The 111,835-nt window shown below is 31.4% G+C and overlaps 2 protein-coding genes across 3 annotated transcripts; one reads left to right on the top strand and one right to left on the bottom strand.

Moving 5' to 3' along the window:
• The first annotated feature begins 7,550 nt into the window (after nt 1-7,550).
• On the top strand, nt 7,551-47,377 carry MS3_00002120 (uncharacterized protein). The gene is made up of 20 exons (XM_051209685.1): nt 7,551-7,608; nt 9,825-9,991; nt 11,492-11,622; nt 13,268-13,499; nt 14,560-14,860; nt 16,252-16,371; nt 18,057-18,123; nt 21,585-21,667; nt 22,083-22,272; nt 23,681-23,912; nt 25,272-25,349; nt 26,686-26,758; nt 27,966-28,168; nt 29,555-29,695; nt 31,117-31,263; nt 32,506-32,657; nt 33,849-33,949; nt 35,735-35,799; nt 36,983-37,471; nt 46,843-47,377. Exons 1-19 carry the CDS (start codon nt 7,599-7,601, stop codon nt 37,214-37,216), a joined length of 2,727 nt encoding a protein of 908 aa, XP_051075146.1. The 5' UTR covers nt 7,551-7,598; the 3' UTR covers nt 37,217-37,471; nt 46,843-47,377.
• Nucleotides 40,663-99,749, bottom strand: RREB1_1 (Ras responsive element binding protein 1; the record flags this gene model as incomplete). 2 transcript variants are annotated; one of them, XM_051209684.1, is made up of 9 exons in its annotated part: nt 40,663-42,406; nt 43,620-44,368; nt 45,679-45,763; nt 48,062-48,170; nt 48,925-50,126; nt 51,674-51,884; nt 53,106-53,846; nt 55,323-55,483; nt 99,725-99,749. In XM_051209684.1, 7 exons carry the CDS (start codon nt 53,376-53,378, stop codon nt 41,097-41,099), a joined length of 3,939 nt encoding a protein of 1,312 aa, XP_051075145.1. In that variant the 3' UTR covers nt 40,663-41,096. The 2 variants fall into 2 exon arrangements, with proteins under 2 accessions (XP_051075145.1, XP_012795328.2); XM_012939874.2 differs by lacking the exon at nt 99,725-99,749 and adding an exon at nt 58,253-58,319.
• Nucleotides 99,750-111,835: the final 12,086 nt, after the last annotated feature.

Raw genomic sequence — 111,835 nt, 5'->3', positions numbered from 1 at the left:
TTTTAAATTTTACTTTGGGAACTTGATATTTAAAGGTTTGTTGCAAAGTTATAATCATCATATAAACGTTTGGTACCTGGGCTGGGATTTCGTTTTCTTATTATTTTAGTCGTGAGTTGCAGTTGGATGGTTAAGCATGACTAAAGTGAAATTCCCTAAGTTGTGTAATGTAACGTAGACTTCAAGTGATATTGTTCCAAACCGTTTAGACGATCTTTACATGCAGAGCAACGGTTTAGGCACACTTTCTCAGTCTTCGCAACCTGTAGAGGCGGAGTTCGTTTTTCGACACATGGTTGGTTACACCTTCTTGAAATTGGTACCGAACTTCCAGTGGTTCCAACGGAATTATTCAGATTTTTCGGTGTTTGTGACTTAGACTTTTACCTGGATGTCGGTCACTGTGGTGACGAGCTACTGTTTCCGTAATCCACTCGTGTGCTGGAGACAGTCTCTGTGAGGCTTTTAAAACTTGCAATAGGTCTTGATGTTACCGTTTTCTGGGATATATTTTGGTGTATGTGTCGCACGTGATTAAATTCAGAGACTTTACTGTTAATACCTGATTAATAACGACATCACAAAATCCTCGATAATATGTCACATGTTCTTGAAAACCCATGGCGTAACAGCCTGGCTGTATCGACTTTACTCCCTCATTACATTTGAAATACGTGCTAAGCAAGTGGAGAAAAGTCCAGGTTTTGAGCATCCAAAAATTGTTGGACGTAGAGTAGGAGGGCTTGTATCCATCCTTCTTTTAGAACTGCCTCACCCGCGGTTTTGTCACCGACTAAGACGTTGAGTTGGCATGAGAACCATGCAGGCGACCTATCACCTAATGTTCATCCATAGAAAAGCTTCTGGATTGTTCGGCTGCCTGACAAAAACAGAGGGTCCGCCATCTCATTTTACAAAATAGCGCATGGTCGTGACGTTAAGGAGCTCAGAATGACGTTGCGAACTTCTTTGACATGTAAAAAAGTAGGATAGATCACTTATCATTTTGCCTCGTGAAATAGTGTTTTAGTCGACCAAACCACAACTCTGAGTTGCTATGATTGAATTCTGAGGGTGAGGCCTTAAGCACAACTGTGTCTGTATCTGATATTTAAGGCACTTAGTCCATTTGATACATTTTGATAGTGTGACAAAAAAACGAAGATTATCAGAACTCTGTGATATATTAGCGCAATACATTTCGAACAGTCTGATCACATATACAATTGTTAAGAACATTTATGAGTAAAAAATAAAAGGTCAAGTAGGCTAGAAATGGGGTGTGAGAGGAGGCAAGGCTAAGAAAGAAATAATGTGAAAACAATTCTAAACCTTATCACTCTGGATAATAAGCTAATACTACCACGGTAGGTTTAAGGTGAGAGCAAACTGTTTTTGATTACTTTGTATTAGAATATTTATTCTGGCTTTCGGTCCGAATTGAGTAGGACATTTGGTGCGTAACCAATATGTCAATGTGATATAGTCGTGATAAAATAGTGATTCCAACAAGAATATCACTATTGGTCCCTCAACATCTTGGATATTCTCTTCATCTTTCCTTTTCCTTCTAAACATATTTTATTACTAAACATCTAAAGTCTATAACTAAAAACCAACTATTTTATGTTACACTTAAATAAATTAGCTTCTCAGATTCATTTTATCTTCACCACATATAACACATTGAAATTTATATTTGATTATCCGTTGCACTTGATCGTGACTTTCGCAACATCTTTTCAAACTATTATTACACAAATGTTTATACTAATATCCTATTAAATAACTTTACATGTATGCACTCGAACGCACTAAAAACTGACAAATTAATGGTTTGCTTCAGAGTTTCATATTCATTACACTCTTAATATTATGGGTGAACCCTTTCACTAGGTGCTGATTTATTTTCTCGCTCTTTTTCCCTTGTAAATAAATTAATTGAGACAAAAAACTTGTGTTATTCATACATTAACTTCTCAGACTCGTTTTATCTTCACCATGTGTATATGACTTTTACATATCGATATTTTGTTATCTTTTGCACTTAATTGGGACTTTCATAGCATCACTTCAAACTATGACTGTACAAGCACTTATTCTAACGTCATGTCTTACTGAAATAATAAGTTATTATTCTTATTTACTTTGTTTTGTTTTATTTACGTATTTTTAGTCTCCCTTATTTCTATTACTTTATTTTCTCCTTTCTTTAAAGTCAACTAATTATTCTTCCCGATCATACAAAACCTGATTTATTATTATCCTATTGTCATTATTACCTTTTTTCCTTGTATTTTTCAAATGTGACAAATATAATGCTAACATTATTGAAACTTGTGTAAGATTGCATTTTTGAAGAAAACCGAAATGGTTTCTTCACAACACCTATGTACCCATAAGATGTTTATGAATAATAATAATAATGTGAATTAAAAAACATTTAAATGTATATATGTACGAACTTTATGTTGAAGATTTTCACAAGGTTTACTTTTCCAATCAAAAAAATGATAGGTAATACAGAAATTAATTTTCGCGTTCAAAATCTAGTTCATAATTTTCACACTGGTAGGTATTCCTGATTATATCCATAAAATAAAACAAACTGGTAGCCGAAAAAGTTTTTATTCAGATCGAAGAAAGAATATTCGGAGGATGAGGTTCCCTTTCACAAATACACAAGGTTTTCAGCAATCACTGTGAAATGATAGGAAAAACAATGCTTACGCCATAAAAGGAAATGAACTAGTACTTCGGCTGTAATATTTTGACATTTCAAAGATGTTTCGGACAACTCTTGACAACCAACTGAAGTTGTTATATCAGCTTCCTTCAACAATCGACGTCCATAGGAATGTCGGTCCGATCAGTTTACTAAACAAAGACATGTCAGTTCGGTTTCCGTAGCCTAATAGAGAAGTACCAACTAGCTCAGTGTTTGATCTTCTTATATGTACAGGAAGTAACGACCACCGTCCAATCGATATTCAGAAAAGGTCTCTAGATTTCACACGTATTACTAGCCTGTTACTTTATTATCTGGGTGACGTTTATTATTTTTTACACAAATCATCGCACATCACTTGTATATATTCTCTTCATAGGATTCAGAGCTTGTAAGTGAATTTAGGGAAATGAAATAAGAATATCTGGGGAAGTGCCGCAAGCGGACTATCCAACAAAACGTTTGTAGGGGACGACTTTCTCATGCCCCTGTTCGACTATCAGGTGTTCACGGTTCGTATAAAGTTATCAGATACAGGAGTAAATGTACAGTTATGAGTGATAAATCTTCGGTTCCACAAAATATGTTGGCTTTGAAGGTCGCACCGGTAATCTGGAAGGAAATAGACACGGCGTAAACATCTTAGACACTAACATGTGTTAGAATAAAACGTTAGCTAAAAACCATCAATGAGGACCCCCCTAAAGCTAATTACACCACCTGACTCGATTAAATACATGATCTTGAACTTGTGATGACCTCCTTTCATATCTGTTACGTGTCCTACTTGATTAAGGTAGAATACGATACACGACCACTGGCACTCAAACGTGTGGAACTCCACAATTGCAAATTGGAAGACGGAAGAAACAAGGGAAGTTATCATTGGATAAGAATCGAGGATGTACAGAAAAATATGGGTATTTATAGTTGTTAGCGCTGGCTATAGCACCATCATAATTCAGCCGATACTCAAGGAGGCAAGTTATGCTACCACCTAAACGTAGCACGCAACATTATTATTCTGGAAAGCGTTGTTTGGCTGGAAGCTCTTCCGCCTCTCTAGGGCCTCGCTCTGCTTCTCGACGCAGTCACAGCAATAACCTAGTTCGTTACCGCAGATATGGGAAGTGTCTGATGACCAGGGATAATCAAATAATAACATGAACAAAGTAGTAAAAGTGATCAGAGTTGAGTAATAGAATTCAAAAATCGTCGTAACGGAAAGGAAACGCCGGGAATCCGTCCATAGCATATTCTTGGACAGTGCTTTTATTCATTTGTTTTTTCTCCCTGTCACGTATTCTAACGTTTATTCAAATCTCTTTTAGCCACACTTTGTGTGTTCCAGTCTCCCTCGTCTGAGCTATTATTATGTGACTTTGATTGAAGACTTACCTTTTGTTACCTGATTTTCTGTTGCATGTTGCCGGACCATTGACAATAAGGTCGTGTTTGACTAAGCCTAAGGTCACAGCGTGGTTCAGTATGTGACTGTTAATCTCTGAATGTCTGCTTGGAAGAATTGCTGGAATCCCTGTAGATAGATGTCTGATCCCATATTGTTTGGAATATAATATTTCTGCAAAGGCAGGTATATGCCATTTCTACAGGCATGATCTACAACTTACAACATTTATTATTTCACAGTATGCATGTTAAATAAACATAGTCTATAAAAGTGAATATGATTTCATTCCTTCAGATATACTGAGTAATCTTCAAATTAATCTCTAAAATGGCATAGCATCTACGTTACACACCAGATCCAATCTCGGAATAATTGCGTTAGGATTTTGGTCGTGCCAAGGATTTATGTAGTGCAACTTTTTGAGGTATAGTTGCTATAAAGTAGACTTGTAGAGGGCTTGGTGTGATCTATGACCTTCGGAAAACACGTACGTCCAGCTTGTTCCAGATGTCAGAAGTTACATAACTGTGCCCTCAGAGCAAGATTCTGAAAAAAAGCGGAACCGAGAAGCGGCAAGCCACTTGGATATGAATGATAAACAATACTTAACATCTTGTAGTGGAACAGACAGAGGTAAGATAAATTATTAGATTGAATTCATACTAGCTCTTGTAGCTAGAGAGAAATGTGACCAGAGGCTCCAGATGGGAGAATGCTGTAATAAAGAACAATGAGTTGTGATATTTTCCAAAGTGGAGTAAAATCAAATGAAGGAAGGGAAGTCAGGGTTTGAATAGGGAAGGCTATTTATTAGAACACAAAATGTATATAGAGAGTAAAGTGTTGAGAAAACTAATAACTATGTCTTTTATTGTCTGACTTCTCGTTCGTCCGGTGCCTACCACACAGCCTTAATATAAAGATCCGAGTTAGCATGTTTTAGGTTGTCTTAGTAGAATAGCTAATCCGGCATATTTTATTAATTTCCACGTATTAAACTCTTTTGTGTTATCTATTTCTTTTCTTGTTTAGCACATTAACTTTTGTTATAGAAACCTTCAACTGTACAGCACAGGCTGTACTGTTTAAGGTATTTTGTATATTTTTATGTAATTTGTCCTTTCCCTTAAATTAAAACCGTTCAAGTTGAGCACAGAGTTTATGTTTTGATATAATTTATTGCAAGTGACCCCAAAACGCTGTATACACAATACAGGAGAATGTAGTCTGGTTTAAAGGAATAAATTTCAGTTCATTAGTCCTGCGTTCAAACCTAATATTAACAATTCGGTCGTTACAAGCATCTTAAGTTTGGCGACATAGTCGAAGTCTTCGAAACGTAGATCAATACTGGCGACCTAAAATGAAAACGTCAGTTAACAATTCAGTAACACGTCGCAGGGACACTGGACTAACATCGAACCATCACCACAAGTTATCTTTGAACTTGTGTATACACTAACTTGTGGGATATACATTGACTCGTTACAGAAAAAAAAGATCGAAGACAGACAACTCTTTATTGACTTCAGAGTGTTGGTAGGAGATTTATTGAAAACGTTGCGTCATCCTCAGGCATTTTACCGTGATGGGGAGTGTGACACTGATATCAAATAGGGAGTATGGAGTAAATAAAGTATCACCAATGTTCCTAAATCTACTGGGATGGAGGAAGATTTAAGGTGATATATGTGTGTCGTTTGCAAGCCTTCTTGGAAAATGAAGATATAAGCCTGTGGCAGTTTATCACTGCACGTCTAGCTGAGTTATTGTAATCGCTTGTAAGATGAATCACTTTTATCTTTTCAGTCATTTTTTCATTCATTTATGTGAACTAAGCCTGTGTATACGATGATAAGTTAGTGTCCATGAGCTCTTCGTATCCCTTTTATGCCCATGGATACCTTGTCACTCATTCAATAAGTGGCCATGTCTACCGGCTTCCATCACCACCTCATGTAATCTTTACGTACTGATGTGCTTATAAAATATATGTGTCCAGAAACTTCCATACTCCGACTTTTGACGAACAGTTATCCTCTACATGTTAAGAAGATAATATGTACGAAGCACGTAGGACATACATTTCATCCTCAGCTTAGACGTTAAACCCCAAAATAATTGGTTCTACAAACTTACAGCATTGACTGATTTTTCAGGACGCACCTTAGCCAAATATCTGCATCAGATCCTGATTCGGTGCACCGAGCCGCTCACTTGTAACTGCAATTAGTCAGCTTAGATCACATAACTCTTGACACAACGGCCACTCTCTAAATGTTTTCGAACTCCTCTACTCCTAACTTTCCCTTTGACAAGCTACGTGATCCTCGATTATAAATGTCGTACGTGCAACGGCGTTGTTATTCATTGAATAACCGCAACGTTGATGGTCCTTCCGACAACCAAAAATTATGACCTAGTCCAATATTTCTCTCCCAATCTTGAGACCATCCGCGTAAAAATGTTTGAGGACCTAGAGAATTGGATACATGATTGTAAAACTGTGATAATAGGGATTTAGTTATTTAACCTTAGAGCACATTTGTTACTTTAAAGCAGTCTGACTGAGGAGAGAAAACTATGGGAATTTTAAATCTTCTGTCTATGTAATCTTATAGTCACACCATCAGACACACGAATACACTGACCGAATCCACCCTCTGAAACAGAATGCTGTGGTCGACCCTTTAAAATGCTTAAAGGAAGTCTAGAAGGACAGTATTTACTGAATAGTTTTGCCTCATTGAAATGATCCAAATTATTCCAGTTAGGAATTTACTTTTACTGAGGACATTGTAAATTTAATCACCACTGAAATATGTAACGCCTGACGTTCTAGTAAAAGAAGTGCCAATCAGGTTCTGTGTGCATTCGAAAAGGTAATCAAAAGGACTTACAAAATAATATATTTAAGAACAAAGATGAAACAACCGTTTTGCAATGAACGTTAGTTGTAAGCTCTTTTAGGTATAACCCTCGAAAACAAAGTTCACTCGGTTGATAAATGTTCCTATCCATGCGTGACGGCAAATGTTATCCCGTTAGTGTTATGGAATACGAATCTATGCCATTAGTCTCACGTAGTGAAAATGACCCTAAAAGGATACCATAACACTATCGTGACTGTCAATAACAGGTCTTGGTCAATAATTCAGAAGAGACGACGGGGATAGAATTAATCTAAAAACCAGCGAGGGCATGTACATTAGTTAGCTAATTTAATAATGACCGTTCAGAATTGGTACACATAAAGCAATGGATATTGAATGTAAATATGGTTTCCCATTAAGTGTTGCGAACAAAAATGTAGTTTTTATTTATGTCGTTATTAAAATTGCTGTCTGTTTATCACTATGAGCTAACGGAAATCATAAAACTGTGTTCTCAGTAAATTTGTTTAAAATAGTCAAAACGTGTTTATCACCATAATAACGTTTTGACGAGAATCTAAAACTCATGAGCAAAGGTTAGTGGGTGTAATTGTATCGGAATAGGGGTTATGTTGGTTGGTTTTTCTCTATTTGTTTTGTCATATTCTCTACATCGTTTTTCAGTGCAAGTTGACATTGAGATAGGTATCCACATTTTCAATGTGTATATACACAAGAAACTTTTTCGATATTCGTTATAAAGTTTTCATCATATGCATACATATTGCAGTCCACATATATGTAGTTTTAGAGATCTTTTGAAATCGGTCAGTAAAATTGGCGTATTTTCTGACAAACCTGTCTCTAGAAGCGCTTGTTATTTGTTGATAATCAGTGTAAAATGTTTTACAGTTAAATACACGCCACTAACTTTTTATGTGGGTTTTTAGAATTTGTCTGATATCATTCACTGTCTTGGGTTATCAGTCTTGTAAAACGTGGCACTGACCACAATACAAGTTTTAACTGTATTGTAAATGAATGCGCTTGCTCAACTGTCCTAGCTTGGCTAAGTAAATTTTCACAGGATAAGATTTGTAAGCCATTTTCTACTGTTTATCTATATGTTTTGATGTTACCAACGTCGGACGGCATTGGAGGGTAGGGACACAAAAGACGGTAAATTCAGTTGTGAAGTAGATTGGTCGGGTTGCATTGTGAATATCTTTGTTAGTGTTGCCATCCACGTATATTTAATGTTTTCTCTGTAACTATAAATATAGTTTGTCCGGTTTTGTTGAAGTTTTTGTGTCTAAGGTTCTTGCTGTTTTTATCAAGTCTTCCTGTCAGACATATATGGTAAGAAACCTATTACGTTGTATTGCTTCTGAGGTTATTTATATCGGACGAATAATGTTTTCCGAATTTCAATTAGTAATGGCTACTTCATATGTTCTCATATTCAGATACTTCCACTTTTTTGAACGGCTAAAAATAACTTACAACATATAGGTTACAAAAATGAAGTTTTTTCTGTTTAATCAAACTTTGGAAATGTATCTACTCTAGTTCAATAAACCTCTTACCACGTCGTGTCACTATCTGTCTAAGGAAGAGACAAGGCTCCATATATGCAAACAAGAACTCAGGCTGAAATATTGCATCTCGGCTTTCGCAGTCAGACTGTCTTTCAGACCTTAATACCCGACTGTTACAATGGAATAAACGGTTTACGATTTATTTATTCAATTATTATCTGTCCGCAACCGTTCCTTTATATTGATCCCTCACTGTAAATAAAGTGAAAGTTTAGAAGCAAAAGAGACACTGAAAATTTGTGCCCATTTGCCACCACATAAGCCTGGTTAATCTTGTTTTGTTGCTTGTCTTATACCAAACTTCGAGTTTCATTATATCAAGGCCTCATACTTATTTTTCGAGTTTGATAACTCAAATAAGATATTTTGTAAAACCTCCTCTTGTTAGTAACTAGAGTTAAACTTAGAACTGATCTGAAATAACAAGAATAGTTTAGGTATTAGATTTTATTCTGATACTTGATACTTTCAGCGTTTCATGTCAAGACGTATAAATAACCTTTAAATTAATCAATTGGAAAGCTGTGCTTCCAGAGAGAAAGGTGAATTGCCTTAAATAATTCTGGTAATCAGTGGTCCTGTCTAGCATCATTCGATATTTCACGTAGATTTGCAGTTCTGTTCGATATCACGTTCATTTGATCGTTGGTCATTTACTTATTAATTAATACATTGAACTGACTTCGGCATTGAAAATATGCGCAAACAGGACTCATTACCTCACTTACGAAAACTATCCAGTGCTTGTCAACTTAAGGACTATATAGTTTACCGGCCTGATTCATATCCACTATTGTTTAATGTATCGATACTTAAAATAAAACGCCGAATGATTCACTACTAATCTACATCTATGGATTCTTGAATAAGAAACTATTCAATTGATTCGATGTTAGGCTTCAAGCAGCGCAAACATTTCGCCTTGTGTGATTCACAGTTTAACTGTTTTATCCATTTTCTTCTTGTATACTCTGGTTCATTCAGAAGTAAGTCACCTGGCAAACTCTTTCAAGATCTTTGTAGTAATTTTAAATGTGGTAAGGCAGTCGACCTTTGGAAGACTGGTTGACTATTCATATTCTCAGTCTACACGCCGCTTATCATTACGACAGTTAATTTAGAAGCAAGTTTTCAAATAAGTCCTATATTTTGTAATACTTTCAACTGTTTATTTCTGTTTATTTCAAATATTAGTTTCTTTTGATTTTTTGTAGTTAATCGCTCTAAAGGTGTCAAAATCAAAAGCGATGTTCCCAGTGATAAAATACAATTAGATCTTGATTCTATGACAAATGAGCAGGCTAATGTATCGAACAGACCCCACATAATATATGACAGTTCAATTGAACAACTTAGAATTACTGAAGAACGCGTACAAGAAGTAAGCCACTTTGAGAGAAAACCGGTAAAAAATAAATACATTTAAATCTACATTTGTTTTGCTAACCAAACTTTTGTATCACGATCAAATGAAACTTATGAACAGTTATTTCTACAATGAATCCTTATTTTATCATGACGTTGCAATTCATAGTCCGCGAAGGAATCGACACCAAATGTTGTGGGCAAAATTAAATCGTTTTGTGCAATGAGCATCTTTTATATATTAGTGTTTAAATATCACCGCTGAAGATATTCCTCGTTGTACTGTAAAGATGCGTATGCGAAATACAGGTCAACTGATTTCAATGAATGTGTGCCTCTATACCTCTGTGTACCTCTGTGAATGTGATGATATCAGGTGAATAGAGCAGTGTCACACTTAGCATGTTTATGAAAACACCTCCTTGAGAAATATGAAATAAAGTTACTCGGTGACCTGAATCATTTACAATTGTTTGATCATGATGACATAGTGGATAAAGACAAATCGATTGATAACATCGATTAGCACTATGTTGTTCAAACATATTTATTATACATTGTTGGAGTTATAAATATCTAAGCAGGAAGTTTGGTAAAGCTGGTGGGACTTTTGCCTTTTGGTCTAGGAATGAAGAGTAGAACGAATGAAACTCTTTTTGGTTAGGCTTTCAGTTATGGATTTACATTAATATCACAAAATGGCTGCAGTTAGAAACTAGAATCAACAAATGCCCACTCAATAGTCTAATAATTGATTTCCCCTCATAAGATTTAAAGGTCCTGGGTTTGATCCTTTTTAAGTGAGCCCTGTACTAAAACAAATAGCAGTTCAGCGCTCCTTAGTTTACAGTCGTTACCTAGTTAATATTTGTCCATTATATAAACCAAAAATCAAATTATCCCTACTAGCCAATTATATCAATGTTATATGTTTCAAAATAACAATAAAATCAGTATTAATCATATGGAGAGACATTGGGTAATGATAAAGTAATTCCAAAAGTTTGACTAGAATAGTGATAACTAATTCAGAAAGTAATCAAAAAATCAAGGTGAATTAGGTTGTCTTAATAATGTTTAAATATGGTGAATAATAGATGAATTGAAATAAGTAGACTTAGAGTTAACAGATTACAGATGTTTAGAAAAATGCTACTTACCACAACAATTTTATTAGACTGTTACTTCATCAGTGCTTAAGCCGCTCGTCAGCGTGGGTTAAAATGGACCACTCAAAGGCAAGCACATCGAATATTTTTGCAAACACCACACATCTTAATGATTTATACTCAGAAGTCTTTTTACGAATTTCATTCTTTCTATTAGCCTCAGTATTTTTCATCACTAGGTTTGTCTAATCCCTGCTTGTACTAAGTATATGAGATTTACACCTAATGAATGTTCAACAGTCATAGATAAATTTTAAATAGAGATGACAGTGATTCAATATGTATATTACCTATGTGTATTGTTGCACGTTCTTGTTACCATTACGATTTTACTATTGTCGTTCCAGAGGCTCAAACAATTTGAAACTAGACATTTATCTCAAGATCTTTCTGATGGATTAAATTCAATGCAAAAATCAAAACGCGTCATGGTTAGAAAAACTATCCCAGAGAAAGATAGACCTAAACCTATGCGCAAGTAAGCAAACACCATCCTGTGTTTTACTCCTTCTTTCAGTTTATTCACGATGGATTTCTACGATTCGTCAAGTTCATGAAAACATCTCGAACTGAATCGTCCACTAATTTCTGTTCAATGATGTGAAATACCTTTCATGAGGCTTAAACAAGTTTAAAAGATTATAAGTTACTTGTGACGCATTTCATCACTGTAAAATATGATTGAGTAGTGAAACAGAGTAGATAACCAAAATAAAAATGGGTCAGTAGTTACCGAGTGACATACAACATCTCTTACCAGATTAACTAAGTATCAGGAGGTAAGATAATGAAACAGAAATTCATCTACTATACACTCCAATTAACGCAGCTACGTAGTCTCACCAAACATTACAGATCGTTTATTCAGTTGTTGTATCAATCAAGTCATTCAGTTGTTCCATTAGTTTCACAAATTAAATCATGGAGTGACTTTAGTTAGACCATCTAGAAGACAATCTTTAATCTCTGTACGGTTAGTGCATCCTAATATGAGACTTTAGTACTATTGAGTTTTTTCAGGTTTCCAATGGTGATATAACCAAGATAATTTAATGAGTCAAACTACGAAAGTCTTACAATCCCCACAAGCCATCTATTCTGTTGTTACTGAGATGTGGAAGAAAATCAGTTCATAAATCTATTGTTGAAGATGTGGTCTATTCTTGTAGTTTTTTTCCATCAAAAACGATTCGAATTTTTTCATGAAGTAGGAAAAAATGGTTTCAAGGGGAGCCGAGTAGAAACTTGTATGAGGTGGGATTTTGGAAATCCATCGTTTTAAGGCTGGCTTTTATGTACAGATGCAATATATCCCGTCCTTTAGTTTACCATGGTCCTGGCAGCCTTTTCCTTGCTTTGTAAGTGACTTTCGACCGTTTACTAACCTTGTATGTGAATACGTTTTCACTCTCCGGATAATTTATACCTCTGCATTCACCTGATAGACAAACGGTGTTATTATTTTAGTCCGCAGTACTTCGCTTATGTTTCTACAAATATTTTTAAACTTTTGCAAAGGAGTATGTATGAATGTATATATTAGCCAAACTATGCATTTACTCCTCTTAGTGTGTTAAACATTTATTGCCTAAACTCTCAATTACACTCTCACAATAAAACATACTCAGTTTTTAAATTATATCCATTGACTCACTCTCTTTGCTGTATACTGATCATGTCGTTAGAATTGTACGTTTCATATTATTTTTCTTAACAAACTTCGTTCCAACTTTTAATTATCTCATGTCATCAGTGTTTATCGAAGTCACTTAGTTGAAACGTATACAAATTAAACGACAAGCACATAAACTCTCTACTGCAAAGTGGTGATCGGAAGTTGGTAGGATTAATGACTAAGTAACCGTTATTTCGATGTTCATTGACAACATGGGATCATCTAAAGTTAAGAAGAAATTTGTTAAGAAAAATAATTCCAAACGTCCAGTTCAAACGATATGATCAGTATGCAGCAAAACGAATGGGTGAATGAATATAATTTAATAAGTAAATGAACTTTACCAGTAATGTTATAACGAAGCCTACACATTCATTCGTTCTATCGATGTTAGTTTCCGGTTAAATTTTCATTTTATCACCTACTTTTTCCACAATGCATCTTCAAGGGTTGCGGTTTTGAGAAAAGCTTCGGGAGATTCTCAGCTTGCAGAACAAATCACTTCAATACCATATAACAATAAAAAGCTTTCTTTTAGAAGACCATCAAATATTAATTGGCATGCAGCTGGTCTGGGTCCACGTTTCAGTCCTGAGGGAACGCTTTTAAAACATAGCATTTTGGGTGATCCTGTTATATTTTATCAAATTGCTTTAACCCGTGGAGATATCAGTTGGAATGTAAGAACTTGTGTTTTGAAGTAAGAGTTTTAAATTCATATTTACTGCCTTCAAATTTTTACTTGATCTAATCGTGGATATGCTGGAATATTATCCTCTCCGATGTTGGTTTGTGTTTGGAGATATTCATGTGCTAAGTGCTCCTGTAAGAAAAAACTTACAGGTCCCCAGATATTTCAGGCTACATAACATGTCGCCCGAGTTATTCACATTGTGAAATAACTAAAAATCATCTGTGACGGTGTAAATTACCTTTACCGTTCATGTTCACTAGAATAGTAGATAACATGATTTCCTGTTCAATTTGTCTGAATGATCTTTCTGTTCTCTGACAAATGCACTCTAGAGCTTTTTAGATGGGATGCTGTTGTAGGATTTAGCTTTTTGATAATTAATTTGACCCAGTTGTTTTGTTGGGATTTGTACAGTTTAATTATAGTTTCTGAAAAAAATTACGTCAGCTTAAGGACCAATGTTTGAGACTTGTAGTTAATGTACATAACAACCCCACTCAACATTGAACTAGCAAACTCTTAGTAATTCTACATTTTATGAAAATCAACTTTAAAATAAATATATATATACAAAACACCAAAGTAAAAGGATAATTTTATTCTCTATTATGACTAGAAATGATATTCACTTCCTGAAGTTTCCGTAGGAAGAAATGACCAAAATGGTAGTTAAACGGTAAATCATTATTGATTTTTAACAAGGACCAAGATCTGATAACAATCAACTTAATTTGTAGATCTGAATCATTAGGTCAGAAAGTATCACACTTACTTCTAGGCCGAAAAATTGCCGATCGGATGACGCGTTGAATGGTAGATGTGCGTTTCTACGAGTCATAAAAATATGAGAAAAACTCGATCTAGTGAGCTATATTTTTCAAGGGTTCTCTAGATAGTGTTATTTTGTGATAGAAACTACATTTATTTTCACATGACTGATAGTTCAGTATTTTCTCTATATCATCAGAATATTCTTTTATTAAGAAACATTACATTCTAAAACTGTAATTCAACAAATAAATAATGGATACAACTGTTCTTTATAGATGGTCCCAAGAGAAATTCAATTACAGCTTCAAACTACCATGGCGGAAATGCAAAATCTCAACTTACCTGTTGCTTTATCATGTATTCCAGAGCAAACAAGTCCTGGATCACATCCCTCCAATGATTCACATTTAACAATTAACCATAGTACAATATCAAATTATCCATCAAATGAGCAAAGTAGCAAAAAATTATTTAACCCAGAGACAAATAATTTACATTTAAATGGTGATACTGCATCGTTGGAGAATTGGAAATTAAAAATTGGACAACAGAAATTAATGCAACAAAAACTATCTAGTACAAAAACCATTTATTTAACTCAGTAGTTGATAATGTACATAATATCATATATGCATTTGTATTAGCTATTGATACTTTTATAAAATCTATGTACAATTTAGTGATCAAAACCTCATAACAAAATTTACTTTATCGTTTATTAATCATACTATCAAATGAAATATTGTAGTTTACATAGTGAACTTAGCCTTTTCAAATAATTATGGAAAACCATCAGGCACTGAATAGCTACTGCGTCTTAGTAAGGGACTATTTAGCAGCGCTTATCCACGGCTTCTCACGTAAACTCAGGGGATGAACTTTCAAAATTAGTCACTACCGTGTTATCTGGTACTTTTTGACTTTCAGTAATCGTCTGACTTAATTCGGTTAGCGATGTAAACTACGAAATTCAACAATTCACACAAACCTCTTATACTGGTAAAGTTAAATGAGTTAAATCACATGAGAATATTTCTCTTTACCGAAACAAATGACCGTTATGGCTTAGATGCTTCATTAACTTGGTTAATTGATTAGTTCATTTTTAAATCACTGAATCCTTTATTAACTGCTGGAATATCAACCGTAACCACGGTTATTTACATTGTATTAAATGATATTTCATGATTCTTTCAAATAGGAGAGGATCCTAATCCTCATTCATCAAAATTTCCCTAGTGATATTTTCTTTCGATGAAATTCATCATTCCAGAATCGTAGATAATCATTTCCCAAGCTAGTTTTCTACACTGAACTTTTAGTTCTTTTTATTTATATCTTCTTGAAGATTTACAGTGTATTTTCAATTACATTGAATGAATTATGAAAGACACAGTGATTAAATCATTTTTTTTGTGTAAGTTATTCACAAAGAGAAGGAATATATAAAACTATGTTTTTACAAGTATTTTGGTACTTTCTCAATACTGGATACTGAAGAGGTCTTTCTTTAAGTTTTCTCTAAATAATCTAAATTGATTCAATTGAGATTTTCTATGAAATTTCTTTCGCATAATTCAATCTTATTCTTATATCCCAAAGATTTGATTATAAGCATAATTACAATATAGAATTATACATATATAACTATTAATATGTTTACTTTGCACTATGACAACTGATGATCAAATAATAACCACAACATATTTCTGTAGTTTATAATTATGTAATAACCAATTCATGAATGAAACACTAATTATGAAAAATTTCCAATGATAAAGAAACAACTTGAATAGTGATTTTAAAACTGTTAGTTGGAGTTTTAATAGTAAATTCATAATATTCCTTTGTTTATTATCTTCGTATGAATATATAGCTCGTTAATTATAGTCAAAGAACCTTCAAATATCCATATGCAAAAACTAATTATTATTCAACTAGTTTTTCTTTTGTAATTTTTTGCATAGATTTAATGAAAAGAAAACCCAATGATTTAATAATGAACTCTGGAGAAAATTTCTATACAATACAACTAACTAGAGAGAAAATAGATCGTCTAATTCCACTGGTCAATGATGGAAAAGGAAGTGAGTTAAACTATTAACCATTCAAAATAAACATAAAATGGTAACCGTTGTAACTTATTATATTCAAACAGTCCAAAAATTCATATTCATTACAAAGCTTGAAACTTACAAATTCACTTTCATATGAAGTTGTAGGTGTGTATACCTGCGTATCAAGTTAGGTTAGAATATTTGTTCAATGTTTCCTGACTTTCACTTATTCTCCAACTAGTATCAGTTCATGACAAAAAGTTGTCTTAAAATGTAAAAATGGTAGTGCTTAATTTTACTTGCTCATGATTAGAAACTTGGACCAAAATACTTCTGTTTCAGGATGTATGTTGTTGATGATGATAACTGGCATAATCAGAGTGGTTTTGTTACTGTTACTTCTTCTAAACATGTTCAAAAAAAGTTCACTAACTCATTTAATCTATGTTGTCATTATGATATTTGAATAAAAGAATAGTCTGCTCTCTACTTGCATCTACACCTATAATATGATGTGTGCTACTTATATTGACATAAGTAGTATATAATGTTAGTCAGGAACAGAATGTCTGGCAGCAGAGAGACAAGAGGATCGAACAGTAAAGAATGGGAACAGAATGCAATTTCTATGAAAATGCAAGAACAATGAAGTCTGAGTCATCTTGAGACAATTGATGGACATTTTGCAAATTACGTATTTACTATTTGATTGTTAGATTTTATTAACAAGTCCTGTAATAGTTTGTCAAATACATTTGGTTGTCCCCACTGGTGTTCGTGTTCACTGCAATAAGACGCAAATTCAAAATTGGTGATGCAATAAGCTTGTAATGTTTTTTATCGGACGGATATGTCTTCCAAATATTTTTTTGCATGTGGTTTGGCAACTGAGTGAGCCGTTGGGAAGGACTCTCGAGAAAGACGTTAATTTGATGGATGAGGTTTTGAACCTTCACGGAATATATTTGCTGGGTCACGTGTTACTTAAAGTGATTTATATCAAACTTGAACCTATACCATTTTCTTTACATCGTTGAATGCTTGACTGCTACTGGTTTGAGTTTTCTGTCTAGGTACATAATATTTCCTAATCATTTTGAATAATTACTTTGTTTTGGCCGGTTTTCTTCTTATTTGCAGTCCGGAAGTATAAAAAGATAACCATACATACCTTTTGAAATATTCTCTCCCATTATATTTTTCTTCTTTGTTACATGAAAAATGTGTTATATTTATAAACTAACCGTAGTGATGTCTAATCTGTCAAAAAATTTGAAATAGGATGATGAAGATTCTGAGAGAATTTATGTAGAAAGTTTTCGATTAGTAGTTAAACAGTACGAAGAATAAATAAAAATCTCGTTGGTTCAATCATTTAAGCAATTTAATTGTCAAACATCACTCTTCATTATGAACCATCGAAGTAGTTAACTGACTACTTTAATAACTTATACCTGGTTGTTTATGATTTATTGAAGAACACACCCGATCATAGTAAGGTGTGACAGGTTAATGAATGCGGATAGACAATTATGTGTATGATTGAAGTGGCCAAATGTATCATTGAATTAAAATAAAGAAAATCCAGATACGAAATTTGATTTACATGAGTTAAGCTTGCAATCACTTAAACGAATATTAACAAGTTTTCATCTTATTTACAACACGATTCCTTCGTTAAATATAATCCCGATTCTTTTTTTATCTTTATTTAGGAAGATATATGAGCGAATTTTGGAATCAACCGGAATATATTAGAAATGCTGAATCTAGCGATTTATGGTATGGGTATAAGTATTTATGCAATATATTTATCATCAGATTTGATGTCAGGATATATTGCTTATGTTCTTCAACTTTGAATTACAACTTTAATTACTGTTTAGGTTTGTTTACAACATAAAGAAATGAAGACTTGTGGTTTACATTTTTTGGAATTCGTAAAATTTCAAACACTGTGTAGCAACTTCCAACTAAGTGACAAGTAGTCTGCTCTGTATTATTTACTTACTTAGGACTATTACCCCTCGTGGGGAGCACAGGCCGGCCACCAGCTTTCTCCATCTGTTTCTGTTCTGGATAACGCTTCACAGTTGTTTCCAGTTGATATTCATCCTTTTCTTATCTGCTTCCATTTGCTGACGCAGTGTGTTATTCGGTCTCCCTCTTTTCCGTTCCACATCAAGATTCCAGGTTGACGCTTATCATGTGATGCGACTTGCTGGTTTCCACAATGTATGTCATATTCACATCCAGTGTCCTTTCCTAATTTTCTCTTCAGTTGGAAGTAGGCTCTTTCTCTCTCACACTACGTTGTTGCTGATGGTATCCGGTCAACGGACATTGAGTATCCTACGTAGACAATTGTTTATAAATACATACCCTTTTGATGATGAATGTGGTAGTTCTTAAAGTCTCATCTTCGTATAGCAGAACTGTCCTGACGTTCGTATTAAAGGTTCCGACTTTGGTGTTGGCTGACATTTGTTTCGAGTTCCATATGTTTTTCAGCTGTAGGAATGCTGTACTTACTTTGCTAATCCTTGCCTTTACGTCTACATTAGATCCTTCTTGTTCATCGATGACTCTCTGTATGCCTTGGTTTCATACGAAACGTGTTTCTTAAAGCCAAGTGTATTTATTTGTAGCTGGTCACTGAGTTGTCACTAAGCATGCATATAGAAACTTATCGAAATACTCAATGTATATTAAATAACAGGAATTTCAATAATATCTTATGTTTTGAGTCTAAAGATTAGTAACAAAGGCTGTGATATAGAAAAATCAGATTCTGAAGCTAAAGAAGCAAAGGAAATGGAGAACAATGTGCAGAGAGCCTCTAAAATTCGCAGAGAAATTCTGATAGCTGCACATTTATGAGACAAATAACTGATGACTGATCCCTCCTGCATTGTACATATTTAACAAGCATTCGCAGAAAGGACATCCTTAAAGATAAGAATGGCAGTCATGTGATGTTGTATAGGCTTTATTGATCCATTTGAAAAATTTTCACAAAGGTACCTGAATTATTTATCACTTGACAAAGATGTAAAGCTTTATCAGGTTTAAGGAAGAATGAACTGGTTTATGATTACAGAGTAGTTTTTCTTGCTATATTTTGGCTCCTTCTACTTTGTATTTATTGGGCCATGTGGGAAAAGAGGGTTTTAACTAATTAGATGCTTCATCGTCACCTTGAGAGATTTATTTCTATTCTTCAAGATTTTAGTTTCGCTCCATCTACTTGCTTGTTGACAGCAACATTAGACTCAAAAATTATCATATAATTTATGAGTTGTACGCTGTTTACGGTTGACAACGCGCACTAAGATAACATAATGTTTGATTACTAGTTTATTTTTATCTAGCCCATCAAATTGGTAGGAATACTAATAAAGTCACTAACTACCTATGTATTTGCTTTTTATGCTATATTTCTTGCATCAACGTTGATTTCCAATGTGTCCACTGCTAAAGAGTTCCAGTTCAAGATGAAGCAGGAATTCCTTCAGACTACATTTAAACATCAGGTACTTCAACATAGGGTACAGAATATCGAGTTACTTAGAATATTGGTCACGGAATAACTTGGTCGATAGATCTTAGTTAGCATCTAAAGGATAGCAATCACTATTCAGTGATCAATCAATTCTGTATATCTCAATCTTACAGAAGGTCAACTGCTTCTGGAAAACACAGTAGTAAAGTCTCAGAGTTCGGAGTTGAACGATGTGAGTTCAAATCCCTTAGACAATATCAGCCTTCTCAAGGTTACAGGTATACTTTCTTGATGGTTGCCAATCAACACAAAACCTAGATTATATATTACTTACTTACGCCTGTTACTCCCAATGGAGCATAGGCCGCAGACCAGCATTCTCCAACCCACTCTATCCGGGGCCTTCTTTTCTAGTTCCATCCAATCCTTGTCCATTTTTCTCATGTCTATCTCCATTTACCGGTGTAATGTGTTCTTTAGTCTTCCTCTTTTCCTTTGGCCTTGAGGATTCCATGTGAGGGCTTGTCTTGTGACGCAGTTGGGTGCTTTCCTCAATGTGTGTCCTATTCACTTCCAGCGCTTCTTCCTAATTTCTACCTCCGCTGGAATCTGGTTTGTTCTCTCCCACAGTAGGTTGTTGCTAATAGTGTCCGGCCAATGGATCTGAAGTATTTTGCGTAGACAATTGTTAATAAACACCTGTGTTTTCTGGATGATGGCTTTCGTAGTTCTCTAGGTTTCTGCCCCATAGAGTAGAACTGTCTTGACATTTGTATTGAAAATCCTGACCTTGGTGTTGGTTGACAGTTGCTTTGAGTTCCAGATGTCCTTCAGTTGTAAATATTCTGCTCTTGCTTTGCCGATCCGCGCCTTCACATCTGCATCAGATCCACCGTGTTCATCAATGATGTTGCCCAAATATGTAAAGGTTTTTACATCTTCCAAATCTTCTCCGTCAATTGTGATTGGATTGGTGCGTTCTGTGTTGTATCGGAGAACCTTGCTTTTCCCTTTGTGTATATTGAGACATATTGCTGCTGAGGCTGCTGCCACACTGTTTGTCTTCTCCTGCATCTGTTGTTGCGTTTGGGATAGAAGGGCCAGATCGTCTGCGAAGTCTAGATCATCCAACTGCATCTTAGATGTCCATTGTATCCCGCGCTTTCCTTCAGACGTTGACGTCTTCATGATCCAGTCGATCACCAGGAGAAAGAGAAAGGGTGAGAGTAAGCAACCTTGCCTAACACCGGTCTTCACTTCGAACGACTTTGCCAACTGTCCTCCATGCGCAATTTTGCAGTGTAATCGATCATATGAATTCTGTATGATATTGACTATCTTCTGAGGCACGCCGTAGTGTCGAAGAAGTTTCCATAGTGTTGTTCTGTCCACGCTATCAAATGCCTTTTCGTAGTCAATGAAGTTGATGTAGAGTGATGAAATCCATTCAATTGATTGTTCCACAATGATCCGTAGAGTTGCGATTTGGTCTGTACACGATCTATCCTTACGGAATCCTGCCTGTTGGTCACGAAGTTGAACGTCTACGCAGTCCTTTATCCATATGTATATATATACAGAGAGAGATGGACAGATAGATAACTTTACAACGCCGTTAGTATACTTTCCTTATAATTTATTATTTACTTTCATTTACTATATATAGTAAATAAATTTTTATCATAAAGTCATGGTGTCTGCATTTTGTTTACATTGTTTTTTCTTCCCACTTATTTCCTAGTACAACGATGACAATGAAAGAAAAAGGTATATATAAACCACTTGAATTTATCAAATGCCCTAAAGTTATTGAAATAGAAAAAGGTTGGTCATTTGTATGTCAACGGTTTTCTCCCTCTTATTCTATTCATTTATATTTTTATCAATAATAAAATGCAATATTGGAAGTTATAATAAATTTAGGAAATTAAATTAAATTTTGTGAACAAAATGTAAAAATGTTGATATTGAGTTCTTTTCAATTAAACCATCTATGTCGAAGAACTCAGCTCCACAAAAATCCTTCACCTAAGATAGAAAATGTTTTCATCACTATAAAGTGTGTAAATGAATCAAAATATAACTAAATATATAACCTGTTACAGATTTAGTCTGATCTCTATCAAAATATATAAATTAAATGAATGTAACTCGTTTGCCGATTAGTGATTTTTAACTTTGGCTTCCAACCACACTTTGCCAACTTAATTCATATTTTACTTACTTGTATTATAAATAGGCATTATCTCACCGGAATGCAATAACAATGATGCTTCAAAAGAATGTATAACTGAAATCAAATACCAAAACACTTATTTGATGGATAGAACTCAAGAATTATCTGACTTATTAAATCAAATGATGCCACATGAACCAATAATGGATGAGTTAGCAATAACTGGTCAAAAAGTTTTAAAAAATCAAGCAGAGTAAGTCTTACCAATATAGTTGTACGTTATAATGTTGTTGTTGTAGGTAAATAAATAATTTAAAACATGAACTGGCCTTATTTGCATTACTATTAAAAATCAGGAAGCACTGAATAACTGTTTTGTCTTTGTATGAGAATCCGTAGCAGAATGCATCCACAACTTTATATCTATAGTCAAATCTAGGACATACAGGTCTCGTGACATGCGCTTAATCCTTTAGTTACAAAGTTGACACTAAGTTGCTTAGATTTCTTCTTTATAGATTTCTAATGTGAATAAGATTGATCTTATCAATATCTTTCTATAATCTTTCATGATTTCAACACGCTCATCATTTTAAATTTCATATATTTAGAACTATTAGATACTACTGTGTCTTGGTTACATATTAATTTCTTGAAAAGATGTTCATAGTTTTGTAAATACACTTAATTAGAAAATCTTATGATTTCATATTTAGGTAAAATATCTATATGATGAAATGAATTTTGAAGGTTTACCTCAAATCTATTTAAATACAATCAAATTAATTTTTTTTTAAAAAAGGGGATTTAATTATAAACTATAACTACACTGTAAGTTTCAATATCAAGAGTGAACTTGATGGTTACAAATAAATTGTCAGTCAGTTACAACGTAGGATCAGGCACATACATGCATCGGTCCAAGTTGCTAAACTTCATTAGCACAGCAAGACGAACACCGGATTCATAGAAGCAGTTAACTCAATGGTGTAATATATAAAAGAAAGATTTTATGTAAGGATATAGCACAGAAAGAGAGAATTAGTTTTGTAGAAAGAAAGATGTGAAATAATTTTATTCTCATAGTTTAAGGGAAAACAAGGAGTGTATACACCGACGCCATTGTGATCGATTCTGAGTAGAAAGTTCATATTAGAAATAACAATATTCCTTATACTATCCTAATGAGTAAAAGAGAAAAGTTATATTTCTAATGTTTCTTAACTTGATGTAAGTCATTTCTTTGAAATAAGTAAATAAATCACTGAATTTAATTAACATAAGTTTAAAAAAGCTTATGTTAATTTAACTTGCTTATTTATCTACTTACTTTCAAGAAATGTCTTACATTGAATCATGAAACATTAAATATTCAAATTTCTATTCATTGTGGTACTACAAGAAATATCCAGGACACACATTTCGTCCTATTTGGGACCCGTCAAATGAATGTACCTGCATCTCAGAGTTGATGTCCACTCTGAGACTCGGACGCAGTACCGTTCGTTTCAAACGCCATCGCGTTATTCACTTAACTAATGAGTCCTGATAGCCACTTGCTTGTCTAATGGGTTCAATGTGTTTTTTTTAATTATTGATATAGAAGTGAACTTATAATCCACTTTTTTTTAAAAAAAATAACTTTAATTCAAATAAAAAAGTGAGTCTCCTGATGTTCAGAACGCCAGTAAAAAACTAAATGAAAACATTATACCAGAAGTTTCACAGATATTAGAAACTGAAAAGTCTATAAATCCACAATTGAATTCGAAAATTAATGAATCCTATGTCAATGAACCATCTTTATATTTGAATGGTTATCATTTAAATTGGCATTCGATTTCTTCAAGTCAATCACAACGATTGGGTATAGATATTCATTTAAATTTCGAAGTAAGTTTATTGATTTTGTATAGTCTTCAATATCATACAATATTTTTCTTTCATCAGAAACGAATGAAAAGAGACTGTAGGTTAGAACCAGAAGTATACGGTTAATAAGTTTCATGAAGAAAGTTCAAATAAAGTGCTAGCTATTATTTCTTAGCGTGAACTTAAATAATATTGACTTTTTTAAACTCTATACATTACAGTCCATTTGATGTCTATATGAGTATTCTTTTTAAATATTTTGCCAGTTAGTATAATAAATAAAAACTGAAATATTACAGGAATATCTGTATTATGAATAAATTGTTAACTTTAAATTGTTTTCATCCTAGAGCTTACATTGTTTGTTGCTTATAACGTAAGTAAAAACTAACTATAATCTATTCAAATGATATACAGTTAATGTACATCATCTTTAATAACATTGTCTTCATTATTCAATAACTACTTAATGTCTCATTTGTAGTAATATTTTCATATCTTCATACATTTTCAATGTTAAATCTCTAAATTATCAATCTAAAATCTTCCAAGTTATTGAATGTATACCAAGTTGATTTCCCCCCCTCCCCAGTTTAAATGCTTCTTCATTATTAATTTACCAAAATCGGTTTATTTTCTTTTTCAATAACTCGTAATAACATTCTTAACCTTTAAATTACTTAAGAATATTGACAATACAAATAATTCGTTTGATTTTGATATCAATATGGGGTTGTTGAGATAATTAAGTTTTTGATTAAGATCATGAAATGATTGATGTTAGACCACCATTGACAACCTGGAAGCAATGGATGGTCATTTCGTCTTATTGTGGAACTCCTCAGCAGTGGGCATTCATGATTCCTCTCGCGGGATCTGAACCCAGGGCCTTCGGTCTCGCGCGCAAACGCTTAACCTCCAAATCACTGAGCATGTAAATTTTTTACGAAGTTCTTCTTCATTCTATTTACGGGATAAATCACTGACTACTCTTTCGTACAGCATTACATAACTATTAAGCTGGAAAATTACAATATTTTTAATCATTTATTTTTAGACGGTCATCCTCAGGTGGATAATTTATTTATCCGAATTTTGTATATTATGAGAAGGTTCAGAATGCTTGATAAAAACATGTTAACTATAGCATTTAAAGATAGTATTCACCTGAGCTGCAAACTGCCCATTATTCTAAAAGTGTATAACCAACTAATACAACATTTTATACAATTTGACCTGTATTTTAAGCTATAATGCATGTTGTGTAACTGTTAGAACTTCATGATTTTTGTTTTATCACTACAGAACCCTTTAATACGGTAATATTATTAAAAATTATGGGATTTACTTTTATTAATGGTATATTATTTGTCATTTTAGAATGAATCTCCGATATTGCAAACAGATTACATTGAATTGTTTAATAATGGAAACGTTCTTATATCATACGAATGGACTGTAAGTCCATATATTCATTGATTGTGTGATTAATATTATTACTATTATCGATTATTTTGCTGTGAACAGTGTGAAATTTTATTTCAACATATTATACTTTAGTTTTCTAATGTTCTTTCTTATACCTTACCACTAATAACTGAAAAAACAACTCTGTTTATGTTGGAAACTAGTGATAAATGGTCTTCAGTACAAATAGAATTCCTTTGATTCATTTACTTGTTATTAATTATCTTATTATTTAACTTGTAATCAAACTCACACAATATTCTCTACCTCCTTGGGTTTCAACATAGGAACCTCCCACACAGTGAGTCTCGTTCGAAGATGAATATACAGACATGTACATCTTGACAATAAATTCGTTCATTGCTGAATTAATTACGAACATTGTAGACATATAGTGTCGGTTACTATACTGAGCCCTTATAATTTATTCTAGCTTCTGGATAGGCCAATTTATCCATTCTTTTTGAGTCACGTTTTGACCTCGTTAATTATTCACTTATCAACCTTGACTTTTTATATGAGCGTATGTGTGTATACTTCTTATCTCATTCATCACATCTCTGTAACTTATTTTTGTGGGGCTATAAATATCGATTAAAGCTTGATTAAATGGAGTTGGCTTACATGCCTTCTCCATTTCACGTCATTTCCCTTCTCTGTCTTCGCTTCATTTCGCCGATCGTTTGTCTGGATCAACGATTGTATGAAACATACGTATTCGAAATTCATTCACGTATTTGACTTATTTAATTCTGTCATTCACTAACGTGATTAAGTCGTTGGTTATATAAAACGATAGCCAGGATGTATATTTCGATAACAATCATTCACACGATCTAACTGAAGTCAGATCCCGGACCACTAAAGACAATACATTAAAGTTTTCAAGATAATGAATCGAATTTAACTCTTGTACTCTACAAAAATACATAACAACCAAGTATTCATCATCATAATAAGCTAAATTTGAACCAAAACCACAGAAAAATAGTTCAATTTATAGTTTTATCTGAAATAATAATATTACATGATTTATGGTTCATTCACAATTAGCCTCTAGGTCGGATTTAATTTTATCAGTATAGATAAATGAAAAACTGTGTAGCCTCAATAATTAACTCAAATTAATAAAGGGAGTTTGAATTTTTGTCTGGCTAAGGATTCAATAAACCTTAGTATACACCCTTTTACACTTTTATACAACACCACAAAAGCCGAGTTAAGATCAATTCATTAAATTAATAACAACTTATATCATTCATCATGCATGCATACACTAAAATTTGTATTTAGCTCAGTTAAGATTACTTTATCACATTGGTTTCAGCGTATTCCCCGGAAGAATCATTTTGAATTGGATACCAAAGATAATAATGTGTTTTATTTTGACTCTAAACCAGGTAATTAGTTATTTTTATAAAAACATAAAAATTGTATTAACATCTTAGATGAAAATACATCTGAGATACAATCATAAATTACTAGAAAAGCTTACATTTACAAGCTTCTTGGTTTGATTTTGAATAAAAACAAATACTTTGTTCAATTCTCAACGGTTATCGTTCATGAAACATCGAGATTATTTTATAACGAGACTGTTCATCTTTCGATAATTCATTTTGCAAAAATACATCTTTTCAATAAACTTTCAGTTTTATGACTGAATCAGTAGTTTTACAGTGTTTCTTAATTATCTTTCAATGACTGTGGTAGGAAAGAGGGAACCTTTTAAATGTTTGCTTACTAGTTATCTACTGTCTGTAGCCATCTAAAAACAACCGGATTGCAATTCATCAGTCTCATATTGCTACGTGTGCATACTGTGCGTATTACCTCGATATGGCCTTAATTTACAAGCATTCTAAGCAGGGATGGCTAGTGGTTAGTAGTGGAATCCAGGACACGCGTCTCGCCCTACTTGGGACTCGTCAGTTGGATATACCTGCATCTCAGAGTTGATGTTCACTCCAGAGCTCTCTGCTTATAATGATAGATTATGCGGGCACGAATAAAATTAATGATTTAACATTGGATCATAACGTGAATAAAGAAAGATAATTAAAATGTTTTTGTTATAATTATTAAAAACATTAGAAGGATTAAATAAAATAAAGTGACATCAGAATCCATGTTAAATAAGATGATGAGAATACAGAAAAGAATTAGAGAGAGACGATTATTTTCAAATGAGATATCGATGAAATAAAAATAAAATAATAGCGCTAATAGTTTAAGACCATGGTAGAAATAACGATTATAAGTGCTTCTTTTGTACACACTGATCATGCTTCATTTTGTGATCGGCAAGAGCTTCTAGTGTTTTAAGGAGTTGAATAAAAAGAGATCTTTAGATTTCAAGCATCTAAAAATGATTTTCAAACTCCTTACCATAACAGAAAACTTACGTTTCCATTTAGTGTACATGTTTTATTTTAATTGTTAGTCATCTTATCCTTTGTCATTATCAGAATTACAACCTAATCAAATATTATTCATCAATAGCTATATGTTTTCATTTCAGTTACATGGTTTTTCTAATCCATCCGTATTTAAAATCTCAGTTTTTTGTCTGCACACATTAGAGTGTTTTATTTATTAATATTATAGGAATAATACAACCAGGTGACATTGTTCACTTGCCAATCACGCTAAAAGCTCATCATGAAGGAATTTATAAAGAGGTTTGGCGTTTTGATACAACTCCAGTCTTTCAAGGGATGTTGCCAATCCGCATACACTTCCATGCTATTTCTGTATGGCCAGAATATCATCAATTTTGTTCTTTTCTGGCAAAAGATATATTTATCCGAGTAAGAGCTACTGATTTCATTTTTTCATTGTTATACACTCCATGGTTTGTGGCTAAAATGACACGGAATATACTGAAATGAAACTAATCATAGACTTATAAACTTATTGATAAGAAAGAACTGTTTTAAATCAGTGTAGGCGAGAATATCATTGGAAACGTTTGATGAAGCCAGATATGAATCACTAACAGCATCTGATATTTTCGGTTTGTTAATCATTATACACGTATACGTAGATAAAAGAAAAAAGTTACCAACCATATTGAAGTAAAAATTCCCATGTTGGCATCTGGTAAAAAGAACGAATTCATCAAAGACGTTTCTCTCCAATTAGTTATCATGGCTCTATACTAATATGTATAAGTATGATTTACAGCAATGAAATAATACTCATAGAGTAGTCCCGTTATGTAATAATTATAAAAAGATACATTGATCATAAAATAATATTGAGTTATTGGAAGAAAGAGGATCGTAAAGCAACTAATAGACTCATTGAAACAAATTAAACAGCGGGTTTTTATTTCTGAAGTGTCCGAAATGTTGCGACTTACAGGAACAATGACACCAAAGCCGAAAATACATAAAAGTGACTTGTACCTTTTATCCGTTTTAGACATGAATAATTCAGCTTGTCATACGATAGCAAAATGGTTAGTGGAAATTCCCAAACTATTGAACATAGAAATTGTTAAATATAGTGTCAGGGATTCCTTTGAATTTGTTAATAATATAGAAAATCTGTGAGTCAAAAATAACGTCTTGGTATCATAAGATGTATCGCCCTTATTCACTAACGTTCCTCTACCTGAAACTAGACTTTATTTTCAGTGTAATTATGAAGAGGAACATAGAAACCTTAACTCTTATATCAGCAATAAAGCAGTTAGTTCTTAGATGCAAGATGAATGTTCACTTCCGATTCAACAATGAATACTATAAACAATTGAGTGGGGTAGCTATGGTTGGCAAACTTTGTTCTTGCAAAACTGCAAAATGGACCACTTTAGTATAGAATCAGTCATCTAACATCTTACTGTCTCTATATAGATGAAACTTTCATAGTATTAAAAAAAGTAAATGAAAAGTTACTTAATATGGTTAATAACATTCATCCATCTATTACGTTTACACTAGAGGACGAAAAAGTAATAGCATATCGTTTCTAGATGTCCAAATAACAAGAGTAGTTGAGACATTGAAAAGAAGGATACACGTATTATGAGCGGTTAGCATTATTGAATGCCACATCGATATTAGTATTTCATTTAAGAGCTGCACTAAAGTTATCGCCTAGGTTATTATCGTAGTCTTCAACTGTAAAATTCTATTCTTAAAATAATTAAATAAAATTGAAAAAAAATCTGAATCATTCTATTTCTTTAGTTAGAACAGGAAGCTAACTATCGAATGGTATATCGAATGCTACAAAATTTAATAATGAATATTCAACCTGAAGAACGTCCACCAAGTCCAATCCCTGAACCGAATACAGAAGAGGCAATATTTACGTTAACTAATCCAACTGTAAGCTTGCTATATTTTGGTAAATATCAATATATTTGTCAAACCAAAGAACAATACTGTTATATGCGCTTCCACGTTCTGAGAATTTCCATGTTTCGTCTTTCTAAGGTCATACTAACCCTGTGTCACGTACAGTTTATAAATTAAAACTGATGAAACAGCTTTAAAAACTCAACTTTTTATTCAGTTTAGAATAAAATCAAACCATAAACACTTTCTTAAATAATCAATGTTGAGCCGATCTTCATTAGATCCACTTGAAATGGTGCGAGGTTTTAAGTACATCACCTCACTTAATAAGCCTGCTTACTATATAAGCTGTTCGTTTTAAATTCATTCCCATAAATTTGGTGGAAAACGTGGATTGCATAGTTTGATATTTAGTGAGGATGCTATTAGTTGACTTGGTCTTTTTACAAAACTAAAACGCATCGTGTGCAGAGATGCGGAGAGAGTCACTATATAGCTTGTATAGGTAGTTTCAGTGGAGTATGAGAAATAAATTTAATGTCAATTTACTAAAAAAACTAGCTCTTACTTCTCATTGAGTTATTTGACAACATAATTGGATTCATCTTTTTACTTACTCCTGAATAGGAGGAAAACTTGCGTTACCAGTACAGCGTGATACAGTTAATTCTTTGACATTCAGATATTGATTAGTACTAAATACTAGTTTGTCTATCATGTAGCTATGGACAGTTTGGTTTAATACATCCTTTGATACTTTAATAAATAATGATCTAAAATTGTAGTATTTGCCTTACTTTGTTGACTTGTTCGGAGTTTTAACTCATGATAAATGGTAAAAGTGTGCATATAAATGACCTAATCAGAATCGAAAACGGGATTTCTGGGGTTTTGTGTTAAATTAAAATATCACCTATTACGAACAGTAAAGGTATCTTTGTATAGTGCCCAGAACATTTAAAATGAAAAAGCAAAAACTAATTTTGGTCATCATAGAACAAAAGAAGATAGTGTTAGACAAGCCAGACGCTCAATTTTTTTTCTATGTACTTACTTACGCCTGATACCCCTCGTGGAGTATCATAGGCCGACCACCAGCATTCTCCATCAAACTCTGTCCTGGAAAATTCATTCTAGTTGTTTCCAATTGCTATTCATCGTTTTGATTACTGTTTCCGATTCCCGACGGAGTGTTCGCTGGTCTTCCTCTTTTCCCTTCCCCTTAAGAATCCCATGTTAGCACTTGTCTTGTGATGCAGTTTAGTGATTTCCGTAATGTATATCCTATCCACTAACATCTTTTCCTAATTTCTTCTTCGTCTCCATCTTATACCTTTATACAAATACGTATCTCTGAAGATATTTTTCATGATAAACCGGTATTAGTCAGAAAACCATATGAAACTAGATAATCAAATAATCCATGTTTGACATTTGTTTATTTTGTGCAGTTTCACTATAAACACCATGTAATTCAAAAACTGAAACAATTTTATAAAGAGATGAGAGAAAGAGAAGTTAAATTTCTTGAGAATGATAATGAAACAATTCTATCCAACACTGATAATTGGAAATATTCAATAAATGAACTAAGAAAAGTGAGTATGAATTCTAATGAACATTTAAAAAAATCTGCCGTATATTGTTCGGTTGTTTATCTGAAATCGGATATTTTTTGATACGATTTCAGTTATTACAAAATAAAATTACTATGAAAGAAACTCAATTACTGCCAAAAATACCACTGATAGACTGGAAGCTATCAGCCTTGGTAAATTGATAAATGAATTGAAAATAACGGTAACAAATGAAAATACACTTAGATGTAGAGTAAAAATAAATAATTCTAAAGGCTTAATTGTTAAAATGAGCTAAGTTTGAGGAAACATCAGTATATTACACAATTAACTTGTTTTCATCTCTACTTTCATGTTATAAATAGTATTCTAGTCGAGAAGCTGTCTTGTTGTCCCCCAACAATGCTTAGTATGGCCCTGTCTACTATTTGTATAATCGAAATTCTGGGTTCCAATGCGTGTCACTGTTTTGAAATCTACTGTTAATTTGCTAATCTCATATTGAACTAGCTGTGATTCGTGTAGCTTAACGATAACCAATATACGTTTAACAAAATGTTTTATTAGTAATAAATGTGTTATTTTCCAGTACTCTAGTTGATTCCTTGCGGTATGAAATGGCTTTTTTTAAACTTAAACCATTTACTTTCATAGTTATCTATCAAACTTTACAAAAACCAACACTCTACTATGTTAGGTAATGTCTGTAGTCAACTAATCTCAAAAGGCTTACAAAATAAAGTTAATGCAGAAATGTCCGAAATTATTAAAGTATTATAACAAAATTTTGATGCTAATTGCTTTTGATACATTATTCTAATGTGGAAGTTAGTCATTAAATCGTCTATTAAGTGGAGTGTATCCTTTAAACATTCGAAAAAGAAAGATAATTAACTTAAAAACACAAAATGTAGTGAAATAACAAAACATGATAATAAACAAATATTTTAACACCTTTAGGCTATTAAAATTATGGTTTCACTTCTATACCCTTGACTTATTCCATACTACATTTAATACATATAAAACTAAGGATGTATGACAACAGAATTTAATAGATTTTCATTAAATAAGAACTCTAGTGTTTCATATCTTCACTTACCAACCAACATTCACTGTAGCGTTAGTTTATAGTTGATACGATTTCAAAACAATATCCCATAGAACTTACACTTAGATTTCTTTTTATTGAATGCAAAATATTCTAGTATCTATGTTTATTTATCCTAAAATCCTATATATATATATAAATTATAATTATAGATGATTTACAAATACTCACCTGATATGACCAAGGCAAATGCTGCAGCTAAAAGGGAAGAAGAATTTAATAATTTTTTTCAATCTGTTGACCAGCTAGTATTTCCTTCAAAAATAAGTTTTACAAATACATCTGTGGAACGTTATAGAATCGGGTATACTATCAATATTTTTTAAATATATCTTTCTTGAAATGGTTATCTTTGATTAAACTTTTAAATAGCATTCTTGATTATGAATTTCAGTTGAATTTTATGTTATCATTATAAATAGTACCGTAAATATTTAACTTTACACTATAATGTAAATTTTTAAAACTCAGTTGGACTTCATTGGTCACTGCTTCTCACTGGAATCCCAGGATATACCTCTCGTGGATGCGCACTGCTGAGGAGTCCTACAATAGGAAGAAACGGCCGTTCAGTGCTTCCAGGTTTTCCATGGTGGTTTAGTTTCAATTTGACTCATAATCTCAACTATTGAGATTATTAAATCTTAATCGAAAACAATATTTTTCGCCTATACATGTTGTTCTAAGGTATTCGTAAAACATTTGGGTTTATTCGCTGAATAGATTATAATTTGGACAAACCAGCTCTGATCGACATAAAAATGACGTAACCGTAAATTGTAAAAACTATTTATAACTTCATTGTTTTGGAAAGTTTAAATATTTCTACCACTGCTTATTTTTTTATTCATTAACAGCAGTTTAGAATGTCTTCAATGAATCATTATTAATGATCAAGTTAATTGTAACAATTTCTTTGAATAACAAGTCTTCTAGAAATCAGGAACTTTTTCAATATTGAAGATATTCTTTACTTATGATTCTCAACAAACAATGTATTTTAATCTCTAACAAAATGTCAGCGTACACTGTGCTCAAATGATAGATTCTGTTAAGCTTACAACATTATCCGAAATTTGTTAAAAGAAGTATTCATTTAAGTAATTAGTATAATTAACATTATCAGTGCAGTACATAATATTTGGTTTCAGATTTTTAAAAACTAAGTCATCTGTAGGACATTATGAACAACTGTTCAGCTTTTCATAGTAGCAGCCATATAGATCAATCTTTCCACTCAGTTTTGGCAGAGTTCTACTGAGCTTGGAATGAAAATACAGTCTTTTAGTGTAAAATAATAAGATACTTATTTCCCTCTTAACACTATATCCATCTTAATAGGCTAATATGTTATCAGAATTTTCTTGAATGCATTGAACCAATATTACTACACAGTTCAAGCGAACAATGTCTAGTCATTATATTATCTGAATTCATGAAGGATACTGTAAATGTTGAATACTTCTTACGAACTTTCACTATTCTTTATTTTTAGCTACATGCTTTTGTCGCAAACTGTTGAAAATCTCTTTGATTTGTGTTCAAATCTCCGGTGTCTCCATGGTCTTCCAGAACTTACTAGTTGTCCAATAAAGCGTAAGTCATAATGACTAATGGAAATTCAATTAATTTATTTCTGAATAACTGAATAATTTATAAAACATACCGATGCAATAATGAAAATTTTTTCTATTATTATTATTATTATTATTAATGGCCTTATTCAATATTATATTTTTGTACAATATAGAATTCTTAGCTCAAAGTATTTCATCAAGTTTTCTTTTCTTATTTCTTGATCGATCCTGATGACAAATATTGAGTGATCGCCAATTATATGTGAGCAGTTCAGGAATTGACAAAAACAGACAACATGTTGAAATATCTAGATGGCAGGAACAGGTAGCCCAGATATTCAAACAGGCCGCCTTCAGATTCATTGGAATATTACAAATATATTATTTTTATTAATAACAATCCAGTGAATGCTCAATTTCCTTAAAATTACCAAGTCAGACCTTGGCCATAATACGTAGTAACTCATACTGATAAAATGCTAATAGTTTATACTAAATAAAATACTAAGTAATTCGTAGAAAAAGATTACTTATTCATATGAAAATAGATGCTTCGGAAACATTTGTTTTCCAAACATTTATGACTGTTATCAGAAGAGGTTTTTGTGGATATTATAGTTATTTTAATAGTTAAGATCACGAGTCAATTGAAGCTAGACCACCATGGGAAACCTGGAAGCACTGAATGGCCGTTTCGTCTTATTGTGGGACTCCTCAGCAGTGCGCATCCACGAGAGGTATATCCTGGGGTTCCAGTGAGAAGTAGTGACCAATGGAGTTCAACCGGGTTTGTTGTGAGATAGTAACTCACTGATGACAATGATGGATGTGTCGCTCAATTTATGATTGTATTTAAAGAGGTATGAAATGTCAAGTTGTATATAGTTATTCTGAGTTAATTCATCAAAATAATGTTGATGGAAAAAATACAAATAATTGGTCTTTCAATAGTATAGCAAAAATGTCAGTAGAAAATGTTTCCTGAATAAGTAAAATTTTTAGACTCGAAATTAACAGTCAGCAACTAAAATAGACTTAACAAAAGAAGAACAGTTGATAACTAGGTTAGCTGTCATAACTTATGGTTTCGTGCCCTATTGATCTATAACATAATGATACCGCCAATTAGAGAACAGTGAATTATCGACTGGACCAATGACGCATAAAACCTGTACGAGCAGTCTAGAGTTTTTATCGGTCCTTCTTCTTGTCTAACCCAGCCTGTTGAGTCCAGAACACCAATCTCAGCCTCCATAATATGGATCATGTATTTTAAACATACCGGGTATATATAAAAACCAAATAGACCACATCGTACCATAAAATAGAAAATAACATTTTTACAACATCTAGTCAAAAGGGACTGTGAATGTGGGAGATTGTAATTAATAGACTGGGTATAACTCAAGAACAATAAATCATATAATAATAGTTTATAGGTCAAAATGAAGCTTATAATAAGAGGAACATGAATATGCATAGTTTAGCTACCTACCAATTATATAGCAAAAATATATGTATCATATTGATCCACAAATAGTTCTCAGGAGTTACCATTCATGATTCTCGTCGGGATATAACATTAGTCAAAATCAAAAATGACTTATAATAACTTTAAATGTTTTCTTTTAACCTACCTAATCGATTAACATAAATTTGAATTTGTTTTACGGGACATTTATTAACTGATAAGAAATCCACGATAGTTACATATTGCATCAATCAAATTCATTTCTTTTACAACAATACTATGCACAGCAAAATGATTTTATGCACCTTTTAATTATTCTTTGTTTCTGTTTAGCACAGAGAGGTGGTAAAATTGTAAATCAAACAAATGATAGAACACCTGCATCTGCAGTAACAAGAGTAAGTGATTATTTTGCTACGATTAAAAGAAATGTTTATCATTTTGATATTAACTGGTTGAAAGCAATCAACAAGAAGCCTTGAACTTAGATTTTTCACTGTATGGTACTCATTGCCAATGGCTGTCCGAAAGAAAGAAGATAACACAACAATTAATAATGACATTGATATGGTTTGAATGATTGTTCCATTTTTAACATAGATTTTTCTTTGAATAAATATTTTTTTAGTTAACCTAGCGACACAGAACAGGTACATGTACTCTACTAAAATAGCCATTGGTCGAACTTGGGATCATAGACTGTTAGATTAACTTGTGTTGGCTAGTGCAGACTATCTGGTCAGGGTCAACCTAATAGCCACAATATGTTGTTGGCGATTCTATTTTTAGATCCATTCACTCCCTATACTCTCTTAGATCTTAACATTATTTTTGATATTTTATTTCTTGAATTCATTCCTTCCTATTGAACGGTATCCTCTAACAGCAGTCTTTCTTACAATATTTTATGATACTGTTATTTTAACTCTTTTGTCATTTATTTTATTAATTTAATCTTGTCGTGCTCATGTGGTAAGGGCAACTTGGAATGATACACAGTTGTCACAGATTAAATGTTAATTTTGAATGACTGACTGACTGCTGGATAATTGTGGATGCGTTATGATTATGCACGTCCTGAAATTTTTAAAATGTTGAATAGAATGCTAATCAATAAGTGATTTGTAACGATACAATCTGGTCAACCAATAAATGCTCACGAAACCTAATTATTCTGGTAGGCCTCCAAATAAATACATATTAAAAATTAACAGATCCTTTTCTCTATTAAAGTGAGATACGTCCATATAAAGTGTTAGGTTTACTAAAAGGCACGATAAAATGTCACTTATCCAATAGACGATTATATGATGGGACTATTTCGTCATGTATTAAGACCTAACTCTCAAGGTTAATTCTTCACAGTCATATCAATGTATTTTGCGAATCTAAGTATTTTCAAGTAATATCATGTACCGTTACTTTTAACATTCATTTAAACAAAACGAAGTATTTAAGCGTATATTAAATATTTCCAGTAATTTTAAAATATTTTTTTAATTGATAGATACCTACTTGTTTCAATGCTCTTCAATTAAAATATCCATTAATCTTCTTAAATCCTATATTTTTTTTCTATAGAATCTTACACAAACCAAACCATTGAATGAAGTCCTAATAGAAAGTGATGATAAATTCCCATTAACTGATCAACAAATTTTACCAGACGATATTCAAGAATCAAATGAATTAATTGAATTCATCAAAACTATTTCACCGAATTCAAGATTATGGAAGAATAGAGCTTGTTCAATTGTACATGCAACACTGTCTCAACTTCTAGATAATTTATTTATTTGTTGGAATGAGATTTAATTAGAAAATGAAATGATATTTACTTAATTTCTCTGTGAACTTTAGTTTTATTCAAGTACAATCTGTATTTTTAAATAAGTCTCTAATGTTCAAAATGTCTTGAAATAATTTAACTTTATCATCTCATAGATATAAACCTTAAATTCCTTCAAAAGTCAATAATAAAACTTCTATATAAGTATGAATTGAATAAGTTAACAAAGTGAAATATCACTCACACTCTTTGATGTTACAAACTGAATCAACATTACCAAGGTAAACTTAATATAAGCACATACTACTTCTGCTTAAACAAGGTAACTTGAAATTTTCTTACGACTAACGATTTTAATAAATCTAACTATTCTTGCTAGACCAGTTCTATACAACACTACAAAGATTTTTTTCGGAATTGTTATGTCTTTTTGCCTTGTCGATTATCACATGACGAGATCGTCAATAAGAACACCGACCTATACGACCTTGACACCGTGCCAAACCAATGACACGTTAACCAACGCGATCAACCTAGAGTCAACTCTGAGCCCTTATTGGTTCTTCGCGCTTAGCCCTACCCAGCTTACATTGTATGAATCATGTGCTTCGGATATACGCAGTTTATATGCAAGCGAATCGGACCTCATCATACGATAAAATAAGAAATAACAATTATATGGTATCAAGCCATAAGTGGCTGTGAGTGTGAGAGACTGTAACTAATAAATTGGGAATAACCTAAGAACAGTATATCATATAATGTTTGCCGATAGGTCAAGTGAAAGCTTATAATAGAGAAATATAAATATATATAATTTAGTTACTCAGTAATTATACAACAAGAATATATATATATATATATATATATATATATATATATATATAACAGCAGTACACAAATGATTCCTAGCAGTCACCATTCATTTATTCTTCGTTAGGATATAACAGGAATCTATTTGTAACAGGCTTTTATTATAATATTTGGAAACATGGGAAAACCAAAATACATCATCTAATATTATTGAATCACTGGAATTCATGTTTTCAAAGTATTGAGTGTGTTAAGGAACGAGAAGTTATTAAAAACTCTTTACCGCTGGTTCCTAGACCCCTCAAGTACCACAAAATAAAGTAATCAGTAAACGTTAAAAATATGATGCTAAATGATCAGATAGCAAAATTTAGAGAATACAAGTAAATTATCTATTGTACATATTATTGACTGAAAGCTATTAAAATAAGTGGTCTTATTGAATGCAATTTAGGGAATAGAAATCTACGAATCTAACGAAAATGTGCTCTATTATCCACGGTTTGACCTTATCAGTGAAAATCTTTAGTACACGATCAAGTCCTGTATTATAATCAGCATATTTCATACAAATATTTACAAAGCAATTTTTATGTCATACCAATATCACAATTATGTAATCTGGTTTCCCATCAACAAAACACTCTATCGGAGACTAAATACTTTCCTTGACAATGCGCGAAATACTGATGTAATAATTTGAAACAGTCTAGGCTTTCTTTCAACTTCACATTATTCAAGCAAGGTACTTGATTTACAGCCGAACGGAAAGTTATATATATATATATATATATATATATATATATATATATATATAAATATATATAAACTGGATGAGCTTCTTGTATCATCATCACTAAAGATCTACCTTCTCTCTCGTTACTGTTTATTATTCTGTTTAACATGCAGAAATCTTTTTATGATAATTCTTGTTGATTTGTAGTTTATATGATGTAACTTCTTTTATTTCACCTGCATACTGACCATATAGATCTCTACTGAATTGAGCAATTAATAATTTTCATTCATTTCAACGCTAAAATAGATAGGTTGATTGATATTTATCAGTATGTGTCACTTTTTACTATTGTAATAGAATACATGACATTGAATCGTTTTAGATATATATGGTAGTCGTTTGGTAAAAAGCTCTGAATCCAGGTTTAGTGGTACTTGGAATTCTTCACTCTTAATGAAAATGATGCTCCTCATATGATTCACACGTACCATGCATTGTCATAGTCACTGACGTTTTTCCCTTAACCATTCATCCTTTAACTGATATTAGAAGAAACTATGATATTTACACTAAGTCAACATACTGTACGCAATCATGAGTCACTCAAACTGGGAACGATTTGATCAATAAAATCCAACCAGTATTGAAGATTAGACAACCACAAGATTGGTTTTTACTCAATGATCAGTCACTGTCTCCAACAAGTAAGCGTCAGTTTCATCATTAAATGTCTCTAGTCAATATCATAACTAAAACCATCTTCGGATTTTGTATGTGACAACAACGTATCTAAATTCAACCAGTGTTTTGTAGGAAGTTTTATAACCTCTGGTCTAAATCATAATCTTCAATTCCTAACTATTGGAAAAATATAGATTTACTGAAGACAGTTCATCTGATGACCTGAAACGAAAATCTTTCGACATTCCGAAACATAACTAGGATGTACTCAGATGTTTGTTCAGTTTTATAGCTACATATCTGAACAGACTCATTTCTAGGAAATGTTAACCCATACCAGCATTACAGTACTTGCTCTGTAAAATAATACCCGTTTATCGTAAACAAGAAGCGAGATATATTATGATAACATTAACTCATATTTTAGACCCGTATTTTGTTTTAATCATATATAGTTACAAGTTGTGTGAAAGCGTTATCTCAGTTGGGTTAATTCTGATATTAAATATTTGTAAATACATGACCTATTGGAAGATTCGGTTTCGATCAGATTCAATTCATAAAATAATGAAATACATCGAATTGGTGCTATTGATCTATTACTATGATCCCAGTACCATTGACAATAATCTTCCCATGCTACTTCAAAAGTGATCAGGTTGTAACAGGGACGGTCACAAACTAAAATCTTTGAGTGTAACTCCGTACTGTCGTAATTCAGTTTGGAGAAGAAAACTGAATTTTCTAACTGATTAAACCTAGATTATATATATCGCCTCCAGATTATCTCATTTTCTGGCTATAAGCTTTACTTCTGCTTATATTCTGTATGCCCCCAAACTGAATGACAAGTTGTGTTCCCTAGAAAATAAATTTATTACTTACCACTCGGTAATAGTTAGCTAATATGACCTACTTAATCCTGGTTGTATAATTTGTAATGAATAATTCATTTTATATTGGAAAGAATGGGTGGATACACATTGGTTACAGTTCTGAAGCTTTTTGAATGAAATCATTATTATTATTATTATTTTACTGATGTCTTAGATTTAATTTCATATTATTCCCTAAATTGTCCACGAAACCCACATTGATAAAAATCATAAAGCCTAAATAAACACCAAACCTGAAATCAACTAATCCTTTCCAACTGACCAGATTAACTAAATAATCTCGTAAAGTTTAAAAACAGCCAAATCAATTTTGCTACTTATGAGTAGCTTAACGAATAATACTACATTATCACGAAGTTCAATGGAGATGGTACAATTTTATATTTTTTAAATTAGGTAAGACAGTTCAAAGAGAAACATCGAAATACTTGCGAGGGGGTAAAATAAAATGATATGATGGCCAGATCCAGAGTGTAAATAAAAGTTTTAGAGCGTTTGATCGTTTTCAAAAATGCATTTTTGACCTTCACCGTAACATAACTGTAAAAAGAATTCCGTTAAGATGCAGTAAATTTTTGTTGATAACACTAGGTCAATTTACAATAAAATTTGTAACCATAAGCACCAAAGAAATTTCCTGATGAATTTAATGAAGCATGGAAACGGAAACTGGAAAAGTACATTTGAAACGAATATTTTAAAGATGTAAACTTTGAAAATACTTCAAAGTGTGGCGCTTGATTAGTGAAATACAGAAAAGATAACCCAAAAAATTGCTTAGCTAATCTCCTCCGATTTAAAAGTAGGACATGAATTATTGTTTGTAGGTAGGGAAGCGTTTTTGGAAGCACTTATTCGAACACTCTCCTTAATATGAACACGAGCATGTCTATGCATGCTGTGTTTCAAAGAAAATTCTTTCCCACAATGTGGACAAACAAAAGGCCGCTCACCAGTATGGGATCTCATATGCCTTTGCAAATCTTGTTGACTACCAAAGCGATGAAGACAAACACAACATGACACATAGCGCATATCGCAAGTGGTTGTTTTTAAGGAGTAATTAATTGGATCTTTTGATTCTGGTAAGTTTTTGTTAGTTTCATTGTCTTTCTCTAACTCAGCTTTTGTCTGATTATTTTTACTCAAAGTTAGCTGGATTTGCGTTAAAACATCAGCTGACCTTTCACTTGAGCTTAGTTTTTTAACAAATTTAGCCCACTCGTTTGAGTGCTCCATAGCCCAATGAGTTAAAGTTGAAACTTGATCTTGGAATGTAAGCTGACACAAATGACATCGAAAAACTGGATTGTCTAGTTGATGTAGTGTAAGATGACGGCGAAAACACCTACTTGCAACTGGCACTGAACATACTGGACAAGAAAGTGTTGAAGATGCATTTTTTGACGCTGAATGCATCGATAAATCCACTGGTGGTTCTGCGACATCATCATGCATAGAACTATTTGCATTACTTGTTTGAGGAATTGTACGAAAAGTCATTTGATCGTCCTTATCCAGAACATTGCTCCTCATATTCAGTATGTTGCCGCGCCTAGGACGCCTGCCAACCCTTCCCGTCCTTCCTAATCGGACTGGAACAGTAGGCAACATACTTTGAGGAATATCTTTTATACAGTTCGAAGAAGTGTCATTTAAATAGTTTGTTAGACCACTTCTTGTAGAATTCGCCACTGCAAGTAGTGCAGCGTTATATAATCTCTCAGGATTGGGTTCCACTACTGGATCTCCAGCTCGTATCAACAGACTATTACTGATATCTTCCGCCTGCTTTTCATTTGAATTCATGGATATTATTTCATCTTCTCTCAGTTCTTCAATATTGTCAAGTTCTTGATCATTATCTCCAATATTAGTTCGACTAATAGAATTTAGATTAGAATTATGACCACTTAACTCAGAACGATTATCACCACTAGAAGGACTTTGTATACTCATATTTGACTGATGAAAACGTTGACGTTGTCGTTTTAAACTAACTCGATGCACACGTTCCATGTGACGTTCACGATTTGATTTGGTTGAAAATGATTTTGTACATCTTGTACAGGCAAATGGTTTATGAGCTAAAGTAAGAAAAAAAAATTAACAGTTGAAGGTAAATTTTAACAGTATAAAACACGTTTTATTTATAATTTGACTTGCTTGACGTTCATTGTTGCTCAAAGTGAAAATGAATTTGTTTACTGCTGAGATAAAAAAATACTAGTTCCATGACTTGGTACTTTCGCTTATTGTTTGTTAAAAAGAAGTATATGGTTCTGAATAATTAACGATAACTTAATTTCAGTCAAACAATATCAGATTACTGAGGTACGGTAAATATCTCAATCACTGAATTATGTTGCTATCCAAATTTAACATTAGCACATATTTAAGTTTATTTACGAAAGATTATATTCGAACCATATTATCAGTAGCATTTATTAAGGATTGAACTGTATAACAGTTAATTTGCTTGATCCGTTATGATATAAAAAGCCATATCTTTGAATAGTTAACCAGCGGATAACGGTGAAATTCGTGGTATGGTTCCTAAAACTTAGAAGCTTTTGAAATGGTATACATGTAAGTGAATGCTTAGTGGTCTTCTTACTGAAACCGAATTCTAGTGGTAAACCATACGAATTTCAGAATGATACTTATTAAGCTATCGAGTAATTATAAAAACCTACATTTTGATGGGATATAAGTTGATATTAAAGAAATTATCAATATTGAATATGATTAATCGAATCCACAATAAGACATTCATGCCAGCCACTTATAAATGTAATTCACGAGCAGTACCATTAAATGATTCGGAAGCTTTGAAAACCGAGTTAATGAAAAGTAGTTTTCAGTTTAGACTAAAATCACACTTAAAATCAACCGTCTGTCAAATTTCTGTTAGAATCGTATTATGCACATGAAAAATTCATTCAACTTATCTAGCAATTCATCCACTAGTAATAATCTGTTACTTAATTAATTTTATGTGCCAGAATCAAATGTTATTTGATTAATGACCATCCATTATCTCTTAGATTTATAGAATAGCTATCATTGATATATGTTAAGGTCAAGTCAAATGCTTCTCACTCAAATATAGAGATAATTAAGTAATAATCACTAGTAAAATTTGCTCTACATATTATCCACGAAGAAATTGATGTGTTTTGATCGACTCTAAGAATGAAGGTTCTAAATATCATTTCAATATGATGATAAAAGATCATTTTGATATCTTGTACAAGTCATCAATATCATCAACAACGCTTAGAAAACAATACAACTTACGAGTATGTGTTAAAATATGTCGTTTTAATGAACTGTTCCATGGAAACTTTTGTTGACAACCAGCTATAGGACAAGTGATTAATTTAGGCGCATCTTTATATGAATTCTTTTTTTGAATCAATGTTGTTGGGATAGTTGAATGAACTGGAAACATTTTATTAATATTTGATGTATTGGCTGGTAATGGCAGAATATTCAATGGATTATTGTTAGAGATGGTAGTACCAGTAGTTGTATCTCTTTTAAATTCATTATTAATTGGAGTTGGTAATGTCTTCATATGTTGCATAATTGGTAGACTATAAATATCATGTAGAATATTGTTTAAGTTAAACTCCTGATTAGAAAGTTTTATGTCCGCTTCAGATTGAGCTAACATGTTAGTATTTGTATACGAAGAACACAAAGTGTCAGATGTGTTGATTGGTGTAAAAACTGGGGGTTTTAAACTAATATCAGGTTTTTTCATCCATGGAATATTAGATCTAGCAGGTGTATGAACTTCGTGTGAAAGTGTATAACTTCCTTCCAAGGTATATTGTTTTCTATTGTGTAAAGAAAGGTCAAGCACTTCGTCAGAGTTAGATTCTAATGACTGAGTATAATTTAATTCGGTTATATCTGTTAAATAATTATCATTGTAACTATATTGAATAGGTGAACGTCTACTAGATGTATTGGATAAATTGTTCGGTGAACACACATAATCAGTATTTGATAAAATATATTGGTTTTGTAAACTTTGTGACCTAAAACCAAACAATACATTAAAAATAGATAATGATGATGTAAATAAGGTTGGAAATATTGCAAAACACTGATGAAAATTGTTAATTTGGATCGCTATACACTGACTAATTGGTCTTAAAGTAACGTGTTTTGTATGAAACATGAATGTCTCAAGTTTAATCCCAATTAGAGTCATGGACATGTGGTGCTAGGAGTCCCATAACTTTTCAGTGGCTATACTGGATGAGATTAAATAATGACAAAATCCATCTTATAATAGATCGCATCCACGTGAACTCAAAAAGTGCTATTTTACTAAGACTGATTACGGTAAACAATTATCCATAATTTATTAAGTGAGAAGTTTGATGGTTTGGATTTAATATCATGCAATGTTAAAAAGCAAATAGCCACTTCATAAAGATTTCAGAATGAAAGGTGCTCAGTGGAAACTGAAACATTATCGATATCATTTATTTCAACACAAAACACGATTAACATACTAAACAAATTAAAGGGTTGAGGAGTAAGCAAACTAATTTTGCAGTACTAAAATTAATGTTAAAACTTTTAAAGGAAGCTATTCAACTAACAACAATTGATTTATAATCATACAGAAACTACTAGTAATTGTCAAGGCACATGTAAAAAATGTATTCTCTCTATCATAAGTATTCTAAATTGCTAACTGATATGATGGAAAGAAAAGTCAATTTTCGATTGGTTTACTCATTATGAGTTTTGTTCAAGATTACTTCCGTTTTGATCCAATGTAATGATTACTCAATGTAGTATTTGTTTTCTTTTCTCGTATGATATTTTATTCTGTATAATATACGATATTCTTGTATTCCACTGACATGAACTATGCTCAGTATGTGGTTTGTTATAACTCTAAGTATTTTCCATACATGTGATTTCATCCTAATCATTAATCGAAATGGGTGTACAATCAATGTATAAATGAGTGTATTTTCTACTAGAGTCGTCGTTATAGTGTTTTGGGGCTAATAAATCTTCACTTATACCAGTCTTTGTGTTCTTACTTTCGCGTCATGAGAATTGCAGACGTCCCTCGTTCTGAGTAAAAGTGATAAGCGTTTCCGACATAACAATCAGCGACGACCAGATACAAAAAGTAGCATTAAAAGAGCCAAGACAATAAGCATTCAAACGACAAGTTATAACACTAACCATTAATTATCCGTACTATTCTATGCGATGACAGAAATTGTGCAACAATGTCATAATTTAGTCTTAACTCTATCTACATATATGTTGTAATTCAATTTATCATATTTTTCAAATGTTTTGACAGAAACAAACTTACCTATATGGGGAAAATTGATTTTCAGTTAATTCATTTTGTTTTAAATTGTATGATTTATTCTGTTTAAAATCACATTGTAAAGGGCCTGTAGAGTGAAAATACATGTACATAAATATTACTTAAAAGGTGGTCTTTTGTAATGAGATAAACAACTAATGTCTCAATAAAAATAGATTTGATTTACAAAAAAGTTTAGTTTCAGATTAGGATTTAAATCTGTATTAGTAGGAAAATATATCCTATTTCCGACATCTAGACAGGAGATTTTGGGTTATCATTTAAGCTAATTCAAGTCGAGCTCTGAAGCTGTTAGTTTTGACAGCGTATGCAGTTCTGGTCTTTAAAATAAGGAATAACTAAATGTCTAAATACAAGTTGACAACTACGTTATTAAAATACGTTTTAACAGTCTAAAGCGATAACTAACTTTTTTCTTCCAGTTCTTAATAAACTTCCATTTAATTTCATAGTCCATATCACGAACCGATCTTAGTTAAACAACCCTTAAAACCAAAAAACTTTGGATATGCGTTTTTCCCTAGTATAAGAATCCTTAAGATTGTACAACCATAAATTTTTGATCGGGTTTTGTTCTATGAGCTGGACGGTTTGGTCGCGGAGCTTTCATCGTTTTTCGGAAAGACATCATCACCACACTTCACTTTTATCTGAAGTTTGTGCTCATGATGTCGTTCAGAAGAACGATGAAAGCCCCACGACCAAACCATCCACCTCAGAGAACAAAACTCCATCAAAATCATCCACCTGAGCTACAAATCTTCTCCACCATCCCACAATAATAACCTCATGCAAGATCGAGCACGAAACCCACTGGTCTGACGATGATTGCTTAACTTTTAGATCACTACTCTTAAGTAAATAACCATTAAAAATCAAGTAGCTTCCAACTGAATGAATCACTGTCAAAAACAATTCATTAACACATATAACTCCTTCCATTTAAACTATTATTCCTTAGAAAAATGATCAACTCTGACAAAAAATCACTTGTTACTCATTTAAGTTAACTAAATGATAAGATACAAAAGGTCTAAATACTTTAATTCACTTTTCTATCTGTTTAATCTACTTATACTCACACATAACTTCCAATACAAACTATTCTATTTGTATTTTTTTCTCATTTAAAATTACATTTGACAGTTTTTGACAAAACAATCAACTACCAAATCCAAAAAAAGAAGAAAAAGAAACCAAGTTATATGGGAGAGAAAAAAGATTGAATAAAGAAAAATGGCTACTTTTACATCTGAACTGTACATATGCATCTGTATTCGTGTGTGGAAATCTTGATGTGTATATGTGTAAATTTCATTTTGATTCATAATGGCTCCGTTGTTTTGCTTTTCTTTTTTTCTTAAACGGAAATGTGGAAATTAAAAAGCCATAAAATAGTTCTGCGTGTGTGTGTGTTTTTTTTCCTAATATGATTGAGAACAGTTCATTTTCAATGTTTTATTTAATCACTTCAATAAATAACATGTTTGTATTGTTTTGTTTATTGAAATTACATACTTTACTTGAAAATAAGGCATAGTGTTTTATTGGTAAATAAATGTGGACTTTATTTAAACATGTTTAGATTGATCTCATATTGTTTAACATTCGTTAATGAATGTAATTCATAAAGTATACTTAATCAAAAGTTGTTTGTGTCTTTGTTAACATTGAGTTTCATCTTTGATTTGTCTTGTTTTTCTTTCGTTTATTGAGTATTTTGATGAGTTTAAGTATTCTAAAGTATATCGAAATCAATCTGTCAGTTAGTGAACTAACTGTAAGCACTAGTTATAGATTTGAGAAGGGGAAGAGCAGTATTTTGTATGGGATTTTTAAAACAGTGATCGAAAGGTTAGGCGTTTGCGTGCGAGACTGATAGGTCTTTGATTCGAATCTCGCGAGGCGGGATCGTGGATGCTAACTACTGAGGAGTTCCATACTAGGATGTAACGGCTGTCCAGTGCTTCCAGGTTTTCCATAGTGATCTAGCTTTAATTGACTCATGATCTGAACTATTGAAATTACTGTAATATCCATAAAATCCCTATCTGATTATAAATAAGAACTGTTGAACTTAATCTTTTGTAAGACAAACATATCTGTTACATTTCTTGTTTAAAATCTAATTTGATAGGAGAATAATTAATGTTTTATTAACTCACACATAATTAGTCAACCTTATCAATGACTGATAATACTTGTTTCTCTCAAAGTTACTATAACTTAAATTTACTATATACTATTGTATATCATGGTGATTAAATTGATAATATCCATGTTACATTGAGGTATTTATGCTGTAAACTTTTTAAAATCATAATGAATAACATTAATCATTAAAACAAATCATTTTGTAACTTACTCAATGGTTGAAATTTCATTTCTGTAACTTTTCTTGTCCTTTTTCTCTTCCCTATCACAGAGAGACTTTTCTTTTTCTTAGCCAATATATAACGAACTGAAAATGTTTTCTATGTCAAATTAAAAAAGAATATAAGGTATCATCAGACTGAACCATCTAATAAATAAGTAGTACTATATGGAATTTATCAAAAATAATAAACTCATTTAATAGAATAATAATCTTCATGGAACTATAATAATCTCTATCCCATATAGCAGAAAATTATCCCTAAAATATCTTTAGAACTATGACTCTTATATACCACTAAATTTGATTGTTGTCACTAATTGACACATTCTTTATACTGACAAATAGCTATTTATATATTTTTTTTCTAAAAGGTGCTTTACTATAACTATGTCAATATATTTCAATACAATGTTATAAATACTACCTTAGTAATCTGCCATTCTCCCTCCCCCCCCAAATAATAAAATCTCAATCGATTTATCAAGTTTTATGTAAATTATTCCGGAGAAAAACTGATGTAGTCAATGCTTAAGTCTCTAAATATAGGAAAGTATCATTAAAATTATCTTTGTGTAAAATATTTTAATATTACATACAATGAGACTGGACAGAAGCAAATAAACTAGAGAACAAAGTTTTCATAAAGATTAATTCACTTGTTACTATGCCCTTCAATAATTCTTTTTGCCAATATTTCCTACTGTGATGTATAAAGGAACCAGAAGTCAACATTTTAATGGCATCATTTTCATCTTGAAGTATATAAACTATGTTGAAATGAAGTTGCTAGTTACATGTGATTATAATACAAACATTGTCAATGTAAATAGATGTAATAAAATAACACTTACTGTGGTACACAATTTTGTGATCCGTGATTTTCTACTTATATTCCTATTTGTTTTATTAATATATTTTGATGATTTTCGAGGATATTGATCATTCTCAAGATTTGTATTAGGAGACGAAGAAATAACATAATCTGTTGGATTAAAATTGTATGTTTTATAAAATTTATAATCCATATTCTCTTCTATTTCATTTGTAATCAATGGTGGAATTTCACGTATAGTAATTCTTGGTGATTCCGAATGTGAAAAATTCTCATTGATATCATATTCATTATTTTTAACTGATGACGATGTATCATTTGATTCAAATGTTCTATTGATTGTACTATTTTTCAACAATAATGAAGGCAATAAACTAGCAATAACTGTTCGTGCATCTAAACTTGTCTGAGATGAATTATTTAAGATATAATTTTTACTTAATTGTAACCAATAATTTGTAAACATTTGAAGTAGTGACGATGTAGTATTTGATTTATAAGATGGCCAACTTTCAATCTCTGTAAACTTATTAAAATGTTCCTCTCCATTCTGTTGTTCATGTTTCATGTAACTTGTTGACCAGTCTGTTAAATTATTTGAATAATTTGGTGGTAAATTTGGTAAATAGTCTGTTTGATATTCTTCTGAATTGATTGATGTAAATTTAATTGGTTCTATTTGTAATGTTTTATTGAAATAGGATGATACATTCTGTAAATTGGTTACACATGATTTTGTATTCATATTAGATTGCTTATTATTATTATTATTATTATCTGAATTAGAAGTTGACTGAATTAAATTCATTTTTGATATACATAAATCATTTCCTGAATGAAAGTTTAAAATTTTTAATGAGTTTATTCCATGATTATTTAAATCTGATGATTTTATCGGTGATTTTTGTATATTACTACGATCTTGATATTCATTCATTTTAGTAGTATGCTGAATAGATGATGATTTTAATTTAGTATAAGTATTTGATATAGGTGAAGTATGTAAACTATTTGAAGATTGAAACCAATTAGGTAAATAGGTTGATTGTTTTGTTATTGACTGAATAGTTGGTGATAATGATGATGTTGTTGTTGAAGTGAATGAAGTCAAATTATTTATTGTTGTAGCTTTTGCTTGATGAGATGTACGTACATGTCGACTTAAATTACCATTGGTTGTAAATGCTTTATCACATAAATTACAATTGAATGGACGATGATCTATAACAAAGAAATTAGAAATGCAATATAATACACAATATGAAGTTGAAAGTAATATAATGACCGTTCGATAATGTTTTACACGCTGGCTATTTAAAAAAACTAAATATATGTCAGGTTTCATTGACATTTATAATCTCTATAGTTTCTGCTTCCGAAATATCGCATTTTTTATTTTGAATACTGAATTGGAAAAAATCATCATTTTCTAATCATAGCAATAACTCACCAGTTTTACTGACCGATTTCTAAATGAATAAATCTTAGAAAAGACAATCTAGTATAAGACTCCCCTAGCTGTACGCATGAACGATCCCGCACGCGGGATTCAAGACCAGGAGTTTCCATCTCTTGTGAAAACACTTAACCCTTAAACCACTGCATCGGCATCCAACGGTGGTAACATCTAACTTCAAAATCGATGGATTTATGATCTCAATTAAAACTCAACAATCTCCATAACTCTATGCTGATAAATTGTATGAATGTATTAAGTCTCCTTACAAACATCTGAAAAAATCCCTAACTTTATTCGAAGAGTTAATTTCATGTGACTTATATTCACTTGGTGTTGTTTACTTGTATCTTTGCATTGCTTAGGACTGTAATTGATCAGTCTCTTGTGAATATAACTTCACCCCATTACACAAGCAGGTGGCTATCAGGACTCAGTTGCTAAGTGGATAACGCGATGGCGTTTGAAGCAACCGGTACTAGGTTGGAGTCCCAGAGTGAACAAAAACTCTGAGGCGCAGGTACATCCAACTGAGGAGTCCCAAAAAGGACGAAACGCGCGTCCTGGATTCCATTTCTAGCCACTATCCGTCTTTGTTCATGTGACTTACCTAATATTTATCGAAGAAGGAGATAAGTTCATATGCAACTTTCACTCTAATATTCATTCCGGCTGCATTTTTAAAATTACCTTTAATAACATTCCTTCAATTAGCTTAATAAATTAATGCATAAACCAACAATGATGTATGTATTCGAAAATCCCATTCTATTTATGATTAATTAAGTGAAATTTTCAGTTATTTGTTTTCATATAAACAGGCAGTCAAGACGTATGTAAAGTTACAAATGAGGATAAAACATATATTTAGTGCTTCTTAGATTTTTTTGTTTTTATTACCCTTTCATTAAATATTAAACAAATGACAAAGTTATTTACAAAACAATCAGAAAGAACTTTTTAAGCAAAGATAAATAGTGGTTAGCAGTGGAATCCAGGATGCGCGTTTCGAATTATTTGGGACTCGCACCAGAGTGGACATCAACTATGAGATGTAGTTACATCCGGCTAATATGTCCCAAATATGGATTCCACTGTTAGCCATTATCCATTTTTGCTTAAAAAGCTTGTGACTTAAGGCTATATAGAGGCAATCTTCATAGGATGCACATATGCCAATATGAGACTAATCAATTACAGTCATAAATAACAATGAGAAGTTACAAGTAAAACAACACCATGTGATTTTAATTAGAAAAAAAAACGTTTTCTTTCCCTCAAATTTTATAAATCATAAAAATGTACAACTTACTTGTATGAGTTAATAAATGACGTTCAAGTGAACTATTTGAACTTAATTCACTAAAACAAAAACAACAAACATGTTTATAATCTTCACGTTTAAAATTACTTTGATGATCTTGTAAATGATTTGTTAAATGTCCACGACTAAATATTTCATCTTTTGAACATAATGGACAACGAAATACTTCAATATTACCACGAAGAGCATATGGCTGTATCTGAAAGTGAAAACAAATTATTATTATTATTATTACATATTGAATTGTTTTACTGATTTCAATAATTCAATAGTGGATTGTTTATTTATATCTAACAATCTATCATATTTAAAAAGTATACGTAAGCCTCAGACATTGAAACACTGTTTTTTTAATAATCTATTATGTCAGTTAAAAATAGCAACATAAACAAACAAACTACGATTTGGATATGTGACAAGACAATAAAGATATTAGAAAAGTTTGAATAATTAAGTTACAAATAAAACGATTTCTGAAATATTGGGATTTTCAATGACATACATTCATTTCCATAAGATCTAATACACAATCAACCAAAATAATTCATTATAACCCTTACCCAAATAAAAACTGTCATTCTTATCACATGAGATCGACTACACAACCAGGTCTGTTATGAGATATCAACTCACTGAAGACAATGGTGTACGGTGGCGCAACTTCGTGGATAAGTTGAAGTTAGACATTAACACCGTTTGATGCCGGCTCAGTGGTCTAGTTGGTTAAGCACCTGGCGTGAGACTGATATGTCCTGGGTTCGAATCTCGCGGGGGGCAGGATCGTGGATGCGCACTGCTGAGGAGTCCCATACTAGGACGAAACAGCCGTCCAGTGCTTCCAGGTTTTCCATGGTGGTCTAGCTCCAATCGACTCATGATTTCAACCAGTGGAAATAATATAATTAAAAATTATGCAATATGGTGTTTTTGTTACTTATAAAGATCAGTAGTGTTTATTTATGAAAGGTATAGATAAAAGTACCTTTTTTTAAAAAATATATTCAATGGAACAAATTCTAATAATATTCATTGAAGCTTTGTTGAATAAATGAAATTGAAAATTAATCTATTTAATTATACAAAATAATTACTTAAAAGTAAATAGTCACATAGGATAAAAGTTAACTGGAATAACTGTCACTATACATTCAATAACCTTGTTAAATAAGTTAGATAAGAACTTCAGAACTTTCTCTGGCAATGTTTATATGTAAGTTTATTAATAATAGTATCCTCTTCAATGAATCTTTATCAAACTGAATTAAACGATATGTTAAAATGAAACGAATTCAAACTTTAAGATTGATCCATTTATATGACTTTTATTATAAATTAATAAAAAGACATAACATGGAGTTTTGGATTGTTTTTAAAGAAGAAGAAAAAAACAACAAAACAACAATGTATTCTGATCACTTACTTTTACTTCTGCTCGATTCTTTCGATTAATTGATTCGGTACTTCGATTTAACTCACTATCTGAATGGGATTCATCTTGATTCATTTCATCATGTTGTTTATTTTTAATCATATTCGATGATATATTTAACATATTACAATTTCTTTTATATTCTTCTATTGATTGTTTCATTAATGGTGTTTGATTTTCTTCAGAATAATTGACTATTCTTAATTGTTTTTGTTCGACCAATTGATCATTGTTTGGATTAGTACAAGTAGTATTAGTATTCATTGTAATAGTAGATGTATTAACTGTTGTTGCTGTTTTACAATAATCTTTCATAGTCATTGGATTTGTTTGAATATTATTCGGTGATACAACAATAATTTGTGTTTCATTCATCATATTATCTAAACTATCAATATTAATTGGACTAATTGTTGTTGTACTAATATTTGAAGTAGGTGTAGTACTATCATTATCTACCGTATATACAGGTGTAGAAGTAGAATGATTTACATTAATCATACTAGTTTCATCATTTAAACTTAAACAACCACTATCTGCATAAGATGGAAGAAATAATGATGACGGTAAAGATTGTTTACTAGAGTTTAATAAATTTTGTGTAGTCTGATAATGACTTATCATATGATTATCAACTATATTAGGAATAGAATTTTGTAAATTAAGATTAGAAATATATGTTGTGGTATCTTCATAATTCCAATTGGATACAGGTGGTAAGTTTGGTAGATTCTGTGCGGAACAATAAAAAAGTGGTATTAAAAAAACTTGAAATTAAGTTTTTATTAAAAGCTAACATCAAAATGAAAACTTTGGTGTTCGTTTTCAATCGGAAAGATAATAGATGTGCATATAAAATGTATATACATATATATGGTCAAATATATACTAATGAAATGGTAAATCTAAAATTTATAAAAGTCATTTATATCACTTTTGATTTACCTAAGTGTATTGTGTACTATGGTGTGTGCTACTTATATTGATATAAGTAGTATATGACGCGAGTTAAAAACGTAATGTCTGGCAGCAGAAGATGGGAGAAGATCAAGAAAGGAAGAGCGCGAACACAATGCAATTTGTAAGAAAACACATGAACAAGGAAATGTGAAACAATGGATCGGTGGTTGCAACTGGAACAGTCCGGTTTGATATGATGGATTGTTATTTTACAAGTTAATGATTTGCAATATGGGTTTCTATTTTACCGAGTAACTCTGTAATTTTGTACTACATACATTCGGTTGTCGCCACCCATGTTCTGTTCACTACATGTACATAGCTTTAATAATGGTAAGAATTAGTTATAGAGTCCACATGCTGTAACACAGTTACTTAATGATTTCTGAATAAATCTATTTTTATGTTGAATTCAGTTCCTCACTATTTATAGTCATAAACGTTCTAGTAAATGATCAACTCTTTAGAAACTTCATGAATGTTAACAACTGTCCTATGATTAACAAATAACTTCACATGATTTATATTATTTCAGTAGTTCTACTGAAAATTCATTGATTGTCGTGATAGAGATCAATGAAATGCTCTGGACACAGTCAGTAGGATTTCCTGAAATTATATTTTTATAACACAATTATATAACATGTATTTGATCATAAATACCGATTACTAAGATGGATTAAGTTAAAATTAATAGATCTTTCAGTAAATTTAATAATGAAAAACAAGATACTCTAATCCGTATTTTACCTAGCAATAACACACTGAAAGTAAAGTACCAAATTCATTAGTCTAAAAATATGTTAGAATTAGTATTTCAACGTTTCATGGATGCTTAATTAACCACATCAAAAATATCAACACCAACTTTAGTCTAAATTACCATACTAAATAATATTTATTGTCCAATAAATTATCAGTATTAAAAATTCTTCCGAATTTAGATGCAGACAACAAATTTATGTGGTCAGTATAGAGTTGTGGAGATTTTTTAAAACTTGACTAAAATGACAAATCGATCTAAAGACTTAATAATCATTCTATGTTTCCATGTTTTCATTAGTTGTTGAACTTAGATCAATTAGTGATTTCAGTACAATGTTATAGTCACTAAAACCAGCTTAGAGATAAATGTAATTTAACTGACTTAATTATTAGTTAAAGTCATCATGAAATAATATATGAGATCTTTTCAAAAGTTTTTCAAATTATTATCAATATAATATAATTTCACTAAGATACACTTACCGATTCCACATTCAAACTATCTCGAAAATTTATACAATTTTCTGAAGTTGAATGAAAATTTGGTAGTACTAAGGTTGACATTGAATTTTTCAACATGATATCAAAATAATTTGAAGATGTTGATAAATTTGATGCGAAATTTAATTCCAATTCCAAAAAGTCTTATTATAAAAATAGAAAAGAATGATTAGAATAATGTGGATTGAAATAATGAATAATAATAGTTGAATAGATGATAGACTATTCAATTTCTATAACTGAAATAACGTTTCTTTATTTGCTTTTCTTAAACTGAACCGTTAAATTTATACTCAGAACTTTTAATCAGTACAAATTGTTTCCTATTCTTCAATCAGCAATAACGAATAAGAATAAAAACATTTTTGAGAAGATGCGAACGTGTCGTCTATGTCTACTACACCTAAGATGATTAATAATGATGACAATTTAAGTATCTAAACAATATACAACTTTTATGTGTGTGTGTGTGTATGTATGTAGAAGAGTAAAGATACAGTGGGGTAGAGTAAAATTACTAGTCAACTTCACTTTTTTCAACTTCGTCCCCTTTCCTAAAATGAAATTCTCAAAAGTGAACAGTTATACCACTGGACTCAAATATGAAAATAACCAATCAGTGAATTGAAATTTTGGGTCAGAAATATTTTTTTACTAATTTCACATCAGTTTTGAAAAATAACACGCCCCTTTACTAATGAAAACAGCCCGCATGATAACTATATAACAATTAAGGAAATGCTACTTTGTATATATATATATATATATATATATATATATATATATATATATATATATATATATAACTGTTACTCTTTTTATATTTCTGATTACAGATTTGATCTGTGTTTGATTAAAACTGTTAGCTAACTTCCGTTTTATTTTGAACAGAAAAAATGACCCATTCAACCTCAGTTACAAAAAATTTGTTTTAAACCACCTTATCTAATCTCTAGGGTTATCTAGTCATAGATACATCCATTTCTATTAGTTGAAATAAATGAAATAATTTAACTAAGCCTAGAGTTTTGAGTAGTGAATTATGTTATCACTTATGGGTAATGTTATATTAGCGTTAAGTTCCAAATAAGATTCAAAGGCTTGATCAATGTATTATGTAGTTAGTAAACAAGTTTTCCTTATTCCAGTCCCAATTTCAAAATCCAAACTTGGATTTAGATGGATCCAAGCTATTAGTCCCAATTAGGGTGCAACTCTTGTCCTAGATTTCTTTACTAGTTATAAACGATCTATTCGGTGAAAGTATTCATTTTATTTGATAATATTTGATCAGCTGATACTTGATATTTACTCATTCCACACAGTCTGGAATAAATGATATGATGCAAACTGCCATGTATCCTTTATTTCGATAAATACCATCGAAAAGTGTTAGAAATAAACTCAAGGGACTCGGCAATTAGTGGGTCTAATAAAGTTTCTAGGAGTGTTGTATTTAATTATACAGAGAAATTAAAGACGGCGACCACTTAAAATATCAATAACAATGATAAGTATTTGATAATCATTCATTGTTAACAATTCCTTAACTAATGATAACCCATGGTGAATAAAAGTCCACTAGAAACGTTTGTCAAAAGGTCAAATGTAACAGAAAAGCAAATATTGAAAGATTGATCACTTTAATTACAAAAAAGTATACTTACAACTAACTAGATCATCACTTAATTTAAAAAAGGTAAAAAAGAAGAATCTATCAAGTCTATCATGAAGAGCTTCTTTGTTTACCCTCTTAATTCAATGAGGTGAGTATATAATCATTATCCAAATAGTTACAAATAAAAAGAACTATTCATAACTAATATAAATATCATGATTGTGAACATTCTCGAGTCACGAAAACCTATGGTACTTCAGTAACGAGAGGACATATAGGATATTATTTATTCTGCATAATAACACTGTTAAAATGTGAGAAAAGTTCCATTTCTATAGTCTAAAGTAAATTTAAGTTTTATGCTTGACAATTCTATGATAGCCGTTTCGTTCTAGTATGGGACTCTTCAGCAGTGCTCATCCACGACCTCGCGGGGATCCGAACCCAGGACCTGTCGGTCTCGCGCCAGGCGCTTAACCAACTAGACCGCTGAACCGGCATCCAACCGTGGTAATGTCTAACTTCAACTAATCCGCGAAGTTGCGCCACCGTACACCATTGTCTTCGGTGAGTTGATATCTCACAACAGACCTGGTTGAACTCCACTGGTAGCGGCTTCTCACTAGAACTCCAGGAGTATCTCTTGAAGACGGTCGCTAGTGAGCAGATTATTATTATCAGAAGGGGTTTTCTGGAGATTTTAGAAATTTCACTGGTTGAAATGATGAGTCAATTGAAGCTAGACCACCATGGAAGTTAGACATTAACACCGTTGGATGCCGGTTCAGCGGTCTAGTTGGTTAAGCACCTGGCGTGAGACTGATAGGTTCTAGGTTCGAATCTCGTGGGGTGCGGGATCGTGGATGTGCACTGCTGAGGAGTCCCATACTAGGACGAAACGGCCGTTCAGTGCTTCCAGGTTTTCCATGGTGGTCTAGCTTCAATTGACTCATCATTTCAACCAGTGAAATTTCTAAAATCTTCACAAAATCCCTTCTGATAATTCTATGATAAACAGAAAACAGTGAATAATTTCCATAAGAATATAGTCATTGATAATCATTATACAAAGAATATTGCTTTTTATTACATCCGATTTCCGTGTATTTCACTCCAATATTTAGTGAACTACCTTCTGTCAATCTTAACAAGCAGTATAAATGAAAGATGCAAATGATAATCATTAGTTTAAATTTTCATAAATTACTGATCAGACTTATCCATCATTAAGACTCTTAGGTTCGTTTCAATAAAATACACAAACTTTATTAATAATGCAAACATATTTACACACTTTGGGTGTTTTGTTCTGTGAGATGGATATTTTCGAAAGAAAATTGTGATGACGGTATAAAAGACATTGATGCTAACAACGACTAGCCTCTTACAGAACCAACATGTTAACACTTTGTTATTTGAGGACTTAAATTCTCTAAAGACTACTGACTCCGTTTTCCAGTACTCTTCAACCACCTAGCATTGAAAAATACGCGGTATTACATCGACTAACTATGATGTTACGTCCAAACACGATTGAAATATATACAAAGTATTTTGCCTCTCATTCAATGGTAAATTCATGATTTGCACCTCTGTAACGTCCATATTACTGTAAACTTATGAATCCGAATGATCTTTGGATTAGCTTTAGTAAATAATAAAACTACTTATTTTTATAGTAATGTTGATTTATAATAGAATGTGCTAACAAAAACTTTTAATCTTCATGTTTAATCTAACAATTCAATTCTAGATATCAAGTGTTATAATAGAAAATTTTAATTTTATTGGTTAAATACATTACGAAAAATATGTAATCTCAAACATTAATTAATTTTATAAGAAGACTAGTTGAGCTTAGAAGTAAAAGAAAACTGTTATTTACAATAACAAGAAAACTAACAATCTACTTGATAGAAGAGGAAAAAATGGGTGTAATAAAAAAATCCAATATTTTTTTTTGGGGGGGGGAGTTACAGATATAAATTCAAATCTCATTATTTTACCACACCCTATCATCTTAAGAAAAGAAGTAATGTATTAATTTTATATATATATATATATATATATATATATATATATATAAAGACTACTTAAATCATAATATCAGATCAACGTATAAACACATACACCCATCATCACTTTTTTTAATAATAATATTTGTCCTTAAGCACCATAAAGAAATGGTGGAAATTGTATTTATTCCGTAGAGTTATCTATCAAAAGAAATTCTCATTTAATTTTGCATTTAATTCTTATGAATTAATTTCTATCCACCAACACCACCACCGCCACCCCCAATCCTTCCACTTTTTTCTCATTCCTACACCCATTATTTACACTTTACCGATTTTTATAAAATCATTCTTTTTTTCCAGTTACAATAAAATAGATCGTATATTTTAATCTACTGGTTTCTTATCAATACATTTAATAAATGTGTAAAAGTCACTTATTCGATAGAAATTGTTTACTTAATAATTAATACTTGAGAAATGTCTTATTTAAGAATTTAATTAATGCTAAAATAGTTTACACTAACATGTTATTTCAATATCGACACAGGGTCAAGTGCATTAACAATAAAACATAATTTGTTAGACATAAATTATGTAATATCAATTAATAATGCCTATCTCTAATCGTTACCGAAATAATTGAGGTGATACCAGTCAATAATCGTCTGTTGTTCAGCTCTTAATGGTAACTAAAGCTTATTAAATGCTCTGTGATATAAGTCCAAATAGCTTAGTTACGACGTCGCCAGTAAGCCGGATGTTATTTCAACATCTCTAAAGAAAGATAAATAAGACACTAATTATGAAAACGTAAGGAATTAGTCTTACGGATTGTAAATTTCATAAGACAGCGATTCCCTTGGCAAATCCTTTGAATCTAACACTAGATAGCATAGGTCTATATAGTTGCACGCATACTTTAATTATTTATACTGATAAACGGGAGACCTAAGTTCATATCACACCACTAGTCAGTGCTAACTGGTAAATTCAAAGAAGTAAGATAAGTATTAAAACTAGAAACTGCTTCATGGACGTATGAAAGATAGAACATTTAAAACCATAGAGCATTGAATGAATATTTCCTCCAAACTCATGAATTTTCAACAATACACAGTCATAACTCAACACATAAAAAAAAACTCAAGACTGTCTTGTATTACATTGAGGAAAATACTCACACCATTAACCCACATCATAGAAGTTCCACAAATTTTGATATTTTATAACTCTCATTCAAAAACATTAATGAACTACTCTATAAGCCTTCTGATTTCGCTAACACCAAAGATCACATCTTTTCAGTAGAAATCATTGACATTTATTTATAGCCTAGTTAATAATAAGCACATGAGTATCATTTGCCAAGTTTTAAAGAAACTCCAATACAATGAATTTTACGTTTTTTTATTACTACTGGAGATGGTAAAATCTTTAGACCAATCGATGTGTGTTTACTTGTATCCAATTTTTCGTGCTAACAGAAACATTCATGCACCTGTTGTATAAACAGAAGCTAACCTGTATATATTATACTATCCATAATTTATTGTTCTATACAATACAAACAATTATTGTCTCTGTTAAGTACAAGTAAAAAGTTTTACACTTGATAGTCTGAATATCACACTACTTATGTGTACTGCATGACTATAAACAGGCTAATGCTTAGGCAAGTGACAATATTCTAAATGAGTATTAAAGTTTGATAAAACAATAATATGTTTAATTACTTTTGTAAAAACCATGTACCAAAGAAAAAAAACATGCAAAAACTAAATAAAAATCGTTTTTAAATCAAATTTATGGGAAATTGTATCTTTAACAGTAAAAAGTTAAACATTACCATTAGAATATTCAAAAATCGTTTTTCTGACTTCAAGCCATATTAATATACTATACATATACTCATAATGTAAAACAGATTATTTCAAATTTGAGATGTCCTTAAGATATTACAATATTTGACTTGATTACTCACAGTTATATAATATACCCTTATGGGGCAGAGTAATTTTACATTGGTTTTCAGTAGAACCAGACATCATCCAGGTTTAAACTTTATAACCCGAGCAGTACAGTTCAATCCCGCTTCGCAGGAAAACCAGATACCGTATAGGCTTTAACGCTACAATCTGAATAGTACAGCACATTCCTGTGGCGCAACCACACAGGTACCAAGCACCCTTGTGGACCATTCGCACCATTCATTACCCATTCACGTCGCATGTATAATTTTTTCGATCAATGATCACGTGAATCAACTATGCACAGCACAAACAGGCCAAAGTTAACCTATACCGTATACACAAAAGTCAAACTCATTAATGTTAGCAATAGTGACATGCCTTACAATATCCGTATGAAAATGGTCCTTGAGAACACTGAAATGCAACCACCAGTATAAATGAAATCGGTTAATCAGCAAACCAATTTTTCGTATGAATAGTCATCAAAACTTGCCAAAATAATCCTAAGCCATCCACAATATTAATGGCGAACTTCCGGTTTCATATGAGGCCAGCTCTACAAAGCAATATAGCTTATACTGCATACAAAACATATGTAGGGTCGTAAACGAAATAGCCGAGCCTGAAGCGTTATGTCTTAGTGAATGCTTAAGACCCATTGTCTCGTGTTGGAATACTATTACAAGACCAACAAGGTCATTTTGATCTCGTTTGCGAAATTTCCATTTTTCCGACTTTTCAGACCCTGAGTTAGCGGTAGTATCCCTTGACTTGATCACTAAGCCAGGTAAAATAAGAGATTTATCTATATGTACCACCGAGTACCAAATAAATCTTCATACTTAACTTGAAATCTTAATATATTCCATTGAAAATGATAAGCAAACACTAAGTGGTTTTTTAAACGTTTGACTGAAAGTGTTGAAAGATCGAAATAATTGTTTAATTTATAGATAAAAGAAAATTTTAATAAGAATATTTTCCGATCTACTCTCACTAGTACTGATGAAAATACTGGAATAAAGATATTGAGTCTTAAATGGAACCTTCTACATTTTACTGTTAAAATATACCAAGGAAAGCTGTATGGACAATCAAATACAGGATTGTTCTTTTCAACTGACAATAGATATTGAATAAAAGTTTAATTCATGTAATGATTTCTAACAAGAATTTAAACAACAGTGTATTCCCTAACTGTCTAACTGGTTTGTAAAGGAATGACATATTTTGATATTTATCATCAATAGCATAAACGTTTTGTAACAAGAAAAAAAAGCTTTTTCACCTATATTATATTTACGTTTAGTACCAAACAATATCAGGACTTGTTAACTTATTGAATCAATGGTAACACGATATGCTCGAAACCCGACAAGTCTTAGTTTAATCCTGTGTTCTAACATAGCTAAAAAGGTTCGAAACTAAATAAAACGATTATAGAATATACTATGACTTTAAATAATCTTCTGACTGTAAACAATGATGAATTTTATCATTTATCTATTTACATTACAACCAATAACTAACAAATTATTCCGGAATACATAAAGATAAAATATCATTCAGAGTATATATATATATCTGAGAAAGAGAGCGATACAATCGTATTATTAAAATTAAACTCATTTAAATCAATTCAATTTTAAAGGTCAAAAAAATTTATTCAGTTAACAGAAGTACAATTCGAAGAAGAAGGAATACAACTGGTTAGTTGCTATAATATCTGAAACTATACACATATGATATAATCAAACATTTTCTCTGTGCATATTTATGCATGTGTATTATGTATTTTTTTATGTGGTGAAGAATGCTGCTGACTATGTAATTCGTTTACAAGTATACAGACGTGAAAATGTGAAACATACAAGCTGAAAAAAATACGAGATAGTATAAGAGGTAGATAGATAGATAGATAGATAAACAGAAAAAAAAGGAAACAAAACAAAATATTAAATCAGTACTCATTAGCATAAAAAAAGCCTTTTCAATAAAAATCTGAATTCTCTGAGAAAAACAATGACGGCATGGTAATAATAGATTTAAAGTGTTCCGTAAAACTAAATGTAGTAAACGATGTAGACAGTGACAGCTTTTCAGTAGTGTACAAATAAATATAGTAACTTAATGAGTAGGATTAAATTATCTAATTTAAAATCTGTTTCAGTCAAATTTTAATAACGTTAATAATGAAGTTTAAGTTTTGCATGATTGACTGAATTTAGTTGGACAACCAATCAAAACTAGGAAGTCTTGGGAAGCTTTTTGACTTTGTATGTGATTTTCCAGTAGAGTTTATCCACAACCCTATCAAGGTTCGATTCTGGGACTTATATTTTTCGTGGTGAGCACTTAACATTTAGACCACTAAGTCGTTGTCTATAATCTAAACTCAGTCATTTCTCAATATTGCGCATTTATACATAGACATTGACTGTATTTATTCTACCCCAGACAGTGGTGAAATCCACCAGCTTTTTCTAAAAACTTCTGGAATTACTCACTCAAAATTAGTCAGTGGTTGTCTTGTCGAAATCAGTCCGCTTTGAGAAATTGAAAACTCAATAATCTGGACAACACCATCTAAGGTGAAATATTATTTCATTTGGTCAGTCGTTCGATCTTTTTAGGATAAATTAGATTGAGTAAGAAAATAAATTTTGTCAAGTGATGATACTTAAGGATCTGGTTTAAAAAAAAGAAATTCGATGAGGATCATATAGTCTTGCACATGTGTATATCATTTCATGTCGCCAAACCTCATTGATTTATAAAGACGAGACTGAAGTATTTCTCAACTAGAAGCTTTTGAGACTCACCTGTGTATTTAGTTCAGTTTACACATGCACTGTATTGTCATTATTATAATTACAGTTTAAGTTCAAATCTAAGCACAATTCGATTATCCTTTCCATAACAATAACAAGTGATAATGATGCGTTGAAGTTAGCCACTAAAAATTTCTTTTTCATGTAAACTATATATGTGTTTATGTTTATGATAATAGTGTACTTGAAAATCCAATATATTCCAGAAGAACTAGATTATGTTAAGTAAACGTACCTGTTCTTGTTGTTTAAGTACAGTCTACTAATAAAATTTTTGATTTATGATCAGTGATACAGGTAACTTGATAGTATAATATATAGAGAATTACACTTATATAAATTCACATAGTGTAGTAATCAATGACAAAGATTTTAAGCCATATTACCATTAGATAATCAAATCAGAAATTCAAGGAACACAGTATAGCATGGATCATATCCATGAAACACCTTTTTATTATGATACTAATTAACAGATAAAAACTAGAGACAAAATTACTAAATAAAATATTGGAAGTAACTGATTTGTAAATCAGTATCAACAAAAAAAGGAAACATTTGTTCAATAATTATTTGATTATCAGTTTAGGGGTTGTGGAGATTGTTAAGTTTTTGATTGAGATCATGAACCGATTGATGTTAGACCACCAATGAAAACCCGGAACAAAATAGCTGTTCACTGCTTCCAGGTTCTCAATGGTGGTCTAACATCAATCAGTTCATGATCGCAATCAAAAAAAATTATTTGATTGTTTAAACCGCTTTAACAGTCATTATGTCCTCCCTTTCTACTTAGGTGAACTGTAATTAAACACTGTTATACTTGCTAGTCGTTTCTCTCTATTCATCTCATGTACTAGGTTACAAGATATTTGCTTCCAGTATAAAAAATGTCTCCTCCTACTTTTCTCTTCTTTGTTCCACTATTATTATTATTCTTTCATATATCTATTTAAATCTATGTAACAAAGATAGGCAGTAAACGGGACAAATCGAAAGAAAGGTTGCGTATTGGTATGATTATTACTGTTTGTTTGTTTGTTTGCTTGTTTATATAAATATATAAGGTTGAGTTCACTTGGAATAATTAATCCATGAGAGCTAATCATTAACACGCACGACAACAAGAGTAATAATAACTGTAATTATAATAGCAATAGCAACACGTTTTAATCATAATATTCTAGTAACCTGAAAAAATTTTGATCGAAAATTTCGATCTACATTTTTTGTAAAACTTAACCATCAGTTTTTGTAATTGGATAGGTCTTTTATGACAAGAAATCATTCTCCCCACTTTTATTTCACTTTAAAAATAAAAGTAGAAAATATGAATCAGTTGGATGAGTGAATGAGTGTGTCAGTGAATGAATATGTTTATGAATGACTAGTTTTGATGACATCACAGTAGAACCTTAGCAACTTAAATGAAAAGGATTAATTTAGAATAGTATACAAAACAGGTTGTTTGATCTAAACAAAACAACCATGTAAATAATTTTAATCTACAAATTGTCCATCAAAATTTAAACTTGATGGAGAGTGAGTGATGTTAGCTTGTGTTGTTGAAATAGACAAACAAGTAGGTAGGTAGATGGACAAAGAATGAGAGTAGGCTGATGAATTAGTAATAGATTGTATTTATATCTAAACAGAAGTTTGAAAATAATCAGTTTGTTTTTGTGAAACATCGAATACGGGTTTATTGATCAAGAATTAATAATAAACCACCTGAAGAAGGAATAAAATTAATAACTGTAATTATATGTATAATGCATAGATGATTAGGTTGATGATGATGATGTTGTTATTGTTGTTGTTCACTATAATTTCGATGGAAACAAGATTAAAAATGGTTGACGAGCAATAATGTTCAAAAAGCGGTTTATAGGATTTTAAAATTATTTAATCCAAATAACAGTAGTTCATCTATTAAGAGTCACTTTATCTCAAAACCGGTGGACTAGTATGAGACAGATTTATGATATATTTTACTGAACTGATTTGCATAATAACAGAAAATATGCGAGAAGCTATTATTCCCGAAGTCAATATTCACCTAAATATCAGAGTATTTTTGTGAAAACTCACGTACTTAGTATCAAGTTATGTGTTATATCCGACATTTTAGACAAATACTGGACTACATTAATTGTAGTAGGTGTAAGGAAGAGTTCGAGCTTACGATGATGCAGCTCTAACTACTTGAACGTATCTTCCTTAATGAGAACTTGTCAACCATTAAAATGATTTAAAAATTGATTTAGTTGTAGTCACAATTAATAACTGCTTAATGGTAACGTGAAATTCACAAAGACTGTATGCTCCTGATTCGTAGAGTAGTTAGAGGATTTCTCAAGCGAAGCATAAAATTCTTGAAAACTTCCCTTGATTTATCTTTAAGAATGTTAGATCATGAACTAATAATACATTGACTCAACAAAATCAAGTCAAATCCCTCATGAATTAATGTCATTTAATGAAACATCTGCTAAAGTGCGAAAAGATAAAGTGATAATCATTAATTACACTAAACTTCCAAGAACGTTTACCGGATTACTTTGGAACTCTCAATCAACCCCGGACTATGGTCTATGGTGAGAGATATCAAATTTAGCCAAATTAATAGAAATTAATTCCTTACAATCTTAATATAAAACTATAAATTCCAGAGCTCAAAGAAGTTATCAGCAATGAAACAGTTATCAATTAAAACGTTCGCTAAACTTATCAGTATAAAAGTAAGTAAAATGGATTATTTCACTTAAATAAATCTTTTTGACAGTTAGGAGTACTTCCAAGTAATCCACAAACAAGACAGATAATGGATTATATTCCAGTTTATTTCAGTTTATCAAAATGTAAGCCAAAAATGTATTTATTATTTGCTGTAATTAGGGAGTTGATTCAAGGGATGTGTGTTCTTTCCACTATAGTGAGGTTATTTCGGGTAGACCACCGTACTTTAAATATTAATCCTAAAGACTATCCACCTAGAAATATGAAAATTTAAAGAGATACATAACATGAACTGACTTCTGAAATCGTATATGTGCATATGAATATAATTTATTCATTTAACTGCATCACAACGGTGTCCTGTAGATATAAAGAAATCGGATAGAAAATTTAAACATTTTTGAAAGATACATCATTTCTGTAAAGGGTGGAAAGCTAATGAAATCCTCATATATCAGTAAACAATTAATTAGACTTTATTTGCCTACTTTTAAAAAAAAACGATGAAAGCAATCATCAACTTCATTCGAACCCTAATATCTAACATGAAAATAAATTATGATACATAATGAACAGTTAAAGAAAGATTTAAAATATCTTAGCATTTTGAGGAAGATAATGCTAAATGCAAGTCATAGTCCAAATACTAACAGTCCCTGCGATGCAGGGACTTTCAATTGATAAGTCTCAATTAGTAAGAAACACTTTTCCTAGATTAAACTCTCGGCGAAACTATAATTTATGGATGAACCGGTCAGATATAAGATAACAGGTCTTGGACTTTTGCACGAATTTCATTCATCCACTTGGCCTAATAGAGTTTTGGCATTTTGGATGATGTCGTTTCGTGATGAAAAGCCTAACCGTGACAATCAACTGTAAATCATAATTCTAATTTCTTACACAGCTTTATAACCATCATTTAGTTCCAGTTAATAAGTAAACATTCTCAAGGTCACTAGCGTCGCTCAAAGGTCGTCCATCAATTATAGACCCAACAAACTCTCAATTAACGGCAAATGCAATCTACATACTAAATTGTCCGACAGATATATTTTTGTTAAAATTAACTGTAAAAAGTGACAAAAAGTGCCACTCAATATTCACTTTATACATAACACTTTTATACTATAACCACATTCTCTCTGAACCGCAGACCTCGGCTAAGCACTAAGAGACAGTTTATTGTATACATATATATCCTACAACAATCCATTTAGAAGTATAGAACACTTAGATGTTATAAAAATAAATGAAGATTGCAACTAACCTAATAATCATTTTTTTGATTGAGATCATGAACCGATTGATGCTAGACCACCATTGGAAACCTGGAAGCACTGAACGACAGGCTTCGTCCTATTGTGGGACTCCTCAGCAGTGAGCATCCACGATCGATTCGAACACAGGGCCTTCAGTCTCGCGCGCGAACGCTTAACCTACTGGACCACTGAGACGGTATCCAATGGTTTTAGTGTCTAACCTCAACCAATCCACGTAATTGCGCGACCATCCTCCATTGTACTGAGGTAGACACCTGTTTTTACCCGACACGGATTAGCTCTACTGGTCACGGCTTCTCACCAGAACTCCGAGAATTTTCTAACATCAATCGGTTCATGATCTCAATCAAAAAGCTAACAATCTTCACAACCTCTATACTGTTAATAATCATTATCGATCGCGGAAGTCACGCCAATCATTAAGAGAGCTGAAATTAATACTTTAATGATTTTAAAAATTTAACCCACTAGGTAAAGAGTTCAGCGCTCAAACTATGAAATACCCCTCTACAATCTATTACCATGCGAAAATATAGTTTAATTATAAATGTATACTATTTACTCTTGAGATGTTTTAAAAAGTGTTATGGCTAAACTATGACAGATGTGTAAATAATTCTCAAGTTTGTTACAAATGAGATTACTTTATACTGTTTATATATATAACTATTAAACTGAGTTATATTGCACAATCATTCGCTTAATTCACCTGAATATATGGTATGTTTAATTTAAATATTAGTCCTTATGATGTTTTAATTACTAATTATTGTCTCATTTCCTATTCTCATCTGCTCTCATATTGTTTAATGAAAATTTTATGAAAGGTTATAAAAATATGTAATTAAGGATAGTTGGGATTGTGTCTATGGGGACGTGATCACGATTGTGGTTATTGTGAAAAAGTGGACTAATTTTACTACTATTATCCTCCCATTATTTAATACCTCCTTTGTTATACACATATCCACATGTTTCTCTGTTTTTAATCTCTTTTCGAATTTGTTTATATATATTAATCTATTCTCAATTTAATTTCTTAATTGTTATAGTAACTAAGTGGACAAAACAAGCAAAGAGCGAAAGACAAGTACATGAATCAAATGTATATTTTAAAGATATTATCGAAATTTTTTAGTTTGATTGATGTAGTATAGAAACAACAAATGTTTATGCTACTGACAAACATGAATAGTTGGACATCACCCATAGTGATCAAATGTTAAATATATTAACATAAATATGTGTAGAAAACGATAATGAAGAGAATGATAGTTATGATAACAGCTAAACTTTATGAAACTAAAAACTCATATACACATAAGGATGTAAACACAAATGAGAATTCAGGATAGTGATATTTAAATTAACAATAGAATTAAACATTATTGCTGACTAAATTGATTGAGTAATCTTTTATCTTATATAGTGATTTTTAGTTTTTAAATAAGGCTTTGTTTTACTGTAATTCGAATTGACTATTCAACACAAAGGCACCATCATAATATGTAATGATGATGAGGAAAATGGAAAGAAAATATGTTTAGTTACAAGTTAGAACCCATTCTTGCTATTGCATTAGTACCTTATCGATCAATAAACACAACTTTCGATCCATTCCACATATAATATTGTTTACGACTATGAATTTATTTACTGAATTGTTTGTTCAAGGGATTTTAAGGAAGTTTATTTTAATATCTAATGGGTGTTCGTTACGGATTGATCTGAATAGGTGTAATAAGAAAAATTTAGAAGCATCAGACTAAAAGTCAAACTCACCGAGGACCATAAACCTTCAAGGTTATATGTTTAGTTTTCAATAAGAATGTACAATGGGACTCTGAAATTTCCGCCAAATGTAAATCAAATAGCTTTAGTGAAAAATTTACTGTAAAATTCAAGATAACTTTTGTATAAAACGTTAAACTGAATGACATGTGAAAAGGTACAAACTGTACCAGTCCGGAATTTAGAATACAGGGTAGTCCTGTGTGAAGAACTTTGAAACTGCTGGTTTAGATTTTGTTTTAAGTTAGACATAGGACGTCAAGAAACAAAACGAAAAATCAGTGGATTACGTTGCGCACTAATGCAGAATGCAATATGAGTCAAATGGATAGACCTATAGGTTAAACTAGTTTTATTCCGCTGATCAAATTAAAATATAACGTCAACCGACTAAGTTATTCACTGTCAATTTGTTTCGTATAACAGATAGCAAACTCTCAGTCCTTTGTCTACAAGTCAACTAAACCATGTATGAAAATTTCAAATAATATGTCTCGAAACTGGTCATACTAATATTAGGCGGTTGGATTCAACCACCAATAAACCGTAAATATAGAGCTCGTACGAGTTCATACTTATCATCAACACATAAATGTAAAATTAAGAATTTTAATGATCTCTCTAAGTTTCAAACATGAGTCACACAGTGCCATAAGCAGAGGCGGTACTGCTGAGATATTTGCACTACTTCAGATCTTCTGTAGGATCTACATCTTTGTCTAGTACAAGGTATTGATCAAATTATATATATATATATCAGATTTTAATGTCTTAATCATGAGGAGCGTAAATAATATTCATTTATTCATTTATACATTGACTTAAATTCTTCACTTTCCTATTCCAGTTCCTCACTATTCATTTCATTCTTTCATTTATTTCATATTTTCTCATTGAAAACCTCATACTATACTGAATTATAATGCTACAATTTATCTTTATTTTCACTTCCATGAAGAATATCATTTAGAAGTATGAATGTTATGCTATTCATTTACACTTATACAGACACATTGTAAACTTTAATAAACCTGACGTTAAAAGTAGTACATTCGAAAAATTCAAACAAATTCAATTGATATTGATGAGAATGTAAATGAAAATGTGTAAATACATTGTTTAAAAAAAAAGAAGAGAAAAAGACCCAGATGATCAGGTGTTGAATATTCCTAGAGTATTATTTACTGCATCCATTACTATTGAATGTTTAAGAATATTTTACAGACAGACACTGTACTAAAAAACCATTACTAATGTTTCATTTTCCCTTTCAACTCTTAATAATGAAACATTTGTCAATCACAATGAACAAAAAAATTATCTTGAAAAAAATGTATTTTATTTCAATGAGTAAATTAATATGCCTATCAATTCCTGGAATGTTGTTTTGTCTTTCCTAATGTTTTTTTCTTCAACTGCCTTATGATAAGTGGATTTCTTTGAAACATACCAGAAATATATAACTGCGAATTTATGAGTACTATTCTAGGTATTGGATACAGATAAACGAATAATAGTAGTAGTTGTTGTTGCTGTTGTTGTTGCAGTACTCAACATTCATTTCTATGCATATATCTTACAAGTAATAAGTAAACAAATAAATGCACAAATACTTTTTTTTGTATTATTGAAATAAACATCTGCATTCTTTATCAAACTGAATACAAGTTAACTGGATGTATTAGAAAAAATGCATAAGACGATTTACTGATCAAATATTTTATGGAAAATATGTTCTAACCAATTCAATATACATAGTACTTATGATGGATTATCAATAAAAAACAAATGTACAATTATATATATAGTGATAGATAGATAATGAAATGAATTCATGAAATGAAAGGAGTTAGTTTACTCCCAATAATCAATAATTGTGTTTATTTCTTTTCACTTCTGTTCATTAACGATTCATTATTGAAATAAAATAATTACAATCATTAGTGTGTAAATACAAAAGTGGAATACTATTACTGACAATTATGTATAATGTATAGAACATTACAGGTGTATTTAATTTTTATGGATTGTTTCACCTGGTTACTCTTTTATTTTAGATTAAAATTCCATTGTGGAAAGTAATGTTTAATGGGTCGATTTTAGTTTTTTTCCTCTGCCAAATTTATAAATCAATAAGAACTTAATTGTATTTACCAGGCTTTGATCATTATTAGTAAGTGTTCTAAAGAGCTTTAGATATAGATATAACCTTAATCAGGAAATCAATTTTTGATGTGATCAAGAACATAGTTAGTATAAACAGCTCTATTACAACAGAATAAGAAAACAGTAGAAAATAAAACAGTATTTTTAAAGTTACCCTTGATAGGTACACGACCATTTTATCAAATAATTTGTACTTCTGTGAAGTATTTTAATGAGAGAGGCATACCTCAGAAAATTAACAATGCCATCATCATTTTACTCGATATATATGAAGTCCTACTCTATCTCATAGTGTTTTCCATGTAAAGAGTTTTATAGAAAGTTATGTATCACCCGTATTTTTTGTCACAGACTACAATAAATCGAAATCAATAGCCCTACCGTCGACAGAACATTGTTATTTTTGTATCTTTTTCATTTGTCACTGAAGGATTGGCTTAAATCAAAATCGTACTATATTTCTCAGCGATAAGCTGTCCCAGGTCCTCAAACCGATAAGTGCAACAGATCTATTGAACACTGGCAGCAGTATATCCATAGTAGATAACTAATAAATATTATAACGTTCTGCTAAATTAAGATACAGGTGACATTCGGTAGTTATATATATACTCTTAGTAAAAACAACATTAAAGAGTTTAAAATCTCTTATATCTAAAAAGAATTAGTGAAAACAAACTGCAAAAAACAAATTCAATAATTCTGATCGGAAACTTGCTTGAATGGTGTTTACCTAGTCACTATTTGTTAAAATATCGTAGTGAGGGTAATGTGGATGAACTCAAATGCTTTTTTTGAATGTGTATATGTATATGCATATGTATATGTATATTTTTTGTTATATCCCGATGAGATTCGCGGCTGAATATAAGTCGCTTCTTCAAAGTGAATAAATAATCGAATTCGATTAAATTTATCATTAACTTCCTAACTAATGTTCAATTTACTTGAAACTATCAAGTCCAAACTTGTCATCGATAGATTGATTATTATCTAAACTGTAGAAATAATATAATAATAAAAAAATATAATAGCTTAGGCGTTCGCGCGCCGGACTGATAGGTTCTGAGTTCGAATCTCGTAAGGCGGGATCGTGAGTGCGCATTGCTGAGTAGTCCCACAATAGGACGAAATGGCCGTACAGTGGTTCCACGTCTTCTATGATGGTCTAGCTTTAATTGACTAATGATCTCAACTATTAAAAATAATAACTAAGTGATAATACTTTTGAGTGTCATATACATGATGTGACTTCAATATAGACTTGATCAATATAATAAGATCAATACTAAGAACTGTTAAAACATGACATTAATCACTGTCTAATGAACAGTTTTTGTGTGAATGTGAATGCGAAACTTTTGAAAATAGATTATATATATATATCCCAGCAACATAATAGTTTGATTTGTTTAGTTGTTGCGAAAATTTGATATTAATAATATCTTATATTCAGAAAGAGGTTTTGTGGATTTCATAGTAGTGTAATAGTTGAGTTCATGAGTCAATTCAAGCTAGACCACCATAAAAAACCTGGAAGCCTAATTAACAAATATCAAATCCACTTTCAAATACCAGATTATACACATGTCATGAATGAAATTCATTTAACAAAATGATATGTTGGATGAAAGAGAATTAATGTATAATATTCAAAGTATTACTCACAATTAGTATGTTCAAACATTAACGAAATAATGAACGATCATACACGTGATGTACCATAATATTTCCAGCTAGTAACTTTATAAAAATTAATTGGCGATTTACAAGGACAAACTATTGACTGTTCTCAGCTTTCTCATTTTATGTGTCTATATTGAGAATATAATAAAACAAATTTTCCATTATTCTGTAATGATAATCTTTTTTGTGGTTAACTTCGTCATGAAAGATGTAGTACCCTTATACTTCTGATTCACTTAAGCACAGTAAAATAAATAGTCCCAACTTGATTTTTGAAAAATATCATTCATAATTTTCAGTATAGGGTTGTGGAGATAGTTGAGTTTTAATTGTGTTCACGAATGGATCAATGTTAGACCATCATTGAAAACCTGGGAGGATTGGATAACCGTTTTATCCTAGCATGGGACTCTTCAACAGTGTACATCCACGGTCTCGCACACGTGATTCAAACCCAGGATCCTCAATCCCGTGTGCTAACGCTTAACCTCCAGACTAATGAGGTGGCATCCAACATTGACAATGTCTAATTTCAACCAATCCAACCAAACATGTACTCACTAGTGACTAGCTTCAAGATGGATTTCCTGGAGTTCTAGTAAGAAGTCGTGCCTAGTGGAGTTCATCCGTGTTTGATGTGAGGCAGTTGTCCTCAGTAACTAACACCGTTAGATTCCGGGATGAGATCAAGGATTCTGGGTTTGAATCGGGTGTACAAGATCGTGGATGTACACTGTTAGGAGTCCCATACTAGGACGAAACGGCCATCCAATGCTTTTAGGTTTTCAATGGTAGTCTAACACTGATTCATTCTAAATTTGTTTTGTTTAGTAGTTTTTATTTATTCATGAAAAGCTGTCATATTCTAGACATGATATACATTGTATCATGCTTCCTACCAATAACAATAACAACAAAACAATATATATTAAATCACATATACAATAGAAACCGAACGAATATATCACAAATGGACTTGTAAACTATCTGTTCTTTTGTTTCTATTTGTTTCGGACAACTACGTGATTATGTTTAAAGTGATTTTTGTTCATTTATATCCCACATCATTGAATTATAAATTAAAATTATTTTACTTGAATCACAATTTCTGTCTTTTATTACATACTATTGACTTCTTTATAAATGAACAAATTTCCACTTCTCATATGAAACTTTATCGTCATCAACAATAAAGAATAAAGCAATAGGAAATCAACATACATACACTCACACACAGAGACACTATGTCGATAGAAAATTGCCCACAAAAATCAAGTATAATGTTTATTTAATAGTCACGACTAATGCGGTTGGTTACCTCTTAAAAATTATATATATCATTGGTTGTTATGCTATGATAATTAACGAATTTACTAAGATGGATAAATCATAAGGACTTTAACACGATTTTTGGAAATGACATAAGCGTCAACTTAAATGAGACCATGTATATATATATATATATATATATATATATATATATATATCAAATTGAACTCATATCGGGTTTTGTTAGCTGGATGGGAAAACAAATGAATTAATTACTTTTGTACTCTTATGCTCAGATATTTATGTTATGTAATACTGAATAATTAGTAAATTATTACTTGACCTATGTTAATGAATGGTTAGTGTTTATCTTTTAAATATAGATTCTTCATAAGTAGACTGTTATATTCGACACATTATAAAGTCCTATAAAATTACTTCTAAATAAGTCTCTATTATAAACTTTCTTCAGCTGCATTCCATGAACAAGTTGGTGATTAAGGATATAAAGGAAATTGTGCTAAAATGTAATTAATTTGTTTTTATCTAATTTGTTTTGGAGTGTGCTTTTTAACAAAGAAAGAAATTCAATCACTGAAATACAAGGATAGGGGGGACAGATGAGTAGAACAATTCGACGAACTCGTGAATAAACCAGCTTCAATGAATCCACTATAGCTGTCACTCCACCAACGAATAAAGAAATCAGGATAGATGGTCATCAGACAAATTAAAAGTGGGAAAGTAGGAGGACTTGACTGTATACCATGTGGGGCAATGAAGTCACACATAGAAGCACCAGCAAACATGGTCCATGTTCTATTCAGTAAGATTTAGGATGAAGAACAAGTGCCAAAGAAAAACTGGAAACAGGGATATCCCATCCACATACAAAAAGAAAAGAGATCTGAGCAAATGTTACAACTAACTACACAGGCATCACGCTACTATCGGCACCGGAAAACACTCTCAACAGAGTGTTAATAAACCGGATGAAAGATTCGGTTGACGTCCACCTTCAATATCAGCGGACCGTATTCCGTAAGGATTGGTTGTGCACGGACCAAATCGTGACATTACGGATCATTGTTGAACAATCAATTGAATTTAACTATTCACTATATACCAACTTGATTGACTATGAGAAAGCATTTAACAATGTGGATTGGAGGACCTTATGGAACCTTCTTCTGCACTATGGAGTCAATAGCTCAGAAGCTCCTCAACATAATACAGAATTCATACGACGGACTACACTGCAATGTGATGTATGGAGGACAGCTGAAAAACGCATTCCAAATGAGGACCAGAATCAGGCAAAGCTGTCTACTCTCTCTCTTTCTCTTTCCTCTGGTGGTTGATCATACTGTGAAGACCACGTCTGAGGGGAAGTGCGGAATGCAATGAACAGCTTGCTTACAACAAGTCGATTCAGTCTTCACAGATTACTTACCTTTTCTATCCAATGTACACGAATAAATCCAGATCAAAACAACTAGTATAGTAGCAGCCTCTGTAAAAGAAGGCCTCAACATACATAAATGAAGAAGCAACATCCTCAAATACAACATGAAGAACACCAACCCAATCACATTTGGTGGGGAAACTCGGCAACAGGTGTAAACATTCACGTACCTGGGAGGCATAATCGATAACCAAGGAGGATCGGATGCAGACGTAAAGGCGAGGTTTGACAAAGCAAGGACAGCATCCCTACAGTTCAACAAAACATGGGACCCAAAACAACCGTCAACTAATATCAGAGTCACTATCAGAGTCAATATGAAATTCAAGGCATTTCTACTGCACGGAGATAAAATGTGGAGAAGTACCACAACCATCATCAAAAAGGTACAAATATTTATAAACGAACCAGCTTCCAGTTGAACAGGAAATTAAGTAAAGACATCGGAAGTGGTAGGACACATATTGAGGAAATCAACTAACTGCGTTACAAAGTGGGCGCTAACTTGGAATCCTGAAGGGAAACAGAAAAGCGGGTGGCCGAAGAACACACTGCAACGGGAATTGAAAGCAGACATGAAATGAATGAATGATAACAGGAAAGAACTGGAAAGGAATGTCCAGGGCAGAGTTGGATGGAGAATGCTGTTTGGCGGCCTATGCTCCTCGACATGCAGTAACAGGAGTAATTAGATAACCATGTTTTTTTACTTAACACTTTCAAAATTTATGTGATATTTGTAAATTATCATAATTAAGATTTAACTTCATATTTTCAACTAAATTGACTAATGGGTGGATTGTAACTAATAAAACTAATATATTTGTAATATTCCAAAGAGTAGAAAAATTAAATTATTATTCATTGGAATATTACAAACATATTATTTTTAGTAGTAGTGCATCATGATATTATCGATTGAGTAAGCTGCGTTGAGTTCGTTTGTCAAAATTATGGAGTGCTGAAGGTTCATCATCGACGTAGTTTGCTGCATTAGGTTCGTCTTCAGCGGGATCACTACTTTTAGTGGCCGGATATCTAACTCCAGTCATATCGTATGATAATTTTCATTTAAATATACATGCCACCGACCTTAGTATATAATTATTGACTTAAATCGCTTCAATGTATAATAAAATTGAACAATCTAAAGACGAGAATACGTATATTTCATACAATCATTGATCCAGACAGACGATTAGAGGAATGAACGAAAGAGGAGAGAACGAAGCGGACTGAAGTGACGCTCAGTGGAGAAGGCGAGTGAGCGAACTCCACTGCTCGTCCTCTCCTCTTCGCTTGCTTCGTTTCGTTTCCTTGATTGCTTGTTCCGATCAGTGATTATATGAAATATACGTTTTCGAAATCCATTCTTGTATATGATTTATTTAATTCCGTTATTCACTAACGCAATTTAGGTCGATGGCTATATACGAGAGTAAGCGGGATGCATATTCCGATAACAATTATCATACAATCTAACTGAAGTCAAATCAAGGATCACTAAAGGCTATATTGTTTTGTCAGATAAATCAATGGAATAGAAGGAAGGGAATAAAGCAATCAGCAGTCTTCAGTTTATTCAGTTTCATAGAACTTCAGTTTGTTTAGCTAACTTGTAATAAATTAATAAGCATCTTTGAGGACTAGTTGTTATATGAGTAATGAAAAAATAAAGATTGGCACGAAGTTTGAAAGTATCAGCATATGAAATGATACACTTAATTTATTTTAAATCCTTATAATTACATAAGATTATCTTGGAAATGATTCAATTGCCATTTAATAATATTATTTCCTAGTAATAACTCCAAAATTCTGAATTTGTTTAATTTCCCAGTGATCGATTAGCCGGAAGTTTTCCCAAAGAATATCATGTGCTAATCAAAATAATATTTGTTCATTGATCACTTTTAAATACTCAGCTAAGTGAAAATTATAATTCAGAAGGTACTTATATTGAAAACATTCTACTTCTTGCTTTATATCAAACACGAAACAATCTATTCACAGCTGGTAAAAGATAACTTGAATATTTCGGAAATCCTGCACACATGATGAAAATGGTAATGAAAAAAACAACTTTGGAACCGAATTTTGAGGTTATTTATGTGTTAACTACTAAACTACCCAACAATCTAAAGGTGTTGTACACACTGACAGACTTGAAGGCTTTAGGTTACATCATTTGTTGGATAATCATTGCACACTTCTAAAAAGTCACAAACTGAAATAAAATAGCTTTCCATTGTTCCACACTTTTCAGTAGCCCTTCAGCCAGTGTCATTCTATGATAGAAATTAATTTTGCAAAGAAAAAAACATTTTCATTTCCTCATGCATACAGTTAGTGTTGTAATAATTCACTTGTAAAGTCTTACTAGTGAAATGTTATTGGTTGAAAAAGCCATGAAAATTTTAAAAGAAAACGCACTGGACAACCGTTATGTATGGGTTTAGGACGTTTTAGCAATAAACATTGAAAAATTATTTAATACCTTTTAATTTTCAATAATTTTTCAACCATTTCAATCTATTAATTAAAACTGTTCTGAAAGTCGTAAAAAGAATGATCATTGTATTAGCATGTTTAATATAGAACATTTGACACATCACAAGGTGTAATATCATTTTTTGGGATTATTTCAGTAATCTTTCTTAATATTGATTCCGTTTTCTTCAATATTCATCAGAGAATAGTTAATGAAATTGATTAACATTATTTCTGAACAATCCATGTATTAATAGCATATTATTCACATTGGAGAAATTATAATTAGGCTGTAAATTGATTGATCTGTGAAAGTTATTTAGAATTCTGATCATTTAAAAAGAACAAAGTGACGACTCAAATTATCGAGATGGTGGAGAAGATTAATAGCTCAAGTTTAAGGTCAATAAGAATGAATCAACATAGAGGTCTATAGGACAAGCTGTGAGCCATGTGTGAAGAAATTCGAACACTTCACTTCTACCTGAAGTTTGTGCTGATGAAGAACGATGAAAGCTCCACAACCAAACCATTCAGATCAGAGAACAAAACTCCATCAAAAACTCAAGTTATAAAAAGTAAAAACACTCAGATATCGATCATTTTTGTATAAGTATATTCTAAAGTATTTCTCGACCAAATCATATAGGAACAAAGAAAGGTGATTAAAAACTTATTTAGTATCACTAAAAGTTGATTAAAAACCTACATTATAACTAGTCTCAAGACAACTGTTGACAAATTCCTAGCCCCATGTTTACTAACTAAGCTTCCAAATTTAACAACTGACTTGATTTCAGTTTGATTTGAACCAGTTAATAGTGTACTCGTATTGAGTGCAAACCGAAAAACAGACCCTCACACTCCTTGAATCAGAATATAAAGATGAGCTACACGTAATTTCAAATTTTTCATTTACATGATAACCGAGTTCAACACTCTTAAATGTATTTTAGATTAGGAGTATATGATTATTGTCCGGAAATTCTATAGTTTTCACCCACTCATGTCAATCCAATTAATTATTTACCAAACACTATGTATGGTTAAAATCTATATTTCATTTCACTATGAATTTAATTACCAGTTGATACAGTGAAAGTAATTAATAACTCAGTTTTTGTACTGGGTACTAGACAATATCATACTGCTAACCACACAACATATCTTCTTTTGATACTGCTGACGGATTGCATAATGAACTAATATCACTTTACAAATAACACTAAGTAAATTGATGACTGACAATAATTTAATTCATGAGCCAATTTAAGCTAAACCACCATTGAAAACCTGAAAGCATTGGATGGCCGTTTCGTCTTGCTATGGGACTCCTCAACAATGTGCATCCACGACCCTGTACACGCGACTCGAAACCAGTACCTTCAGTCTCACGAGCTAATGCTGAACCTATAGACCAGTATGCCGGCATCTAACGGTGTTAATGTCTGACTTAAGTCAATTAATGATCTTGTGCCTTTGAATGCCGTCTTAGTGGTCTATAGGTTAGGTCTTTGCACGCGAGACCGAAGGTACTGGGTTCGAGTCGCGTGTGCAGGATCGTGGATGCACATTGTTGAGGAGTCCCATAGCAAGACGAAACGGCCATCCAATGCTTTCAGGTTTTCAATGATGGTTTAGCTTAGAATAACTCACGGATTCAATTTTGAAAATAATATAATCTACACATATTCCCATTCGGGTAATAATTTAATTCTTAGTATTTCCCACTTATAAGATTATATTCTAAACTCCTAACTTTATTTCATTTGTAGCTATTAAAATGCTAGTATCTGGAATTTGGCACTTCAACTTACACATAAAACAAAGACTTAGAGATCTAACTCGTTTATATATTACCAAAATCTATATATTATTAAAAGTATCAATAGCACTGGGACAAATTCCACATCTCATAAATCTATTTGTGTAAACAACATATTGCATTTGTAGGAGTTAAAAAGAGACTAAGGAATTATGACTTGAACAACTAACTTTAAAATGCAAAGGTTATTAGTTTAAACCATCTATTGTTTACTTGAGTTTGTGAATCCAGATAGTTAAGATAGGCATTGTAAAGTCGGTATAGGTTAATCCATCGAACATTGAATGTTCAAACATTTAATGAAATTAACCCGTCAAAACTATTTAAAATGATTAATCCGTTCTATAAATATAAAGAATTCAATGAGAAGACGGACTTCATGAGGACTATGGTGTTTCAGTGCAATAAATTTCAAAGTCTGATCACACAATAACATGTAATGATATTTATATGAGATAAAGATTATATTAGACTGCATAGGAAACAAGTTTCAATAACACGGAAAACGCAGTCTATGTTCCATAGTTCTGTTAACCTTCATCTTTCCACTACATTGTCAAATTATATATTTTTTTAATAGTGTAAGAGAAGATTTCAATCACTTGAACTTCTGAAGTATCAACGTCAAGATTGCCTGTATATATATATATGGAGAAATTAGTTTGATACTTAATATCCATCTTAAATTAGGCTTAACGTTAAGATTGATATTCAAATATATACCCGTTCTCATAAATTGTTACCTACAGTCAGTAAATTGACAAAATCATAAATCTAAGATTTTATAAATTGTATTTTTATCTCAGCTTCATTCAGTATCTATGCCCACATAGAACTAAGTCTACTGATTAAACTTTCAGTCAACTTATTTTGTCAAGTAGATATGTCTCTTTTTTCTTCCTAAAAAGTGATAAACATGCATAATTACATACTATTCATCAGAATACTGTATAGTATTATTTGAATTCTATTAGGCAGCATGTTTGAATATCTGGGCTACCTGTTATTGTTATCTAGATATTTCAAAAAGTTATGATATTTTTGCTTGTTTTAATACATCATCATGTCTACTAATCGCATAATCTATTCAAAGCAATCAGATACATCGTGGTTACTGGTAATATGCATCGAAATGTACATTATTCAGATATCGATTCCTAAACTGCTAATTTCTAAATTGCTATCACTCAATATTTATCGTTAGGATTGATCAAACAATATGAAACGGAAAATGATTGAAATACTTTATGCATAGAATCCTATATTATAACAAAATTACAATATTGAATAAAGCTAATAATAATCGCATTCATTTCAAACTTATTGAAATTAAATCAAAAATCAAGGGAAACAAACATATAACACAATCCAAATTTGTATTGAACTCTTAAATATGACAGGAGTTTTGTAGATATTATTAGTCATTTTACTAGTTAAAATCATGAGTCAATTGAAGTTAGACCAGCATGAAAAACCTCAAAGCACTGGATAGCCGTTTCATCTTATTGTTGCATTTTTAAGAAGTCTCACAATTGGAATGATACTGTCATCCAGTGCTTCTAGGTTTTCTATCATGTTCTAGCTTCAATGAAGTCATGATCTCAATTATTAAATATAAATTGTATTTCATTAATTATTACTAATTTATGATTAAAAATTAATTATTTTACCGAAATTCAAATTATAAATTATAAATGAAATGTGTATAGCTTACTTTAATTCACATATATATATATATATATATATATATATATATATATATATATATATATATATATAATGTACCTAAACAAATATCTCTCTCATCCAAATTATTCTTTCTATATTCACAATTATCCTTATTATTAACATAAAAATTTAGTTGAAATATTTATTTCGAAAAAATGTATTTATAATCAGACAAATGATGATTATATATGATCTTTATTTTGAGAAAAGAAAGAGAGGGAGAGAGAGAAAAAAACATGTTAAATTTCACTTCTCATTTACACATCATTAATAAAACCACGTAACCATGTGAACGGTGCTAGTTTATATAGATACAGATATAGTTTTTTTGTATTGTTAAATTTATGCGAAAACACTTAACGAACAAACATAAAATTACATCAGTAGATACTTTTTTTTCTCTTCTTTTCATTATTCAACAATGATTTTAGTAACAATTGCATATAAAATTAAATAATTCATAAATTATGTAATGAAAAAAAAGGTAACTAACAAGCCAACTAAATAAATGACCAGTTATAGTTTTTAATACAAATGATTCAAGTGATTATGTAATATCCTTCTGTTTTGATTTTTGAATTTGAAGAAAATTGAATGTCCCCTTACTTGGTTTGAATAGTGATTACTTTATTGAATACAATATAATGTGTGTCTGTGACATTGTTCCTTTTTTTTTTCTTCTTTTCTTTATACATATGAACAGATGCATAGTGATATTTTAGTTAAGTGTTAAAAATTATTGCATTATGTTATGAATAAAAGATTGATGAAAATTGAATTTATAATAATACAAACGGAATAGTTTAGTTTATAAATGTTCTCTTCAAACTATGTATATAAATCATATTGAATAATCTTTAGTGTGTACAAAATTGCACAAGTTCTGTTCAATGTGTTCAACTCATTTGAAACAATTAGTTTTACATACACAGTTCTTTTTATCATTTTGAAAAGAGCAAGAACAAACATTTTAACAGAATAGCATGAATTCATTTTTTTATTATTTCGTTGGTTTTCGTCAGCTACTTATAACCTGTTACCGCCAACTGTATTTATAAATTTACGTGTACCTGCCAAAGCAGCTACATTGGCCTAACACAAAGGAGGGAATATCTTAAATTTTTTTTAGCATGTTTTAAAAAGCCTCAAAACATGAGGAAGAAAAACTAAACAGTACAATCATTAAACATCTTCTTGACACAGGATATCAGGTAGATATCTTTCAATCCTTTAAGGTGATTAGTAAGCATCCAAACTCCAGTCTTCTGAAGTTCACTGAAGCGGTTGCCATCAGACGCCAAAAACCTGATTTATGTGTTCAAAAGGAGATGGTTATTAATTTCTCCTTGCCTTGGTGACAAATATCCCTTCACTGCACCTTAATAGTTTTTTTCTTTTTCTTTAAACTCTTTCTTGCACTTATCACATCATTGAGTTTTATTTTAACTATCTTCCAAATTAATAATCTTATTTTATCAACTGAGGTCTACTCACATTACTCCTATCAATGTTTATTTGTTTCTAGCCTTTTGAACTGTTGTCACAATGTTCTTTTACATAAGGTGTATATTTACAATATTCAGTCTACTAAATTTATTTACACCCTTGCTATACTATACGAATATGTCTTCAATATAACTTCCAATCAATCTCTTTCATGTAAGTAATTTAAACCCATTATGTAATTATGGTTTTAAATATCACAGGTTGTAAGCAGCTGACGAGAACCAACGAAATAAGAATTAATTTTGCATTTGAAAAAGAAGACTAATGATGAACTGATGAATTTTCAAGATTTCAAAAGTAATGAAAAAGAGAGTTAGAGGTTTTGTGAGAAGTTCCATACTGTGATGAAACGGCTATCCAGTGCTTTCAGGTTTTCTATGATGGTCTAGCTTGAATTGACTCATGAGTTCAACTATTAAATTTCAAAAATAGTTAACATAATCTCTCATAAACCACCCTTACTTATTTCCCATGACAACCCTATTAGTATAAACTTAATGAGCATGTTTCTTCATAAAAAAAGATTTAATCATATCAAAGAATCAATATTTTCTACAACGCATAATCCCCAAATATCATTCATTATTCATACGAAATCAAATAACAGTTGTCATCTTTAATTGTTAAAAATTTAATCCAATTTTATTAAAACCAGGATTTATTTGAATCAGAAATACAGGATAAACACTGGTTAACAGTCACAATATTGAAGAGGAAGAGTTGGGTTAGTTTAATTATTTCAGGCTGTTTAACATAGTGATTCTCTCCAGTACTATATGTTTACTACAGAAATCCAATTTAGGATTATGCAATTTCTTCGTATGAACATGGAGGCTAGGTGTTATTAGTAGATCAAAGTTATACATACCGAATGAAAACAAGAATCAGCACATGTCAAGTCTAAAGTCAAATCAAAATTTTAAAAAAAAACTTATTTTTCTACAAACCTGTCGTTTATTTCAGCATATAGAGAACAATACAGTTATGGTAGGGAAATATTAAAAAGATTAAAAATGTAAAGTTTGATCTCCTTCATGAATTTAAAGTATCTCTATCAATAAAAATAATGCAAATGTGTTATTTATGTTAACAAAAACTTTAGGAATTTGAGAGTAGATTGACAATAGTCTACATGAGTAAAAAAACAGGACACAAGATTAATTCCGAAGGGACCAAAATACTTCAGAAGGGGTTTGGTACATATAAAGTAAGATTAACAGTGGAATAGATGTTCGGATGGGCTAATCAAAATAGACTGAACAGGAAAGATGTATTCAACTAGCCAACCCTTGGCAAATGATCATTACAAAGCAATTGAACCCTATCTCTATCCAAGCTGTATATCTCACATACGCCGTTCTACTAACATAAATTAGTTTGTATATTTTAGCATTATAATTATGTATTTGGTGGTCCTCATTTTACATACCTATCGAAGTTTCAAAGACACTTTCAGTTCACACTTTTATCTTGACTTCAAATACAAAATAATTTAACTCCTAATATAAACTATAGATAACTTAGACTTACACATACACATATATTCACTTAATTAATTTCACATTGTGGACTTTTCACATCTTGCTGACTCATGTCATCCTGCTTACTATGGTCAACATCTGAATATGATTGGATATGATTTCATGATTTCGTTGTTAAACATTCTATATTCTTTGATAATTTTGGTTATTACCGTAAAGAAGTCCAGACAAGTCCAGACAAAACGTTGGAGTTGTTTAATTTCAATCACTGAGATCAGTTTGAATATGATTATCCTAAATAATGTTTTCTATATACTCAGTGCACATATTCTGTCAAACTATTCGTTCAAATATTGACGAATATTTGTATGAAACTTTAGATATCTCAACATTGTTTCATCGATATATGACATTAAATCATGTCCTTAATCGTAAAATAACTTGCGTCATCAATTATTACTTGATGATTCACTTCAAATCAATCGACCTGTGGTCGTTGATCAACTTCAGAAAATATCACTATTTAGAGTGGTGGTTTTTCAAAGTTACTTCGTTGTGATCTGACATCAAATATTGAACAATATTGAGTGACACCAACCTCAATTAAACATGAAATAATGTTATGCTGAATTCCAACTCAGTGATATATGTGTCATGTTCTCTGCTATACTTAGTTATTGTATGTTAGATTGACTGGAGGTTTATCGGTAATTACCGATAAAAGTCCTATACTAGACGAGAATAGCTGTCTAATGTTTTATGACCTAACGTAATCTTAAAAGTAAGGTCGATTAGTAAATAAATATATCACGAAAGTTATATCTATTAAAATGTTTGAGATATCTAAGATATTATCTAGAGTTTCATTCATCATTATTATCTATAGATGAATTGCTTGAACAATCATTCTGATAGTTTTATGTAGTAATCTCCATTTCATACCTACCCGTTTTATTAAGTATTATCAGTAAATGAGAGTAGTAGATCTTATAACTGTCTGATCATTTAGTTTGCAGATGTCTTCTTGCTAATGATTTCTGAACCGAATAGAGTCATGAATAGTAGTTTATAAAAAAACCATTGTATCTGATCAATAAGAAACCATTAATTAAAATGAAGAAAGGGCTTATTTAGACACAGTAGGAAGTTAGAAAATAGATGCTCCATTTCTTGCTTGTTAATACGCTTTTCTGACTAACCAATATCATAGACGCATTTGAAACAAAGGAAAAATTACTGTATACATCTTGTAGATTACGTTAATTACATCTTCAAATGAAAGATGATCTTCATCGTAAATGGGTTCCATTTTAACTGATGGTAGTATAGCTTTAACAAGTTGTTAGTAATTTTGAAAATGATCAAATTAGACACTACGCTTAATTAATATATTTCCGATAAGGATTTAATTTTGAGCTGACGAAGTACTTTAAAAAACGTAATTTCATGTGCTTTTTGGCACTGACCCGGTTTCATTGATCAGTATTATGAAGTAAAAGATATAACATTATAGATAACCACTTTTCGCATAAAATAGAAATTAAACAACAAGAAACCCTAAGTGTCATTAATCTTAAGGGTGCATCACTCGTGACTTGTGAATATTTAGAACGTAGGAGAAACATGTTATGCCGCATAGATTTAAATCCCTCGACACAGTTCTGTAGATAAAGTTATCACGAGTCAAGTATTTCAACTGCAGCTGACCAACAGTTGGATATGATCATGTATATTTAATTGTTACTGTAGAGTTTGAGTGAAAAATGAATTAGACCTCAATGTTGACAAAACTACCCACTGAGCGTCGATGAATTAAGATACTTAAATTAGTCACTAATTCACAAACTTGACTGACGCAGTAAACTCAATGAATCTCTGTTAAGTCCAAAATTCTTTTTCAATTAAAATGATTTATTTAATATTGTATGTGCCATATACTTATAATATAATGGCATCACAATTTTTTAAAAAACAGTAGAAAATAAATGTATAGTCTGTAGCAAAATGGACAGTTAGTGATACCGCATAATAAAAGAAAATTAATAAAAAGAAATCAGAAGGGGTTTTGTGGATATTATAGTAATTTCAATGGTTAAGATCATGAGTCAGTTGAAGCTAGACCACCATGGAAAACCTGGAAGTACTGGATGGCCGTTTTGTCCCTTCTGATATTAATCAACATATGCTCACTAGTGACGGTCTCCAAGAGGTATATCCTGGAGTTCTAGTGAGCAGCAGTGACCAGTAGAGTTCAACCAGGTTTGTTGTGAGATAGCAACTCACTGAAGACAATGGTGGATGTGTCACTCAATCTCGTGGATTAGTTGAAGTTAGACATTAATACAATTGGATATCGGCTCAGTGGTCTAGTGGTTAAGCGCTCACATGCAAGACTAGTAGGTTCTATGTTCGATTCTCGCGAGGCGGTGTCATGGATGCGCACTGCTGAGGAGTCCCACAATAGGACTCAACGGACGTCCAGTACTTTCAAGTTTTCCATGGTGGTCTAGCTTCAATTGACTCATGATCTCAAATATTAAACTTAATTTTTAAAAAATGCCTAATTTATAAAGTGATTCGTCGCTTCATTATAAAATTAAACTAACCATTTGTAAACTCAGTTCAATTAGTATTAGCTCAAATGAGTATTTATAAACTGCTTCATTTAATTGACTGATACAGTAAAAAAGTTTGATGTTACACTAATCTATGAGACCTTACTAAACATTTTTTTATTTGAAGATAAACCTTTATCTTAATAATAAATTTATCAAAGACGTAAAATTTCCCTTAATAATACTTATCATCCTTGAATATAACATATAATCTAACAATAATGACTATCTGAAAACATACCTAAATGAAAAGTGATAACCATTTTGAATAAAAATAATAAATTTATAATGAAACTGTAAACATGATCACACAAACTTCTATGAATATTTAGGTACTTTTTAAACTTACCTCATTCACTTTCATTGTAGGTCAATAACAAAAAATCAATTGAGAATAACCATTAATTCAATGCTTCAATGAGTTCAATTATTATTATTATTATTATTATTATTATTTAAATATCCATAAAAATGTATATTTTTTTATATGTTAAAGAATTACTCAATAAATAACTGTTGATTGACTAGTTTAACTAGGTAATATACTAATTTATTTGAGTTCTTTTCTAGAAGCTGTAATTCATAGAATACAACAACATACTAACATACTGTCATAGTAACATCAATCTATGTTGTACACAGTGAATAAAATATCATTTGAATAAATAGACAGACTAAATTTGATAAAAATAAATAAAGAATTAACTGCCTAATGTTTGTAACTGTTTATTTATTTATTTATTTTTGTTTCTATTCATTGATAAAATTCAGTTTTATTCACACGGTTGCTGATTTTCAATGTCATGTCAGAAGCTGTAGGTGAAATTTAGATGATCTTTTTTGTTGTTGTTTGTAAATGTATAAGACAAATAGTGTGCTTTAGTAAATAGGCATATATATATATATATATATATATATATATATGTTTATGTATATATTGTGTTGATATTTATCTATGTTTGTAGAAATAATCCTTCGAACACCGGTTCTCGCATATAATTAAATAAACTAGTGTATTTATCATAAATGAACTCATTCATTAAATAGATATCTATGTGTACATTTTCACACGCTTAATTTATAGACTTTAATAGTTAACTAACTAACTATCTGAGTGACTATTTATTAGATAAGTTGATATGACTTAAATGTTTCAATATATTGATTGATATGGTAAAATTCTTTCTTTACTCACTCATTCTCTCTTTCTCATAATAGTAACTTATCTTTTTTAATGAAACAAACTGATAGTTCACCGAATGGATATCGAAAATTATCAGAATCTGATAGAATTCAAGGAATTATAATGAATAAATCATAACTTAGCAATATCTTAATGATGTAATCACTATGAGGATATTACTACAAAGTTATTACATAGGATGAAACAGTGTATTGTCTTTTCCTTACTTGAAATAAACTATATTTATAAATCATTCGTGAATTTGGGTCTTCAATTTATTTCATGAAAATAATTGATCGATCACCCAATTACTACAATTTTACTAGAAGTATAAAGCATACCTTACAATTGACTGGTTTCTACACAATCAATCAGTCACAAATAACTCAGTTCTATAGGAGATCAGCAGTGGTTCATATAGACTAATGATAGGTTCTCGGATTGTGAAACTGCATACAGTGCGTCGAAATCCCACAGGTATCATCAGTTTCTTCCAGATTATTGGTATACATTGATGAGAACTATCAAAGAGCATGTAACAGGGTTTTGTGTCGACTATTTCTAGCTACCTAAAAACATTTAGCTTGTGAAATATTGATCACACCCACTTTTAAAGCTTTCAAAAGAGCCAAATACTAAGAATAGACCATAATAGATTAGTTGCACATTAAAAAGTTACACAATGCTCTTGTCATAAATCCATGAAGCAGACAAACATTTAAAAAATCAGTTAACTTAAACAAAACGTCAGCTAACAGTAAAAATATGTTGTTAAATTTATACTAAATAAATTTTAAACTGTACTATGTTATGCAGAACAGCTTCTTCATGATTTTATACTCAATAATTAATTGTACACATTCAGTCTAAGTTTATTTCTGCTTTGAAACAATTTTCTATTACTAGCATAGAAGGCTGGTGGGATTTGTTGAATTTTTCACTCTTTTCATCACAGACTGATCTTATCTAGAAAACCACTAGAAAACGCTAAGCACTTGACGGCTGTTTTGTGTAGTACGGAACTTTCTGGCAGCGTTCACCTGCGAATCCTTGGGAGAATGAAACTCAGGACTTCAGTAACATTTATTGAAGAACCCACAGTGATCAAATATTAGAATTTGCCCAAAAATTTTTATCATCAACTACAACGCGGATCATACACAGGAGTTGGGGATCGCTGGAAACTACAAACTGGAGCTAAGAGTTATCTTTTTTTCGAATTTTCCAATCACCACAAATGAATTGTTTACATGTTGTTTGTCACAAGATGTTTAGAAGAATCAACCTTTCAAAACCAGCTTGTCATCCATTATTAAGAAATATCTAAGTTGATTACTTTCACAAAGCCATTTGAATAATTAGTATTTTCAATTGAACAAGTAACTTGTCGATTTTATTCCATATATGTGCCTAAATTCTTCAAAACTCCAGAAGGGTAACACTTTTCAAATAAGTGGTCTAGAAAAGTTATCCATTAAAGTTTTTATTAATAATTTCACCTGTGAAAAATAATTATATACTTGAGACGTTTTTCCAGCATCTGACCTGAAATTATATTACGGTAAAGGATGAAATATTGATTCCCATCCACTACATCATACCAGAAAGAATCTATGTTGGTCACTTAAATGAATAATATCAAGTAACTTCTAGTCGTAAATGTTAAAGTAATTGAATTCTATGGCATATAGTTGAGATATTTGTGTATAAATCAACAATATACGAGATAATAACACTCTCTTGTCTGGAAGTTTAGACAGAAACACAAAAATTGTAAAAGCTCTTCTAAATTAGCTACTCAATAATTCAATTATTGTATATCTTTCCAGTATAAACACTTACAAACTGTTTCATTTTATGGGAATAATTATTCAAAGTTATATTAGGTGGAAATAGGGAATCTTTTTGTTAAAAGTTTCCAGTTAACCTATGAAACTTTTAATAAAAGCAGAATTTAGCGCCTACTATCATTTTGCATGAGATTAATGATTAGAAATAACATGAATGATCAAGTTTACCCATAAGAGGCAATATTTGTGTAGCCCTTCATCCATTGTCTGAGATGAATAACTTACTCACACCCGATACGGATTGGACTCCACTAGTCACGGTTTCCCACTAGAACCCTAGGAAATCCATCTTGAATGTGCATTGCTGAGGAGTCCCATACTAGTGTAAAACGGCCATCCAGTGCTTCCGGGTTTTCAATGGTGGTCTAGCTTAGGTCGACTACAATGTCCACAAATCCCTATGCATATAATATTATATATATATTGGCTATATCATAGGTGTCTTAATAATTTACTGCCTATCTGTTAATCACTAATGCATTTATATATATATATATATATATATATATATATATATATATGACTCAAGTTGAATTAGCAAATGTTTTTCAAAAAGCACAGCTTTACTCATCCAGTGTCGTTCTACAGCCTAATGGGACAGTAACTATTCTGTCGATAAAATAATCTATAATGCCAATTGATAATTATTCGAGTTGACTAAAAGATCCATTGAACATTAAGCTGTATTATAGAGCATTTTCCTAACGATTGGCTATAATTCTAAATCACAAACATCTTATAATACATACCTATACTTAATGTCGTATATTGTTATGGAATTATTGGTTACATCTTCATGTTATTATGTTCTTTACGAGAATTTCAATAAAGCAGAACATTAAAACTGTTTATGTCAATGAAACTGGTTATCTAGTAAATTCAACGAGTCCAATGATTCCAATCAATTATGATTAGTCAAGATAAAAGGTTCTAACGTTTATTTATAAGTGTTAGTGGCGATTCACAGAATGTAACTAAATAGTTTTCAAGTCCATAGTGCCATCTAACTCCTCCTACAGGCCCTCTAAGGCTACTACTAGTCCCAGGATCGGGTATGGGGTTAGCGAAACCATCCCGTAGAACACCAACTCGCTAAATAAAACGCTAACCAGTAAATATATTTCCAACCATTTAAACTCTACCCTGGGAGTTAGAATGTCTTCATTCAGAAGAGTTATGACGCCTCATGGTGAAAGCCAAGTTTCTTCGGAAGTCATGAGGCCAATGCCCCTTCTGACAACCAGAGCAACCATTAATTTAGATACATGGAATGCTCGTACAATGTAGGAGACCAGGAGAGTCATCCAAGTTGCTGTCAAAATGAAAAGACACAATCTGGAAGTACTTGGAATCAGTGAAGCACATTGGACACAGGTTGGACAACAAAGTAATAGTTCCATTTATCGCTCAAGGATGATAATAATAATAATAATGATTACTCTTTGCATAAATATAACTAGAATTATCAAAGAACTTTCAATCGATCACTGATTAATGAAATTTCTAGTTAATGGATACATTTAAAATGATTTAATCTTTTGAATTGCTCTTAAAATATTTCTTAAAGTTATCTGATATCAGTACAAAACAACCTAACCTTGTTCATGTTTGCTAGCGGAATTCTATATTCTTTATTAGGTTGTATTTTCTAGCAGAAAATTAGCGTCAACCTGAACCTTTATGTTAGCTAGTTTTTCATGCTATTTCTTTTCTACTTGATTGACTGACTACTGTTTGAATAATCTTTGATGATTTATTCCTATATATCAGGTCTCATTGTCGTAATTAGAACATATCATGGTAATTGTAAATAATTACTAACTAATGAAAAACAAAACTCATGAAATGGGAATTTACACTTGAAGCTGATTTAATCAGTGATTATAAATCTACACTTTTAAGGTACATTGTTAGATTAATTGACGGAAGAAAGACATTGTTTTTTATTTGAGACTTCAATGGTGGCTTTTGAACTAACATCACATTCTGATTGAAAACTGCCTTTAATCAACTTATATAAAAATAACCTAATCTAGTCACCTTTTTAGGCAAAAATGGGAAATTTTAAACAAACAATATATATACATGAACGTTTCATATGGGCTGGAGAAATAGGTTAGATATTCAGGCCATGAGAGATGACTTATGACACTTCTTAATTCAAATCCAATAAAAACAAATATAGGGAGTTTGATAATAACATCTATTGATGTGTACAATTCTATCAATGAAATCATTCTTTTCAAAATTAAATTATTTATGAACCTCATCAGTACATCTGAATTTTATTTATTTATTTCTGAATTATTCAAATGACCCAATAGTTATTGGACTACTGTAATAAGCGTCGGTGTATAGACTCTTTGTCTTCTCTTAAACTAAGAGATTAAAATTGCTTCATACCTTTATTTCTGCGAACTAATTCTTTCTTGCTGTACTATATCCTCATATGCAATCTTTCTTTTATATATTACCACCACTGAATTAGCTAATTCTATGAATTTGGTGTTCATCTTGTTGTGCTAATGCGGCATGGCAACTTGGAACAATGCACATATGTGCCTGGTCCTACGTTGTAGCTGACTGACTGACTGAGTTGAACAAATGATTCAGGTACCATGATATTAAAATTAGGATCTTCCATATTAGTGATTATGTTTTCTAACTAATGAAAATTCTAAAACTTCATCACTGATGATGTTTCTTTTCGCCTGAATCACCAAGTACTCTACTCATTCATCTTTATAGTAAAAAAATGTGCACTTATGTGTTTTCATTATATCTTTTAACACCTATTCTTTCCCTTTCATTTAGATTTATAGCAAATAAAATTCCATTTTATGTGAATGATTTTGAAGAGATCTTTGTTTCAATAGTTAAAATCATGAGTCAGTTGAAGCTAGACCACCATAGAAAACCTCGAAGCACTGGACGGCCGTTGATTCCTATTGTGGGACTTCTCAGCAGTGCGCATCCATGACACCGCCTCGCGAGATTCGAAGACAAGACCTACTGGTCTCGTACGCGAGGGCTTAACCACTAGACCACTGAGCTGATATCCGATGGTAATAATGTCTAACTTTAACTAATCCATGAGATTGAGTGACACATCCACCATTGTCTTCAGTGAGTTACTATTGGAATTACTACAATCTCCATAAAACCCCTTCAAATCTTTGTTTATTTCGAAGATCATTTTCATCATCAACTAAAATCAACTGGTTTGAATTTTTAGTAAATAGGAGTTTCTATAAAGAGTCTCAAATTAATAACAACAGTAGAATTTCGCCTTAATCTGAATAGCTGTCCAGTTAATATTAGTTTATAAGGAAAACAATCTCTGAGAAAATCTCGTTGGTGAATATATTCACTTAATTCTATAACAATTAAACTAACGACTAGTAATAGAAATGTTCTTAGGAAATTTGAGTCAAATACTTTACTGTAATTAATAAATGACTATTAAACAACAATATCACTATAAACTGGTCTTAACTGTAATTTAGTGAAAGTAAATGAACAATACATTCTTATGAAATAACCAGTTTTATAGTGTTTTTCAGTTTTTATGCTACATGTTTTCATGTAACCTCAGTTTCACAACACAATCGCATTATTAGTAGGCTAACTGAAGGCGGCCTGCTTGAATATCTGGGCTACTTGTTCCTCCGATCTAGATATTTCATCAAGTTATCTGTTTTATTGTTTGTTTTAGCACATCATTATGTCTATTATGCACACAATCTATTCAGGCGCGTTTATGAAAAGTTTACAACCTTTCGCTATACGGGATACAAAAAGGTACAATCAGCGACATCAAGGTGGCCGGCAATATGCATTGAAACGAATGAACATTAATCAAATGTGGATTACCGAACTCCTAACATCTAACTGGTCATCATTCAAAATTTATCGTCACAATCGATCAAGGTATAAGAAAAGGAAACTTGTTGAAATACTTTATGCTGAGAATTCTATGTTGTACCAAAAATAAAATGTTGAATAAAGCTTCTAATAATAATTATTATTATTATCTATAGTAAAATGTATTTACAGTGATAGAAAAGCAAATTTTGTTTTTTAGCTGAACCATAATTTTGTCATTCAAAATCATTGGTCACTGGGTTATTTTTTCCGTTAATAAATTGAAGCTGTGTGTGTCTACACTCATGTTCTCTGCCTTTTTATCATCAGGGTATGTTTGTCTTAAATTATCCCACTAAATTCAAACAATCACATTGTAAAAGACATATGGAAAACAGAATGATGAATTTTTGCATAGAGGTAGAAAATTTATCCATCAAACAGTAAATATTTATGGTTGGTTAATGGAGTACAGTAAAATGAAGGAAAAATTTATTTTCCTGCTTCTCATTCTTCAAGATAGTCAGATTTATACATCGAAATGTAACGTGATTTTGGTGAACAATGTATGAGATTTAAACCGTCTTATAGCTTAACTAAGCAGATTTTGTGGGGACCAGTTTGATGTGTAGTTTGTATTCTTCAATAAAATTCCGTTTAGAGTCTTTTTAGAGTCACTCCCTCTCTAATGCCCGTAAAACAGAATCTTGCTAAACAACATTAACCTGCAAATCGTTTGTCACTGAATGATCTCAACTAGGGTACTACTGAAAAGCTGAAGCTACTGAATAACTTTTCCGTAATACTATGGAACGTCTTTATAGTGCTTATCTACAACCCCAACATGGACCGAGCCCATCACCTTCTAATATTTAAGCATCCGCTCCGAGACCTGAGAGGTATTTTGTTCGATCTCTAGTAGTTTCATCTGTGTGGACTGTTGATAAATCTCATACGAACATGAAGCAACTGTTACTGCTTTCTGGTTTTTGATGGCACACCAACTGAGATCAATCTGTGACGAATATAACTGACAACTTGATACTTTCTAATAATATAGAGTACAACCATTGCAAAGAATTTAGGATTTGAGATAAAAAGCACCTCTATATCACAATTAAATTTATAACAATTCTTCAAAGTCAATTACAACGTAGCAAAACTATGCTTTAGTTTACTGAAATATTTTCACATACGCTTTTAATTCATTTTGTATCATTATCCACAGGAATTAATTGAGATCTTTCATCAATCTAATAGACTACTATCAGTAAATAGTACACATGAATTAACGTTATAGGTATTTTAGTGGGTTCTTAAAGATTTTGGACTATTTACTGAAATTTTTCATTAAGAACTGACAGTCGCCAAACAACTGTTTACAATTAAGTGGTATCTTTTTTGTGTTATATTAAGATCTCACAGTCGTGTTCACTCATGACTACGTAAAAAATAAAACTCAGGACCTTCGGATTTCACAAGGACTATGATACAACTGCAAAATCGAGTCAGTATCTGGTTTTTTAATACTTTCTGTGTCCTGTCACTGAGACGTTTCAGAATAGGACGTACTAACTACTCTATCTTCCTTAATTTATAAATATTCATGTCAGTTCCAAGTGAAGACTTCTTTGGAACGATAAATAAACGTTGCAGAATACCATAAAGATTTCCTCCATATTAATAAATAAGTAAAATATAAGTTTAAGACGATTATTTAGTTCATTATAGAATAGAGAACCTGGCCACATACATGGAAATGTTAATAACTGGATGTATATATTAGAGTTGGAAAAGCATTTTAAATCAATATTCTTATAGGAAGTTGATAAATAAACTATATTAATGCACAACACTTTTAAAAATCTCCAAATTAAGACATATTCTAATGAACTTTAGGAAAAAAAATGAATATTTCACTGATAAATGATAAAGTTAAGCAATGCAAAAATACAACCACACATACCACTGGTTTCTATATCTAGGAACAAGATGATATAAAATAGTAATAGGATAGTAACTAATACTCTCATACAGTGAATGATTTAACTATAAAGATGTTAGTTCTCGCTCGGATAACCAAGATGTCTCGCTTAATGTTTTATTTGTATTAATGAATAGAGACCATACTATTTTACTTATTAAAACACCTTAGTAGCTAAATTTTATAAATATATCGTTCCTCATATTCTACTGTTTTATTATTCAAATGTCAATATATTTAAAAAAAACATTAGTCACAATTGGACTTCAATATATCTTTTGTGGCCCTATATTTGACTCCAAGTAGAGCGTATGAATGATTGCTGTCGAAGTATACATTCTAACTATTCTTGTATATAATTATCGACTTAATTCACGTTAGTGTATAACGGAATTAAATAAGTCAAGTACGAGAATGGATCGCGAATACGTATATTTTGTATAATCGTTGATCGGAACAGACAATCAAAGAGATATAGCGAAAGAAGCGAAAAAAGAACGCTCAATGGAGAAGGCATGTCAGCCAACACCATTTAATCAAACGTTAATCAATATTTATAATCACACAAAAATAAGCTACAGACAGATGATGATTGGGATAAGATATACACATATATACACCCACATAAAAACAGTCAGGGATTCATAAGTGAATAATTAACAAAGTCAGAATGTAACTTGAGAAGAATGGATAAATTAGTTTGTCCAGAAGTTAGAATAAGCTATATGAACTCGACATAGAACCAACCACTACATATCATTGAATTAAATCTATACTTTGGAAATAATCCGATATAAAAGAAAACCAATCTTATTCATCATATTCATTTTAAGTGCAATTGATTTTTGAATTTTACTGTTTGCTTTTTTTTTCTTCTTCTTCTTCTTAACAATTAATTATCGTACTTAAATATAAATTCATATAATTTGATGTTTAAAATCTTCCTTCTATCCTATTGTCATGAATAACCCTTATCAATATTGTTGATAATATAACTGTTTCATGTATTCTCTTTAATCCTAATATGATAACATTAAGAACACAAAAAAAGTATTCTTCATTTACAGCTTCTAAGTGCATATACATTTAATAAAGTGCAAATTGTTTATCATTACTCTTATGTTGTACCATATACATTCAGTTTAATGGTAATCATATAAAAATGCACTAAATCTAATAAGTTATTATGAGACTGTAGGTTTTTAATGAATAAATTATTGAATTACAGTTCTATTCACTTGAGTTTTTTTTTTCAAAAAGAGTAATATGAAAGAATATAAGTTAAATAGAAAGAAGGAATTACCTTCTTTAAATTTATGTATTTCTGGAAGTTCATAGTATCAATGACTGAGAGGTGGGTGGGGGGAGGAGATGAAGCAATTTTAAGTGGAGTTTTGTTCTGTGAGCTGGATAGTTTAGTCGTCAAGCACTAAATGTTCTTCTGAACACCATCATCATCAGCAAAAACTTCAGGTAGAAGTGATGTGTTCAAATTTCTCCACATATTATTATGTATATGATTAAGCAATCTTTTAGTTTTACAAGCAAATATCCCTCAATTGCTATTATAGCATCATCAATCATTTTAGTAAACGACTAGTAAACATTTGTGATTAAATAAATAGTTAGTTTTTTTTTACTACAGATTTATATCAGAAAAAACTTGAAGAACAATGATGAACTTCCTACTAATACCCAACTAATAATGATCAAATAGGAGAAAAACCCTAATGTCTTGGATTCTATTAAGAGTCACAATTTATTTTGACTAAACATTTCCATCAACAGTTAGTCTAAAATCATCCTTTATTCAAACTCTAAAGCTGATTACCTGTTAAATATCCAAACAAAAGAAAAAATCTGCAATCATTCTTCATGATAAAATAGATTTCATTTGTGTGTTTTCTTATCATATAAAATATTTACAGGGAAATAGATTTTGTATGCTAATGTTAGAATTCAATCATAGGGTAGCTATTCGTCTTGGCTGCATGTTATCAATATAATATTGACCAATATAAATAAAAAAATTTATCAACACATTTATCGTATAGTTGACTACAAAGTGAGAATGCACAAATTCAAGAAAAATTTTGGTACCTAATTGGTTGAACTACTTAGTTCTAAGTTGCCAATTAGTGTAAAAATGTCAGAATAATAAGTTGGATCATATCTTACCATAAATAGTTAGTTATCATACATGAACTTATAAAAGTTAAAAGATTTTAGAACAGATATTGAACTGCAGTAACACTTGCCCATTTCTCATAAAATTATGTTTTTTTTATATATCAAAACAATCCACTATGAGAGACGACAATGACTTGAACAACTCAAATAGTGTAGTTTACGATTTATAGTTTACGTTTTATAAAACTGTCTTAAGAAATCCTTGTTGAATGTTGTATTCAAAAAACTGTACTCTATTCAATACCCGCATTCTGTTTTAAAATAACCAAGGGATTTATTTATACAAATATTCAGTGGCTTCATTCAACATAACATAATTAAGGTATGTGGGAAGAAATAAATTTTCGGGTAATCCGTATTATTAAGAGAGTAAAGAGTGACCTATATCTTCTGTACTGACTGAATTATATGGATTATAGTTACAGTTTTGCATACTAAATTAAGTGATTTCGGAGAGCATATAAAAAAGTGGTTCTGTATGATCTGGGTAACATATTAATAAGGTCAAATCTACTTATGAACTATCGGTTACGCACACTCTATTGAATGGGAATGAGTAATACAGCTAGAGTTTTATTCATTTTTCATTTGAAATTGTAATATCCCTCCAGTTCATCCAAACTGTTCTTAGGTTCCCAACTACCGATTCACATATTCACACTTACTTCACTACATGTTGATATTCTTACATATTAGCCTGGATACGGAATCTTATGAAATATTTCCGATCACAGATAACCGTTACCAAATAAATTAATAATAATAATAATAATACGTCTTTTTAATAAAGTATCAGCTATATAGATATTTACTTTACCCATTAATGACTTACTTTTCGTAGGACGTGTTTGTTTACGACGAGAAGTCATTGTAAAATTGAACAGTTAAATAGTATAACAGTTATTTTAAATTATTAATTTAAGCAAGTTTAGCTGGTCTCAGAAAATGTGGGAAGTAAGCAATACAACAGAAACAAAAAAGGTAGATTAAGGTAAGTAAATAAACACTCAAATCAGAAAAAAGAATATCATGAAATAATTAATAGACGTTTCAAATCTGCCGATTCCATTGCTCCGTCTATTACTCCTTCCATGTTTTGTTTCCTCTTCACTTCCCCTATTATTCATTTCTTCTCTTCTCACCTGTGATAGGGAGATGAAATTAACTATTAAAAAAACAAACAGATAAATTAATAACACACACAAATACATACTTGCAAAACTGTATTCTTAATAATCAATATTACTATTAGGAAAAATAAAAAAAGCACTCAATAAACTGGTGCTAAGTCAATAATCTAATTGTTTTCAAGAGTTTATTGAAGAAAATTCACGTTGCCCTGTTTCTTTTTCCTTTCTTTAGAAAGAAAAAATAATAACTCGTCAGATAGTTATGCCCACCATAAAGTGGGCTGCACAGATTGGTAATCTTATTTTTTGGAAAAAGGAAGAAGGGTTAGGAAAATCCTTACTACTTAGAATATATTTATGTTGTTTGCATGTGTGTATGTTCGTGTGTGAATATTTGCTACATGTAAACATGCTATGTGCTCACATACACACATGTTTAGTATGATATATCCATCCGTTTATTTCATGATTACAGTCACAAATCATGTGTATTCATTTCTGAAGTTGGTAAGTCAATGAGAAAGAGAATAAAATTACACGTGATTACTAATTCTCCCCTTTCAAGAACAGAATATTGGTGGTCGATGTGAGCACATTTTTTATTGAAAATGAAAATACAATTGGGGCTGTATGCATAATTTAATGTAAATATAGATATATCTGTATAGTATGAAGGTTCATTCTATCACAGAATGAAATGAAAGTTTAGGAATTCTCTTGATTACGAATAAGTAATATTCATTTATCCATTGTCAGGTAAAATGGATATCTGCCTATCTCTTCTTTATTATTATTATTATTAACAGTATTACAATGAATATTGAAAAACTCACTGATCATATAAATACATAAGTACGTACACATTTATGCATGTACTGAAATTACTAAATTTGGAGATTTAAAATATGAAGTCAAGTACACAGTTTATAGTATATAGGAAACGCCCAGTTTGCAAAATTGACATTAAAAATATAATGTAATCGTGCGTGCGATGAACTAAGTTATGTCTTAGAAAAGAGGAAAAATATTTCACAGAAAATCAATTTTTGTTATGCTTAAAAACAAAATATATATTCTCATGTACCGATGACTACCTGAATAAATGTGGGTAAATGTAATCCTTCCGTAATAATCTAATTAATATAAATTACCCATATTTTTAAAGATAATAGTAAAAATGTTAAGTAAAACGCCTATTCCCTGAATTAACATCTTGAACCATCAGATAGAATAGTTTACAATCGATTGATCAATGCTATGTACGTCGAATCCTTCTTAGAGCCAATTAGGTTTTATCAATGAAGTTGTATTGTGGACACTAGTCTAAGTGACTTGGTATTGCGTGCACTATGTTGAGATGTAAGGTGTTGGTTACAGGTAGTCAACGGGAAACCTTGGACCTAGGTTTCGTGTTATTTAGCACTCATCACGGAATCAAATCCTCCAGGGAGCATCAACTAACTCAACATTACAGATGTCCCTTAATGATGAGTGTCAAATAACACGAAATATCGCTAATAAACATCTTACATATCAAAACAGAATGTTGAATAACTATATAGAGACACCTGAAACATAATGTCTGTTCTTAAATTTATTGATAGAATCTTGGTCTGTTCATTTACATACCAGTATCAATGTGTTGTTTCACTAATTTCGTCTGATAAATGAAAACTAAATATATACCATAACCAGTATGGTGATTTGAGTCATCATCATCCTCTAAATAGCATATAGTGAAATTCCATTATAGTTTGATATTAGGTAGTTGGAGCTAACCAAACTGAATAGCATAATGATAGAAACTCTAATCGCAATATTCGATAGTTTATTACTTCTTAATTCCTAAAAACTAAGTTCTAATAAACATCTATCCATTTTCAAAATCTCTTTTCTATTTCATCTAACAATATGACATTGCAAACACACTGCAATATTAAAGATTTTGATTTAGTAATGATGTATACTTTGAAGTTAAGATATGTTGTTTTCATTACCATCCATGTTTACATTAAAGTAAAATCAGCTACATTATTTTATGCACTAATAAATTGTCCACAAAGATTCAGCAACAAGTGGAAACTCCAAATAAAATCCCTCGGAAAAGTGTCCAGAAACTTGGGAGAATCTGAAAAACTTCATTCAGTCGGTATCCAGCAGGAAATTTTCAGTGTTTGAGAAAGCCAACCAATTTTGTGCCACGTATTAACTGGATAATAACTGATTTCGAAACTAATTTTGGCATATTTCCAGACGCTTCCAGAATATCAAAGCTTTATGAACCTTTATTTTTTGTACTTAAACACTGTAAGTTGAATCATTAGAACCCTACATATTAAAGCGGCCAAAAAGTATTCAAAGTAATTCGATGAGAGACAAAGTTTAAAAGGAAACTTTGATCGAATATTAAACTTCTAGATTAGACCTTAAAAGTAATTTACTATAGATCACAAGTACATCCAAATTTTCGGATTGTCAGTTCTGCTACATATTGTGTTTTATTATCATAATCACTAAAACTAATTTCAACCAAACAGTAAGATATGAATGACTGCCGAATTTCAATTCCACTTGGTTAACATTAAATACACACTGAAATAGGTTGCTAAATATCTTAAGATATATACTTTATTGAAGATTTATGAGTTTTAAATAAGCTCCGTAACATTTAAGTGGCTGATCGGATAAACGTCACCTTAGATTAGTTATACTATTTAACGATTATTTTCAGTAAACTGGCTCTTAGTCTTAATAAAAAATGAATCGAAATATTAAAATTAGATGAACAGAAAATTAAAATAGCTTTCAATTGTGAAGACTATAATGGATTAACAAAACTTGAACAGTGATTATGTGGTTGATTAACTGGCTTTTAATACATCGAGGATCAAGCGTCACGTGAACTAACATCTTTGTAAACAAATATCCTATCTAATTATGGAGTGCTTGTTGAATTTCTCAGTATGTGTCTTACGTTGAACCTAAAAGTTGGTTCCGCTTTAAGTTAGTCTACATTTTTGTTATTATGGTTGAACTACTTGTAAGTAGCATCCGCTTGCTATATAAATTTCTTACAATGTGGTGCTTTATAGAGGTTTATTTAATTTTAATGTCAAATAACTGTAAACGTTATTCGTCTGTGATAGGTCTATTTTCAAGTTCCTATCGAAAAGTTGTTGAGCCCCTGAAGATAAAATGTACTTGCCGAAGTAAACTTAAATCTAGTTTTTATTAACAGAACAGTACCAGTTAATATAATGGTTGATGCATTACGCTGAATCATGAATTTCTAATTTCAGCTGATGGATAACAAGAGGTTCATCATTCTAACTAACATTCTCTTATAATGTTTTGCTCTCTTTCAACTGAAAAAAACAAATATATGATCCATATATTATAGAAAGTTGTGTCATTTAGGATAACCAATTACTTCAATACTGATATCTGAAGAATATTATGATATAAAACAAAAAAGTGTAAAAACTAATCAGGATTCTTACAATACCAAGATAAATAATCAACTTGCTGTGAAAACATCTGGAAAACATCGTATATAAAACTTTTTATAGAATGGCCTGTCTATCATTATCTTATTTCTATCTAAAGGAGTAAATAAAACTAACTGATCTGAATAAATGTCATTTATTTATCAGATTTTTGAAGCTAACTGTATTCTTGATCTTAAAGATCCAAACATTTTCTGACTTGATCGGAAACTCAAAAACCTTTCTATCAGTAATATATTATTTAAGAAGATATCTGCTTAATAATTTTTGCACAGATGTAGGTAAATATTCATTCTTTTTTTTCCGAACTACTAATTCATACAAGCTCACTTCAACTCTTAACTTACGACTACTAAACTAACACATTTAATGTGTATTACATTATAAACTATGCCAATATTAAACTTTTACGAACATGCTTAAACTATCACCTAAAACTAATGCTTATCACTTTTTATATATTTATACATCGCACATAAGTGGTCAAAGAACAAGGATGAAGTGGAGTCTTATCAACAAACAAAATGATGTAAATATCACTATCGCAAATTATCTAAACATAAGTAGTATGTAGTTCAATTAAAAGCTGACTTCTATTAAAATGACATGTTAAGTGAAATTTTAAGAGGTGACATGAAAACGAAATCGGGTAAAAAAAGTTATTTGAAATATTCCCATATTGTAAATTTAGAACAACATATATAAGCGAACAATATTGTTTTCGATTAGATCCTCATCAGGCTTTACTCTAATATACAGTAATATTTATAGGCATACACAAAATTATTCAACCAATCAAGGTAGTTTATAAGTCAATGATAACAATGAAAACGATTACATAATAAGTGAAACGTGAAAAGTACAAATTGATGGTGTGACAACAGGTTCATTAGTTTTGATAAAAAATAATCAAGGTTCAAACCAATGTTACATAATCGGAAATAGGTCAATGATTAGAAAAATATAGAAACTGAGATAACAATTATAAAATTAGAAGATGACGTAATAGGAAATGCATATAAATATTACTGTATATTAGAGTAAAGCCTGATGAGGATCTAATCGAAAACAATATTATTCGCTTATATTTGTTGTTCTAAATTTACAATATGGGAGTATTTCAACTTTTGAAGTCACGTGGGGATCCGATTGCATTTAAGGTGCTCAATGAATTCCTAAATTTTAATGCTCGTCTCACTGAAGCGAAAACATCGTTGGAATTTATTAATGATTGTATACGGAATGATAGATATCCTAAAATATATTGGAAATGTTTAATCCACAGCGGCCTGCTTGAGCATCTGGGCTACCTGTTCCTGCCATCTAGATATTTCAACAAGTTGTCTATTTTTGTTTGTTTTAATATATCATTATGTTTATTAATCACATAACCTATTCTGCTGCGTTTCTGAAAAGTGTACAACCTTTCGTTGTCAAAGTTACAAAAAACTCAATAAGAGACAAGGTGGTTGCTGGCAATATACAACGAAAAGAATGTACATTATTCAGAAGTTCATTTACTGGGCTTTTAACATCTAACTGGCGATCACTCAATATTTATCGCCAGGACCGACCAAGAAGAAAGAAACGGAAACTTGTTAAAATACTTTACGCTGAGAATTCTATATTGTACCGAAAATATAATATTGAATGAAGCTGACAATAATAATAATAACAAAGTTTATCCGAATGCCAGAACCCTTAAACGGCATTCACTTAACCAAACGGATTCATTAAAATTACTCATAAACAATCTAGAAAGAAATCTTTCACAAAGAGAATATATGCTCGATAACCTACCACTGGAAATAAAATCACAATTTATGGATTATTACAACATGGTGGCAAAAAGTAGATCAGAAAAACTGTGGACAAAACTAATTCTGTCACTGGAACCTCATAAACCTGAGAGAAAATTTCCTATGGACCCTGAGCGGTACGTTCATAATTTCTCTAGTGTTACGTTAGACACATTGCAAGTAGAGGCATTGTCACTCGGCCCTAGGTTTCGTGACTATAGTAATAAAATAAAGCAACTAGATGCAGACGTACAGTTTGAAAATTTATTTACACAAACAACATATTTAGTGCCTACTTCTCCTGATGAACTAACCAAGTTTAAGACCACGTTGGTAGACATCTGCCAACAATACAAAAATAGTAAATGTACAGTGAATACTCCACTTACCAAACAGCACCGAGATGCTTTACATGTACTTAGAAATGACAATACTTTAATCATAAGCAAGCCGGACAAAGGAGGGGGCTAGTTCTTATGAACAAAGCTGAATACATTAATAAAGTGAACGTGATTTTGAATGATCCGACAAAATTTCAGAAACTCAACGACGTTAAGGATTTAAATATGAAGGCAGAAAAATTGCTGACTAACTCACTGAAGGAATTAAAAATAAAGGTATTCTTACTCCTGACATACATGACTCACTCAAGCCTACTGGATCGAATACACCGCGACTATATGGTTTACCTAAAGTTAACAAGACAGGTCTTCCTCTTCGCCCAGTTTTAGATATGTATAATTCGCCTTATCATAAAACTGTAAAAAGGATAGTTCGTATCCTAAACCCCTTACACAAATTAGTCGTCAATAGAAGCCTGAAAGACATCTTCGATTTCATTTCTAAAGTGGAATATATAAATTTAAATGGGAAACGAATGATATCTCTAGATGTTGCTTCCTTGTTCACCAATGTATCGTTAACAGAGACTATCGATTTTGTGTGACAACAACTGCAGGAAAAACAAATCAATATCGGAATTCCTGAGGTTAGTCTTAAAGAATTACTTTTAAAATGCACAATGAATGTCCATTTTGTCTTTAATAACACATATTATAGACAAATTGATGGTATAACGATGGGTTCGCCACTAGGTCCCATCCTTGCGGATTTTTTTCTGGCGAAACTAGAAAACGGACCTCTCAAAGAGGTTATCAATAAACTGGATTTCTACTGTCGTTACGCTGATGACACTTTCATCATTGCTGATCAGAACATTAGAAAAGAACAACTACTGGAACTATTTAATAACAAACATCCTGCTATTAAATTTACGTATGAAGAGGAATTAGATAACCAACTAAATTTCCTGGACGTTTTGTTAAGTAGAAAAGAAAATGGTTCTATCAGCAGAGGTGTGTATAGAAAAAGCTCTTCTCCAAGCCAATACACACATTTTTTAAGCTTTGTGCCTCTTCATTATAAGAGAAACTCAGTCAAATGTCTTGCAAATAGAGCTCTTAAGATATGCTCAGTCGACACAATTGATAGGGAATTACAACACATTCACAAGATTTTAATTGAATTGGGACATCCACAAGGTTTCCTGAAGAAACACTTGCGGGTCCAAAACAAGAAAATAGTGACTCTGACGGCTAATAAGAAACCGCTTTTCATGAAGCTGCAATTCAATGGTGATATAGCTAGCGATGTATTACGGGATAGATTGACTAGAGCAGTAAAGAGAACGTTTAATGCTACCAACCTCTGCCTATCGTATTCAACCCGATCGATGGTGATTCCGCAATTGAAGGATAAGTTACCTGGTTATGCCACTTCTATGTGTATCTACGAATTCAGCTGCTCCTGTGGAGAAAGCTATATTGGGTGCACTACCAGGCAACTGAACCAACGAGTTAGTGAACACCTCCCTTCGTGGTTAAGAAAAGGTTACGTCAAAACAATACGCAGCTCGGTTCTATCACACTTGATCGATAGCGGTCATATAGTGGACAGGAACAAGTCGTTCAAAGTTATTTATCGGATTCCCACTAGTTTTCCTTATGGTGTTCGATCTCGTCTCTTACACATAGCAGAAGCTATAGGAATCCGAGCCAACAAGCCAAGTCTTTGTGTTCAGAAGAAATTTGTAACACCCTTATCTCTCCCCTAGCCTTAAGTAATAAATGAATTTATTTATTCTTTTTTCTAACTTTCTCTTCGTTTATTATTCTTCTTCACCCCCTCCTACCACTTTATTTTCTCGCAACGATACGTTTCATGGTCCAATTATCTGAACATTTCTTATTACGTCATCTATCATTAATAAATTCCAACGATGTTTTCGCTTCAGTGAGACGAGCATTAAAATTTAGGAATTCATTGAGCACCTTAAATGCAATCGGATCTCCACGTGACTTCAAAAGTTGAAATACTCCCATATTGTAAATTTAGAACAACAAATATAAGCGAATAATATTGTTTTCGATTAGATCCTCATCAGGCTTTACTCTAATATACAGTAATATTTATATGCATTTCCTATTACGTCATCTTCTAATTTTATAATTGTTATCTCAGTTTCTATATTTTTCTAATCATTGACCTATTTCCGATTATGTAACATTGGTTTGAACCTTGATTATTTTTTATCAAAACTAATGAACCTGTTGTCACACCATCAATTTGTACTTTTCACGTTTCATGCAATTGGTTCCCTTTATGAATTTAAATAAAGCAAGAACAAATATTGGTGCAGAATAGTATGAATTCATATTATTTCGAGGTTTCTCGTCAGCTGCTTACAAACCAAAAAATGTGATAGAATTTTACATTGAGATAGAGTGAAAACAAATGACATAGATGAGTGTAAATAACTGGATTACAATAATAACTATATATATATATATGCTAGAACAGGTCAGAGGTCAAGAGGAATTAATTCGGGTTGGATGGTGTAATAATAGAATTGAATAATCATAAGATAGGTTACGTAATAATAATTAAATAGAATATGAAAAGTTAAGATAATTTAGGAGGATCAGGTGGTGGAAATGCGTAAATAATAATGTGGTTTAAGAATTATGTAATAGGGGAGGAATATAAATATTTCAAAATAAATAAAAATAAAATAATAATAATAATAAAGTGTTACCAGGGTAGTGATAAGCTAATTAACGTCTCTTTTTGAATGCATAAGTCAGGTTTAAGTTTTTTGATCATAATAGCTTCAGCAAAACGGAGGGTGGTCGTACTTCTTTGTCTATTGATAACTTTGAAAGCATGAGGAATGTCGATGGTGTGCCCGGTGTCAAGTAGATGTCGAGCTATTGCACTGTTGAAAGCCCTGGTCCCACGCAGCCTCAAGTTTTTTTTTTGGAACGTGCTCACGTTTCACTTATTATGTAATCGTTTTCATTGTTATCATTGACTTATAAACTACCTTGATTGGTTGAATAATTTTGTATATGCCTATAAATATTACTGTATATTAGAGTAAAGCCTGATGAGGATCTAATCGAAAACAATATTGTTCGCTTATATATGTTGTTCTAAAAAAAGATATGCGTAACAATCAGTTAGCTGATCTTTATTTGACCATTTAAGTAAATAATCATTTCAGTATTCAGATTTGATTTTATTTAAATATTATCTACAGCTTTACTATTAACCATTTCAGTAGTACATGTGTTTTACAATCTATAAATAAGTATTGTCAGGAGTTTCTCTTTTAATCCATCATTTTCTCTTCATAGGACTTCAAGTGTCATTAAATATCAATTAGCATGAATACTGACTTTTAGATTATTTGGATTTACTGATTTTTTAAAATAGTTTCTGGTATCCAATTCTATCTTTATTTTGAAAATCTTTTCTGCATACACTTCAATCGACTATTATCATTGTCAGTTTGCCTAAACTTCACGTTTTTGGTGACGGGTAAGAACCAAAAAGTAATTTAAAGCTTTATATCATTGTATAACTATATTGAAAATTCTCACATATTTCAGTATAAACAACGAACTAGTGCTTTAATTAACTGATCATCTAGTATTTCGTCATTTCAATGATAAAACAAATTAGCAACCAGTTTTGTCTCTACTTATAAAATGTCAAATTATAATAGGCAACTCATAGTGAGGATGACAATTACTTGTCATCTCTAAAACTCTTATATCTATCATATCATCTGATAATATAAATTCATTTCACCTGCAAATAGAAATTAACCTATATGTTTATCATAATAATTATGATTTATTCCATAAAGAAACCAGTCACTTATAAAAGTAAAACATTAAATTTGGAGTAACTAGTTTAGGAAATTTATTCAATCAGTTTTCATTACTGTAAGGGGAAGGATACCTAAATGGTTATCTCATGAGATTTAACTTCAAATCGTCCATAGAGTTTAAACTATTCAAATGTGATTTATAATTAGCAACTGAAGGAGTTGCATAATCACAATACATGTTTGTAAGATTGGCTGGTACTAAGTGCCAATTAAGTTACACCTTAGTGGAAAAATCTATAAGATCGTTTCTTTTTTAGAAATATCTAAGGGTATCTACTAGGAATAGCTAAAAGTGTAGGAAATAATTATTTTTATATCTTTAAATAATATCTTTTACAGTATCAAACGAGATAATGCACCATTTTAAACAAAATAGTAAGGAAACTGTTTATTTAACAATGCAACGAAAATGGATGTTGGTGCATGTTATTGTATACTCGACAAAATACGACTGGATTATAACTGACATATATTTTGATCTATGTTTCTTACCATCTCAAGCCACTGACTCACATACTTTGTAGAATTAAACCTATGATATCGTAATTCCAACACCCTATACAACTTTCTTTTCATTTCATTTGCTATTTGATAGAGTAACTCCGCCTGTAGCTCTTCCAGAGTTACTGTTGGTCCCAAGCCTGGGTAAAGGAGGAGGTTTGAGCATCTGGTCGGCAACTCCATCCCGTAGAAAAAATCTTTTAAAAACCGCCAACCAGATTAAATAAATTAATTTGATAAAGTGACTAATTACCTACTAATTCTAGCCAATTTGATTTGAAAACATCAACTAAACAGCATGACTAAATAATTACAATTCGTAAAAGCTTATGTTCCAAAATAAAATTATTTATTGGATGATTATATACACTATACTGAACTATACATTTTCGAACCTCAGCACTATTCATAGCCTTCAGAAATAATGATGATTAGATCACGAACTTGATTATGAAGTATCTGATCTTACATGTTTTGCATAATTTAAGAAGTACGATAAAAACTAATACTTTTAACAATACTTGAAGAATATTATATTTCGTTTTTAGCCAAGAGAGATAAGTAAGAGATTTTTAAGGATAGGTGAAAACAAAACTGTCTGTCTTCGTTTTATATATCTTTTCAAACAAATGAGAAGTATTACTGTAAACAGAGAGTTGGATGCATGTGTTTTTGAAATTGTTAGTGAACTTCTCAGTGAGACTCCTGTGAATAAAATGATTTTGAAGTACAGTCTTCTGAAATAATTATATTTTGTTAAGTGTATTTCGGTTAAAAAGCCTGACTTATTGTTTACTTCATTGTCTACCTGGCATATATTACAATCCTTAAGATTTCCGTATTCATTATGTAAACTAGTTCTATTTTTTCAAAACTTTCACTATACAATATCTGTTTGTATAACGCTGTTAAATTGATGATTATGAATGATTACTAACTGGTTGGTTGTTTGCTTAATGTAAGTTTATTGAATTCATTGGAAAAACTAAACATTGCAACAGTTGTCAACCTCATTTAGCACTTTAATTGACAGCAACAATTCTTCAAAACTATGAATATATTAACTTTTATTGATGATAACAAAATAAGAAACAAGGATTTGAAATCTACTACAAACAACTTCAGTTTCCAATATTACTTACCTATGCCTGTTACTCCTCGTGGAGTAGCATAGACCGCCTAACAGCACTCTCCATCCAACCCTGTCCTAGGCAACCCTTTCCAGCTCCTTCCAGCTGTTATTCATCCTTTTCATATATGCTTCTATTTCCCGACATAATGTATTCTTTAGCCTTCCTCTTCTCTGCTTCCATTCCGGATTCCAAGTTAGGGCCTGCTTCGTAATGCAGTTTGATGATTTGCGTAATGTATGTCCTATCCATTTCCATCGTCTCTTCCTAATTTCCTCCTCGGATGGAACCTGGTTTGTCCTCTCCCACAAAAGGCTGTTGCTGATGGTATCCGATCAATGTACGCTGAGTATATTGAGTAGATAACTAATTATAGATACTTGTACCTTCTTGATGATGGTTATAGTAGTTCTGGAAGTTTCAACTGCACACATTAAGACTGTCTTGATGTTGGTATTGAAGATTTTGACTTTGATATTGGTTGACAGTTATTCTGAGTTCCATATATTCTTCAATTGTAGGGATATGGCACTTGCTTTGCCAATCTTCGCCTTTAAGTCTGCATCTGATCCTCATTGTTCATTGATGATGTTTCCCAGGTAGGTGAATCATTCCAAATCTTCCAGAGTTTCTCAATCAAAGG

The sequence above is a fragment of the Schistosoma haematobium genome, chromosome 1 (assembly GCF_000699445.3).
Source record: "Schistosoma haematobium chromosome 1, whole genome shotgun sequence".
NCBI classification, from domain to species: Eukaryota; Metazoa; Platyhelminthes; class Trematoda; order Strigeidida; family Schistosomatidae; genus Schistosoma; species Schistosoma haematobium.
This window is presented reverse-complemented; position numbering and strand designations above follow the sequence as displayed.

What these genes read in the sequence shown, in the direction of transcription:
- MS3_00002120 (XM_051209685.1), top strand. An exon ending in GGTCAATGATGGAAAAGGAA is followed by an intron (nt 16,372 to 18,056) that starts GTGAGTTAAACT and finishes ATCTTTATTTAG; the next exon opens with GAAGATATATGAGCGAATTT. An exon ending in GTTTTAAAAAATCAAGCAGA is followed by an intron (nt 22,273 to 23,680) that starts GTAAGTCTTACC and finishes CAAATAAAAAAG; the next exon opens with TGAGTCTCCTGATGTTCAGA.